The 101,845-nt window shown below is 33.3% G+C and overlaps 1 protein-coding gene across 1 annotated transcript; it reads left to right on the top strand.

The window, feature by feature from the left end:
* Positions 1-12,208: 12,208 nt before the first annotated feature.
* On the top strand, positions 12,209-68,789 carry LOC114324277 (heme peroxidase 2-like). Its single transcript, XM_028272076.2, has 13 exons — positions 12,209-12,325; positions 38,486-38,742; positions 38,802-38,928; positions 41,748-41,965; positions 43,034-43,272; positions 43,330-43,549; positions 46,241-46,470; positions 47,967-48,228; positions 50,756-51,039; positions 52,514-52,683; positions 56,066-56,574; positions 62,719-63,691; positions 68,549-68,789. The coding sequence occupies exons 1-13, from the start codon at positions 12,321-12,323 to the stop codon at positions 68,676-68,678; spliced, it is 3,624 nt and encodes a 1,207-aa protein (XP_028127877.1). The 5' UTR covers positions 12,209-12,320; the 3' UTR covers positions 68,679-68,789.
* The last annotated feature ends 33,056 nt before the right edge of the window (positions 68,790-101,845 follow it).

The raw sequence follows: 101,845 nt of genomic DNA, 5'->3' as shown, positions 1-101,845 counted from the left end.
TTTTGACAACGACGTCGAAACGTTAATAAAATTATTTTTTGGTTAAATTGTGGCTTAGTTCCCATTTAGAATAGTTGATTACAAAAATGCCACAAGGATAATAGCTTCAGAACAAGTTAATTATTATTGTGAAAGCTTTAGGTCTTCTTTTTATTTTAATCTTTTACGGTAATACATACTATTTCATTTATAACTAAAAAAAATATATATTAATTTATAGTCTCTTATCTTTTTCGTACTGTTTTAAAATGTTCTTAAACTCATTAAAAGAACTAAATAATTGTCCACACTCCGTAGTTAATTTAAAAACAAACACTAAACAAATAAAAAATAAGAATTCACTGACACTCTAACTTTTTTATTTGCGTACACGGTAACGTATACCTAGACACAACCTTATATTTAGGTATATTCTTCTTCTCCTTCTTTAGTTTATTGGCCTCCACCTACTTGGGTATTTGGCAAGTTCATCGTCGTGGAATTAGTCAAAAATATTTATATTCTAATGACATTTATCGTATGTCATTGTAATAATAATATACCAGTTGTTAAAATTGTAGTTTTATACTGTTTTTGAAGGAAAGGAACGAAGGTTTACTATTGAAAATAAAACCATTTTGTAAAAGTACGAAATTTTCTATGAATAGTTCAAACGATCAAAAACACTTGTAACGTCACATAAATGTATTTTCTACTGACGTTTATAACGTCTAATTTAAAATTCTGTTTACTTTATTGGAAAAATGTAAATGTAAAGCCAAGTGACGTCACGATGCGTTTTGGACCACCTGTTTAAATTTGAATTTTTAATCGTCTTTAGGGGCCAAACGAAAGACAAACAAAACTTTTTTTTCTTTGATACATGTTTTAAATTATGCTGTGTGGTGATTTATAACATTTTTTTCGAATTTAAAAATTTATGCAAGTTCCCTATTGTACTTGTGGCAAAATCGGAGATCTAACACATGTCATATTAGAATGTCATTTAAACATAAATAACATAAACGACCTAAAGATTTAAAATGTTTTTTCCCAATAAACCTAAATACTTTAATATTTACAAATGATATGGAAATTCTTCATCTCATTTATAAACATGTTAAATTATGTAAATACAAGTTGTAAACGTAATATGTAATAAATAGGCATAATTTGTTAATGTGGTTTGAAAAAATTAAAAAAAAAATAAAAAAAAAAAAATAATAATATTAAAAAAAACACAAAATAAAATAATAACAAAAAAAAATAAACAAAAAAAAAAGAAGAAAAAAGGAACAAAAATAAAAAAGAATAGAAAAAAAAGAAGTAAAAAAAAGTGTTTCGCACAAATTAAAATATATATTAAAAAAAACACAGTAAAAAAAACAAAAAAAAGCTACACAATGTGCCAATGTATCTATAAAAATAAAATTGTAGAATGTACTTATGTTATAAGAAATTTATCACTATGAATCTGCAATCAATCAGAAACAAGTCTGGCTAATTGGCTCTGCCAAAGCCATTTTTCAAAAAAAAACATGGTGAGGCCTTGGACGTAGACGTATATCCTGGCTAGACAATTTTAGGAAATGGATTGGTCTAACGTCAACTGATCTCGAGCTGCTGTGAATCGAATAAGATGGGTATAAAATGGATCAATGTAGTCGCCAACATCACTAGAAAATAGGCTCCTTTAGAAGAAGAAGAATGTAGATATCTAGTTACCGTTTAGCTATTTTGATAGTTGATTAATATGTATTGCTCCAGGAGTCCAATTGTGTCTAGAGGGCTGCTATGGTATATGTGCTATAGCATTGTTAAGGCTTAAGGTATGGCCTAACTTCTGGTCTAAAGTGTACAAAAACTGTTGCTGAAATATAATACCCGAAAATATACCCAAAGATGCTCAATGTATAATTTTTACACTGAATATTCTAGAACGATTTTTTGCCAAAAACCGATAGACGAAAAAAATTAATATACACCTAATATCTGAACATCATCCGTGGAATGAGGCAAGACTGTATTTTATCTCCACCAATCTTCAATCTCTAATGTAAAAAAATAGTTATCGAAGATTTATACGAAACTAAAAAGGCATCCTAATAGACAAGTAGCGGCTAAACAATATCAGAGATGTAGATGACACCAAAGTATTTGTGGACAACCTAGAAGACCTACAAGTCCTCTATGAACAAAATCAAGTATTACACTCAACAATATGGACTCAAGAAGACAAGGCTCATGACAATTAGCAAGAAAAACAAAACATAAGGTCAACTCTACGCCAATAAAACCCCAGTAGAAAGAGTGACCCACAACAACTACCTCGGCAGCATAGTAAATGAAGAATAGACAATCAACCAGGAGATAAAGGAACGCATCAGAAAAGCTAGGTTCACCTCCAGCCACAAACACCTTCAACCACCAAGAGTCACAACCTATCTCTTGGTTTGGTATAAAAGCAGGAATGCTGCATTTTTATGGTGCTGAATCTTGGACCTTACACGAAGATACATGCAGAAGATTGGAAGTATTAGAGACGTGACTATATTGGTGAATACTTAAGATCCTGTGAACTCACCAAATCAACAATGAGGAGGTCCTTAGAAGAATGAAGAAGATCCGGGAGGTACTGACCAGCATCAAATTTCAAAAGCTACAACACTTCGCACATCTTATGCGAAATGAATCCCGATATGATCTCCTACAAGGCATCCTGCAAGGAAAAATATTTAGAAAGAGAGGTAAAGGAAGAGGAAGAACGTCCTGGTTAACCAACCTCAGAAACCTGGTTTAACACAACTTCTATTCAGCTTTCTTGCCCTGCTGCCGATAAGTTAAATATTGCCATGATGATCGCCAACATTCGTCACGGATAGGCATATCAAGAAGAATATTAGGGGAAGTCGTTATTTCAATGTTGCACTAACTTATGCCAAAATGAGACAGCATAGGTTAAGATGGTCGGGAAAGATCAACGTCGAGATGATAATATTCTTCTTCTTCTTCAGGTGCCATCTCCGCTACGGAGGTTGGCAATCATCATAGCTATTTTAATTTTTGAGGCAGTAGCTCTAAATAGTTGTTTTGAAATTAACTATTTAGATGGGAAATAAGCCACAATTAAATTGAAAAAATAATTTTATTAACGTTTCGACGCCCAAATCGGGTGTCGTTGTCAAAATACAAAATACTACTAAAATAAACAAAAATGTTGTTGCTAAGTAAAAAAAAATCTTCTAATAATTTATTTAATGTGACTCATTTAGATTGGCAATTCAGACGTATATTATACATTTTAAAGTAGAAGACTTTAAAATGATATCGCCAATATTTATGAGTTGCGTTCCTGGGACGACTTTACTAAAAGATAGTTCATTCGATTACATGAAATCAATCCCAACTTAAGAATATCCGTCACAAAAAATCATAGCATGTGATCTCTCTTTAAAAAGACAACCAAATACAACGATGACAGTAAAATTCTCGCGTTAGAGATTCCATAGTAAATCACGAGGGAAAACCAGGAAAAACCTCGTGATACTATCCCGACATCGTAAGTATCTGGTCTTACATTTAATTTACTTTCAAAAACTAATACCAAATTCCTAATCGTGGTATTTTCTTTCTATTGACTTCGTCTTTCAGTATGGGTAACCACATCCTACTGCATTCTACCGAGGAATTTGCGACACAATTGGTTTCATTTAGCATAATTAGAGCCGCTTCTTTGATTTTTCTCTTTTTATTACATATCTGATTCATTCAGGACTATATTTGAATCTCTCCACTGAACTCTATGTTCATTATCCCATGCGTGTTGACATATTTGAGATCTTTGAAATTCTCTATTTTTAATATAAAACTGATGTTAATTTATTCTAACGTTTAATGGTCTTGATGTTTCACCTAAATAAAATTGATCGCATTTACAAGGTATTTTATAAATGCAATTCTTTGTTCTTTCTTGTTCATTGTTAGGTTTAATTTTAGATATAATAGATCTCAATGTGTTTGTTGTTTTGAATGTTGTTGAAATGTTGAATTTATTTCCTATTGTTTTAAGTTTCTCGGATAGTCCTTTTATATATGGTATTGATATTTTCCTCGTATTATTTCTTGTGAATGTTGTAGGATCCCGTTCTAAGTTGTTCTGTTCCATTCGATCCAATCTTGACAATTCCTTATTTATAAACGATAAAGGATAATCATTTTTTAATAAAACAGCTGTTAACAATTGTTTTTCTTCTAAAAATGAATTTTCGTTAGAACATGTATTTTTGGCTCTTTCATATAAGGATTTAATGATTCCCTTTCTAACGTTGATGTTGTGATTTGATTTGTAATTGAGATATCTGTTGGTGTGTGTTGGTTTTCTATACACTTTAGTCTCATATCCAGTATCCTTCTTTGAGACTAAAACATCGAGGAAAGGCAAAGTGTTATTGTATTCCTCTTCCATTGTAAATTTTATTGTCTCTTCTTGATCGTTTATAATATTCAGGAATGTATCCAAACTGCATCCAAACCATTCTCTCAGGTTCTTCAGCCATGAAATTCGTCTTATTTCGATGCTTCTTCTGCCATCTATCTTTCCTTGCATTATGAGTCGTAGGATGCCATACTTCTCGCCCCGCATCACATGTCCGAGATACTGTAGCTTTCTTTCTTTAATTGTAAGTTCAACTTCCTTCTCTTTACCTATTGTTCTTAGTATTTCATTGTTCGTAACTCTATCTACCTAGGAAACATATTCACTAACATTAAATCATAATATTGCAATATGAAAAATCACTGCTCTAGTTTCTGGAAGGAATAGGAGAGGAAGACCATAAGAGCTTATTATGGGGAAATGTAATTAGGGAAACTGATCGCGCCTAGGGAAAAAATCAAAGAGGATTATGACGCATTAGGTTTTATAATGGTTTAGATACCAGTCGCAGCAAATTGATCGATTAATAAGTTACTTCTAGAGGAGATTTTTTTGGCTACATAATTATGCAAATGGAAGTTCAACAGAATTATTACTCTAAGAAATTCGATGCCTTTTTTGAAATATTCGCTAATATAGTTCCATACATTTCATCTCCACTTTTTTCGGTTGGTCCATTCTTCCTCATTTATGGCTCCATTTCTCATTATTCCTCTAATTTGTACTCTCCATTCTAATGCTGGTATTCCTCTCCTTCTTCTATTCCATAGAACATAGTTTAAGGCCTTTTTGGCCATCGTTCGTCTTCCATTCGCATTATATAGATGTCTGTACCATAAAAGTTTTTTGGATCCTATTGTATCTACGGTACTGTAAATCCTTCCTCTTCTCCTTATCTTTATTTGGGATGTGATTAAGTCTCGATATCCGACACGCTCTTTATAGATAGTTACCAATGAGCTACTAATGCTTCTCTATCAGCCTTGCGACATCCAATATTGGACATAGGCCTCCCCTTCGCTCCTCCATATTTTTCTATCCTGAGCCATGTGCATCCATTTTGAGCCGGCTTGATGTTTCAGGTCACCTACCCATCTCATCTGTGGTCTCCCTCTCTTTCGTTTGTGTATCCATGGTCTCCACTATGTAATAATTGTATTCCACATTTTAGTTTAGCTGTTTGACGAGTAGCATCCTTAACTTTTGTGACATTTCTTACCCAGGAATTCCTTTTTCTATCTGACAGTCTTATGTTGATCATTTGTCTTTCCATTGCTCTTTATGTTTTTGCAATTCTGTCCATATTCGCTTTTGTAAACGTCCATGTCCTCTCATTGGTCGTAGAGTTTCGTTTTCAGATATTGGGGGTATTTTTTATTCTTGAATATGAAGCTGAGCTTACCAAACGAGGCCCACGCTTAGTTCGTCTCTTTATTTCTGCTGTTTGGTTGTCACTATTCAATTTTATTATTTGTCCTAAGTACATATATGAATTCATTCACTTCTACTATTTGGTTTTGTTTACCTACGATTCTTAACTCATCTTGTTATCACTTTTGTTTTGCTGTAATTCATATGTAATCCAACTTTACTGGCTTCCTGGTCTAGGTGTTGTATCATTATTTTTAGTTGTTCCTTGTCTGTAGCGATAAGGACGATATCGTCAGCGTATCTTAGGTGATTTAAGTATTGGCCGTTAATGATGCTTCCATATTCTTTCCATTGTAATCTCTTGAAAATGTCTTCTAGTGCTTGGTTGAAGAGTTTCGGCGAATCGTATCTCCCTGTCTAACGCCTCTTTCGATAGGTATGGTGTGTGTATTTTGTTCAAGTTGGATCGAAGTTGTGGCCTTACTAATGCTTACACCCCTGTAATTGTTACATTTCAAGTCTCCTTATCGGGTTTAAAACGTTCTTCTGATCTTTTCTGATGTTTCCTATAAACTTCCATGATTCAGATACTCGAGTCACACCCGCTATGGCGTTTTTAAATTCATTTAAATAAGTCACATAAACAGTACATTGCCTTTTTCATTAACAAAACTCAATTATTTGTTTGATAGATTCGTTATTATAAAAAAGCCATCAGTATCTATAAATCATTTAATATAATGATTGAAACATCCTGTATGTAATTAAGTTCATACTTGCTCTTAAAATCCAAACACACAAGTGAAACATAATTATACCAATCTTCTTGTAGACATTAAGAGCAATAAAGTGAACAAGTTATACAGGGGCAACAACATAACTGTCTTGGTATACGAGGGAATTGCTTTATTATGATATTTTGGGCATATCTTCTTTACATAATGTTAACTAAAGATTGGTTAATATTACAGTTTTTATCTGTGAAACTACAGTGGGTATCAGCAAACTTTGTGTTTAATTTTGTACATATTTAATACAAATACAGTGGAACCTCGATTATCCGTCAGGGCACCGGACCAAGGGTATGACGGATAATCGAAAAGACGGTTAACAGAACATTAAAAAAAAATCATAGTATTATGGTGACACACTGAATTATGGTAACATACAGATATTGACTAATAATTATTGTGCTGTTTGTTTTTATTTTTGGCTTGCGATTCAAAAAATAGAACTCTAAAAGCACGGTATCATTTATCATTAGCTATTTAAATTTAATCCAGAGCCCTGGATAAGAACAAAAATATTTACATAAAAAATGCGGTGGTGGCATACCTGCACATGTACATTTCAACGAATTTCGTTTGGCTTATCGCAATGCTCAACAAAATGAATTTATGACTAAATTTTTACTTATGTAGTCAATATAACTTATGTAGGTGGACCCTGACGGTTAACAGAGGTGACGGTTAATAGAGAGACGGATAATCGAGGTTCCACTGTATTTTCAATTTTTTATATTATTGTAAATTCTCTTATGCTAATTTTCAAAGCAATTAAGTATTTTTATTATGAATAATCATTTGTCCAATACAAAGTAACAAAATTTCAGTGTTATTTTTATTTCATAATAAAAAATATAACAAATATAAAATCCAAAAAACAAAAATTTGATGTGAGGTAAACTTTAGAATTAGTGGAATAAAGACGAGTTACAGTTTACCAAAAAAACAAAACAGGAAACAACACTGAAGAAATAGCGGAGCTAAGCAGAAAAATAAAAGTGCCATCAGTGATAAAAACAACCCAGGGAAATAAGGAAAAATACCATGTTCGGGACACTTAAGCAGCCAGGGAAATAAGGCAAAATTATACCATTTTCGGGACACTTAAGTAGCCAGGTTGCAATTGGGTTTTTTGCGTACTATATACCTAATACATTATAAATACAAAAATGCCCGTCGCAGTTCGGACGAGAATTTTAGTTATTAACAAATAAGGGTCAATAATGGCAGTTTTTTCGTTTAAATCGCTACAAGTAAAAATAGGGTAACTAAATTCTTATTTTCAGTATTTTTCATTTAATAGATGAGCCAAGATTTAAAACTGCAGTTTTTAAATTTTGGTCCGATCATTTGTTGCTTTGGAAATTGCAAAATAAAACTACAATTTCGAAAATAAAAAATTTGCTATAACTTTTCCGAAAATCACCTTAAGACTGTCGTGTCGCATGAAAAGTTGAGTCAAACAGTCCTTATAATGTACAAAAAATTTTAAGACGATTTGTCGATTAGTTTAAATTTTATTCAATTTGTTTATCCCAAAGAGCTTTTTTTCGCAATGTTATTGTTCATAAAATAATAACGATATAGAAATTCTGTGAAAACCTCATTAAAGAAGAATAGTCATATTTTAAACGAATTTAAAATTAATTTTTAAACGCTTTTCTTTACTTCAATAGTTTGCATTTTAATCTTTAGACGTTAATTTGACTGACTTTTCTTCAATGCAAATGAATGAAAATTTGCAGACATATTCATTCGCGGGAACAATACACGAATAGTCGATAAAATTTTTTTTATGTTTATTAATTGTTTAAATAAAAAAACGATTTTAATGTAAAATGCTTAAATTCTCTTGTTTTTTACAACGTAGAAACTTGAAACTTTTACGGATTGTAGCTAATGATATGAACTATGCATAATTTCACTTTTTACGTTAATTGTTTACGTTATGCGTCATAAATCAACAAACGGCAATCCACATACAAAAAAGCCATAAAGCACCGGGAATAGATAAAATACCGGCAGAACTACTCAAGCAAGGAGGAAGGAATTTGACACAACAGATGTACCAGCTAATACGAGAGATATGGATAGAAGAAGAAATCCCCCAACAATGGAAGAAAAGTATAATCTGCCCTATTCATAAAAAAGGAGACAAACTGTTGTGTCAGAATTATAGAGGCATCTCTTTACTTTGTTCGGGATACAAAATATTCACAAACATCCTTAATCGAAGACTTCAACCTCTCACGGAAAAAATCATCGGGGAACATCAAGCAGGGTTTAGGCAAAATAGATCTACCATTGACCAACTATTTACAGTTAAACAAATACTAGCCAAAGCATGGGAATATGACATGGACGTTTACAATCTCTTTGTAGATTTTAAACAAAGATCCGCAAATATCAATAGATAGAACAATTCTACCTACTATATTGGAAGAATTTGGCATACCATCAAAATTAATACGACTAGTGCAAATGACAATGACAGAAACAGAAGCACAGGTATGTATTCAAGGACAGATCACTGATGCGTTTACGATAACGCAAGGACTGAAACAAGGCGACGGACTGGCTCCAACGCTTTTTAATCTTGTTCTTGAATATGTAATTAGACGGTTGACGGTGAGCGGAAATAATATACTTACAAACAAATCTACCCAATTAGCAGCATACGCAGATGATATAAACATAATGAGCAGAACAATGAATGCAGCGGAAGAAACCTACGTTGAGTTGAAACAGAGTGCAGAAGCAGTATGGCTAGCAATAAATACAAATAAAACAAAACTACTCATACACACCAGATCAAATAAACCGGCGCAACAACACTTTATTGACGATATAGAACATGTGAATAGATTCACGTACCTAGGAATGGATCTGGTTGCAAGCAATGAAGAAGAACCGGAAATAAATAGAAGGCTTGTGCTGGCAAATAAAGCCTATTTCGCGATGGGCCACATATTCAAATCGCGAGACGTACACCGGAAAACAAAACTCCGGGTATATAAAACAATAATCAGGCCCATAGTAAGTTATGGCTGCGAAACATGGGTGGTGACACAGAAATCTGCCAATGCATTAGATGTGTTTGAAAGAAAAGTGTTACGTAGGATACTGGGCCCAATAAGTGAAAATAACAACTGGCGAATTAGGTATAATAGAGAAATATACGAGCAATATAGCGAACCAACTCTAGCACAATACACTAAACTGCAGAGATTACGGTGGGCAGGGCACGTGGTCCGCATGCATGAGAATAGAATCCCCAGAAAATTGCTGAATGCAAGAATGCAGGGAAGAAGACCTGTTGAAAGACCTAAAAAGAGATGGGAAGACGAAGTCGATGAGGATGCCAGGAACTTCCTGGGAACGCGTTTATGGAAAAGAACAGCAGTAAACCGAAATGATTGGAGAAGCTTGTTGAAGGAGGCCAAGGCTCGATTTGGGCTGTAGTGCCATTGGATGGATGGATGCGTCATAAATAAACAATAAAGTTTCAAATTTTGAACGCTCATATATTTGTTTATATATAAATCGGTGTTTATTCATGTCAAATTTCAAAACGATACGAAACAAAACTTCAACAAAAACTCGAATTCAAAAAATTTGTGTTTTTATCGTAGTCTTAGAAAAACCACCGGTAGAGACGTTTTGTGCTACAATTAACATTAGAATTCGATTTTTCGTATTAATTAATTAAACGCTTTTCGTTAGTTCAATCTTTTGGGTCAAATCTTACTGCCAATTAATTTGACTGCCTTTTCTTCAATGCAAATGACTAAAAATTTCCAGACATATGCATTCGCGGGAACAATACACGAATAGTCAACAAACATTTTTTTTTATTTATTGTTTAAATAAAAAAACGATTTTAACGGAAGATGATTAAATTCTCTCGTATTTTACAATGAAGAAACTTGACACTTTTACGGATTGTAGCTAATTATATGAACTATACATAATTTCACTTTTTACGTTAATTGTTTACGTTATGCTTCATAAATAAACAATAAAGTTTCAAATTTTTTGCCGATTCCGACTACTTTTCATGTTTGTACATCATATGTTTTATACATATTTTAATAAACATGACGATATATTTTAATGTGTGAAAAGTGTAAGACGATAAGAATAAAAAGTAAAAAATAAAAAAATATGAAAATAATATTTTTAAGAAACGCTTTTCTTTAGTTACGAGTAACTAAAATTAAAGATATTATAAAAAAATCAACTAAAAAGTAAAAAATAAAAAAAATTAAAAAAATCTAACACATTCGTTAAAGAAAAGCGTGGTGCGAAAACCGTTTATTCGACGAAGACGCGCCACGCTTTTCTTTGACGAATGTGTTAGTTTTTTTAATTTTTTTAATTTTTTGCTTCTTAGTTGATTTTTTTATAATATGTTTAATTTTAGTTACTCGTAAAAAGTGTTTCTTAAAAATATTTTTTTCATATTTTTTTATTAAAAGTCATTTTTATCACTCCCAAAATATTTTCAACAAGCAGAGTCATTTTTGGCTTATATACAATTTGAATAACTTTGTTTATATTGAATGTAGGCTAAAACTACAATGTGATTTGGAAAGATGATATTTTTACACGAATTTTCAAAAAAAAACTTTTTGTCTAAGTTAATTATGATCAAAGTTAGCCACCTTTTTTATTTAATTGACGGCTACTTTGTTTATAATAACTAAGCAACCTAACTTGCCCAATTTTGAATTTGAAGGTTTATAGTTTATGTGTAAAAGTTTGAGTAAACTTCGAACCTCAACAGAGTGGTTAATAAAGCTTTATAAAGGATGTCCTAATGAAATCGATTCGTGGTCGGAGGAGGGGAATTATTAAAATCCGTGGACTCAAAAAATGAAACTGATTCTTCAAACACATGCTGTGATTAATATCTCCAGAGCTTGTCGATGGATTTTGATCATAATTTTTTTAATTTGTCTATACTCGTAGTCTTATAGAGTAAGTTATGTACACATATCCCCACCTAACATTACAAAATGTTAAGAAGAACCCCCTTATCACTCAGGGATATAAAAAATAGATTACGACCGATTCTAAGACCTTCCGAATATACATATATAATTTCATAAAAGTCGGTCAAGCGGTCTCTGAGGAATATGGCAACTAACACTGTGACAGGAGAATTTTATAGATGTAAATATATAAATGGCTATTAATAAATAGGGGTTAGTGATAGAAGAGTGAAAATTAAGGGATGTATGTATTTTTTAATTCTACATCATATAAAATTAGGGTAGACAATTTTGTCCGAAAAAATATAAAAAATGTCAGGGGGGCAACCCCCCTTATAACTTTTGGGTATGAGAAATAGAGTATAACCTATTCTTAGTCGTATAGGATATATGTGTAAAATTTCATAAAAATCGGTCAAGCCGTTTGCATATATCTTCTTCTGATTCTTAGATCTCACCACATTTGAGTATTCCCCTCGTACTTTTCTATCGTTTTTGACTGAACTGGTGACCGCTTCCACCATCATTTCGCAGTTTTTATAGATTCTGCGTGAGTATGTATCGCCAAAAAAAGTTGATGTTGCCTTTGGGCGTCTTACTAATATTATATGTAACTGTTCTTGTGTGGTAATAATTTTGAGATTCTCCTGAGATGAAACACTCCATCGTGTAGCTTTGGTATGTGATGTTGAATTGAACTTTTTGTGCATTATCAGTGCTAGTATTACTACTGTACTCTAATAGTTAAAGGCATTTATGATGTAAGTAATTAAGATTAATGTGTATAGTACCTACATTATAGTAATGAATGGTGGTAGCTCAGTTTTAAGTAAAATTAAGATCTTATCGTAGATATTTTTACGACGGATAGAATTATATTTACCTTAAGATTTATTTTATAAATTTTTTATTTGTTTCTATATTTGACCATTGCTTTTATAATATTTCCTAGATTTCATTATTTTTTAATATATATGTTTTTTACCTACATCTTCCTGCATCATCCTACCATTATCATTAACAGCTATGCCATCCATCGTAAGAAGTAAGCCTCCCTTAGTTGTGTCTGTGTCCATTAACTTCTGTTCGTTGTTTTTGCATCTATTGCTGACCAGCCATTGGCTTGATGTCGTCAGTTTATCTGGTTTGAGATCTGCCTCTACTTTCGTACATTCAACAATTCGCTTCGTCCAACGGTTGGCTTCCATTCTTTTTATGTGTCCTATCCAGTTCCATTTTCACATGGCAATCTTTGTAATCGCTGAGATTATTATTGAGGATTCTCCGTTCCATAGCTCTCTACGTCACTTGAAGTTTCTGGACTACTTTGTTGTTAAAAGTCCAGTTTCCATGGGTAAACACCTACAATACGTACTGAACGAAAGCATTTGGTAAGTTAGATTTAAATACTATTTGTAGTCTTCCAAATGCTGTCAATGCAAGGAGCATCTTATATTTAAATGGGCCTTTAGATTGAGCTTTAATAGTTTTTTGTCCTAGATTTTTTGTCCCACGTATGAATACGACTCAACATTTCTAAGTTGTATCTCCTTGTCTTACGCCACGTTCTATATTAATGTCGTTTATTTCTCCTTCGGCTGTTTTTATTCTTGCTGATAAATTCTACATTGTCATTCTAGTCAGTATTATTAACTTTGCTGGTATTTTCATCTTTTTTATTTCCTGCAATAATGTCTATATACAGGGTGTTTGATAAAGAATGGGCTTAACCGTACATAGCTTAACCTTAGATTCCTGAGGTTAAAATAGGTCGATTTAAGCTAACTTACCTTAGTACAAAAGTTGATAATAACCGAAATACAGGGTGTCAAATTTAAACTTTTATTATATTTATTTTTGAATATTTCCTGACAGGCAAGGGACAACAACACGAAATTTGGTAAGTGGTGCTGGTACTGTACACCCTACTAAATTATGTTATACAAACGTTTTTGGCTATTACCCGAGGCGTACGACGGGGGAACGTGAATGGTTGATCATTCCCAAATTATACGCCACTGGCGGAATTAATATTTTAGTGCAATTTTTTGATTCACCAATACTTTCTATGCAAATAATATACTCTTTATCGTAACGATAAAGTCATTAGTTTTCGAGATATTTGATAGGTCTGGATCCCGCGTATGAAAAAAAAGTTGATTAATAACAAGCTGAAAATTTGTTAATAGCTTAAAGGTGTCTAGTCGGACAAACTTTGATATATGGGAACACTGGAATAGGGGAAGTTTTAATTGTGGAACAGGTTAAAAATTTGGAACGGTCAGACCACGAAAACGGCACATGTATTTTGTCCGACAGAACAGACTTAAACTCTCCGAACAGAGATTAAACTCTCATGCAAAAATCAGACTGCTATTTATCACCAAATGGTGATTTTGATCACCATGAAATGAATGTCTGATTTTTGCATGAGAGTTTAATCTCTGTTCGGAGAGTTTAAGTCTGTTCTGTCGGACAAAATAAATGTGCCGTTTTTGTGGTCTGAGCGTTCCAAATCTTAACCTGTTCCACAATTAATACTGCCCCTGTTCCAGTGTTCCCATATATCAAAGTTTGTCTAACTAGACACCCTTAAGCTATTAACAACTTTTCAGCTTGCTATTAATCAACTTTTTTTTCATACGCGGGATTCAGACCTATGAAGTTAAAAATGAAAAGGCACACTTATTTTGATTAATGTATTATGCTCCTTCGTTTTTTGCTTCAAATATCTCGAAAACGAATGGCTTTATCGTTACGAATGAAGAGTATATTATTTACATAGAAAGTATTGAAGAAAGAATCTAAAAATTGCACTAAAATAGCAATTCCGCCAGTGGCGTAGAATTTGGGAAGCGTTAACTATTCACGTTCCCCCGTCGTACGCCTCTGGTAGTAGCCAGAAACGTTTGTTTAACATAATTTAGTAGGATGTACAGTACCAGCACCACTTACCAAATTTTGTGTTGTTGTACAATGCCTGTCAGGAAATATTCAAAAATAAATTATATAAAAGTTTAACTTTGACACCTTGTATTTTATTTATTATCAACTTTTGTACTAAGGTAAGTTAGCTTAAATCGGACCTATTTTAACCTCAGGAATCAAAGGTTAAGCTATGACCCATTATTTACCAAACACCCTGTATATACACCTAGTCAAAGGCATTTTGGAAGTCACTGAACAATATATGTAGTTCTATTTCATGTTCGTAGCTTTTTCTGTATTTACGTGTATTTCCTCTATTGTTGGTCTCTCATTTCTAAATCCCTCTTGATATAGGGTATTGATTATGTACTATAGAAAGGAACTACAACGTTAACGGGGTTTTATTATTTCATATGGTCAATGAATCTCTATATATGAAAAAACCGCGGAGTGCTACCATTTAAAGGGGTGCGTTTTTGAGAAATGGGTGAATTAGTCCCTGGGCACAGGTTACATTAGGGAGAGTTCTATGAACTTTTGGTACAAACACGTCTACATAAAAATTGTCCCTGGTTAAATTTCCTATCTAAATATAACTTTTTAAAGTCAATGATACTTTTTTTTACAAAAATATATTGAAAAGAAAAAGCACAAAGAAACCCAAAAGAAAGAAATTTTGTTTTTTGTCCCATAACTTTTGTCCACGGAGATATAGGTATAGACATTGCTTCACAGAAAAAAAACTTACATATTTTCTCTTTAAAATGGTGTTTAGTAGAGGCCATTAGGATTTACAGTTTTCGAAATATGATTTTTCAAAGTTTGTCACTCACAGCAATTTTGGGCAATTTTCCTTGTTATTTCGCAAATATTGTTCTGTAACTTTTTTCTACGAAACTTTAGGCATATGCAATGCTACATGTAAGAGGAATAGAAATCAATTACCTTTAAAATGTTCTACTGTATAATGTTGTACGGCTTCTTTTAAAGAGGTTATCTTTTTCAAGATTTTATACTTTTAGCGAGTTTTTATATTTTTTACGATTATTTTTTAAATTTCCCATTATAACTTTTTTTCTACATTTAGGTATATATTATAATAAAAAAGAAAGCTTATTCTGTTTACTTTAAAATGGTGTATTATAAAAAGTTCTAGGATTATTTTTGAATAAAATATGGTTTTTCAAAATGTAATAAGTACTTGCATCGATTTTTGATTTTAGGATTATTTTTTAAATTTCTCATTACAACTTTTTTATGTGATTGTGTGTTATGTGTAATCTTATTTTTTATAGGTACCTAATACTTTGGATCCACTTGACTCGGCCGGGCAAACTTCAAAGTATGGATTAAAATTAATTCCATTATTTACTGTCAAAGCTCCTGCACCACAAGTTTTGCTTGAAAAAATAGCATGTAAATGTACCAAAGGATGTACAAAAAACTGCGGTTGTAGAAAGATAGGAATTAGTTGTTCAATATTCTGCAAAGGGTGCATGTGCATGGGTACTAATTGTGGGAACTCTAAGATAACTGAGGTGTCAGAGGAAGATATTGAAGCTAATGCTAACGAAGAGATGGAATTTGGTTTTGAAAATTTTTTAAATGTCAACCTTTAAATAATTTTAACTAAAGTGACGTTTTCTAAGACTAATGTTTATGTAATTTTTGTAAAAGAAATAATTTTAAATAATACAGGTAAAAAAATATCAAAGAATCACTCGGTTTCCATTATTTAAATATAGATGATACACCATTTTAAAGAAAAGAAAATAAGCCCTCTTTATTGAGCAATATATAGTATATTCACTTACAAGAAAAAAAATTTTAATGAGAAATTGAAAAAATAATCCTAAAATCAAAAATCGTTGCAAGTACTTATTACATTTTAAAAAATAATATCTTATTCAAAAATAATCCTACAATTTTTTGTAATACACCATTTTAAAGTAAACAAAATAAGCTTTTTTTATTATAAAATATACTATATACCTAAATGTAGAAGAAAAAAAGTTATAATGAGAAATTTCAAAAATAATCGCAAAAAATGTAAAAAATAATATTTTTTTATATTAAGTATTATATAATATATAATATAATATAATAATATTATTATATTTTTATATTATATTACAAAAAATCGTTAAAAGTATAAAACCTTGAAAAACCATAATCTCTTTCGAAAAGAAAAAGTCGTAAAACGTTATACAGTAGACCATTTTAAAGGTAATTTATTTCTGTTCCTATTACGTGTACCATTGCATATACCTAAAATTACGTAGAAAAAAGTTACAGAACAATATTTGCGAAATAACAAGGAAAATTGCCCAAAATTGCTGTGAGTGGCGAACTTTGAAAAATCATATTTCAAAAACTGTAAATTATAATGACCTCTACTAAACAACATTTTAAAGAAGAACTATGTAGGTTTTTTTTCTGTAAAGCAATATGTATACCTATATCCTCGTGGACAAAAGTTATGGGACAAAAAACAAAATTTCTTTCTTTTGGGTTTCTTTGTGCTTTTTCTTTTGAATATATTTTTGTAAAAAAAAGTATCATTGACTTTAAAAAGTGATATGTAGATAGGAAATTTAACCAGGAACAATTTTTATGTAGACGTGTTTGTACCAAAAGTTCATAGAACTCACCCTAATGTAACCTGTGCCCAGGGACTAATTCACCCATTTCTCAAAAACGCACCCCTTTAAATGGTAGCACTCCTCGGTTTTTTCATATATAGATGTCCATTGACCATATGAAATAATAAAACCCCGTTAACGTTGTAGTTCCTTTTAGCTATCTTATTTTGAATATAATCAATAGCCTAATAGTGTCCTATAGTTTTTTCTATGTAACAATTTAGTCTGATTCTTATGATTCTAGTCTAGATTTTATACGTTATATTTATTACATAATAGCCTTAGTTGTTGTACTTAGTTGGATCCCCTTCTTAAAAATTGGTGTGATGTGTCCATTCTTCCATTCTATACAAGCATCTTTTCGTCCTTCCAAATTTTGTCCATTAATTTGTACATCCGTTTCAGCTGCTCCTATGCTGCGTTTATGATAAGTTCATTGTTAATTTCATCTGTCCCTTCAGTCCATGGAGTTGTCTTTAGTTTTAGTTGTTTTAAAAACGTCTATGAATTCTGGATAGGTAGGTGCATATTCCTTTGTATATGTATTATCTCGGTGATGGCGCCCAAAATTCCGACAGCCAAAATCCCGACGGCCAAAACACCGACACGTCAGAATTCCGACACGTCAGAATTCCGACACGCCAGAATCCCGACAGGCCGAAACCCCGATATGCAACAATCCTCGCATAAGCAAAAATCCCGACCACTACATTTTGAATATTTATTGTTTCAAATAAAAATGTATACCATTTTTATTCAGTTACAATGCGAAGGCAAAACAATCTTATTTTTCACTTAGAACAGGGAGCGCAGTCCAGCACTCTGAATCGACGATTTTCGAGTCTTATTGGAGTCATCATCGGAGAGGCGTAGGCCTGCTGCTCTCTGCTCGAAGTGACCAAACCATGAAAGTTTATCCCCCCATTGCAACTGACGTGTATGGAGTAGGTGACTAGCGTCATCTGGCAACTGAAAGGTAAAGTTTTCAATCCTAATATGTAGCAACATTAATAATATTGAAAAATATTAAAAATATTACTAAAAGATTTTTAAATTGAAAACTTATTGGTCTAAGTATTTTCTTGGTAACACCTCCATGGCTTCTAAAGTTTGCAAGCCAGGTGGATGTTGCAGTGAAGACAAGAGGGAATTTTAAAAAGTTGTAATTCACAACCCCCGTCTGCAGCTTGGTAAAGTTCCAACGGAGAATGGACCTAGTTACTCTATAGGAGTAATACTAATATGAACTTTACCAAGTTGCAGACGGGGGTTGTAAATTGCAACCTTTTAGAATTCCCTCTTGTCTTCACTGCAGCATCCATCTGGCTTGCAAATTTTAGAAGCCATGGAGGTGTTACCAGGGAAATGGACCAATAAATTTTCAATCTAAAAATCGTTTAGTTATATTTTTAATATTTTTGAATATTATTAATGTTGCTATTAGGATTGAAAACTTTACCTTTCAGATGCCAGATGACGCTAGTCACATACTCCATACACGTCAGTTGCAATGCGGGGATAAACTTTCATGGTTTGGTCACTTCCAGAGCAGCAGGCCTACGCCTCTCCGATGATGACCTCAATAAGAGTCGAAAATCGTCGATTCAGAGTGCTGGACTGCGCTCCCTGTTCTAAGTGAAAAATAATACAATACCAAATCATATTGTACAGTATTGAAATTGAAAAATTAATTACTTAATAATAAGTACGGGTACTAATTATTATGTATTTTAAAAGAAAAAATCATTAAACATTTCATTCTATAATATAAAAGCTATACTTGCTGAAATGGACGGTTGTAAGTGACATGATAATATCTATTATATGAAAGTAAACTTGAATTCAGGATTTAATTATACATACACTGTGTCCGTAAAGTATGGAACAAATTATTTTTTAGCTAAACAGAGCATTTTAAGAAAAATTCCTGAAACAAGTCGATTTTTGATTTTAATTTACCTTATTTTAAAATAATATTCTAATAAACAGGGTGAATTACTTTCGAGTAATGACGTCACCGTCATTTTTTTTTTTAATGGAACACCCCATTTCGTCTCAATTTTCGGATTACTCTAGCTGAGCTGATTAGAAAAATGTATCATATGTTGATTCAAATTGATACAGGGTGGACAAAAATACAATAGTTTTGTGTGTGTTTATAAAGTAATGCGTTAGTTAAATTAACAATATTATCAAAAATACTTATTGTCTAGCGGACAGAAGCCTACAAATAGCCTACTATGTTTCTTTTAAATTGATAAGAAATAATTTCTTTCATATTCTGTCCGCTAGACAATAAGTATTTTTGATAATATTGTTAATAACTAAGGCATTACTTTATGAACACACACAAAACTATTGTATTTTTGTCCACCCTGTACCAATTTGAATCAACATATAATACATTTTTGGAATCAGCTCAGCTAGAGTAATCCGAAAATTGAGACAAAATGGGGGTGTTCCATTTAAAAAAAAGGCGGTAACGTCATTACTCAAAAGTAATTCACCCTGTATATTAGAATATTATTTTAAAATAAGGTAAATTAAAATCAAAAATCGACGTGTTTCAGGAATCTTTCTTCAAATGCTCTGTTTAGCTAAAAAATAATTTGTTCCATACTTTACGGACACAGTGTATATTATTGGACTATACATGGGCAAAAGAAAATAATTTAATTCATATACCCATGTTAGAAATTTTATTTAGAAAATTAGTTCATATTAAATGGTAAATACTTGTGTTTAGTAACAAAAAATAAAAACAGATGGCCCTAAATTTAGAAACTGTTTGCTTAATTCGTAAACACCTATATGTCTTTCCACCAAGACCTAGTCATGACTACTTCACGAGAAATTCTACGTTTAACGTCTATTTGCCGACCCCGTCCTCGGAGTTAGTAAAGAAATCTATATTATACTCCGCAAAAAAATTTTACAACCATCTCCCTCTACAACTTAAATCTGCAGCATCCTTCCCCAAATTCCGTAAACTGACAAAAGCCTACCTATCTGAAAGACCATATTATTCAGTAGAAGATTTTCTTAATCAATAACTAAGAAATTACAGTACCCTTTGCACCAGTAGTATTTTTATTATTTTTTTATCTATATTTGGGTGTCATATGCAGCAGCTGAAATTTTAAAACTTTTTTTATTAATTTTTAGGTAGACTACATATGCATTTGCAATTTATTTTAAATTTTGCAATTGATTATTTGTGTTTAACTTCATTATTGTTATTATTATTTTAAATATATTGACGATTTATGTAATTTTAGTAAATTGGATTGTTATTGTTTTGTTTTCTTGACTTTTATAAGCTTTGTCGATAAAATTGTACATGATAAAATTTTTCATGACAATAAAGCATAAAGTACCTGACCTGACCCAAATAAGGCCCGTCTTATTTAATTATTTTTAAATAAATATTAAATATTCGATTTAATTTCTCAAAGCAATGGAAAACGAATGGAAGGTTTATGCTCTTTCATTTTACTATGGTACACTTTATCAAATTTTAATACTTCTAAAATTATAACGGTTTTTTCAAAATCAGTGTTGTAGGCCTTATTGGGTACAGTAGTTCCAAAAAAGGCCCACCAGTTGATCCAAATAAGGCCCACCTTTTTTAATTGTTATTTTATTTTGTTCATTAATTTGATACATGATTTTAGATGTTAATAAAATTAGATACTGTTAACTATTTTTGGGGGTGTTTTATTGCAAGATATTCATTAAGGGGGTATTAGTACGCTATGGTCAAAATAGGTGGCCAATTTTTAAACTAACGTTTAACAGTTCTTTGAATAGATGACAGCACGTACATATATTTTATTATTAAATTTAGTTCTCTGAACGACACCGCATTGATGCCATGTATTGCAACTTAGGCTCGGCACATCTCGATCTTAATCGTACTTTGTATTTACAGACGACAGTTGTTAATCCTTTCTTTACCTGCCTAGGGTAAATTCTCATTAATAGATACTAAACGTTCATTCATTTGGATATAGTTTATTATTTAATATTGTATTATACGGCAATTCGTAATTCTTTACCTGCTCAAAAGGATTTATTTCAAACTAAAGAAATTTGCAATTATTTGAAATACAAGTAAGTGCCTATCTAAATGACCAAAAAAGAATTATGCTAATTCTCGGAATGAAGATCGAGTATAAAATTAGTATTTTTAATAAATGTAAAATACGTAAGTCAATTGAAAAACAGAGTCACTACAATAACTTTTTTCATATTGAATGTTTTTTCAACAGGGAAAGTTTTTTCCTCGGAAAATTTCACATTTTCATTTCATTTCTCCTTTCAACATGCGAGGCAGAATAATAATTAGCCTAATGAACCACTTACTTAAAACATTTTTAAAAGTAATATACTGCAGAATACCTATATAAAAAATGCGAAGAACAAGTATCACGGACAAAGATTTGATTCCGCAATGCCTTGCCCTTAGGCACCCGAGAGGCTCTATTGACTGTCTAAGTGCTATATATTTGTTTTATCGACTACAAAAAGGCATTTGATAGAGTACAACATGATAAGCTGCACATACTCATAAATTATCTTGGAGGAAACTGGATTAGATGATAGATCTAAACAACATTAGATATGCCGACGACGCAGTAGTTTTTGCAGATAGCCTAGATGATTTGCAAAGAATAATGTCGCGCATATAAGACATAAGTAGTGAACATGGAATTTCAATACGAAAAAAAAAGAAAGTAATGGTAGTCATTAAGAGCGAAATATATTACATACACGGCTTTTGGTTAACCAACAACCAATTGACAGAGTGGACAGCTACACATACCTTGGTACCTACATAAACAGTCAATGAGACCACTCTAGTGAAATAAAACAACGCATAGAAAAAGCGAGATCAGCGTTAATAATGATGAAGTCTCGTTTCAGAAGTCACATTTACCACTTGTTAACAAAATTTCTATTATCAGATCCTATGTATTTTCTAGATTATTATACTGAGTAGAAGCCTGGACTCTTACTCTTTCCGAAACTTCTTTAAGAAAACTCAAGGCATTCAAGATGTGGTATTACAGTCGCATTTTAAGAATTTCGTGGATGGGTCGTGTGACTAATGTTGAGGTCTTACGTAGAATGGGCAAGGAATGCGAGATTATTAACACACATTATTATCAAAGAGCGCAAAGTAGAATATCTTGGCCATGTTATGAGGAATGAATAGAGATTGCCGCTACTCATTCTTCAGGGAAAGGTATTGGGAAGAGAGGACCAGGGAGAAGAAGAATATATCTGAGAAACTGGTTCAATACCTACATCGACAAACAGACTATTCCGAATAGCAGCATGCAAAGTTAGGATAGCCATGCTGATCGCCAACATTCGGAACGAATAAGCACCGTGAGAAGAAGAATATCTCATTTTAAATTCTTCTTCTTCTTCTTCATGTGCCTCGTCCGTTGCGGACATTGGCACGTTAGTCCAAACCATTGGCGTAAGTTTTGAAGCCATGAGTGTCTTCTTCTTCTGGGTCCACGTTTGCTCTCTATTTTACTCTGTATTGTCAGTGGCAGTATACGATATTTATCATGTCTCATAATATGATCGAGGTATTCAGGTTTCCGTTTCTATTGTGAAACAGATTTCTCATTTTTGTTTTCTCCTCAGCGCAATACCTCCACGTTGGTAGTGTGAGTCGTCCAGGACATTTTGAGGATAAGTCGGTACACCCACATTTCGAATACCTCTAGCCTTTTCGATAATGTTTCCGTTATTGTCCAGGTCTCTGCTCCATACAACAAGACTGGAAATACATAGCATTTTAGCAGCCGTATTTTTAGTGGGACAGATATGTCGCAATGATTGAATATATTTCTCATGTTAAATGTAGCTCTGGCCTTTTCAATTCTACATCGTATTTCGGTTGTTTGATCCCATTTCTAGTTGACGACTGTTCCAAGGTATACATATACTTCTACGTGTTGAATTGGTTTTTTATTTTCAATTGTCTGGCAGGTTTTTGAGTTTTGCTCACCAGTGTCCATTTTTGTTTTATTTATGTTGATGGTTAAAATCTCTTTTTTCACTCGCTCTTTGTAGGTACCCGGGTATGACAGGCCTGTCGATACTGCTAGCAACCACAACTGTATCGTCTGCATATCGGTTTATCTAATTATTACTCCAGTAAATTTCAATATTTTTTTTCACTTACGGAAATATTTGACATAAATTAATCAATGATTATACAATATTGTTTTGTCTACAATTTTTTCATTAGCATAATGCCTCAACAAATACTAATGGCCATTGGCATGTGTAATGTGTGTAAAAATGTCGACGTCATCGTCTTTACAAAGAGACGCTAATTGTATCCGAACAATGCATTATTTGCGGCCCTATAAAAATTAAATTTGCCAGAAAGTGAATAAAACTGAAATTGTTTTTAGATCCGCCCCACATAACATACTAGGGCTTACTTATGTTATTTATGTATTATGTCAAAACTAGTATAATCCCCCAGTAAACACTTTGAGTCATTTTGAACCTCGTTTAACTTTCAACCATTCGTATAACGTCACAGTTTCAAGCATAAAAAATGTATATTTGTATTGTTAAGACACTGTGACGTTATACAATCATGATTGAAAGTGAAAGTCAAACAAGGTCCAAAATGCGTACTGGGAGGGGGTGGGGCCACTTTTCTAAACAAAACCGCGTGATTCATCGTATTTCCGTGGTTACAAAACTCGTTTTCAATTGTTTGTAGATTTTCTTAAAATCCGGCAAACGCGCATCTGTCTCCATTTAATACATCACTGCTGCCATCTACTAAATGACACGTGAACTCATCTTCTCATCTATTAAGTGACAGCGGAACTAATTTATCACTAGAAAAATGCCAACTTATTGCTGTAATTTCAACAAAATCCCCAGATTGCAGCTTTTAACTAAAATTTTTACTTTTAGGTACAGTTAATTTAAAAATTATGGCAGTATGGACAATGAAATTTTGTTTAAAATAAAGCTTTTTGCATAGTTAATCGTTTCTGGTAGTTATTTTCCACCCAAGTTCAAAAATTATTATGCAAAACGAATTTTTATAGCAAGTTACTAAGTAACTTATGACATGGACTCCTTTATGTACAGTTATAAAAAATATACTGCTTTCTTTGAAAATTTTAACTAGATACTATTAAAATAGAAAATAGAAAGTCTACAGTTCACGTACATACCCCTAAGTTGAAGATTGGTTTTGAAATAGTGACGGTAACTGTACCTAAAAACTATATAAATTTTAACATTGTGTCATACCACCTTAAATAAAGGCATTTATTAAATCAGAAACATACGTTTATTCACATTTAAGAAATTTTACAGTTTTGTAATAATCCGCAGTCTAGAAATCACTCTTTGGACAAACAAACGTAGATGTCTTGTCTCTGCTTGTTAATCCTAAACATTCTTCGTGTACGTATTTAAGGCATTTGGTGCACAGCCTCATATCTGCTATTCTGTCCTCTTGACACAAGTAACAAAACCAGCTCTCTTCCTTTTCTCCTGAGTTTGAAACCTTAGACTGCAATCCACTTGAACTTGCTTCAAGAATATCTTTTAAGGAAGTTTGAATTTTTCCTTTATCTTTCTTTTCATTGAGGGATTTTAGTTTTATATTATATTCTCCTTTTTTGGTTTCGTCTGTTTCCCTTTATCATTAATAGGTTTTTTGTCTTGATTTTTATCTTTTTCAGTAAATAAAGCTTTACTTACTGTAACCGCTCTATAATTAAGCGACTTTGCTAGGGGCTGGACAATTTTCTTTTTTATTTCAGGTGTAGGAAGAATTTCCTGAAAGGAAGTCTCCAAAATACCTTCCTCATTACTGGAATCATCGTGAAAAGATAAGATGTCGGAAGGCGATGGAGTATCTTCTTCATTTACGTTATCTCGTCTCGACAGTTCAGATGGAGCAAATGCGTGTTCCGGGATAACATTAGGGTCAAACGGATAGATGCCTGTGGCACGAAACCCAATTGAGGCATTATGAGGTGTAGCAGCTCTTGGCCAGACTTTGGAAAATATTTTTCCGAAAATTCTTTTATTAATCGTACGCCCTTCGTCAGTTTTTGTGGTGGTCCACTACAACAAAACCTCTTTGTCCCAATATTCTTTAAAAGGCTCAAATACAGATTTGTTCATGGATTATAGCTCGTGTGTAGTGTTGCTAGGAATACAAAAAAGTGCAATGCCATGGAAGTCAGCTGCATCAATAATAGCTGCGTCTAAGTGAGACTTAGCTCCATCGAAAATAAGTAAAACGGGACCTTGTGGTTTGAACTTTGTAAAGTGGTGTACCCATTTTATAAAGGTTGATGTTGTCATTGATCCTATCCTCTGTCGAACCAGCTGGAAGATTATCTTGCTATTCTGGATGCATTCTTTTTCCTTTGAAGAGAATCATTGGAGGTATAACTTGACCCAGAGCGTTTTCACATGAAACTATGATAACATTTTCACCATGTTCAGGAGCAACCATATGTACCCTTTTTGATCCTTTTTTAGCATAGACTGATTGTTGTTTATGTAGAGAAAGTCGACATCCTTTCTCATCCATATTAAAGATCAAATGCGGTTTATCAAAAATGTCCAATTTAGACAGCACCTCTTTTATCTTGTTAAAATAGTCGTTTACTATAAACTTATTAAGTTTGGCTGCTCTTCCAGGATTCATGCTTTGTGTTTTTCTTTTTGCGACCTCTGGGTGACTTTTAAAAACAGGCTTTAAATAAATAAACATTGCTGAAAATATACAGGCACCAAATAACGCCCGCGGGCCTTGTTTTGAACCCTACCGGTGGGCCTTAATAGGGACAGCTTCTTTACCTGTGTCTTGTCCTGTATTTTTATGAAAAACTATAAATACTCAAACGTTACAGTACGTTATTTTACATGTTGTCTATTATATAAATTATAAACTTATCAATAAATTCATAAATACCTGAAAATAGTAATTTGATGTGCGCGTAGCGTGTCTGGACAAGCAACTGACATCAACATGGCGTAGTTACACTTAACCTCGATTTAAGTTCAGATTTAGCCAATACATGCCAGTAGCGTCCAGAGACAAACGCCACCTTGAGAAATATTCGATTTTTTCTAGTAAAAACTATCGATGGGCTTTATTTGGAACCGGGCCTTATTTGGGTCAGGTACCTTATTTCTATTCTATTCAATAAACAAAAAACCAGAAATAAAGATGTAATTATATGTTAAAAAGGGACTTATCAAACCTGTCGAGATTCTGGCGTGTCGGAATTTTGGCCCGTCGGGATTCTGGCGTGTCGTCGGGATTTTGGATGTCGGGATTTTGGCTGTCGCGATTTTGGGGTAGACCCCTATTATCTGTTAGATCGTGGCTTCTTGCTTTCTATTCGGTATTGTTTTAATTGTTCCTGATTTCCTTTCTCTAGCCATTTATCCCTCGCGAGGTTTTCAATTTGATTTTTTGTGATATTCTTTATCAAACCATCCGTTTAATTTTTTGTTTTCTTGGGGTCCTATTATTTATTCTGCAGTTTCAGTTATATTTCTTATATGGTTTCATTCCTTTTTTACATCCTCATTTTTGTGTCTTCTTAGCTTCTGTCCCAATTCTTCCGCATAATGTTGTTTTGTTTCTTGTGTGTTTCAATTTATCTATGACCTAGTTTTTCTTTGTCTTTCTTTGTTAATATTTGTTTTGATTATTTTCATCTTTAGTTTTACTATTAATACTATGAGATCAGTGTCCCCATTTGCTCCTCTATATCTCACGTCTTGTACTCTTTGTGTCCACTTTTTCGAAATTAACATATGATTTATTGGGTTATCATCCGTTATCCTCGACGAGCATCATCGACGTTATATTTTATTCTCTTTTGTGTTTATGTTTGGTGCTGACTATAATAATATAGTTCCTGAGATTACAAGTGTCGTATCTTCCAAAACCAAGTTACGAGATAATCGAATTTTAAAGACTGTCACTGTTCCAGTTATTTTAATATCAGGTATAAGGTTACCATACACTTTTCAAATACTTACATAGTATTGGAACTTAGTATACCCTATATTAAAATTACTGGAACCGTGGCAGTCTTTAAAATTCGATTATCTCGTAACTTGGTTTTGGAAGATACGACACTTGTCATCTCATTGTGCGATATACTATATACAGTATGGTGCAAAAGAAAGAAATAAATTCGTTATTTCGCAAACCGGTGACTTTCACGCATTTCACGCATAATTTGCAACATATCTTCATTTTGGTTCTTCTTCTTCTTGCAGTGCCTATCCGTTGGATTGGCACTGCAAGAATGTTGGCGTTCTTCGGAAGTTGGCGATCATCATGGCAACATGTAGTTTGCACACTGCTGCTCCGAAAAAATTTGTGGTTATTTTGTTGAACCATGTACGTAGATTTTTCAGCCACTAAATTCTTCGCCTTCCTGGTCCACGTTTTCCCTCTACTTTTCCCTGTAAGATTAGTTGCAGCAGTCCATATCTCTCACTATTTCTCATTATGTAACGGAGGTATTCGATCTTGGCTGTTTTTATCGTGGTTGACAGCTCTTTTTCTTTTTGAATTCTCAACAAAACATCCTGATTAATAGTAACGTGATCGACATGATATATCTTTAGGATTCGACGATAAAGCCACATTTCGAAAGCATAAATTTTCTTGCAGGTGGCGTCTGTGAGAGACCACGACTCACTGCGTACAACTAGTCCAGAGTAATAAGTATTTTCTCGGGAGACTCAAAGCTCCAGGTAGCTGACTACTTTTTTAGTTATTGTAGACCTACAGGAAGAAAACCTACCTATTTCCTGCCTAGAGTTCGCGCCCGTTTTTTAATTATTAACATTTTAGTGCAAAACTCGCGATTTTTTCCATTTTCTGCACTCCATTCAAAAGCTAAATAATTGACATAAAATTACAAAACTTAGTTTTTTAAAACATTGAAAAACCTTCAAAATGCCGATTTTTGAAAGTTAAAAAGTTAATTTGTTGCTACGCAAACTGCAAAATAAGTGAAAATCGTTATTTGTTAATAACTTTTACTAATACTACCTTCATAGAACTTTAGTGTTTCACCCAAAGATGGGTATTGGCGTACTTACAAACCTTCAAAATTTGAGATCGATTTATTAATTGGTTTAAGAGTTATTCTATTTGTTTATTCCAGACACCTTTATTTTGCAATAAGAAAAGACAGAAAATAATGAAGATATGGCAATTCTGAGAATGCCAAATGAAAGTAGAAGAGTGATAGTATCAAAATGTATTAAAAAAAGATAAAAAATAATTAATATAGTCAAAAATCCTAATGCCAAATTTTTGAAATTTTGTAGTTTATAAACATTTAGAATAACTTTAAAAATGTTGCCCGTAGAAACAATCTTTTTATATATTCGAAAAGATAGTATTTTAACACGAATTTTCAAATAAAAAAATTTAGCCTGGGTTCATTTGGGACAAAGTTAGCCATATGTTTTTTTTAATTCACAGCTAATTTGTTTATAATAATTAAGGAATCTCATTAATACCGTTTTAAAGAATGAGATTTGTATTTTTTCTTAAAAAATTTGCACAAACATTGTACCTTCACAGCACCCTCTACAATTTTTCAAAAATGTAGTTCAAACGATTACTAGGGGGAACCTACAAATCCATCGAGTTAAAATACCGAAAAAGCTATTTCAAACGAATATAATTTTCTGTATCTCCGGATCAACTCAATGGATTTTGATCTTTCTTTTTGTAGTTTGTATGTAATTTCTACGTACATTACAAATATGCAATTTGTTTATATATTTATTAATTTTTTAATTGTTTAAACAATTCTTGAAAAAATATTTTTTTTACAAAAATCTATTTTTTTAATCACAGTAGAAATCATAGAAAGTAGTTATCATAGAAAAAGTTAAAGTACACTTTAATAGATAAATGATTTTTATTAGATAATTATTTATTGAAGATAATTTATTTATTAAAGTATACCCTAACTTTTTCTATGATTAATAACGATAGTTTGATTAAAATCATGGATTTTTGGGAAAAATTATATTTTCAAAAATTGTTTAAACAAATTAGACTGTTTATTAATTAATAAATGTCTAGACAAATTACATATTTGTAATGTACAGAAAAATTACATACGAATTAAAAAAGGACGATCAACATATATTCAGTAGATCACGATATATAGAAAATGATAGTTTTAAGTTGCCTTTTTTAGTTTTTGAACTCGTGCATTTGTCGGCTCCCAGCTCCCCCTTCACTTACCACGACTACATAGTCACCAATTGAACTACATTTTTAAAAATTCGTTTAAAATACCAAATTTTCTAATATGTAAAATGATTTTTTTTACGGACAATATTTTTAAAGTTATTCTAAATGTTTATAAACTACAAAATTTCACAAATTTGGCATTAGGATTTTTGACTATATTAGATAATTTTTTTATCTTTTTTTAGTACATTTTGATAGCATCAATTTTCTACTTTCATTTGGCATACGCAGAATTGCCCTATCTTCATTATTTTCTGTCTTATTGTTATTGCAAAATAAAGGTCTCTGGGATAAACAATTAGAATAACTCTTAAACTAATTAATGGATCGGTCTCAAATTTTGAGGGTTTGTTAAGCACCCCAATACCCAACTTTGGGTAAAACGCTAAAGTTCTAAGGTAGTTTTAGTAAAATTTATTAACAAATAACGATTGTCACTTATTTTGCAGCTTGGGTAGCAACAAATTAACTTTTTAACTTTCAAAAATCTTCTTTTTTAAGGTCTTTTAGTGTTCTAAAAAATTAAATTTTGTAATTGTATGTCAACTGTTTATCTTTTGAATGGGGTGCAAAAAATCGAAAAAATCGCGATTTTTGCACTAAATTGTTAATAATTAAAAAACGGACGCGAACTCTAGGCAGGAAACAGGTAGGTTTTCTTCCTATAGATCTACAATAACTAAAAAAATAGTCAGCTACCTGGACCTTTGAGTGTGCCGAACATCGTCTATTTCTAGCTTATTACCCTGCAGTAAACAGTATAGAAAAGATATTTATAACATCGAAGTAACTTGATTTTTATGGGTATTGAGAAATCATGAAATATTTGAATAGCTTAGCCATTTTTTGAAATGCAGATCTTGCTTTATCTGTCCTACATTTGATTTCTAGAGAATGGTCCCAATTTTCATTTACGTTCGTACATGGTAGGTGCATGTTTTTACTCTTTCTTTTTACTCCGTCTTTCTGAAATGTTGATCGTTCATGCTGATTAGTCCAAATTGCTGGTCCTTCTTAGAGATCATCATACATTATGTTTTCTTAATGTTTAGTGAAAGTCCATATCTCTGACATTCAGAACTGTCAGCGAATACCACCGTGTCGTCTGTGTATCGTAAGTTATTGAAACATTCTCCATTCGAATTCCGGCTTCAACATTATCCACTTCTTCTTGAAAGATTTCCTCAGATATGTTAAACAGCAGTGGTGATAGTATACATCCCTGACGAACCCCACGTTTTATTATTATGATATCGTCGGATTCTCCTGCCTCTGTCCGGATAGGTGATGTTTGATTTAAGTACAGATTGCTGATAATTCTTATATCACAGGTTCATTCCAATATTGGTTAATATCTCCATCAATCAATAATTTTGGTTACCGCTCTTATTTAGTGATCTCTCTTTAGTGAACGTTTAAATAAAATGATCCAGAAAAGAGGAAAGAAAGAAAATGCGACATAAAAAAACCTAGTTGAAATACAAAACTAAACAAAAAATAATAACATAACATGGATTTGTAGAAAACGTAGTAGTCAAACTACGTAGTTATTTAAAAATGTTTACATAATAATTTTCAGCTATGGTGATTGCATACTTCTCTGAAATGTTTAGAAAAACATAGGAATTTTTTGTGCTTTATACATTTTAATATTAATTAATATTAATACTTATTTTACAGGAAACTAATTTGATTTTAAATACAGCACATGAAGAAGCACTATATTGAAACTATTTAATGGCAGTCAATTAATATTAAATGAGTATTTTTAAATTAGATGTGAATACGTGCGCAGTTGTTGTGCTTACGCTACAACGTACTATTTCGGTTTGTTTTACTGACTTAATTGAATGAAAAATTCATTATAATATGAATAATAATATACCTACCAAAAAATATTATTATCGTCATACAAAATGATAAGTGACTCATTTCTTTAAAAAATATATTGCTGTAAATATATTGCTTAAAACTAAAAGCTGTATTAAAGTTGTTCTATGAAAATGTGTTTAGAAGATGTCTGTAATTTTATATTCATATATTAAAGATTTTCACAGTTTTCACTGTATCCCTTCACTCAACCGTTCTCTCCAGTTCTTTCTGTATTGCCAGTTCCCTTCCTGTAGATTTTTTCTTTCCATTGCTTCGTCCACTTCATCTATGAAAGCTCTTCGGGTCTGCCTCTCTTCCTTCTTCATATCGGGCTTCACTCTGTTATTCTGTCTATCCAACATTTTTTGTCTGCTGTTCTCTTCTGACATATCCGTACCAGATAAAACTTTTATGTTCTAAGTAGTCTGTTATATTTGAGCTCATTCCCATTCTTTTATTACTCTCTATGTTATTTATTATCTCTCTTCTTGTTACTCTACAGCGCCTACTTAGCAATTCCATTTCTGTTGCTTTTTGCTTTTATTTATTATTATACATATCGCTCTTATTTATTATCCAATTTTCACATCCATAACTCAGGATACTTCCTGTCATGGTGTTTCGGGTTCAATTTTAGGATGCAGTCTCTTGTTTTTCCTGGTCTATTTTTCACATCTTGTTCAATTATTGTTCCTTTGTTTGATATTAGGAAACCTAAATACTTTCCTTGTCTGTTCCTTTGATTTGTTTACATTCGTCCCATTCCTACTGTTTTATTGCTGTATTCTCCATTCATCATTCTCTTTGCCTTATCCCTATGCGGGGTCGGCTTCCATAATTGCATTTCTCCAAACAATTCTATCTTGGGTCATAGCAATGTTAATGCCCTTTACCAACATGTCCTGCCTTATCGTCTCCACCAGGTCTTCTTTGGTCTTCCTCTCCTACTCCATCCAGGAATCTGCACTTCAGCAATTCTTCGTATTGGGTGATTAGCGTCTCGACGTTGAACATGACCAAGCCATCTCAACCTATGCTCTCTCATTTTGGCATTAAGTGGTGCCACACCTAGACTTCCCCTAATATACTCATTTTTAATTTTATCCTTTTTTGTCACTCCACTCATCCATCTAAGCATTGTCATTTCCGCGACATGCATTCGTTGTTTCTCTTTCTTTTTCACTGCTCAACATTCAGTTCCGTACATCATAGCCGGTCTTATGGCTGTTTTATAGAATTTTCCCTTCAACTACATTGGAATTTTCCTGTCACACAGCACACCACTCGCTTCCTTCCACTTCATCGATCCAGCCCTAATTCTACTGCATGCATCTCTATCTATTTCTCCATTACTCTGTAATACCGATCCCAAGTACTTAAAACTATTGCTTTTAACAATCAGTTCACCATCCAAAAATACCATTTTATTTGTAGTAACTCCATCTTTAAATGAACATTGCAAATACTCTGCCTTTGTCCTACTAAGTTTTAAACCTTTTTCCTCCAGAGCTTGTCTCCACTCTTCCAGTTTTTGTTCCAGGTCTCTTTTACTATTTCCTACTAACACGACATCATCAGCATACATTAAGCACCATGGAATGTTACCCTGTAGTTTCGCTGTTATCTGGTCCAAAACTAATGAGAATAAATACGGACTAAGCACCGAGCCTTGGTGCAATCCTACTTTCACATGAAATTTATCAGTCTCTCCCACACCTGTCCTAACACTAGTTTTCCCTCATACATATCCCTCACAATCTTTACATATTCACCAGGGACCCCTTTCTTATTGAGTGCCCACCACAGAATCTCTCGAGGAACTCTATCATATGCTTTCTCAAGATCAATGAATACCATATGAGCATTGGTTTCTTTACTCCTGTACTTTTCCATCAACTGCCTTATAATGAAAATTGCATCTGTTGTTGATCTGCCCTGCATAAAGCCAAACTGATTCTCGGATATTTCGGTCTCTTCACGTATCCGTCTATCAATTACTCTTTCCCATATTTTCATGGTGTGGCTAAGCAGTTTTATAGCCCTGTAGTTTATACATTGTTGTATATATCCCTTGATTTTGTAGACAGGTACTAGTATACTGCTTCTCCATTCGTCTGGCATTTGTCCAACTTCCATAATTCTATTAAATAAACCTGCTAGCCACCTTGTTCCTATCTCTCCCAATGCTCTCCATACTTCCCCAGGAATATCATCTGCTCCTACCGCTTTTCCTTTCTTTATTTTTGAAGCGCTTGAGCCACTTCCTCGATTGTTATTTTGGTGACCATTGCTGCTACTGTCTCCGTTGACTCTACAGGCTGTCTGTCAAATTCTTCATTTAATAAGCTGTCAAAGTACTTTCTCCATCTCTTTTTGACATGCTTTTCGTGAACTAGTATTTTATTATTTTCATCTCGGATACATCTAATTTTAAGAAGAATTTATTCAAAAATTAGGTAACCCTAATATACAGTTACTATTGAGATATTTTATAATATGTATATACAATTTAAATTATTTGACAATAGAAAAGTGTTATTAAGATACAATATACAAGTCATAATGATAAAAATAAAACAAAAAACAAAAAAAACACTTAAAATATTCCATAACAATACAGGCATTAAAAATACTACATTACTCAAAATATTACATTAAACTACACGCAGTTAACAAATACATTTAGGAGCTACATGAGACATTAAATACGATTTGCAACATAATTCTTTAAATTTTTCCTATAAGTACATGTTAATTGAGGTCTTCAACTTAGTTCCGTTGGCAACTTATTGAAATTATCAAAACCTTTATAGAGAAGTGAGTTCATAGCACCTGTAGTATTGGTTCTGCTGATGTAATTATTATTAGAATTTCTCGTAAAATAAGGGTGAATATCTGAATAATTGTAACTAACAAGATCGAGAAAATATTTAGGTGCCAATCCATGTACAATTTTAAAAATCAATATCATGGTCAAATAAAAAAGACGTTGCGATACAGAAAACCACTGCAAAGTATTCAACATCAATGTCACAGGTGTTAATCTACTTGTACGTAAAATGATCCTCATTCCACGATTCTGTAATTTTTGTAATTTGCCTAGTTGGTTAAGATTTAAAAGATATAAGATGGATGTATAGGATGGATGTATAGGTTTGAATACGCTACTGCTTTGGCTTTTGCTATTGCTACTTTCGCTTCCTTTTTTGCTACCATATAGTTTTGAAGATCTGTGTCGGATCTGGTTTCTTGCCACTTTTTATATAATTTTTCCTTCTCTTTTATTGTTCCTTGTACTTCGTTTTACCACCACCAAGTCTCTTTATCATCAAACTTTTTTCCTGACGTTTTCCCAAGTATTTCAATAGCAGTCTCTCTAATACTACTGGACATTTTTCTCCAAATTGTATTAGGGCTTCCTTTCATGTTCCAACATATTTTGTCTACTATTCTTTCTCTGAATAGACCTTCTTTCTCATCTTTTAGCATCCACCACTTGATTTTTTATGGTCCTCTCCGATATTTTGGGTTAGCTTCACTTTTTATTTCAATGTTGGCAACAAGCAGCTTATGTTGTTGGCTTACTGTCTCAAACTATTACCTTGCAGTCCTTGCATTCACGTATGTCTTCTTTCCTTATCATGAAATAGTCTATTTGGGATTGATGTTGTCCACTTTTTGTTGGGGATTAAGTTTTCTTTAGGTTTATTTCCATTCCATTCTTTCTATATTTCTGTTCCAGTTTTCTTATTATAAAGCTAAGGTCATCTTCGTCTTGCGCGATCATTATTTCGTCGTCAGCAAAACTTAGGGCATATAGATATTCGTTTCTAACTGGTATGCCCATTCCTTCGCGCTTTCTTTTCTATGGTTTCATAGTTTTTGCCAGGAATATTATGAACAGGGTAGGAGATGTGGAGCAGCTCTGTAGTAGTTCCTTTGTCGTCTTAAATGGACTGTATATTCTATTACCCGTTTTGATAGTTACTTCGTTATTCTTGTAGAGTGCTTTTATTTCTTTTACTCTTTTTTCATTGCTTCCCATAGTTTGGTTCTAGGTATCGAGTCATAGACCTCCTTAAGATCTACAAAAGTCAGATGAACGGATATATTTTTGGTAATTATTTTTTCTATTAGTTATGAGATGACTAAGGTATTCTCCATCAATAGATAGGCTTTTGTTCTGCCAGTTAATTTTACTGAATATATTTTCTAGGCTTGTGGATCTTTGGAAAAATTGCGTTTTCTATCAGACCTGGTAGTAGGAAATTCAGGAGTGTTTTCATAAATTATTACTTTAGCTTTTGATTTTCTCTATATATTTGCTAAAGCCTATATATATGAATGATGAATGGGTTGTACATATCTTAAATTTATTTCTACATCCCTGTTTCTATTTAAAGTTTGTTACTGTCTTGGTTGGTTAAAGCTTTTGTAACTGCCTTGGAATATACAGAATCGAGAGAAAGCTTTCTCGAAGTTTATGAAGTTTCAGGCTAGCGGTATTTCATATTCTTTAACTTTACTTATTAGTTCTTGAAGGGTGTGAAGTATAAATATGACCTACGGTACTGAATCCACTTCTGAAACTAGCTTCCCCTCTTGCCTGTGCAGCATCAGCATCTAATGCGTTTGTAATCTGTTGTTAATGATCTTTGTAAAATTCTCGTTTATGATTGGTAGTAGCCTTATGGGTCTGTAGTTTTTGATATTCTCTTTGCTACCTTTCTTATGAATGAGAATTATATTTGCTATATTTCACTAGTCTAGTATGCATGTTGATCTTAGTCAGTTCGTAACTAAAATGTACCTAATATTTTCCAGGTTTTTTTGCCAGTATATTTAAGCAGTCCTACTGTTATGCCATCTATTTCGGCTACTTTAGCGATTTTATTTTTTGTAATTGTCAATTCTACTTCTTCCTGGAGGACTTATCTCGGAGAAAGTATCTCGGGACGCCTAAATGTCCCGTATTTGCGTTGGGTTGAATTTTTTTATCTGACTATATTTTCTCTCTTTAATTTTTCTTCAATTTCTGCATTTGTTTTCATTCTTATTTCTCCCTCTTTTGTTACATTGTGGCCCAGTATTGTTCTCATTATTTTTCTTTCAAATTTCAGAAGGCTATCTTCCTCTTTCTTGTTAATCGTCGTTGTTTCCATCCCATATGTAACACCAAGTCTTATTAAGGTCTTATATAGGTTCATATTATACTTAGAGTCTTGCTTCTCAGCAGATTTCTACCGTGTAGAAGTTTTTCTGTCCTTCAGAATTCTTTCCTCTGTTCTCTCTTTTCCGGTTTTCTCTATTTTTACTCCTAAGTAGCTTAAGGTGGATACAGTTTCAAATTTATGGTTCTGTGTTATTAGATATTTCTTAGTTGGCTCATCTTTCCCTATCGCCATGTATTTTGCTGTGAGCTGGTTTATCTCTAGTCCTATTATTCTCTTCGCTTCCTTATGTAATTTTCCAACTGCAAGTCAGTGTTATCTTCGTCTTCGCTGTGATGACTGAATCATCTGCATATGTTAAAATTTGAAGTTGATCTGTAATAATGTTTTTGTTTGCAAGTTTGTCATCCTTATGATTACAGATTATGTCAATATCTGATATTGTCAATATCAGATTAAATACTGTCGGAGAGATAGAGTCACCTTGTTTCACGCCTTTGTGTACATTAATCTCCTTGGAAGTTGTTCCGTTGAAACTGATCCTTGCCCTGGTGTTCTTTAGGCTCACTGTTAGCATATGTCTTAATTTTTCTGGGATTCCAACATTCTCTAGCTGCTCCATCATTTTTGTCCGATTGGTTGTATCAAAACCGCTTTTGAAATCCATGAATATTAGGTGCATTTCTCTGTTGTATTCTCTCGATTGTTGAATTATTTGCTCCACTGTATATATGGAATTAATGGTAGACCTCCCCCGGTCTGAACCAGTTCTGGTATTTTCCTAATATTCGTTCAGTGCATGAAAGTTTTATGTTTCGTATATTTTCTAGAATCTAGAATGTTATATGTGTTGTTTAATAAAGTTATTGCTTTGTAATTCTCACACTCCTCTAGATCTCCTTTTTTATATATAGGTACCTACTATAATACCTGCGTTCCAATCGGCTGGTAGTCTGTTTTGTTCATATTTGTTGTATTAGCTGGTTTCTTCCTTTACGTAATTCTCTTCCTCCGTATTTTATTCCACAGTTATTTCATCTTCTGTGAAAATTTTTTATTCGTCGTTATCTTTTACGGCCTTACTTCTTCATCGCAGTGTATTTCCTTCACAGTGAATACCATTTTTTCGTAATATTCTTCACATATTTTGCTGATCTGTCTGTCCTCAAACAAGGTTTTTCTTTTTTAGTCCCCTTGTTTTAATGCTGAGCTTATTTTTTGCTGCTTTGACTTTTGATAGTTTTCTCTGTCTTTTTCAATATCCTCCAGCGAAATCAGTCATTTTTCTTTTCTTTCTTCTTTTTATTTTTTGAGTTGGCTTTGTTTCTCGATATATTGTATGCTTCCCTGTTTTATTCTGACGGGTTGTTGATCCATGCCATTCTGGCGGAGTTTTATAGTTTTATATTTCGCAGTCTTGATTGTACGTAAATTACACATTCAAAAGTAAATTGAAAAGGATTTATAGGTCCCAAATTAGCTAAAAGACCATGTTCTAATTTCCCCTACCTGTTTGGGTATCGCTCCAAACCCTCCTTTTCAGTGGCGCACCCAGGGGGTTTTGGGGGTTAAACCCCCCAGTTCATATGAAAAATATACAAAAAATCGTAAGAAAATATAACATGTCTTTCACAAACAATACAAAAAAAATTCGACGCCCAACCAACCCTCTCCCCCAGAGAAAAATTTTAGGTGCGCCACTACTCCTTGGATGCGTCCCGTTTTTTCAAGTTTATGATTTGGTCACCCTATTCTACAAGTATTTCAAGAGTAGTGAGCTGTAGAATTTATTCACGAAATGTATTATTTCATTTCTGTCTGTAATCCTGTTGTTTTCGTTTCTTAGAGACACGATTTGCCTCTTCACAATGATTATTTGACAAAATAGGTAAATTTATTCACATTTTTAATAAACTATTGTTTGCAAAAAGTATTTAAATAAATTACATTACTTGTAAAAGTAAAATATTTGGTTTAAATACACAGGCCTGCAAGCAGGATATTATTTATACATCATATTCTGCTGATCCAATCCATTCTTACAACATCAGCAATAAAGCTGTATGTAACCGATACCAGCAAAATATACAGAGAACAGCAAAGAGTTTTTGAAGACCAAAAAAGCCGAAATTTATTTGAAAAGAACATTCTTGAACATCAAAATGTCGACGAAGCTGTCAAATATGGTTTGGATACTGTAGAAAATTTATTGAGTATAAAGGAGCCACTTTGGTATAAAATGGGTATGTTTTAATTTTGATTGATGAGTAAATCAATTTTATGGAGGTATAATTGTTTGCAGGTTTATTTTTGAACACACATCATCCTGCTAGTAAAGTTGCTGAATTTGGAAAACCTAACAAAAGAGCTCAAAAGTTATCTAACTTTGGAATGGCGTCACTTGAGGCTACAAGAAAGATAATAGAATCGTAAGTTTTGTGCAGTACTATTTTTAGTTTCTTTTCAATTTTCTTCTTCACGTGCCTTGTCCTTTCCGAACCTTGGCAATTAACATGACTATTCTGAGTTTGTTTACGCCAGATCTGAATACTTCAGCAGATGACAATCCGAACCATTGCCGCAAGTTTTGAAGCTACGAGTGTATGCTCCTCCCTGGACCCCTTCTGCTGTCTATTTTCCCTTGGATAATTAGCTGAAGTATTCTATATTCACTGTGCCTCATATCGTAACCCAAGTATTCCAATTTTCTTTTTTTAGAGTTATTTCTACCTCTCTCGCTCTCTCTCCTTACCTATACGTCGTAGTACTCCTCATTGTTTACGTCCAGGATATATGCAATATATGTCGGCAAGCAGGCGCGGATACAGGGGGATCAACGGGTCCATGGACCCCCCTACTGTATTTAGTCTATAATTATTTTTTTATTATTTATTATTTTTTTCTGTTAACTCTTCTGTTAACTCTGCTAACTTTAAGCCATCAGTACAACACTAAATTACACGACAACCGCTTCCAAAGAATTGAAAGAAGCCATAAAATCTAATAAAACGCCTTCTCTGAAAATAATCTGCAGGCGCATTTGTTTGGCAACCGGTGGAACCATAAACAACGGAAATATTTTTCTCAATTCAAAGAATAACAAAAATGATATTTTAAAATGCAAATACATTACACTGGGTATAAATAAACCTTATCTCATGAAAGTCACGTTTCAAATTTGCGATACAATAAAGATATAAAAATTTGTATTTTACTAGATAATCCATGCGTACCTACCCATTGATGGTAGACAGGTTAATCTTTATGGTAAAGAACGACCAGTGAGATTAATAGTCGTGAATTGTCTATCAATCCTTTTGATACCGTAGGTATCTGGAATTATATAGTGTATTTTATCCTCAGAGTAAGTGTGAGTCGTATGGCTAAATCTGGAAAATATAATATTTGACTTTGAGGTAAGTCTAGCCCCTCCTATTATGAATTTCTAGATCCGCGCCTGTCGGCAAGCCCACATTTCGAAGGACTCTACTTTTATCAATAATATTGCAGTCATTGTCCACGCCTTCATTCCATATAACAAAACCGAAAATACATAGCATTTTGAGAAGCCAGATTTTGAGAGGTAGGGTGAGGCTGTTAGAGGTGAAAATTTTCTTCATGCTAGTGAAATTTTGCTTGTTCTATTCTTATACGTATCTCCTTCGTTTGATTCCAACTTAAATTAACTGTTGTTCTTAAGTAAGTATACGAATTCACGTGTTCAATTTTTTGATTGTTTCCTGATTTTATTTTATTCTTTTCAATTCGTCATTCAATTTTCGCTTGTCCACTGCTTGACATAGATCTCCCTCATAATTTTCCATCTACACTGGCGGACAAAGAATTTAGGTCACTAGATGAATTATACACGTTTGATGCCTCGAATTTCCTAAACCTGTTGTCCGATTTGAGTGATTTGTTTAGTATGTTATAGCTTTATTATTCAAAAATCTCATTGTGTTAATATTGTTGCTAGACAGGTAAATGTCATTTTATACCGGGTGTAACAATCATACTGTGTTTTTTCCTTAAAGTTTAGAACACTCTGTAAAATATTATAGCATAGATAAAATATTGAAATTACAACTCAATTATAGCCTTAGGCTTTCTTAACATTTTCTTTTTTGATTCATTTGCTTATGTTGGATAATAAAAAAGTTAGGTACTTTAACAACTAGCCATGTTCTTCATCAATACAGGGTATTTCTAAATAAGTGCGACAAACTTTAAGGAGAAATTCTGCATGAACAAATAATGACTTATTGTTTTATAAATATATGTCCACAAATGCTTCGTTTCCGAGATACGGGATGTTGAATTTTTTCTTACAAACTGTCGGTTTATTTGTTGCTCTAAAGCCGGTTGAGATATGCAACTGAAATTTGGCAGGTTTTAAGAGGTAGTTATTGCGCATTTTTTGACATACAATAAAAAAAATGGTGAATATAAAATTCTTATTTGTATGTCAAAAAATGCGCAATAACTATCTCTTGAACCTACCAAATTTCCTTTGCATATCTCAACCGGTTTTAGAGCAACAAATAAACTGTCAGTTTGTAAGAAAAAATTCAACATCCCGTATCTCGGAAACGAAGCATTTGTGGACATATGTTTATAAAGCAAAGAGCTTTTTTAAAAACTGTTTTTAAAAACTTCAAAATAACTTTTTTATTATCCAACATAAGCAAATGAGTCAAAAAAGAAAATGTTAAGAAAGCCTAAGGCTACAATTAGGTTTTAATTTCAATATTTAATCTATGCTATAATATTCCTCAGAGGGTTCCGAACTTTAAGGAAAAAACACAGTGTGATTGTTACACCCCGTATAAAATGGCATTTACCTGTCTAGCAACAATATTAATACACTGAGATTCTTAAATAATAAAGCTATAAGATACTAAAAAATCACCCAAATCGGACTACAGGTTTAGGAAATTCGAGGCATCAAACGTGTATATTTCATCTAGTGACCTAAATTTTTTGCCTGCCAGTGTATTTCAATCTTGTGCCTCTTGTGTCCAGTTCCTATGACAACGCTTTAGTTTATCAGTCCAACGTGTTGGTGGAGACCTGTGCCACGGTAGGCATCATTTCTTGGCTCCATTCCTGTATCCGCTTTGTCCATCTGTTATCTGTCATCCCAGCCACGTGTCCTGCCCAGTTCCATTTCAATAGGTTTCATTAATGTGGAGGATCTCTTTAAATAAGTTAATATTTTTATATTGCAAAATTTAATGATTATTCTTAGCTTTCCAGAAAATGTAAGTCGCCAAATAAACGATTCACCAATTTCTTTAAAGTCTAAAATTCTTGAAGAAGATTGTCCTCTGAGAGGAAAGCCAAGATGTCCATTGTCATCTAAGAGGTACAGAACTTATGATGGTACGTGTAATAACTTGGAGAATCCATGGAGAGGTGCGTCTCTTCTTCCCATGCAAAGATTTTTGCCTCCGGTTTATGAAGATGGTAAGTTATTATTTAAAAGTTGCAGTAAATGTAGCATTTACAGTTTTCATTCTAACATAGGTCTACATTTGCACATACAAAACAGGACATGCAACTAAAAATAGATAGATTAAAAGAAGAATCACAGAAGGTTGGTCGAGAAATCAGTGTTCAGCATCTGCTACCTTTCATTATATGCTGCAGATATTCAAGTTTCCTTTGTTTATCATCTTCGTCAAGTCACTTTCGCCTTGACCAGCATCTGCTACCTCTCATTATATGCCCCAGATATTCAAGTTTCCTTTATTTATCATCTTCGTCAAGTCACTTTCGCCTTGACCTATTTTGCTTAAGACTTCTGCGTTTGAAATGCGTTGAACCCATGAGATTTTAAGCATCCTACGATATGACCACATCTCGAAGGCATCTAATTTGTTCATCATAATAACCTTCATGTCATAAAATAAAAATGTATACCATTTTTATTTTTCAATTAGAATACGGAGTGCAACCCAGCTCTCTGAATCGCGATTTTCGATTCTTATTGGAATCTCATCGGAGAGAGCGCAGGCTTGTTCTCCATATCCTAACTGACCAGCACAGAGAGCTTTTCCCACACATTGCAACTGAAACAAATAGGGTAGGTGACTAGCGTCATCTGGCAATTGAAAGATGAAGTTTTTCAATTATAAAAGCAACATTAATAATATTGAAAATATTAAAAATATTACTAAAAGATTTTTAAATTGAAAAACTTATTGGTACATTTTCCTGGTGACACCTCCAAGGCTTCTACAATTTGCAAGCCAAATGGATGCTGCAGTGAAGACAAAGGGAAGGAATTCTACACTACGCAATTCACATTTCCGTCTGCAGCTTGGTAAAGTTCCATAATGTACCAATAAGTTTTTCAATTTAAAAATCTTTTAGTAATATTTTTAATATTTTCAATATTATTAATGTTGCTTTTAGGATTGAAAAACTTCATCCTTCATGTTATAGTTTACTTTGTATTATTGTTAAGAAAACCGACATAAACATACTATAAAAGAATTTTAAACTGCGTTTAACCAAATTTTCTTTTTAAAGGTATTCAGAGTATTAGACGGTCCATATTGGGTACAAGGCTTCCTTCAGCTAGAGAAATAAGTACTAACATACACAAAGACAAGGATCAGGAAGTGAATGTGATCACTTTAATGTTTATGCAGTGGGGTCAGTTTATTGACCATGACATTACCTCAGTTGTGAAATCCAGAGGTTTTAATGGTTCAGTACCACGCTGTTGTGACAAATCGGAAAACAAGGTTTTACCAGAACCACTACTAGTAAGTAATTTTTCTATGAACGATAAAAGGTCCAGAAGTTTTTATTTATATTTTTAGCATCCCTCTTGTCTTCCTATTGAAGTACCAGAAGACGATTGGTTCTTTAGTAAATTTAAGATTGGATGCATGGAATTTTTAAGAAGTGCTCCGTCCACAAGAATTAACTGTGATTTGGGTTGGAGAGAACAAATCAATCAAGCAACTTCGTTTATTGACGGTTCCATGATATATGGAAATGATTTGGAGAGAGCTGACTCGATAAGAACTTTTAGACAGGGTAGGAAATTACTTTATATGTGTTTTATTTATCTATTCTCACTTTTATTCAAATCTTACAATCATAATTAACTTTAACCAGTTTTATATTTTTCTACGTCAAGAGCAAATTAAAATTCCCCACCCAGAAGAACCCTATTAGGGGTACCAGTAGGAAATAGGAATAGTGAACGTGGTAGACCTATACTCCGGTCAACTTACGCATCCGAGGCTACAAAAATTACCATCAAGCTGAAAATTGGCAGGATTGTTAAAAATACCATCATAAACGAAATCTAAAAAGACCTCATAAATCCGACCCCTGCTAAAAATTTTACGCGGGGTCAAGGGTCACCAAATATTGCTTTTAGCGATTTTCAGCGAAACGGTAAGTTTTATGGTAAAATTAGTGCTAACAAAAAATATAGATTAGATAATTGCTGTAAAAAATGCATTATTACTTTTTTTCCTGGGAGCCACCGTTTTTGAGATATAACGATTTAAAAAGTGGTAATCTTCATAATATGCGCACACGTTTCCACACCACCTTTGAGGTAGTGTACTTAGCGCGTTTTTTTAACGTGGTTTCCCCAGTAGGCCTATTCTACGGATCTGTTATGATTCTGTTTCATTTAAAGCTATTTAATAATTGATATTGGCAAGGGTTAAAAATTATTAAACTTTATATAAAGAGGTATAAATTTAAAAAAAGGGTAATTCATCAAACTGGTTCATAATTTTCTAATACTTCTGCTTCCCTTGTTCTTCTTCTCATTGTTCTTCTTCCTCTTCTTCATCTTATAGTTCTTCTTCTTCTTCTTGTTCTTCTTCTTCTTCTTGTTCTTCTTCTTCTTCTTGTTCATCCTGGGTGCAAGTAAATTGTCCCAATAATGAGACATCGCATGGCTCCTCGATAGAATCAAATGAATCCTCAATTGTTGGTGATTCAACATTGGAGCACGACCGGTTTTGACAATTAGTACATGCTACCGAACAAAACAACCCAACTTTTTTGCAACCACATTTAGCGCTACATCCCTTTTTACAGTTGCAAAAAATTGTGTTCAGGAGTTTTTCCGGCGCAGGGGGGAGTAAAGTTTGAATTGGTTCTAATGAACTGTCGACTAATTTCCATCCCCAGTCTTTTGGATCTAGCTGATAACCAAGCCACACTTGAACTTGGTAATATACCCGAAAAAGATGTTGATGAGCAGCCGCTGAGGTTGAAGGAAGACAAGATAACTGCACTTGTTTTTTGTTTCGAGTACTTTTAAAAAACATGCATATCGAAACTTATCTAAGCACGTAGTTTTCTTAGGCGCTCCATACATAGAGAGAAGAAAGCTAATTCCGTTGGAAATAACTTCTTGTGGAGTTGAATTAGTTTTTTAAAAACTGTTTCAATTATCATTACGTCAAATAATACGCGCAAATACGCGAAAATAAAACAATATTCTGACATTTTTGTTATAACAATGAAAATAACACGAAATACACGATAAAAAAAAATATAAGTTTAACACGTATTTTCACTCCGGAGTAGTACTCAAGACTAATTAATACCTCGAGGGTGTCATCTACCTGAAGGATTTCGCCACCCAGGAAAATTACGGTGTAATTTGCATAAGTATTTATTAGTACTTAGCAATAAATATTTTGCCTAGAAAGTTGTCTTTCATTATTATGTTCAAACCCTTCGGAGAAGAGAATAGGTAGGGTCATTAGATTAGCTGACGAACGTGTTTATTCCGACAAAACCCATCTTTGTAAATTGAACTAAGGCGCATAAATAAAAAGAATTATTATAAGTTAATACTTTGTCATTTGTTGTGTTTTGTTGTGTATTTTTGTTGGGATTAAGCCGTAAAATTCAAATAATTCTTATTATTTTCGCGTTACATTCACTTTGTAAAGATTTTTTTGTTGCCACTGTAATATAATACAGCTTATGGATTGCATCCCTCGGTAGACCGCAAGCTGTATAGTAGAAACATTATCATATTTATAATCTTATATTATTATGTGTAATATAGGTTAAGTTGACCGTAGAATATTATGTTTACTTGTATTACAGCTTCAGTGATGTATATACCTAATGTACTAATACATATATATTATGACGATATATTATAACTCTTTGAATCGTTGTATCTCAAAAACAGTGCCTCTTAGGAAAAAAACTATTAAGGTATTTTTTATAGATAATTATCTACTCTACATTTTTTGTTAAAACTAATTTTACGATTAAACTTACCGTTCCGCTGAAAATCGCTAAAAACCATATTTGGTGACCTTTGACCCCGCGTAAATTGTTTAGCAGGGGTCGGATTTATGAGGACTTTTTAGATTTCATTTATGATGGTATTTTGAACAATCCTGCCAATTTTCAGCTTGATGGTAATTATTGTAGCCTCACTCCTATTTTTGAGTCTAACTAGACCGGTCTACTAGGCTGTGATGAAGGGATGGTATGGACGGGGTCGTGAGGAAGATCTGCGCAGCAAATTGGCAACGGTTGGAGAGGGAACAGGGACGACTGGCGAAATAGACTGAGGAACTTCAAGGCTCAACTACCGCTGTAGATCCTCTGATGATGATGATGATGATGATGATACTTTTCTACATTTTATATAAATTTTGTTATATTACTTTAATAAACTATTTATATACCACGAAATAATATTGCTAATTTTATATACCTCGTTAATTATAGGTAAAATTTTCTACGGTAGACCTCTTAGTGATAGACCCCTTCAACCTCCAGATCCACCAGGAGGTGAGTTATGTAACGCAGGAGCCTTGACAACAGATTGTTTTCAGCCAGGAGATGGTCGAGTTACAGAACAGCCTGGACTTACTGCTTTACATACGGTTTGGATACGGTACCATAATCAAGTAGCTGCTGTGCTATCGAGGCTTAACTCTCATTGGAGCGATGAAAAAGTAAATAGCTCTTTGTATAGGTTTTTTAAAAAAATTCCTAATCAAATTTATATTTGAATAAAAAAAATATGAAAAACAAAATTTTAAGCTTTTATTTAGTTACGAGTGACTAAAATTAAAAATATTATAAAAAAATCAACAAAAAAGCAAAAAATAAAAAAAATTGAAAAAATCTAACACACTCGTCAGAGAAAAGCGTGGCGCGTCTTCATCGAATAAACGGTTTTCGCTCCACGCTTTTCTTTAACGAATGTGTTAGATTTTTTCATTTTTTTTTATTTTTTGCTTTTTAGTTGATTTTTTTATTATATTTTTAATTTTGGTCACTCGTATCTAAAGAAAAGCGTTTCTTAAAAATTTGTTTTTCATTTTTTTTTTATTTTTTATTTTTAGTCTTACACTTTTCAAGCATTAAAATATATCGTCATGTTTATTAAAATATGTATAAAACATAATATGATGTACTAACATGAAAAGCAGTCAAAATCGGCCAAAAAAATTGAAACTTTATTATTTATTTATGAAGCATAACGTAAAAAATTAACGTAAAAAGTGAAATTATGTATAGTTCATATAATTAGCTACAATCTGCAAAAGCTTCAAGTTTTTTCATTGTAAAAAATAAGAGAATTTTAGCATTTTCCGGTAAATTCCAATTATTAATAAACATACATATTTTTTATTGACTATTCATATATTGTTCCCGCGTATGCATATGTCTGCAAATTTTCTGCATTAAAGAAAAGGCAGTCAAATTAACGTCTAAATTTTTGACCCAAATGATTGAGCTAAAGAAAAGCGTTTAATTAATACGCCAAAACGATTTCTAATATTAATTGTAGCGCAAAACGTCTGTTCCGGTGGATTTTCTACCGACTACGATAAAAACACGAATTTTTTTAATTCGAGTTTTGGTCGAAGTTTTATTTCGTATCGTATTGAAATTTGACACGAATAAGCCCCGATTTTTATATAAACAAATATATGAGCGTTCAAAATTTGAAACTTTATTGTTTATTTATGAAGCATAACGTAAACAATTAACGTAAAAAGTGAAATTATGTATAGTTCATATCATTAGCTACAATCCGTAAAAGTTTCAAGTTTTTACATTGTAAAAAACAAGAGGATTGTAACGATTTTCCATTAAAATCGTGTTTTTTTATTTAAATAATTAATAAACATATTTTTTTTTATTGACTATTCGTGTATTTTTCCCGCGAATGCATATGTCTGCAAATTTTCATTCATTTGCATTGGAGAAAAGGCAGTCAAATTAACGTCTAAAGATTTGACGCAAACTATTGAACTAAAGAAAAGCGTTTTAAAATGAAAGATACACTCTCACAAAAGGCTTCTATTCTTTGGAGTAATTGATTTTGTAATAAGATGACTGTGGTTTTATACTTCTTCTTAATTATCAGACTTTCATAAATATTTTGGGCTTCTAGATATCCTCTTACATAGAGTGGGCAAACTTAAATTTGTTGTTTTAGACCTACCAAGAAACCAGAAAAATTATTTATTCTCTTATTCAACACATCACTTACAACGAATTTCTACCTATACTCTTAGGCCCAGAAGTTTTGCACTTATTTGAACTGGAACTAGGTTTCAAAGGATTTTATAAGGGTTATGACACTAAAATTAATCCAATGATGGCAAATGCATTTAGTACCGCAGCTTATCGGTTTGGACATAGTATGGTACAGAATTCTTTCATAAGAACTGACAGAAGACATCGACCCATCTTCAACAGTAAGCAATCTAGCATACATATATTATAAGGGTAATTTTAAGTAAAAATAAACTAACAATTCAATTCGAAGTTTTATTTTCGGTGAAATAAAACTTCTAATGAGACCAAGTTTCTGATTACGCCTTCGTGGTTTCTAGTATTTGCAAATCAAACGAATGCTGAATTAAAGATGACACGGGGAATCTATAATTTGCACCTCACTTTCTGTCTATTCAGCGTGGCAAAAATTCCAACGAAAACTTGGTCTCGATACTCAGTTAGGAGTAAAACAAATACAGAAGAGTTCGCCGGAAAACGAAATCAAGAGACGTATATATTTCAGTTCGTTCAGAATTTTTACGGCGAATTCTTCTGTATTAGTTTTACTCCTAACTGAGTATAGAGACCAAGTTTTCGTTGGAATTTTGCCACGCTGAATAGACAGGAAGTGAGATGCAAATTATAGACCCCCGTGTCTTCTTTAATTCAGCATTAGTTTGGTTTGCAAGTAATAGAAACCACGAAGGCGTAACCAGAAACTTCGAATTGTTTTAGGCAGATGTTGCTACGGCATCCATATTAGTTATTTTGTCGTGATTCGGTATTAAGAGACTTGGTTTGTTTTAGTTTGTTCAAAGATAACCATATACAGTAGACTCGCGATTATCCGAGCTATCTGGGACCGTGACTACCTCGGATATGGAAAAACTCGGTTAACACTGAGATTGGTTATGTTGATAGAAAAACACGTAAATAACCAAAACTGTGGATGTTTTAATCACAAAACTAATAACTTTTACTGTCTATAAAAGATAAAAACATTTACCTTATCAATATTACTGTTTAAAAAAATATTTGATTGATTTTTGCGTAAGCTTCATTCCTGTTTTTGAGGCGGCGATGTTGCGCCAAAGTTGAAAGTTGTAACTCACCAGTTATAACTTTTGCCTCGGTTAACCGAGGCTCGGATAATCGCGAGTCTACTGTATAACGTAAAAACCCGATTTCAGTTAAAACCCGAATTTACTAGGAAAAACTAGTTTTAACTATGGGCTTTAGACAATTCTAGTTTTAACTAGTGAAAACTAGAACTATCAAATATTTTCAGTTAATTCTAGTTAAGACTAAATATATTTCAGTCAAATCTAGTTTTTACTAAACTTTTCAGTAACTTCCAGATTCAACTAAATCTCGGTAAATAATTTGCTACCCCGGTTGTTTGCAAATGATTTATCTAAAACGTAAATTACTGGACAAGATCGTAAACGTAAAAAATGCAAGTACTTTTGACCACATTGTTGTATTATTGTCTTACATCTATGCTGCTAACATTTTCTCGATGTCTTGGTTAGCTCGCTCGACTGAACCTTTAATCTGGCTGTGCCTTGGTTTTCTATGGACTAACTTTGCCTTAGGCCAGTATGACATTACCTCATTTATAACTGCATTACTTGTTAAATGGTCTTGATAAACCATAATAAACTTGTAGCCGTGATCCTCTTGTGATTGCATATCGATCAAATCTACCTGATAGCGACTATTAATTTCTGAATGCAATATAGGTTTCGAAACAAGACCCCTCTTCGCTTTACTCTTCTTCCGTTGGCAGGTTTCACACATTGATATAAAATTATTGAACATACCAATTATTGTTATATTTGCGTATTTTTTGGCGGTTTCTTCAACCTATAACCTTTAACATAGGCGTAACCAGGGGGGTTTTGGGGGTTGTAACCCCCCCCCCCATTGGGATGTACATCAAAAATGTCCTCAGCAGGTACATAATATTTGATGGGTTCAATTCTAGAACCCAACTTTTTTATTTCGCCAACTTCAACAATTCTAAATCGTTTTACTGTTTTCTTGGCAGACAGTTCCGCATCTTATACTTCGGCCATTAATTTATTATACATACATGCTTTTGGTCACAACATTGTAGTGACTTTCTTTCTTCTCGCTCTGTTCCTTTTGTAAAACCTTTTCCAAAAATCGTTCTTTCCACGTTTCTATATCTCTGCTCTCAACCTGATCTTCGACATTATCACTTATATTTTGAATAATACACAGTAGTGTAATCCAATAAAAACGATGTAGAAAAATTAACAGTTGCCCTATCCCGCTACCCCCGCTGCCCCGTAAAAATTAACCCTATCCCGCTACCCCGAACAAGCCAAATTGTATTAATTTGTCTCCTCTCGCAACGATTTTAACTGATATTCGCCAGTAATTCCAGTAAATACTAGTTTGAACTAGTATAAACTACTCTAAATTCAATTTGTTTTGGATTTCTAGTTTTAACTAAATTTAGCAGTCCAATCTAGTTTTGACTAGTTAAAACTAGAAATGTCTAAAGCACTTAGTTAAAACTAGTTTTTCCTAGTAAATTCGGGTTTTAGCTGGAATCGGGTTTTAACGGTAACATATACACTCTCTGGTCATCTCTAATGAGAGTGAAACTAGTAAGGGTGTTTATGGCTCTCTCTGAACGAACTGAAATATAATACTTGATTTCGTTTTACGGCGAATTCTTAAAAATAAACTTTGTAGATGTCTCGCTTCATGAAGAATTCACAAATTTCGAAAACATTTGGAGCTTTGGTTCTGTAGATAGAACGATTTTGGGATTTTGTAACCAACCAGCACAACGACGGGATGAATTTATTTGTGATGAGTTATCTAATCATTTATTTCAACCCACTGATATGCAGTTTGGTATGGATTTGGCAGCTATTAATATCCAAAGAGGAAGGGACCATGGTATACCGCCTTACACATCTTGGAGAGAGCCTTGCGGACTCACACCCATTAAAAGTTGGAATGATTTAAAAAAGGTTAGTAATCCAATATTATTGTTCTAGGTTGAGTATATAAAAAGATATTGCTGTTATATTTTTAATAATTTGCTACCATCGTCGTCAATGTTATTATTGTCTTTACTGCTGTATGAGATAAGCTCTTCTCATTACATTTATATACATGTTCTCATTTTTGAACATATGTATTGGCTATTACAGAAACGTCACCTTTAGTATTCTTTGATGCTCTTGTTTAACCCTTCCAGAAATTGACACCCAATGATTCGTGTTATAATCAAAATTTCAAAAGTAAAAGTTCCATCTTCATCATCCTTCCGTGGCATATTAGGTCTTAGTAACTTTGGCAATTACATTGGCAAGTTGTTCACAGTCTTCAGCTAATCTTGTTCAGAATGTTTTGTCCAATCGCGAATGCTCTTGATCCATGCCATTTGCTTCCTTCAAATTCTTCTGCGACACTCGATTTTACCATTCATGATAACTTGAAGGATTCTGTACCGGTCTTCTCGAAGATCGATGCCATGTAACAACAATATTAACCAAACCAAATATAATATTTCATCATTCTTTGACGTAATTTTAGGTTTAATAGGTCTGGATCCCGCATACCAAAAAGGTAGATTAATAGCAACCAGAAAATTTGATAATAGCTTCACGGTGTCTAGTCGGACAAAGTTTGATGTACGGGAACACTGGAACAGGGGAAGTTTTAATTGTGGGACAGGATACAGGTTTCGAACGTCAGACGACGAAAACTTCCCTTGTATTTTGTTGGACAGAACATCCAATTGATTTGTTACCCTTTCATTAAACTCTCATGCAAAAATCAGACTGCTATTACTGGCCAACAAGATTTCTGTCATTTGACATATTCTTCGTGTTCCACTCATTAAAATGCCCAGTTGGTGATAAACACCAGTCTGATTTTTGCATGAGAGTTTAATGAGAGGGGCACAAATCAATTGGAAGTTCTGTTCGACAAAATACATCTGATGTTTTCGTAGTCTGACGTTCCAAATTTTTAACCGCTTCCACCATTAAAACTTCCCCTGTTCCAGTGTTCCCATATATCAAAGTTTGTCCGACTAGACACCGTTAAGCTATTAACAAATTTTCAGCTTGCTATTAATCAACTTTTTTTTTCTTATGCGGGATCCAGACCTATAAGTTCTCGTTACAAAAGAATGATTTCATTTTTATAAACGTTGTGTGAGCTGCTTCAATTCTGAATTTAGTCTATTTAGTTGGATTTAGTTAGTCTAAATATAGCATCCCAGATATTTAAAGTGAGTAACTCTCTCAATGCTTATTTTTTCTTTAATACTGTCTTTGAATTTTCAATTACTGTTTGATTTTTCTAATAATAATTTTTAAACATTTTCACATAAATGATCAATTTCAAGTTCAAACTTTAACTAACATTCCTTGAAAGTACCAGCAAAAAAAACGATGCATTGTTGCGCTTTTATTTTTGAAGTTTGTTTTAAAGATTTTCAGTGTGGAAACAACAAAAAAATTCCGAAAGGTATATCGACATGCCGACGACATTGATCTCTTCAGTGGTGGTTTGGCAGAAAAACCTGTAAAAGGAGCAGTGGTAGGTCCAACCTTTGCATGTATCATAGCTCAGCAGTTTGTTAATCTTAGGAAAGGAGACAGGTAAGTGAGAATTTTTGACAAATACTTTTGGAATGAATACTACATACAGACTGTGTAGTTTTCAATTAGATATACGTACTATAAATGGTAACATTGCTTCGCCGCTGTCCACCTAATGGACCACATTCGGGCTGATTCATTTACAGTTCAAATAATACAGATCGGAATGGGACATTTCATTGCCGCCGGTTCATCGCCGCCGGTTCATCGCCGCCAGTTCATCGCCAGTCCATTTCATCGCCGTCTGTTTCATTACCGTCCGTTTCATCGCCAGTTAGTCAGTTGATTTTGTATTATGGGAGATGACACGATACGACGTTAAATTCAGTTCAAAACTTATGACAATTAAAAAGATAAAAATATTATTATATTAATTTACTGTTCTATTTCTACTTCCCCTAAATTTGATACTAAATAGTATTAAATTTGTAGTGTTAAATGGCCTTGTATATATGTTCATATATGTCCTTATATATATATATATATATATATATATATATATATATATATATATATATATATATGTTCAAATATATGTAGTGTCAGGTTAGGTTAGGTTAGGTCATTTCCTAGAATTCTTAATTAATATTAAAAATAAATAATAAATGTAACTGTAGAAAATTGGTCGGAGATTTGGAAATAAATCAGTTAGCGATTAATTAACTGGCGATGAATCGGCCGGCGCGGCGATGAATCGGCCGGCGATGAACTGGTGGCGATGAAACGTCCTAGACCGATTTAGATAGATACCATTGCACGTCATTATCTGCGTCAGAGATCTAAGTTGACATTAGGTTTGTTCTAGCATTAGTTTCAAACGGATTAAAACCATCAGCGAATAGTCGACCAGTGCGAGTAGAGAGGATAGCACTGGTGACTGTATTATGTTTCTCTCACTGACCAACTGTTTGTTGACGGTTTCTGACTAGTTTGACTGTTTGCTAGAACAAACCTAATGTTTCCCAATTACAAAATATTCTTGAATTCATTTTAAATCAAATATATCACATAATAGGGCTTTTCATTCACATTCATTTGTTTCGAGCTTTTGTCATTTGTCGTATAATCCGTGTATCTATATGAATACGTGTACACAGATTATACAACATGACAGAAGCTCGAAACAAATGAAAATCGATGAAAAGCCCTATTATTGCGAAGTTGATTGTACAACAAAACAAATTAATATTCAATGTAAATAAATAAAAACATTAGAAATAGAAAACAAGAATTAAGTTGTAATTTTACGTTAAAGTAAATAATTAAAACGATAAATATAATAAAACAAATACTTATATAGTAATTAATAAAAACAAATCGGAAGTGTCAATACCGCAAAAGTGTCACCTTTGTTCGATCGCAGTTAGAGTGTAATCCGAACAAGTATCCTTTATAAAAACGCTTTATATTCCACTTATATAAGTTAAATGAAACAAGTTAAGTTATGTTTCTTTAAATTTATATTAACAGAAATCTTTAAATATTATTTCTACGCGTATATAATAAAATATGTCTAGTGGTTTTAATTCCAGTGTACTCGGTTAAACGATTCTAAAAAGGAACACAACTATAACTTCAATATTTCGTGTTGCTATCATGTGACGTAAGGAGCTATGACGAGAACGACATGCAACGGTATCTATATTGTACGGACTATAGTCATTCGTCATTCTACAGTGGCGATGCAACTCATTCCCAAAAGCAATGTTTCTTGCTTTAGCACTTCCTTCATTGGGGTATATCTAATTAGACACTAAACAGTCTGTATCTGGTGGACTGATAAGTAACCTGCTTTGCTGATTGGGGCTCTGCGATCGTGCGATCTCATAAAAACATTAGTTCTAGAAAGTTTAACCTTTTATAGGCATACATGTCAAATTTTAGCGCGATGCGATCATTAGTATATTTTTGACAGCTGCTAAAAATTGACGTGTTTGGAAAAATGCCGCATAATGACAAAAACGATTCTAAAAAGGAACACAACTATAACTTAAATATTTCGTGTTGGTATCATGTGACGTAACGAGCTATGACGAGGACGACATGCAACGGTATCTATATTGTACGGACTATAGTCATTCGTCATTCTACAATGGCGATGCAACTCATTCCCAAAAGCAATGTTTCCTACTTTAGCACTTCCTTCATTGGGGTATATCTAATTATACACTAAACAGATAATAATACGAACATTATTATCTGTGAAGTGTAAAGTAAAGGTGCGCAAATTGGAGGAGCCATGAGAATTAGTAGCGCAATTCGTCGGACTTTTGGCATCGATTGGTAACTGTTGATAAAACCTGGATCCCCTACTACACACCAGAGACCAGAATTAACGCACTGGGGTAGATTGAAGCCGGCAAAAGTGCTCCGAAGCGTCCAAGAGTCGACCAATGGGTCGGAAGGGTCATAGTCTCTGTACCTTGGGATTGAAAAGGCATAATTTTATTTGACCATCTTGAAAAAGGTAAAACTATTATTAGCCAATATTATTGTGCATTATTGGACAAACAGAAGCAGGAACTCATTGAGAAACGGCCCCATATTAAGAAGAAAGTCTTTTTTTACCAAGACAGTTCCAAGAGAGAAGACTCTCTCTCTCTCTTCTCTACGGTGCTACAGCCTACGTCGGGCCTTGGCTTCCCCCAGCATCCGCCTCCAAGTAACTCTGTCGTTGGCTGCTCTCCTCCAGTTATCCACCCTTGATATCTCTTTAGCAATCGGTTCACACTTCGTCTATCCAGCTCTTCCTTGGTCTTCCTACTGGCCGACGTCCCACCAAAGTTCCGCTAAGCGTTCTACTAGGTGTTCTATGATTGTCCATTCTTAAGAGGTGACCTGCCAAGGGCACTCTTTGTATTTTTGCATACTTTGCTATAGAGGGTTCTTTGTAATATTGGTAGGTATAACTCGTGGTTGAACCTTGTTCTCCTATACCATTGTCGAAAATGGGTCCCAATATCTTCTTCACATCTCTTTTTCAAAAGTATTAATAAGGTTTATTGTCTTTTCTTGCATGATCCATGTTTCTACGCCATAATATGTTGTTATTAGTCGTATGATGGTTTTATACTTATTATATTCTTAAACTTTACTTTCCTATCGATGTCTTTGGATCCAAACACCTACGATATAGAGAAGTATGTTTGTTAGCAAGCATTATCCCTTTCCGTACCTTCTCCTCCTCGCCGCAGTCCTCAGTTATCTGTACGCCCAAGTATGTGAGCTGTTTTACTAGTCCAGTAGTGCGAAAGGAGGCTATATCGAATAAAATAAAAGATTTTTTTGGAAAAACATGTTTTTAATTCCAAAGGAGGTTACATATTAGACTATCTAATATGGAAAATGGATAAAAATAGTAAATTTAATAAATGATTTTTAGATTTTGGTACGAAAATGGCGAATTTATATCATCATTCACTCCAGCTCAATTACAGCAAATACGAAGAGCGACATTATCAAGTATTCTTTGTCAAACCATGGATGAGATCGAAACGATTCAGCCTTTTTCATTCCTATCACCAGACACCAACAAAAACAGTAGACTATCTTGCAAAGATCCAATCTTGAAAAACTTTGATTTGTCTCCGTGGATTGAAAATGTTTCTAATGATATAGAAAACAGATTGTTTTCGAGAGAAGGTTTAGATGAACTGGAGGAAACAGCATCGGAACGGAAAAGGAAAACGAAACTGAAGTATAAAAAACCGAAGCCGAAACCAGAGACAACTGTGAGTAATACCCATACGGTTATTATTCAGAATACTAAAGGTTCGGAAAGTTTGAAAGTAAGAAAAACCACAGAGAGACCTTTTGAAGTTAATATTAAAATAGAGTATTATCCTACAAAAACACCATCTCCTGTAATAATAAACAAGAGAGGACAAATAAGTAAGTTACAAATATTATATTTTTATATTATTCTTGTGTTACTTATTAATATTAATATACCCACAGACAAAAATATTGCATATTTTATCTTCAATAATAATTATTTCTGGTTTATTTTTTAACTTTGAAGTATTGTGTGGCTTTGTTATTCCTGAATGTGTTATGGTGGAATGTTTTATGTATATTACAATTCATTAAAGATAAAATAATGCTTCAGCTCCTTCTTCACGTGCCATATCAGAATTATCTGACGTAGGCGATCACCATTGCGAAGGCTTCTTTATCTTCTGCAATATGAAATAATTGTCCTGCATTTAATATCTGAGTCCATTCACGAATGTTTTTAATTAAGAAACTTGATTTCTTCCTACACCTCAACGGGCCTCTATTTTGTCTTTAAGGATCAGTTGTATAATTTTCTCTCGGTTTCTTCTCATTATATGTCCCAGATATGACGTTTTCCTATGTTTAACAGTCTTTAGCATTTCTCCATCTTTGTTGACATTCCTTATTACTTCTTCATTATTTTTCTTGCTGTCCAAGGAATCTTCAGCATCCATCTATGAATCCACATTTCTAATGATTCAATTCTGTTTAAGATCGATACATTTAGCGTCCACACTTCTGCACCATACAAAGTTACAGACCAAACATAGCACCATTCTGTCTTAATACTAAACTGAGATGATTATTGCAAAGAAATGACTTCATTTTCATAAAAGTAGTTTTAGTCATTGCTATTCTATGTTTTATTTCTATATCTGGATCTACTTGGTCCGTTATCATAGTTCCCAAACATGTCATTTTGTGAACATTCTCAACTTGGACTCCATTTAATTGAACCTCTACATCTGGATCTGGGTCACGACTAAAAACTAATAGACTAAGTTTTCAATCTAATAGCGCATAAAACAACATCAAAAAATGTTACTCTACATCCTACCGGATTGAAAACAATGGGAATCTTCTCTGGTTACACCTCCGAGGCTTCTACAATTTGCAAGTCATAACGGATGCTGAGAGTAAAGAAGATGAGGGAATTTTACAATTTATAATTCACGTCCCATCTGCTCAGCGCGGTAAAGTTCCAACTTTCCATTCATTTTTTACATGTTTACTCTGACTGGAGTACGAAGTACTTACTCTGACATGGAGTATAAATTGTAAAATTCCCTCATCTTCTTTAGTCTCAGCATCCGAGTACTTACTCTGACATGGAGTATAAATTGTAAAATTCCCTCATCTTCTTTAGTCTCAGCATCCGTTATGGCTTGCAAATTGTAGAAGCCTCGGAGGTGTAACCAGAGTAGGTTCCCATTGTTTTCAATCTGGTAGGATGTAGAGTAACATGTTTTGATGCTGTTTTATGTGCTATTAGATTGAAAACTTAGTCTATTGCTAGCAGTTGCCGCTAGGGGGCATCCCTGCCATTTCGTTCGTTGAAATCCGTAACTGCACGCCGGGGTTTGTCCTGGTTGGGTTAGAGAGGGCAGCATAAGTGCCTCCTGATAAGAGACTAATAAGTTTCGAAACCGGTAGAGGTGCTTGCTGCACTCTCTGCTTCAACTAGATGCGGCTGTAGTTCCGTGTTGCAACAAAATTAAAAATGGTTATTCATTTTTTAAAAACTAATAACTTGGTTTTGTTTAAGTTTATTTTAATGCCCTTTTCCTCTCCTACTTCGTGAATACGATCAAGCCGAATTTGGGGGCCTGCAATATTTTCTGATATAATTACTGTATCGTCCGCGTAACTAGTCACATTAAGTACTTAGTTCCCAATTGATTTTATTCCATATGGCTGTCTCTTAAGCACCTGTTTAAATAACTGATCCGGGTAAACATTGAACAATGTTGGCAACAAAATGAAACCTTGTCTGACTCCTCGTTGTATGAAGATTTCGTCGGTGTAGCTATCTCCAATTTTTACGATAGCAGATTGATTTCAGTACAAATTTTTAATGAAACGAATATCTTTGTCATATATTCCTATATTTTTCAACATCTGCATTCAATTTACATGCTGTACGTTATCGAATGCCTTTTCGAAGTCCACGAAGCATGCAAATACATCTTTTATTTGATCGCGGCATTTTTGTAATAGGATGTTTAGATCAAAAAGTGCCTCCCTGGTGTCCATAGCATGTCTAAAACCAAATTGGGTATCTTCGAGATCTTCTTCGCATTTGTGTCTAATTCTGTTGTGAAGTATTCTTAGGAAAATTTTAAGAGTGTTGACTGATTAGGCTAACTAAATGATATTCTGAGCATTTCTCGCATTGTGTTTTTTAGGTATTAGGACAAAGATAGATTTGAGCCAATCTGTGGGAATCACTCCGGTGTTATAGGTGTAATATATTGCATTAAAAAGTTTTACTACTACTTTTATGTTATCTTCATCTATTAGCTTCAGCAACTCAGTTGGTGTATCATCTGGGCCACAAGCTTTTCTAATTTTAGCATTCTTTATAGCGTGTTCTACCTCTGATTTCATAATTTCAGGGCCGTCAGTGCAATTTTTGTAGAACTCGGTAATATTATTTCTGTCATCTTCAAACAACTCTGATATATACAGCTGCCATTCTTTTCTAATTTCGTTCTCATTTACAATAGTTTTGTTGTTATTGTCAACGAGTACAGAGGGAACTTGTTTTTTAAACATGTTGCTTATTATTTCTTTTACTTTTTTGTGAACATTAAATAAGTCGCGTTTAGATATCACATCCTCTATTTTGTCGCAACTTTCTCTCATCTATTTTTCTTTGGCTAATTTCATTCCTTATTTAATTCTTCTCTGTAGGTGTCTATATTCTGTTTCATTAGATTTTATAAATCGGCGTTGTTCCATCAAGTTCAAGATGTTGTCTGTCATCCATGCCATCCAAAGAATGCTTAGACATAGTATTTATAGCTGAAAAAGCAATGTCACAAACTAACAAACATAGTATGCAAAGTGTGCTTTTTCAACTTACAATGATTCTTTTTATATATTAAAATGTCAGTTAGAATGTGTCAGTTGGCAGGAATTTTTTTGATTGCATGATTTTGTTTTTGCATGTTTGAAAACATGATAAGATACTTAAGATAGTTAACAACTGAGAAGGATAGAGACCAGTGGAAAAAACAAGGAGAACTTGTGTCCAAAAAATATTAGAATAGCTAAATAGATAAAGTAACATTCTGGTACAGGATATACCTTATCCACAGAGAACGGCAGTTCTCACCAGTGGCGCACAACACCCCTACATGCGACACTATATATACACGAAATTTTCGATTTTCTAAACCAGACTGAATTGAAAATTGGGCCAAATCCCTTCTTAAAGTTTAGGAAAAGACTCGTCCATTCATATGTCAACCATCAATTTTGGTCCAAGGGTGTGGATTTTACGGCCCTTCCCATTTAAAGCCTGTTTTTCGTTCTCGTCCCCAAAACTCCCAAAAATTTAAAAAATTTAAGCCTGACCTTTACGGCTTCTGATAGCACAGATAATTACCTTTCCAAAGCATGTTTAATTTTGAAAATCGGTTATACCATTCAAAAGTTATCGAGCTCAGAAATATGACTCAATTTTTATTTAAAATATGGAAAATGTTTGTGGATATGTATGTATGTATGTATGTATGTATGTGTGTGGAAAAGTTAAACCGATCTGAATTTTCTTTTCTGTGTTTCAAGAGGGTGTGAGGGCCGATTCAGAACCGGTCTAATTTTTGACTTCTGACTACCCTTAAGCCAGCTAGAGGACTAGGTAGATACAAAATAGCATATTTTTTGGGCATATATATCTTAGGTTCAAGGAAAGACAGGAAAACCGCAAACACACCAAACCAATAGGGTTAAGTTAAGCTTTCAAATGGCACTCAAGCAATTAAGCTGAGACATATACACTGCTCACCATAGCCAAAAAACTGAAAAATTAAACTTTGAAAATTTTGGTTTTTCGACAATTACTCAAAATTTCAACCTACGAATTGCGCCAATAACTGAGCGTTTGTAGAAGGACTCAGGACGCGTCTAACGGTGTATACGTCATATCTGGGAAAATTCGAATTTTTAAGTTATAGGCTTCAAAAGTATGATCAAATCTATTTTTTATGGAAAAAACGGTTTTTCAAGCTCAATAATTCCTGTAATACGTTCAGTTATCATACTCGATCTTGGATGCATCAGATACTACTTATCAATACGTTTCAAATTCATGTTTAGTGATCATCATCAGGTAAGCCGTTCAGAAGTTATAGAGCTCCAAATGTATAATTAGTCCAAGAACTGAAATTTTTCACTTCGCAATTTTTACAGAATGGATAGATTTGCTTGAAAATTTGACAATAAGTAGTGGATAGTCCAAGGATCAAAATCTATATGATGCAGAAAGACGCTTTTACCATGGGGTGGTTGCCACCTCATCTCGAGGGTGGAAATTTTTTATTATATTTTGACCGCAAATGCTGGTAAAAACATTAATTATAAGCAAAAAATGTTCATTATACATTTTTTTGATAAAATTAATAGTTTTCGATTTAGTGGTTATCGAAGCTGTTAGTTTTATATCGAAAAAATTACCAGAGAACGGCAGTTCTCGCCAGTGGCGCGGAAATACACCCCCTACACGCGACACTATTATATACACGAAATTCAAAGTCCAACCTTTGCGGCTTCTAATAGAACTGATCATTACCTTTCCAACGCATGTCTAATTTTGAAAATCGGTTATACCATTCAAAAGTTATAGAGCTTAGAAATGTGACTCAATTTTTATTTAAAAAAGGGAAAATGTTTGTGGATATGTATGTATGTGTGTTTGAAAGTTAAACCGATTTGATATTTTTTCTCCGTGTTTGAAGAGGGGGTCAGGGCCGATTTAGAACCGGTGTAGTTTGTGACTTTTGACCACCCAAAATCCAGCTATAGGACTTGGTAGGTACAAAACGGCATATTTTTTGGAGGTATATATATTCGGATCAAGAAGAGGCAGGAGAACCGCAAATACATCAAATCAATAGTATTGACTTAAGCTTTCAAATGGTATCTAATCCGTCAGGATCAGACATACACACAGCTCAGTATAGCCGAAAAACTGAAAAACTAAACTTTTGAAAATTTTGGTTTTTCGACAATTACTCAACATTTCAATCTACGAATTGCGCCAGAAGGACTCAAGACGAATCTAACGGTGTATACCTTATATCCGGGAAAATTAGAATTTTTTAGGTTATAGGCTTCATCAGTATGATAAAATCTATTTCCTGTGGGAAAAACGGTTTCTCAAGCTCAATAATTCCTGTAATAGCTTCAGTTATCATACTTGACCTTAGATCCATCAGATACTACTGGTCAATACGTTTCAGACTCATGTTTACTGATCAAAATCCGTTAAGCCGTTTAGAAGTTATTAAGCTTCAAAAGTATAATCCAATTAACGATTATCCCCGAAATGGTTTATGTAGTTGTAGTGGTTACGACGCTAAATTTGATCTGGCAACGGGCAATCCGACTTCATTTACCGGCCATCTCAATATTTTTGTTTCAATCTATTTTCGAATAGAAAAAAATCTAGTGTACATTCGATGGATACTAGATCATTTGGGATATAATGCAACAAAGATGACCATTTATAAAGCTTGACGTGTAATAGGGGAACATTGCATTCAACTTCATACATTTAATTTATAAATAACTTTGAAAAACTCCTGATACAAGAATAAAAAACCGCTAAACGTCGTAAAAATGAGTGGCGCATAAAATATTCCAGCTAAAAAAGATCTGATATGAATATTACGTGGCGCGAAAATGGATTTTCATTTGATGCAAAACAAAATTCTAGTTTTATTTTAAAAGATTTTTCCATAATATTTGCTAAATTTGAAGTAAACGCGCCACAAAAGAGTTTAAAAATTCAAACTGTATCAAAGTTACTCTTTTGTGGCGCGTTTACTTCAAATTTAGCAAATATTATGGAAAAATCTTTTAAAATAAAACTAGAATTTTGTTTTGCATCAAATGAAAATCCATTTTCGCGCCACGTAATATTCATATCAGATCTTTTTTAGCTGGAATATTTTATGCGCCACTCATTTTTACGGCGTTTAGCGGTTTTTTATTCTTGTACAATATTATACATACATATCTTTTCTTATTTAGATAGACCTACTTCGAACTACGAAGAAGAAAAACCAGTATCATATCCAGTCTTCATTCAATCTCCTTCAGTTCAAACTTACAATAAACCTCCTAGTAATAAACCAACATTCACTGTCAGCAGACCTACTTTTACTATAACTGGTGCCAGTGATGATAACGAATACGGTTTAGACAACTACAGACCTCCGCAGATGTTTAGTAGACCTTCAGCTGATTCCTACAGCTCTGCCAATTATAGACCTTCAGCAAATACGTATAACTCTGCCAGTTATAGACCTTCATCAGATTCTTACAACTCTGCCAGTTATAGACCTTCAGCAGATTCGTATAGCTCAGTCAGCTACAGACCTGCATATGATTCAAGCTCAGTCAGTAGCAGACCAAACAACATTTACGATGGTTTTTACGATCGACCAAGTGGATATGATAGGCCAAGTAGCTCGTTTAACAATCCAGTTAGTTCTTACGATAGACCTGGTACGCCCTATAATCAACCGAGTAGTTCATTGGACTACGACGAAGTTATATTTGAAGACAGGCCTTTTGCTACTTCAAATAAACCAAATGTCTATAGACCCAATGCAAACCATCACATGTTTAATCAAATATTTATTACCAAGAGGCCTGTCCAGAGTACTTACGATGATGATATTCAAGGGTACTTCTATAAAAACAAGTACGACAAAGAAACTAGTTTAGGACAAGATCGTCCAATTAAAGTTTATTCTACAGGATATGTCCAAAAGTTACATCCAAGTGATATCAGCGATAAATTAGATTTCAAGTCACACTTGGTGAACAAAAATGATAACAAACTGATTAAAATATCTTCTATTAAGTCTCACGCTAGCGTATCTGGAAATTCTGCTATTATTAATGCAGTTCTACAGCGTGAAGGAGATGAAGATATTATTGACGAAGAGTCCAATATGTTGAGATTGGTCGATCTGGATGTTGCTCCCAGTGAAAATAAGTAAGTGTTTATTTTAATTTATAATACATAGTTAATTTTTTATTAATAGTAAAACCGCTTTGGTTATTAACTAAATTATATCTATAGACCGGAATGTATGGAACAGAAAACAGAGCAAATATGCGCATATATATGCAGAAACTTGGCGAAAATATTCAAAAATGTTTAAAGAATATGCGTAATATTCAGACGCTAATTATTGTTTTGTTCATATATTTTTGATTTAAAAATCAATTCATATAATAATGCCTTCCTCCTTTTATTTAGCAAGTTGTATTTTTTATATAGATTAAAAATGCAGGAAGATTGCGTAAGAAGATAAAGAATATGAACTGTTGATTTATAAAGTCTCTTTGCTCGCTCCTACTCACTCACACACCCATTTGATTTTAGATTTATTTTTATCAGTTTAGGCCGTTATTAATCAAAATTCAGAGTTGGTGCAATGATATGAAATGATTGTAATTTTTTGATAAATCTATTGATGTAAATTTTATTTGATTTGAGTGACATTATATTTTGCATAAGATGTGTGCGTCCATGCAAAACATGCGAGACATGAACAAAAATGCATTTTGCATATATTCCGGTCTCGCTTATTATCGAGCTACCTTTGTCTCTAGGTCCTGCCACTAAGAGATCTTCTTCTTCATGTGCCTCATCCTGTAAGGACATTGACGATCACCATGTCCCATTTTTTCTGTCTGCAGCGGTTTCAGCGGTTCTGAAAAGTTCTATTGTTGTTTTCCCATTCCACTGCCTTAAATTTTTCAACCAGGACGTGCATTCTCTCCCTGATCCTCTTTTCCCTTCCACTTTCTCTTGTATAACTAATCGCATCAACTCATATGTTTCATTTCTTAGTATGTGACCAAAGTAACTCATTTTTCTTTCCTACATGGAATATTTCTTTTTCTTTTCTCTTTCATCTTCCTTATTGTTTCCGTGTTTGTTACGTGTTGGGTCCATGATATTTTCCACATTCTTCGATAACATCTCAAAGTTGGTAGGTCTTTTTTCAGTTGCGTCCGTAATTTTCCAGGCTTCAACTCAATATAAAAGGAGAGCGAATACGTAGCATATCAATATACACTGGGCTAATTAGCAAAATACAAGGAAAAGTTATTTACCAGCAATTTGATTGCTGGAATCGAATCTAATGATTGTAAATATTAATAATATAGGTATGCAAAGTCCGCAGATAGTGTGCTACTTTTTTTATAAACAAAATTGCGCCCGAAAATCGTATTTTTTCAATTTTTGCTCTATAACTACAAAGATTTTAGCTCTACACCAAAAATACTCAAACAAGAATTCACCGTAATTAAATTCTGCATAGAAACTTGTTTTTTCCGATTTACTTCGACGAAAATTTTCCCCTGAAAATGCGGGTTTTTCCAACAAAATCTTTAATTTTCAACTAAAATTTTAGATAAGTAATTGTTTATCAATAATTAAATAACTTGGTAATATAAAAGCTCTTTTCGTATAGATTATAATTCCAGAAGCCGATGGAAATTAAATAAACAGTTTAGCAACAATTGAATTGCTAATTAAAAATTTACGGTCGCTATAATAACCACAATACTTATTATACCTACATAAGAATAACTATGATTTTTGTATAAAAAGACACTGTGCCTATCTAATGTACTTTCCATAATTGAAATTGGACTATTTAAGCGGCCTCAGGAATATTTTAAAATTATAAACAATTTTTTGGCTTATAAACAAATAGAATATCTGGAAAAATATTAAATTAAATTAAATAATGAAAACGGTACTGGGAAAAAAAGCGGCAGGACGCTTCTTTTAAAAGAAAAAACGTTTAATTGTGATGAGTGGTTCTTGAGATAAAATCGGTCAAAGTTGACCGGCATTTACGGCAAAGATACATATAAACAATAGGATCATAATTTTAGAACCATCACCTTTTTAAACACTTTTCTTTACTTCAATAGTTTGCATCAAATCTTTAGACGTTAATTTGACTGACTTTTCTTCAATGCAAATTAATGAAAATTTGCAGACATATGCATTCGCGGGAACAATACACGAATTGTCAATAATTTTTTTTTGTGTTTATTAATTGTTTAAATAAAAAACGATTTTGAATAGAAACTTGAAACTTTTACGGATTGTAGCTAATGATATGAACTATACATAATTTCACTTTTTACGTTCATTGTTTACGTTATGCTTCATAAATAAACAATAAAGTTTCAAATTTTGAACGCTCATATATTTGTTTACCTATATTTTTATTCGTGTCAAATTGCAATACGATACTAAACAAAACTTCAACCAAAATTCGAATTCAAAAAATTCTTTTTTTTATCGTAGTCTTAGAAAAACCACCGGTAGAGATGTTTTGTGCTACAGTTAACATGAGTATTCGTTTTGTCGTATAAAAAAATTTTGTCGTTAAAAGAAAAAACCTTTAATTGTGATGAGTGGTTCCTGAGATACAACCGGTCAAAGTTGACCGGCATTTACGGCAAAGATATAAACATTAGGGTCATAATTTTCGAACAATCACCTTTTTATTTTTTTCCTCTTTCTCCACAAAAATTTTCGTATCTTTAAAATATTCGTAACATATATTATTATAATAAAAACTATCGATATTACGAGTGAAAATTGCCGAAAATAGCAAAATTTAAATCAAAAATTAGGTTGGAGAAAATGTAATCTCCAAGTTCAAAATAGGTATATAATAAACTATAAATTATAAATTATAAACAAAGATACAGTTTTCAAATGAAAATATTTGTGTTTTTAACGTTAAAAGGTACACTTGTAGTAAGTGTATCTAAAAAAAGTTTACAACTGGAAAAAATATGTAGTTTTCTTTTCCTATCAAAAAATTAATCTATTATAACAAAACAAAAGCAAGTTTGACATTTACTAATGCGTTAGTTAGATGGCTCTACTCTAGTTACTGGGGAACAAAAAAAGAATGAAGAAAATTGCTCCATGGGAAGCCGAGAAAATGCATTTTTTTTAACGTATACCGATTTTGAACTTTGAGATTACATTTTCTGCAACCTAATTTTTGATTGGAATTTTGCTATTTTTGGCAATTTTCACTCGTAATATCGATACTTTTTATTATAATAATATATGTTATGAGTATTTTAAAGATATGAAAATTGGTGTGGAGAAAGAGGACAAAAATAATAAAAAAATATGAAAAAAATGTTTTTAAGAAATGCTTTTCCTTATAAACGAGTGGCTAAAATTAAACATATTATAAAAAAATCAAATAAAAAGCAAAAAATAAAAAAAATTGAAGAAATCTAACACATTCGTCAAAGAAAAGCGTAGCGCGTCTACATCGAATAAACGGAACGCTTCTTTTAAAAGAAGCGTCCTGTCGCTTTTTTTTTCAAATACCGTTTTCATTATTTAATTTAATTTAATATTTTTCGAGATATTCTATTTGATTATAAGCCAAAAAATTGTTTATAATTTTAAAATATTCCTGAGGCCTCTTAAATAGTCCAATTTCAATCACAGACGCCACTATTGCCCTGCCCGCCCTTTTCTTGTTTTTATTAAAAATATACCACCAAAATGAATTCAAGCTTCCCACAATTTGCCTGCATTTCCGGATTCTCTGCTTTAACTCTGCTTCCTGATTAATGTTAACGTCATCATTAACAGGGACTTGAAACCGAGCCTCGCTGTCTACTACCAAATACTTTGTTTTTGTTAGACTCACTTGCAGTCCCCACTTTTGATACTCATGATACAACCTTTTCATCATAAATTCTAGATCAAACGCATCCTGCGGTAACAGGACCTGATCATCGGCAAAACTAAGAGAGGAAAGAGTGTTGTCATTAACTGGAATACACCTTCCGCCACATCTCTTCTTCCAGTTTCTAAGGGCTGCCTCAACATACAAATTAAACAAAAGAGGAGACACTACAACCCTGTCTAAGGCCTTTTGTGGCATTTATGGAGTTCGGCAATATCACTCCCTTTCTAACTTGTACTGCATTATTTCTGTACATTTCTATGATAACCTGCAAAAGATGATCGTCAATATTCAGGTCTTTCAAGGCTTCTCACAGATTTGCCCTGGAAACCGTGTCATATGCTTGTAGTCCATTGTGGTTGACGAAGAAGAAGGATGGGACTTTCTGAAGTTAACAAAAACTAAGTGTATATCTTTTCCTACGGATACAATCTTTTTTGTCGGTTGTTGCAAAACAAAAAGGTTACCTGTACAAGATCTGTCTGGTGTGAATCCACTCTGATCTCCTATTTCATGACCTATGTTCTTTCTATTAATTTTATTGTTTAATATTTTGCTAAACAGGCCTCTTATGTTTGTTTACACTTAAGCCTCGATAACAGTTTGGGTCTATTACCCTTTTTAAAAATAGAAACTAAATGAGCCTTTTTCCACTCAGATGGTATCTGTATTTGGTTGCAGCAGCAATTCATAATCTGTGTAATTCCGTTTATCAGACAGGGGCCTCCTGCCTTCAGAAGTTCGACAGGGATGTTTCCTGGCCATCCTGTTAAAGTAACTTAAATTAAATGATTCAATATTTTGGAACTTGTTTTATATTTTAGCTTTTTCAACACAAAAATGTATTTCGCTTTAACAGGTTTTAATTTTAGTTAAAATAAACTTGGTGTCCGGTTAATGATTTTGTAGGGTAGTGAATTCAATTAAATTTTTGTCTTGTTTTGTATGGAAAAAGGAATAACGTATCCATTGTATTATTATTCAGGTATTCATTGTAACGTATCCAGGTTATTCATGGTCCCTACTGCTCCCAAACTAGCTAAAAAAAAAAGTAAAAAAGTAGCTCAAAAATTAAAATCTAAATATTTTTTTAGTGACAAAAGCTGGTTGTTGTTTGAAGAATCCAAGTCGCTGGGTACTAGATTAAGTATGCCACATATGAATATACAAACCATATCTAGTGATGAAATTCCACGGCCACTTAAAAGTTGGAACAAAGAATAGAAATAATTAGACCAGAACTGCTATAGACGTATGTAAATTATTTATTAATATAGATATTAATTTAAATAGCGATCCAATGTTTTACTAAAGAAATAAAATAATACATTACCATTCTTGTTGTTTTTCCTTTTGATATGTATATTAAATAAAAAAATCCATAACACAAGGCAGGTTTGTAAAAGCTTTGTTTTTTTGTTTTTGTCTTTTTTTATTTATTAGAAGCGAGTGGTGAGTTGTGTGACAGAAAAATTTCAGTTAAGGCCCATCCTCGATAATTTTAACTTTAAATTTCTCTATTTCAAAAATTTCTTTTTGTACAAAACAAAATCTATTCATACTCTTTAGGTCATTCTGATGTTTCCTCAACCCCAGTTCAAAAATTCGATTATACAATACACCCTCTAGAGTGAAAGGTTCGGGCCTACACAATGAAAGGATTAACGTGATTAAGATTGTAAAACTTTTATATAAAAGAAATTTAACAAAATAATGTATAGCGATATATTTTGAGATTATTCATCATATTTTAGTATTTGCATATACAGAGTGAGTCTGTAATTTGGAATATATTCAATAGTTCAAATACTAATTGTTTTTTTGAAAAAAGACCTGTCGATTAGTATTTCAAATCTAAATTTTTTACATACGGTGATAATGTATACAGGGAGTCCCAATTTAGAGATACGACGTCATCGTTAATTTTCTTAAATGGCAACACTGTTATTTTGATTGCTATTTAGATAAAGCGCGTAAAGTTATATATATAACTGCAAAATATCACATTTTTATTTCCTAACATTTACAAGATAATAAAAAATAAATTTGTGTCTGTAATGTGGAATAAACTTAATAGTTCAAATATTAATTGTTTTTTTTTTTTTTGAAAAATGCTCAGACCTATCGATTAGTATTTAAAATCGAAATTTTTTACATACAATAATAATGCATACAGGGTGTCCCAATTTAGAGATTTAATGTTATTTTTTATTATCTTGTAAATGGTAGAGAATAAAAATTGATATTTTGCAGCTATGTATAACTTTACACACCCTATCAAAATAGCTATCAAAATGACAGTGTTGCCATTTAAAAAAATCAACGACACGTCATATCTCTAAAATGGGACTCCCTGTATACATCATTATTGTATGAAAAAAATTTCCATTTGAAATATTCATCGACAGGTCTAAGAATTTTTTAAAAAAATAATTAGTATTTGAACTATTTAATTTATTCCAAATTACAGACATTGTTATTTTTTATTATCTTGTAAATGATAAGAAATAAAAATTTGATATTTTGCAGTTATGGATAACTTTACACACCCTATCAAAATAGCTATCAAATTGACAGTGTTCCCATTTAAGAAAATCAACGATGACGTCATATCTCTAAATTGGGACACCCTGTATGCATTATTATTGTATGAAAAAAATTTCCATTTGAAATACTAATCGGCAGATCTAAGTATTTTTCAAAAAAACAATTAGTATTTGAGCTATTGGATTTATTCCAAATTACAGACTTAATCTGTATACATATAAGTGTGGATTTATCGTACTGTAAAAGTCCATACGCTAAATAAATAAACAAAATAAAAAAATAAAAATAAATAAGATTATTTCAATAGTATTAGGGAAATACTCTCTATGCTGTATGGATAAGTGATATACTTGTATAGTTTGTGCAATCCATTTTATCACCCTTTTTGTGTATGGGAATGATAACACTCTCTTTCCAGGAGGTTTTTTTTTCAGATTTCGCAAATTAATCGGCTCTTGAAAGGATATCTCCTCCATTTTTCAAACATTCTGAATATAGTGTCGGTTCTTGGCTTTGTGACTTTTAAGTTTAGCTCTAGAGATTTCTTCGACTGTAGGTTCTTCCGTAGAATACACACATTCCTTTCAGCTGACATGCACCCAAAATTATGTCTATGATTATAATTAATAAAATGAACTTGAAATATCTGCCTAGCTGACTACAGGGTTAATTGAGTAGTTTAGCAGTTATGTTGCCAGTCCCAAACCCGGATAAAGAAAGGAGAGGGAAGTAATTACCTTGAAGAAAAAACAAAGTTCAGCTGACCGGTTCATTGTAAGAGCCCCTGTCTACTGAAAGAAAATTCTATAAAACACCAATAAGACAGGTTACGATGTACGGGACTGAGTGCTGGGCAGTTAAAAATAAAGAGGAACAGCGAATTCATGTGGCGGAAACGAGAAAGTTTAGATGGATGAGTGGAGTAACAAAAAAGAATAAAAATTAGGAATGAGCATATTAGGGGTCTAGAAGTGGCACCAATTGATGCCAAAATGAGAGAGCATATATTAAAATGGTTTGGTCATGTTCAACGTCGAGCCGTTAATCACTCCAAATGAGGAATTGCTGAACTGCGAGTTCTTGCAAGAAGCAGGAGAGGAGGGCCAAAGAAGACCTGGGGAGACGCTTATGCAGGACATATCGGTAAAGTGGATTGATGTTGATACGGCCCAAGATAGAAACTTATGGAAAAATGCAATAAGGGAAGCCAACCCGCATAGGGATAAAGGCAAAGAGAAATGAATGCATTACGCAACGGTGACGTCACACAAGAAAGACATTATAATATTACGCCACCTCGAGATGTTATTTATTTCACTTTTACAGCCAACTAATTTTTTGTCAAAATTATACGTAACCATTTTAAATTCGTTAATATAAAAATGACTTATTAATGACACAATAATTACTAAATTGATTTGTTTAGTGCATATTTATAATATGTAAACGAAGCAGCTAATATCTTCATAATCTACATCAGTATTTCGGTAGTAAGAAAGTAATTAACATTTTTTGTCTTTGTACTTGTACTGTCAGTAAATATTCCGATTCCAAAAGAATTTTTTGGAAATAGCTTCGGGCATCTTCGGGTACACACAAGGTCGCTTTGAAAGAATGTTTACCAAATTCTACGAAAGATAACTTTAATGTAAAAAATTATTGGTAGTAGGTAATTAGAATAATGAGCTCTTGGTGATATTCAAAATATATTATAGAATAAATAATAATTTAACGATGCAATACGATGATACATTTGTGACATTATTTTAGTTTTCAAGATTTCATGTTTTATTATATTCTGAGTTTGTGTTTTTTATTATTGTCATTTTATATTTTTTTAATAAGATAATGTGAAGATGCTATAAGGGCAAAATTTTATAAATTGAGCTTTTGTAAAAGTCTTTGTAAAATTTTGCATTTGTTGCATATTTTAGAACCAATTCAAATTTATTTTCAGTTTTTTTCTGGACTACCTTTGTGTTATACCACTTTATATTTAAATAATTCTTGATGATAAACAAATAAGCCTATTGCTCTAATATTCCGCTTTATCCTGTTTCCATAAGTATTGACCCTTTCTCTTGTCGTTTCTCCATTAGCGAGGATCGTTATTTCCTCCAACAGTCATAATAAATTTTCTCCATATTTTCTACCTTCAATTATTGGTCTAAGGCAAAGGTACCCAAACGGTGGTACTCGTACCACTGGTGGTACGCGGGAAGGTTTCAGGTGGTACACGTCGCGTGGGTGAAACAAGCGAAACTAAGATTATTCTCCTTGATGTGTGAAGATATGGGTGGCGGGTTCAAAACTCTTCTGTTGCATACAGAAGTGAGATGGTTATCTCGAGGGAAAATTTTCACCTGTCTCTTTGAACTGAGGTCAGCAGTTAATGCTTTTAACTGAAAAAAATAATGACATGAAAGACTTGTTCTATGATGAAGAATCGTTGTCAAGATTGGAGTATCTAGCTGACATTTTTGACAGACTCAACAAGCTGAAAATGGTTTTTCAGGGAGAAAACACAACACCCATCACAGTCAATAGGAAAATAAACTACATACTTCAATAAAAAGTTGTTTTTTTTTTGTTCTCAAATATAGGGGAAGTTTTCTCTGAATTTCCTATGCTCTCATCATTTTTTGAAGAAAATGAAATATCTCCAATACAAGATGTGGTTGCTGATATAATTCTTCACTTGGAATCTCTTCAAGAAAGTTTTAATAAATAATACGTCTCTGAAGATTATTCCAAACTTGACCAAAAATCTTTTGCAGGAACTTCACCACCAAATGAGTTAAAATTATAGGAAATATTCATCGATCTAACAGAAGACAGTGAAAGACAGTTTTAAAGAGAAATTCTTAATTGACTTCTGGTTCGGGTGTAACTCCGAGTATCCAATGCTCTTCCGGCAAGCTATGCTGTTTTTGATGCCATTTGTCACTAGTTACTTGTTTGAGAGGGGTGAACTATTGTATATAAAAAATAAATATAGAAACAGACTAACAAGTGTTGAAGAGGACTTAAGAATAAAATTGAGTTCAATTACTCATGCAATTGACACTGTAATCACAGGCAAACTGCAACAAGCTTCGCATTAATCTCGATACACAATGACTAATTTTGATTTCTGTTGATTTGTATCTTTTTTTTTGTTGATAGTTTGTACCAATTGTATAACATTGCATTATGTTTTTGTATAGCTATAAGTAATAACGTATATCTGTATATATTTTTCATCCGACGCCCTGAAGGCACTAAGGATTATGAGAAAGAAGAAGAAGAAGTATATATTTTTAAATAAAATTTGGAAAGCATAATTGACAAATAATTATATTTATTGTTGTCTTGATAAAAAGCTTGAAAAACTCAATGAATAATTTAATTTAAAGTTATATTAGGTATTTAATTAAAATAAAACTAGCCAATGGACATGTTTTTGATAGTAAACATGTTTCTAAAAAAAATTAGGATCGGAGTGGGATTCCTTCCATTCCATGCGCCCCGATGTTTGGTGGTACGCCAAAATCTTCAAGATATTTCAAGTGGTACGCAGTTGCTAGAAGGTTGGGAACTCCTGATCTAAGGTTTTCGCATAATGAGTGGCCCGCTGAATTCTGGATTTGGTCGCTTGGTGACCATCCCCTTAATCTTCTCCCCGAAACTTTTCCAGAAAGAATTAATCTCTCTAAATTATCGTCACCTCTGCGAATCACGTGACCAAAGAACTGTAGAATTCGCTGCAGGCATGTTGTGGAGAGCCTTTTTTAATGCCAAGTTGGTTAAAAATGACAAAGTTTGTCCGATGATCCATCCAAGATGTGCGCAGATTTTTTTCCAACAGCACATCTCAAAGGCATTAATTATTTGACGTTCTTGTACGCGAAGAGTCCAAGTTTGTGCCTTATATAGAAATATTGAGAATACAAGTGCATTAACCAATCGCATCTTGATTTTTTTGAGAGATAGATTTGTGCTTCCAAACTTTTTTCCAAGCGACCCCTTGCAATTTTTACCTTTGCCATCGTTAATTATAATAGATTCGAGACAATTTAAGTTGTCTACTATTACTGGTATCACTTCAAGTAGTTACTTAGCTGAATAGGGTTGAATCGGACTATTAACATTATATGGTTGAATCGGTCTATAACTCAAATCTTCGCACGAGATGTAACAGGTCTTTTTCATTTGCTATAAGTGGATCGTATTTAGCAAATCGTAAATTTCCAGATTTTTCTACCTTTTTCACCGGTACTCCATCGACCCATCCTTTTGAAGCCATCCTCATTACATATTCACCATAAATATTGACCTTGCATTTATCTAACTCCTCTCCCTGTTCTGAATTGTCTCTAGAAATTCTGATCTAGCTGTACTTATTGTTGTCATATTGGACTGGTAAAGGTTTTTAATTAGTAGTACCAGGTCTATTGGTGCACCCACCTATATTAAAATGGATCAATGATGTATTAAAATGTACGAATACCTAAAAAAGATAAGAAGTGGGTATAAACCTCAAACAAGTCTATGTAAAGATGAAAGTGGGCAAATAATCAGTGACCAACAGAAAGTCACAGAAACCTGGAAGCATTATTTTCAGACCCTACTTGAAACACAAGTAGACATGGAAGATGAAATGGGTATGAACTACGTAGAAGAGAATGAAGTAGGTAATGGAGTAGAAGCTCCAACTATAGAGGAAGTTCTCGAAGCTATTAAGGGTCAGAAAAACAATAAAGCTCCGGGAGTTGACGAAATACCAGCAGAACTGTATAAGGTAGGTGGCGACCACCTAGCAAGTCACATCCACGCTCTCATCAAAGACATATGGCAACAAGAGAAAATACCCGACGACTGGAAGAAAAGTATAGTATGCCCGATCTACAAAATAGGAGACAAACTCCAGTGCAAAAACTATCGTGGAATCTCTCTACTATGTACAGCATATAAAGTCCTCACGTATATTATAAAACAGCAGCTCCAACCACTAGCAGAAAATATTATTGGAGAGTATCAGACGGGCTTCCGACGGGGAAGATCGACACTGGATCAAATATTTACAGTCAAAAAGATCTTGAGCAAATCATGGGAACACGATATTGATGTTCACAACGTGTTTGTAGATTTCAAACAGGCATACGACCGTTGATTGAAATATTGATATACTATATACATATTGGCTGAATCGGCAATACCACACAAGCTAATAAGACTCATTATTAAGAAGGCTAAATAAAAACTCGATGAGAGCAGCGAAAGATAGACGGGGTTGGAAACAGGAGGAAGATGCCTATGTTCAGTAGTGGACTTTTGAGGCTGGATGATGACGATGAGTAGAGTAGTCGGAGGGCCATAGATTTTCTGCTGCGGTCTCGTTCACAGACTACGTTTAAGGCAAAGATTTTTACCCTTTGAAATAAATATGTTGGTTCATTCCGACAACCCTCCTTCTATTTTTCCGCATATTTGGAAAATGTAGATTATTCCGTTGCTGTAGTATCTGCTTTCCATGCTTCTTTTATTATATCTAATGGCAATTTTTCGTTCACTTTCCTCACCATTTGATCGATCTCGTTTGTACTCCCTGATTTTCTAATATTTTCTTGTTTTTTCTTTTTCGATGTCTATATAGTCCAGAGTAATAAGGATTTTCTCGGGACACTCAAAGATCCAGGTAGCTGACTACTTTTTTTAGTTATTGTAGACCTACAGGAAGAAAACCTACCTGTTTCCTGCCTAGAATTCGCGTCCGTTTTTTTAATTATTAACGATTTAGTGCAAAAATCGTGATTTTTTCGATTTTTTGCACCCCATTCAAAACCTAAATAGTTGACATAAACTTACAAAATTTATTTTTTTAGAACATTAAAAAACCTTCAAAATGACGATTTTTTAAGGTGATACAGTAGCGATCAACAGGTGGCAACAAACGCGGTCCAATATTGCGAAAGTTCTGCGAACTTTCAAAAGTGAGGCAACAGTGCGTCGGTAATTCTTCACACTGACAGTGACGTTTATACTATCAAAAACAATAATTTTTATACACATAGGCGCGAAATGTTGCTAAGTCAGTGACGTTCGATTTCTTGTTATAAAAAAATCGATTTTTAGTAGTTCCAAGATTACACAAAATCTAGGCATGGGATAAAAAAGCTTATTTGAAGAAAGTGTATTTTTTTGTCTTTCTTAATGGCGGTACAGGCTCCTTTTTTCAATATTTTATTTAGTTGTAGAGTAATTTCCACATATGGTATGTTTAACAGTAAATGGTTGAGTTCAATTAGTTACCACTATAAACATCCTGGATTAACCGATAATAGTATAAAAGGCCCGGTTTCAGGTAAAATTTATTTCAGGCTTTATTATGGGAGTACCGTCTAGTCAGGGTTAATTGCAAAAGACCAACTCTGTCTAGTGTTGCATTTTTTTTATTCTCCTTTATTACTTTTAGGAAAGAAATCGATTATATTGCATTACATATTTGTTGTTTTATTTTATCTATTTATTTTTTGATAAACTTAATTACCTAGCGGTTTTTAATTTCAATCTTTTTCCGTAATTTACTAAATTACTGTAAACACGTCACATGATGTGTTCTATTTTTAGCAGTTTTGTGATAAAATTATACCATTAATAACCTGCTATTCTATTTTCGGAGTCAATTCGGTAAATTCCTAAACAAATGTCATGAAGATGGTACTTAACTCGACCGTAGAATCATGGAAGAATACAATTTAGGTTGCGGTTAAACAATTGAAGTTCGCGTTAGGCATTGATGCCAAGTATGACTTTGTCAATTTTTTTCTGGTTTGATGTTTTACATTCTTTTTCATTAACGGTCTAGTAAAAATTGATGACACTTTTTTGATGTAACACTTTGTTTCTTTGCGGTAATCGATGTGACATTATAGTAAGACTGTTTTAGACTATACTTTTTTTTGTTACAACAGAAAATGATATAACAAAAATTTACATGAAATTATTGTGTACAATATTAAGACAAGAAGTTTTGTGTATTACATTGTCACTTTTTCCTATTAGAATATGTTGTGATTCTGCTCATTACATGCTAAAAAAGTACTTTTTTATATTGTTGTGATGGTACATGTACTGTTAACCTCAATTTTCTTCTTCTTATATTTTCTTTTAAGAATATTTTAACATCATTTTCCCCAACATTTAACCTAGTTAGTTTTATCTTTGATATTTTATATTACAAACATATATGTTATATGATGGATAAGAAAACTCTATTATTACCATCTGCTTCCATTGCAACATTTCTTAAAAGAAAAGTTAATCTTAAAAGATCCAATGTGACAGTATAACGAAAGTAACCTAACTGCGCATGCCTGTGTACCAAAAATTGTTATCAAATAGGACATGTTCTAATTTGTGTAACATTTTCTGTTAACAGCTTTTGTTTCCTGTTTTACATTGCGACAGAACTTAGTATACCATTTTCTTATATCAGTTTATGCTATAGTCTAAAACAGACTTAACACAATTCCTACAACAGATTGATTAAGTAACAATGATTCTTCTTACAATTTTTGTTGTAAAGATTAAAAAAAGTGGGGAAAGTGGGGGAATACCACGCATTTAAGCGGAAAAGTTGATTATAAGCAACTAAAACTGATTCTGAAAATAAAATTTACATTGGCCTTTTGTGTGTGGTATTGGCCAAAAACTGGCTATGCTCAATTCCGTTCTGTTCAAATAGTTTAATAAAATAATAATATTTTTTCTATACTAGTGCATTTGCGCGATATTCCCCATCCCGTGGGGCGTAGGGTAATGTCGCGCACAGTGTATGGTAATATCGCGCTTTAAATATTTATGATAGATTCTATTTTATGTAAAAAACTCATACAGAAGTAAAAACTTCTTTATTCTTTTTCGCTTAAACCTACATAGACAAGGCATTTAGCACAAAATATTTCGGCTTTTAAATACAGTACCTACCTAGAGACTTGCAACTATTTGCATTGTGTTCAATATGACGTCAGGAAAAAAGTTTACAATAGAAAACTGGGTGAAAATGCAGAATTGCATTTATAGTGCATAAAATACATCAAAAAGTGCATAAACATGTCAAAGTAAGTGTATCAAGGGCCTGATTTTGTTACTCGGTGGATTTTGAGGTCTCTGAAGACGAATACGCCATCAGAACCGATCACCAGTGCACCTGGTGCCCAGGTTCACTGCTTAGGGTACATTTCACAAACAGATTACTCTCAGGGGTTTTTGGGGTTGTTAAACACGAATAGATCATCAGGTCCGACCCCCGGTGCACCTGGTACCCAAAAACCCTCCAAATTCCAGAAGATGACGTACCTTAGCAGTTATTGTGGGCACCAGCTGCTCTGGGACTCAGTCCTGATAGCGTATTTGTATTCATCAACCCCAAAACCCTCCGTGTAGTCTATTTGCATCAATTTAGTGCTGAAATCACTCGAAACTCCAGAAAATGACGTTACTCTAGAAACCAGCTGCTCCGGGTGTCGTTCTGATAACATATTCGTTTTCAGCAACCACAAAAACTCTCCAAGAATTCTGTTTGCATCAATTTACCCTTTAAACTCCAGAATATGACGTGCAGTAGCAGTAACACTGAGCACCAGATGCTCCGGGGCATAGGCGTAACCAGGAGGAGGGTTTGGGGGTTATAACCCCTCCGTTAGTATGTACTTTGAGCTCTATACGCTTAACACCATACCCACCAGAGACCTTCCAGTAGTTGTAACCGCCCCCCCCTTAGGGTCATCCTGGTTACGCCATTCCTCAGGGGGTCGGTCCTGATGGCGTATTCGTATTCAAAAACTCCAAGAACCTCCATGTAATCTGTTTGCATCACTGTAATGCCAATACCCTCGAACCTTCAGATAATGTGCCTTAGCAGTAACCCTGGGAACCAGGTGCTCCGGTGGTCGGTTCTGATGGCGTAGTCATGTTCAGCGACCCAAAAACCCAAAATTAACAAAATCTGACCTTTAATATGCTTGACATGTTTATGCACTTTTGAATGCATTTTATGCGCTTTAAAATGTAATTATGCATTTCCACCTATTTTTCTATAGTATACTCTTTTCCTGACATTTTTTTGAATACAATTCAAAAAGTTGCAAGCCTCTAGGTCTCTAGGTGATGTATTTAAAAACCGATTTATTAGGGCGTTTTTAGTGCTAAATGCCCTACTCTAACAAATAAATTTTATAACGTTCTTAATACACATTCTTGTACAAGAATATTTAAAAATTCCGCTTAAAGATTTTGATTAATGGCAACATTGCCGCTCCAAATTGCTAAACATGTTTATGATAATTGGTTTTCGTTGGGTACGATCAGATAAATGCATAATGCAAGTATAAACGTACACGGTACCAGTACTACCTGTTTAATTGATCTTATTGATTACACAATCTCTTCGGTTTTATATTTCGTTTAAGGCCTGGGGCGCCTCTTCTTCTGCCTCGTACTGGGTCAACAGGAGCTGCTACAAGGCAGTGCACAAGATGTGTACACTTAAAATTTTGGTCATAAATTAAGCATTTTATTGAACAACTTTGCATCAATAGCTCATAAAAGTTTTTGAAGTTATACTTCTTTATGCGCGATTGGGAAAAATGTTGAGAGTGAATTTTTATAAAAACGGCAGTATTATTTAACTACGCGCACACAGACAGTGAGCAGACTTATAGGCACACCCCTAATTTGAGGCTTAGAAATCGAAAAAACGACCATGATAGGTAAATTGCAAATTTTGATCATTCTTTATGTTTTTGAGGTCGCTGAATCCGAATATGAAGTTTATTTTTATCGAGAACTAGTGCAAGAAATTTTATGCGAAAGTGCGAAAAATCAATTTTGATGATTTTTCATATTTACCTCGCTGTATCTTTGGTCGCTGTAAATATTTCCTTTTGAAAATTTTACTGTGTCATCTTTAAAAAATTTAGATAATATGTAATGAGATTTGTCCGAGATGTTTAAACAAATTAAAAGAGAAGTTCTTAATTTTTATACAATTTGCCGTCAGATTTAGTTATTCTCATGTTTACATAAAAAAGTTGGGTGACAAACTTTTTAGTTTATAATTTTAATTAACTCAGTATTAAAACATGTCATGAAGAAGTTTTCTGGAAAATTTCAAGTGAAAAGATGCAATTGGAAAAAGTTATGTGACTTTATATAGACGAGTGAAACTCCTCCCCCCTCCCAAAAAACACTTATTTCTCGAGATACTGACCACGGTGTGGCTAATTTGATCATAGTTTATGTTTTTGTTAGTGCTGAAAACAAAAATGAGGTTTATTTTGTATTTTAGATGAGGGAACATTGTCAAAATCGCAATTTTACCCTAAAAATACAAAAAAATGAAATCACGTTTTTCTTAAAATTAAAAGTTACACCATTTTTTTCTATAAAATATTTTGTTCTTTGTACTCTATATTTTAACATAAACTTGATTAAAAAGCTAAATTTCAAATTTTGTCACACAACTTTTGCGATTAAACTTTGCAATTCAGGAATCTTTACCTTTTACTTTAAACAATTTATAATCTTTAAACATTTATTATAGTAAGACAGAAAGATTGAAACAGGTCCCATTGTCTTAAGAAAGGTAAGAAATATATACTATAAAAATTTCAGAAAAAAATATTAAAATGGAATAGAGTTATAGCAACTTAAACGCAAAAAAACGTTATTTCATTTTTTTTTATATTCAGGGTAAAATTGCGATTTTGTCAATATTCCCCCACGTAAAATTCCAAATAAACCAAATTTTCGTTTTCAGCACCATCAAAAACATAAAGTATGATCAAAATTAGCCTTTCACTACACCGTGGTCAGTATCTCGAGAAATAAGCGTTTTTTGGGGTGTGCCGCTCGTCTATAAAGTCACATAACTTTGTTCCTATTGCATATTTTCACATAAAATTTTCCAGAAAATCATGAATTATATTTTATTCTTGTGTTAGTTAAAATTATAAACTAAAAAGTTTGTCACTCAACTTTTTTAATTAAACATGAAACTAACGAAATCTGACGACAAAATGTTTAAAAATTAACAACTCCCCTTTTAATTTGTTTCGACATTTTGGACAAATTTCATTGTTATCTAAATACTTCAAAGATAACATAGAGAAATTTTCAAAAGTAAATATTTACAGCAACGATACAGTCGGAAAAATGAAAGAATACCCATGAACGAACATATAAAACACGCTGTATTTTCCTGTCACCGTGTTACACAAAAAATTGGCCAGCGCAAGCACATGTAATAATTGTTCATGGGTATTCTTTCATTTTTCCCACTGTATATACAGCGCGGTAAAGTTGAAAAATCATCAAAATTTATTTTTCGCATTTTTGCATAAAATTTGATTTTTGAACATGTTCCACCAATTCTAGATAAAAATAAATTTCATATTCTCAGGGTGATTCACGTGGCAAACGTAATTTTAGGGGTTGCTGCCGCTCGCTTATTAGTTGCTAAATTGTTAATCCCATATATCTACAGTCTTCACATTGTTTTAATTGTTTTATTATTTTCCACTTGTAGGCCACTAGTTTCCTCTCCTACGCAGAGGTACAACGTATTTTCCATGTTCATTATCAGACCCCATTTTTCAAATTCCTCATTCAACTTTCATGTCATGTACTCAAGATCTTCTTTGTCATTTGCACATATACTACTAACTTGATCATCGGCAAATTGGAGAGTATACAAGCAAGTGTCATCGTCCACCTGTATGCCCATTACTTTGCATTTCAATGTCCACTGGTGGAGAGCTTTACCAACATAGATTTTAAAAAGTGTCGGTGATATGCAGCACCCCTAACGTAGGCCTTTATTGATTCTGAATGGTTCCGATATACTGTTGCCTAATTTTATATGGGCTTCCATGTTGTATATATTCTGTTCAGCCTTTATGAATCTATGATTAATTGAAGTTTCCTGGAGTACCTACCATAGTTTCGAAATAGGGATGTTATCATACGCTTTTTGTAAATCTTGAGAATTTGTGATCTTGAGAAAGCATTATGATAGAGTTCCTCGATAGATTCTGTGGTGGGCACTCAATAAGAAAGGAGTCCCTGGTGAATATGTAAAGATTGTGAGGGATATGTATAAGGGAGTAACGACTAGTGTTAGGACAGGTGTGGGAGAGACTGATAAATTTCATGTGAAAGTAGGATTGCACCAAGGCTCTGTACTTAGTCCGTATTTATTCTCATTAGTTTTGGACAAGATAACAGCGAAACTACAGGGTAACATTCCATGGTGCTTAATGTATGCTGATGATGTCGTGTTAGTCGGAAATAGTGAAAAAAACTTAGAACAAAAACTGGAACAGTGGAGGCAAGCTCTGGAGGAAAAAGGTTTAAAATTTAGTAGGACAAAGACAGACTATTTGCAATGTTTATTTAAAGATGGAGTTACTACAAATAAAATGGTATCTTTGGATGGTGAACTGATTGTAAAAAGCAATAGTTTTAAGTACCTGGGATCAGTACATAAGTATTACAGAGTAATGGAGTAATATATGGAGATGCATGCAGTAGAATTAGGGCTGGATGGATAAGGTGGAAAGAAGCGAGTGGTGTGTTGTGTGACAGAAAAATTCCAATGAAGCTGAAGGGAAAATTCTATAAAACAGCCATAAGATCGGCTATGATGTACGGAACTGAATGTTGGGCAGTGAAAAATAAAGAGGAACAACGAATGCATGTGGAGGAAAAGAGAATGCTTAGATGGATGAGTGGACTGACAAAGAAGGATAAAATTAGGAATGAGTATATTAGGGAAAGTCTAGGTGTGGCATCAATTGATGCCAAAATGAGAGAGCATATGTTAAGATGGTTTGGTCATGTTCAACGTCGAGACGTTAATCACCCAATACGAAGAATAGCTGAAGTGCAGATTCCTGGAAGGAGTAGGAGAGGAAGACCAAAGAAGACCTGGGGGGAGGCGATAAGGCAGGACATGTTGGTAAAGGGGATTAACATTGATATGACCCAAGATAGAACTGTGTGGAGAAATGCAATTAGGGAAGCCGACCCCGCATAGGGATAAGGCAAAGAGAATGATGATGATCATACGCTTTTTGTAAATCTGTGAATGTAAGGTGTGTTGATCTATTCCGTGCTAGTTTCTTCTCTATAATTTGTTTTAACACGTTGACGGACAGTGACTCAAATGTATAAGCAAGTGTTGTGACACTATATGTATTTTACAAAGTATAATAGGGAAAATGCAATATGGGTGCCGGATCATGAAGGGGTGCATGGGAACGAACGAGCAGATATGTTAGCGAAACAAGGCTCGAGAAAAACTTTTGAAGGCCCAGAACCTTTCTGTGGCATCACTAAAGATGCTATGAAAAACGAGGTTCAGAAATGGCTGATAAAGAATCATCAAAATAAATGGAGAACCACTCAAGGGCAAATCCAGACTAAAAAAATAATCAAGAATATTGATAAAAAACTCTCGAACAGTTTGATGAACCTCAATAAACGAGAGATCAAAACGGTCACTGAAATGGTGACTGGACATTGTCGTTTAAGAAATCACCTATACAAACTAGGTAAGGTGAATGAACCATGGTGCAGAAAGTGCGAAATGGAAGAAGAAACTGCCATACACATACTATGCTACTGCAGTGTGCTAGATGATGTAAGGCAGAACTTCACTGGTCAAATGAGGTTTGAACCAGAAGAGATCTTAAAACTACCAATAAGAAAACTGTTGGCCTTCGTTGAGGCCACAGGACTTATTAAAGTTTAAGGAGAAGAACAGGGTTTGGTACAAAGGTCTTATGACCAAGTGCCAGAGACTAACGAGTCTCGCCTGAGTTAAGAAGAAGAAGAAGAAGGGAAAATGCAACGTCTATAGACGTTGTGTCACATTACATAAATCAAAATTAGATGTCTATTAACGTTCTGTCCATCAACGTGTTAGATACATAATAGTTATGTATGATATAAGTATTAAAAGTACACGTTTAAGGCACGCATGTGAAAGTAAGGCACATGAGTGCCTTAAAAATGTACTTTTTAACACGCATATCATACAATATTTTTTCTACAAACGTAATTACAGGACAATGTCTACAAAAACTTTTACTTGAACGTGACCGACATTCCATTTTTACTTTATCGTACTACATACGTAGTATGAGTATAATAAAGTTATAGGATCGTGCAAAAAAAATTTTTTCAGATTTCACTTTTTTTCGACGTTTTGAGTCCCCCTGAGTCTAAAAAGCAAATAAAAAAAACATGTCGGAAGTATGTACGTACGTACGTACGTATGTCGCCACCGCCCAGCAAAAACTACTGGACCGATTTTGATGAAATTCGGTATGAGTAAGTTTAAGAGAATTTTGTCGAGAAACTAAGCTTTTAAAAAAAACCTCTCAAAGGGGGGCCGAAATAGGGGGGTTATTTAGGGCCCATTTTTGCAAATTTTGACCGAAATGAATGAAATTCAACTCAAAGTAAGCTCATCGATAGGTAAATAAAAATACGGAATTTGACATTTCCAAATTCAAAATGGCGGCCAACATGGCCGACCGCCCACCCGACACATTTCCCTATCTATCTAAAATCTTGTTTAAGATAAGTTTAATTTGAAAAAGTCGTTATATAGCCTAAAGATAGGGCTATAAGAAGGATGTTATCGTTTTTCAGAAAAAGTTACGGGTTGCCTATATTTAAGGGGTCAAATTTTGACATAAATTTGAACTAGATTTTCTCAAAAATGGCTCCAAGGAATTTTTTTATTTTTTGATATATTTTTGATATCCTATCAGTAAATTGAATGACATTAGTCATATATCTTAACTCCTCATAGGAGGGGAGTTATGAATTTTTTATAAAAAAATATTCGAGTGGCCGTAACTTACTTTTTAATAGAAACTAAAATTTGAAATTTTGCAGACATATATGGTACTTTATTATCTATTATTACAATTAATTTTACCAAAAATATGGCTTCCGGTTGAACCGGAAATGAATAAAAAATCTTATTTTTTTTAGATATGCCCTGTATATTTTAACATATTTTGAAAGAATGCAAAATTACCTTTCCAATGACATAAAATTCATTGCTGTAGCTCAAAAACTCGAAAAGTTACGGTATATAGAAATTTTGCTATAATCTTATGTGTGTCCTCTCTCACGCGTTCATAGCAGAGCATTATTGTAGGGCAGTCAATGAGGGTATTTGGCTCCGAATTCCATCCTACTACATTGATGTACTTGATATTTTCACAGTAAGTAGGGAATAGCTGAAGAAACAAAATCTACCCTATATACTATGGCGCTTTTATCTTGGGGCGGTTCCCGCTTCTTCAGGGGGGTGGAAAATTTGTTGGTCAAAATAAGCACGGAAGTGGCTAAAGAACTTATTTCTAAGCAAAAACTGGTCTATACTTTTTTTTGAGAACTCAATACTTTTTGAGTTATGCGTAGTTGAAAATTGGCCATTTTCATTGAAAAATGACACCTTTTCGGACGGATTTTTTGTGAATACCTTAAAAACTATGCATCGAACTAAAAACACTATATAAAACATTTTTTAGATTATAAATAATAAAGAGATTCGTTCCTTCGTAAATGTTCTATTTATAATACAAAAAGAGATATGGTAGGTGAAAATAGTTTGTTTTTTGGTGCATGCTCAAATTGGTGTATTCAACTTGAAATAACAGAGGAACGGTAGGTTTTAGGTGTATAATGCTACCAACACCTTTTGTAGTTTTTGAAAAGGCCTTTAAAACGAGCACCGTTAAATGTCGGTTACTTACAAACTAAGCGAGATATGGTGCAAAAAAATATATGACTAATGTACTTTAAGGAAAAATAAAAAGTATATACATTTAACTCCCCATCCACCATAATTTAAATGCATTGTTTTCCTTCTACAATACCTTTTAATATATAGTGTTATTTCTACTTTCAAAAAGTTGAACGGGTTTAAAATGAATGGTTTTTGTAAAAAATGTGATCAAATTATAGAATGAATTTTTAAATTTTCTTAAAAATCTTCCTTTTTCTCCATGTAATTCGAAAATAAAAATATTTCACCCCTGAGAAGTGGTGGGAACTTCTCCCATGGTAAAAGCGGCATAGTATATAGGATAGACTTTGAATTAGGAGATTGGGCTACTCCCAAAATTTTTTTAAAATTCATGCAGTAGGATAGAATTTGGAGATAATATCTTATTCTTAATCTCGCTTATTGACTGGCGTAATCGAAATAGAATGAAATGCAAATATTTCAAACTATTAATTTCTCAGAAAAATGAACTAATTTGAAATGAAAGTATGACTATAATATTCTATTGATTTATGCAATAATCTACACATCTATAGTGTGTCCACGAAATATGGCATCGAACATTTTCTCAAATGCAGGAATTAATGATGCGTAGAACCATAAAATACTTTTAAGTACAGTAGGTGTTTCTAAAATATCAAAATAACGAGTAACTTTGTTATTTTTATAGAATGCCAGTATCTAGTACCATAACGATAATAGATCGGTACGATAAAGTTCTCGGGCGGCCCTTCCGTCCAGCGTTTTATATTTATTTTTTGACATTACATCAAAATTGTCAATTACGGTCAATACGAACTGCAGTGCCTTAAAAATATTTTAAAGCACTAGTGCCTTAAAGCAGCATTTTTAACGCTCGTATGGAGGGCTAAAAATTGCATTTTTAACACGGTTGTAGAAAAAATAATATAAATTTTTCATATTATTTTAATATATTGTAATAGCGTTAAGGTTAAATATTATTTCATATTATTAATTTATTACCTTACATCTTAAGATGCGGCAAAATTACACATTTGAAATTCAATCATGATGTACCGTTCGAGATGTTAATCAAAATAGTTTTTTAATATGAATATTCATGTTTTGGACGTAGCTGTACCTTACCGAAATGGTGATCGTTAAGTTGGTATTCTTGGTTACCTAGCAATTAAAAGGATTTTATGAAATCATATTTTTATACCCTATTCCACGAACATACGCCTGTTTTGGATTACTTCGACAACGAATATTTTACTGTGCAAAATAAGAAGAACGAAAGTAAATTGCAAATTACATTGTTATTTATTGGAATAATTATTAGCGCCATTTACTTTCGTACTTCTTATGTTACACATTAAAATATTCGTTGTCGAAGTAATCCAAAACAGGCGTATGTTCGTGGAATGGCCCATATAATGTTTTTGATCTCTCTTTTATTGTTAATGTTTAAATATAAAATATAAAAAATGTTTGTTCATGTTTATGATATTACCTTAATGAAATGCCCACCTAACAGTGATAACTTCATTGAGCATTATATGTATTGAACAATAATAATAACAATCATGTTGTGTTTTTCCCTCGTTCGAGCTTATACATCTATATTTTTTTAGAATAATATCTACTGAAAATTTAATCGTCCCTTTCTATTTTGATGTGACACAATTACTTAACTTTTTTTCTGTTGTAGACGGATCATTAGGTATCTATATTTGTTGTTGAAATTAATAAAAGTCATTTTTGATTTATTTTGGGAAGGTTTTATAATACAAGCAAATGGATGCAAATGAGTGTCAATATTCGTATATAAAAACCATAAAAAAAACTGAATACTTGATATGTGCTCAACAGAATACGAATGACCTTAACAGTGGCGGATCTACTAGTAAGGATTGGGGAGATTCCTTCCGCCCCACTCCCTACAAATTCCAAAATTAAAATTAAAGAAAGAAATTGTTGACATGAAACCATGGACAGACAAATTCAAGGCAATGTCAATATGCGCCAGTATCATGGTATAATTATTACTGCTTTTATAAAGAACACTGGTTATTTTTTATAATATGATTGTATTACCAATAATTGTCCATTAATTTTAATGACGAGTCATTATCTTTTACTAAAAATTATTATTTTCCAATTATTACAGGGTATTTTATTCAGTTTATCTATTTATTTTGATATTGTAGGTATATTATAAAGGGCTTACTAGTTTATTCTATCGCGTTTAGGACAAACTAGTTTGGCCTAGGCCAAACTAGATAGCTCATAGCTCAAGAACTGTCAAGAAATAACGCAAGTAGTTAAGTTAAATATGATACATCACAGTCATCACACCAATTCGAGGATTATAACTTAACTACAGGATAACTTTACGTTATATTTTACGTGAGTGATTCATCACACGGCTAAATATAACCTCCTCAACAACTTGGCGGTTATACTCCCTTTAACCCTTATCCGAGCAAGGTTTGTCCAACGGGCCCGAGACGCCAATTCTTTTATCATAAACTGATAAAAAATAATTTATTGAATTTTATGCATCACTGAATTTATTTAGAAGTACGTTTCCTTCAACATGGTCATGAGCTATTCGAAATATTCATTATCATTTTTGAAATTATTGCGTCGAAAAAATTTTGTCACGTAAAGGGGCAACACGGGCCCGTCGGACCCTATTTGTATTTATACCTAAAGTCTAAATCTCTGTTATTGAAGTTAATCTGGCAATCAGGTAATGCTTTTGTGGATCATGTAAACGACTTTTATGATTCCGGAAATCCAATAATAAAGTATAAACGTGTACAAACAATAGAACATCATCAATAGAACACAATGTGAACATCAAAGAGATGCTTATAATAGGTGTTATATCTATTCTAACTGAATTTTACAAACTAATAATCATTGTTGAAATGCAATAATATTATTAGGTAGGTACCTATACATATCTTGAAATAAATAATGCATCTGCTATCAGTCGTTTGATATCGATGTTGGTGTCGACAACTAAGCTCCTAAAATTATATTGAATTACAGTGAAAGTAGATAGTGTGAATAAAATGTTCCGAAAACCATTTTCAGCTGCAGAACTTCAAGATATTGCTAATAATTTATGGGATTCCGATGATGAAGAATCTTCTGAAGTAGGTGGCATTGAAAGTAACTCTGAAATTTAAGATCATCTTTCGGAAGCAAGTGAAGAGGATGATCAGCAAGAAGAATTGAGTGATAATGAAGAATAATGTGTAGCTACAAGTTCCCAGATTTCAGAGTGTGTAATTTTTGAAACTAAGGATGGAAGTCAACCACAACCGACAGGACGTATACGATATGCGATCATACGACATAATAAAAAGCAAAGTGAACAAAGTAATGTTAGCCCCTGGTCAAAGTGTAGATGATCCTGTTGATTCCTTTTGTTTGTTTGTGGACGAAAAAATTGTGAACGAAATAGTGAAGTGTACAAATAAAGAAGCCGAAAAAGTCCTGGGGATAGAAAACTGGAAATATTGCGACTCTACAGAGCTATATGCCTTTATTGAACTACTACTAATTGCAGGACACATGAGTGCCAAAATCCATAATGTAAATATAATGTACTTTGGAGTAAGTTTTATGGACCTACTATATTTAAAGTTACCATGGGGTTAAAACGATTGAAAAATTTGCTAAGATTTGTTCGATTTGACGATAAGGACACGAGGTGTGAAGGAAGAATGAACGATAAATTAGCAGCAATACGTGATGTGATGTGTGGAATCAAGTCAACCAAAACTTTCAGAAATACTGTTTACTATTATGTGAATCAATATTTTTTCTACAAAAGTTTTCTTGCATTTCATGCATTTCTTGCATAGATCGCACCCTCGAGGTAGACCGCATACTATAGTAGCACCTTTTTTTTTAATCTAGATAATTTAAATTTAACTAATAAACAATCAAAAAAGAATATTAGAAATATATGGTTAAATAGGAATAGTACATTCAAGAACAGTGGTGGGCCCAACAGACCCGAGTTGCCCGATTACGTAAGTAAAATGTGTTGCCCGGCGCCGTGGAAATCGAAACGTCAAATCTATTTAGGTAAAAATGTAATAATTTTGTCATTACAATCAACTCTGGCTAATCCCATATAAACACATTATTCAACATATTTAATATAACCTCGCAATTATGTCTATATGAAACATATGAAACAATTTTATAACTGAAGGATCTTCTCTATTGTGTAACTAATATCTAAGTAGCCGTTAAGTAACACCACCGGTTAACGTATTACCAAAGTAGTAAACAGTCCTCACGCAGGTACCCCTGTTTGACCCACTTAAATCCAGACACAACCGTGTCCTATTATACCTAACCCTTCATTATACACGCCCTTTTATTGACTGGTAAGTATACCGTTCAATTTCTTATAAAAACAATTTTCTTAAATCGTTTTATTGTATTAAGAGAAAAAAAAGGGTTCGATCACTTTTGGCATATGTCAAACGGGCCGAAATGTTTATAGGGGTTTGGGTAATAACACTATTCCACGATTTCGCGGGCAATCTGTTGTCTAAGAAAAATGAATTTTTTATTAAGTTTGTGGTGAATTTTAAGGTACATTTAATTCCGTGAATATTTAAATATACTTGAAAAACGAGAAAAGTAGTATGTGTACTGGAGTCAGTGGCGTAGCTAGCCCTACAGGGGCCCCATATCAAAGTTTGTCGCGGGGCCCTTTTCCACCAATGATATGGCATAGTGCCAAAAAAATGTCCAACAAAAGAAGCAAAAACGCTTGTATAGAATAGAATAGAAATATGCTTTATTGTCACTGAAAGTTTTACAATTTTATGGACAAAGCTTACAAAGATTAGAAAAAAAACAATAACAAATACAGTTTACTGAAATTAAGTAAATCATCAATATTATTACGAAATAAAAGATAATGAAATAAAACAAAACAATACAGGGTATTTCATTAATAATTGGAAATATGTTAACTGTAAATTCCTGGGCTCAAAATATTAAGGGTTAACCCAAGTCACATACTCCGAAAATGCTTCCTAAGGGAGCTGAAGTTCTTTGAAGATGGTGTCTTTTAATTAGTTTTTTTAAATACCTCTAGAACACTTCTATTTAAAAAACGAAAACTGGTACGTCTATTATCTTCCAGAGATAAATCGATTTCATAAATTGCGAATTTCTAATACCGGCCATATGCGTCCTCTTTGGGTAGGGCAACGGTTATTTTATCGCATAATTTTTTCGTCTTTGACTTTTAAGCATTTTTGACACTGGATTATTAAATCGTGAGGTATTCTAATACTAAAAATTACTCTTGCTTAAGTCGGTAGGATACACCGTTTTATAGAAAAATCGATTTGAAAATGTTTCGTTTTCTGAATTTGAACAAAATTTGAAAACATTAAAAAAAACGGTGTATTTTACCGACCTAAAACAAGAGTAACTTTTAGTACTAGAATACCTCATGATATTTAAAAAATATGTCAAAAATGCTTCAAAAATAAGATACAAAACATAATGCTATAAAATAACCGTTGTCCTACCTAAAACGGACACCTATGACCGGTACTAGAAATTCCCAATTTATGGACACGATTTATCTCTGGAATATAAATAGGCGTACCAGTTTTCGTTTCTCTAAATATAAGGTTCTGAAGGTATTGAAAAAAACTAATTACAAGACGTCTTCTTCAAAGAGCTCTAGCCCCTTTAGGAAGCATTTTCGGACTAGGTGATTTGGGTTAAATCTTAATATTTTGAGCCCAGGAGTCTACCGTTAAATTATTTCCAATTAATCAATGAAACACCCTGTATATTGCAAAATTTGAATAAATTGCAAATTGCATATTACAACCTTAAGAACTAATAAGTTCTGCGTATAACATCCAAATATAGATAATAATAATAAACCTAATAAACTCTAATAAACCAAAGTCGAAAAATAAATTTGAATTGTTTAGATTCATTGTTTTAAAACAGATTCAGTTTTTTCAAGCCAAGGGTAAATGGACATTGAAAATGAACGTAAGCAAGGAAGCTCTGTACTTTAACGGCGAGCGACCGGCAAATACATAATATAGTCTGTTCGCTAAACTCAGACACAACTGGCTAGTGATTTTAGTTTGGCCAATTTTGCTTAAATTGGCAAATTTTACTATTCAGTAATTATTAACTATTTAGTAATTATTTCTTTGCCAATTTTACCAAATTGGCAAAATTACTTACTAAAATCACTAGCCAGTTGTGTCTGAGTTTAGCGAACCAACTATATACCTAAATACAATTTATAGATAAAGAACAGATTACACGAAAATATAAGCAAACATTACACAGTGTTTTAATGTTTCAAATATTCAAACGTAAAGCGATTACAAATATTGCAATTTGGCATTACACATTATACAATGTCTCACACATAGCCAGCGGTGAACAGACAGTAGAAAGTAGCTTTAAAATAAAAAAGCTCTGTAGTTATAGAAAGGCCAGAGGCAGAAAATAGATAGGTACCTGTACATAAATATAGTTTATATATAGATAAAGAATCCATTTCACGAAAATGTCGATATCCAAACAACACACACTGTTAAAAGCGTTTTAATAGTGAAGTAATGTTGTAAAATATTTTGTTCAATTTTTTGAATGGAATTTTGTTTCGACATGCCGCGCTGGGGCCCCTGAATGTCGGGGGCCCCGTATAATTTATACGGCTGATACGCGGTAGCTACGCCTCTGACTGGAGTTAGAGGAGGTTAAACTAAATAAAAGGATGTAAATGGTTTGTTAACCGAACCCTTTCATTGCTAACGAAATATGCCTAATGTTAGGGGAGCAAAGTATGCTAAATGAGCGCTTTGGGGACTTATTGGGTTGTGAATAGTAGGTCCTAAAACCAAAAAAAGTTAAGTAAGTTTTCCATTTTAGTGGCGACTTGTCCATTTTTAATTTAATTTTCCATTTCCAACAATCGTTTTTTTAGATTATAGCGCCATCTATCCATAATTCGAAAAAATGTCTCAAATAAAAGTTAGTTATTTTTACGTAAGCAATCCAAATCTGCAATAAAAAAAGGGGACTCCCATTTAGGATTTTTAAGTAACCCCCCACCCCACGTCCATGGGGGTCGTGTTTGGTGCCATTCGATAGATTTTTCAAAAATATTGAATAAGTGTATTTTTCAGTTTTTCGATATGATGTTCATTTCGCGAAATATCGCGGGATTCCTATTTAAAATATTAAATTTACCCTCCACCCCTCTCCGTGGGAAGTCTTGTTTGGTATCATTCGATAGATTTTTGAAAAACATTGAGTACGTATTTTTTAGTTTTTCGATCTGTCATTCATTTCGCGAAATATTCGCTATTTTCTTGTGAAACTTTGGGACTCACCCATTTCCTTACGCCCCGCTCAAATCGTCAGATTTTTGAAATATACACTATTTTGCATGTACTTAACTTACCTTATCTTAATCTAACGATTTCTAGTTTTTCTAAGGATAGATTTTTTTCAGCCCCTTTTAACGAACTTTCCTTACTTCCCTGCATTAAGAGCCAATATATGGTAGAGGTACATTTTCAGGGTACAATGTTTCTCCCCATGTAATAATCTGACGCGCTCGAGCAACTGCAAAAATCCCCTCTTGGGCTCCCCTCCCATAACGCGACCTGGGTGCTAACCATAGATATAATAACCTGTATATTAGGCTAGCTAGGGGCCGCTCTGTGCATCGAGGTGTAACGCCGATATCGAGGACGCCATTGGTCAATATTCATTTTGAGTGGTCTAGCCATCTTTGACCGTCATATTATGAGCGGTATCGCTTAGTAAAAAGAGATAGATAGACCACCGATCGACTGTCGCGCGTTACGCTTTTTTGCTCAGTATGCCTTGTCTACGGTTAACATGTCTCTGGTGCTAATTCGATTTTTCGCTGCAGTTACATACATGCGTTTCGGACGAGATGGCCCTGGAATTACTTCATACATAATATGATTCTAAACTGACGTTATAAAAATACTTTCATCGCCAACCGTCGCTAAAGTCATTCATTATTTTGTACTCATTTGCCCTCATTTGCGGCAGTAAAGTAACACTTTATTGTACTGAAAGACGAATTTTACTTTACCTGCCTGTAATTATTAATCAAATTAACCCAGACTGAATGTAAGTGGTCGATGGCAATAATCGATTGTTTATTTAAGCGAAATTAAATTTATTTACTTTAATTATTAAAAATATGGTAAAAAATGTTCGTTATTATTAATTAAATTTATGTTAAAAACTGAAATTCTGTAGTATTTTGCAATTATATTCATACAAAATAAATCAAAACTTTACAGATTTAGTAATTAATTATTCAATACTGACAACTATTGATTAAACATCGAAACCGGCCGTCATGCAAAAGTCATCTGTCGTTACTGTCATAGGAAATTTTTATTTCATCTAAAATTAAAAAAATTCTTAAATCGTAAGTAAGTATTAATGTTTTGTATGATTGGCGATAAAATAATGTATGCACCACGTTAGTAAAGACTCTTTAATCAAACTCGTCTGTTACTCTCCTCGCTCGCTTCGCTCCCTCTGCTCTTAATATCAGACTCGTTCGATAAAGAATCACTTTACTGACTTGGTAAATAAATAACTATTATCTCCGTACTCAATAGGGCTTTTCATCGATTGTCATTTGTTTCGAGCTTCTGTAATAAGTTGTATAATCTGTGTATAATATTAATATACACGGATTATACGACCTATGACAGAAGCTCGAAACAAATGACTGAATGAAAAGCCCTATAGAATGACAACTGGTTTCAGTTACCAAAACTCAAACAAATACCAGAGACATGTTAACCGTAGACAACAGGCACGTAGCCAGGAAATGTGCTTGAGGAGGGTCCAAATACAATTCAATTTTTTTGTTAGATTAGACGGTAAGGTATTGAAAAAAATGTTCAGAATAAATTTTAGATCCATATGCCAAATTTGAAAAAACTAATTTAACCCTAGAATACTAATACAGTAGAACCCCGATTATCCGTGCGCGGATTATCCGGGCTGCGGATTATCCGTGCTATGATTTTACATTACTCAAATTGTATTTTTGAGGTTTTATTAAAATATCGTCACCATAAATAACTCGACGGAAACTCCGCCGCCGTGAGGGAGATGCATAATGCAATATCGATGGCAACAGTTCTCGGGAAATCCGTGGAAATCATTGTGTGAGAAATAGTTCTGAACTAGAGAAGACTCGCTACTCTGCTATATTCTGTAATTATGTACAGGTGTCTTTGCTTTAATTTAGCAATTCAACAAACATTGGAGATTTTAAACATAAGTTGGAATCTATGAAGTTGGTAACAAAATTTCATATCTAAGTCTGACTCTTTTGAAAATATATCTCCACGTGGTTTCTGTAGAAAAGGTAGGAGGGCGTAATCATGTTGGCATATGTGTTCTACGCAAGTGGAGATTTCTCTAACATTTGAAACTAACAGAACCTTTCGAACTGGTTCATCCTAAAATGAGAGTCAAGACGAAGAAAATGATGAAACGGTATCAATCAAAATAGTAACTAATCAGGTGGCTGAGAAAGCTGCTAATATTCTACTTGAATTGAGTAACGAGTAACGAGAACCTTCGAACCTTGTCGATATTTTCAACTTACTCCGAATACGTCAGAAACTATGAGTTAGTTTAAACTTATAAGAGTTATTTTTTCTGTTATTTGTGTGTTTGTATCATATATAAGAAATAAATATTCGGATTATCCCTGCTTCTCAATTATCCGTGCTGCGTCCCGTCCCGTGGAATACGGATAATCGGGGTCCTACTGTATTCGTAAAATATACGACGCCGAATTATTTTCTGCGAACCTTCTCAACAACGGAAAATCTCAAGAACTTGGATTCCACAGTTCTTTTTCTTTGGTATTTGGTACTAGAGTAAATGTTGGTGTATAAACGTCAGTTAAATTTTGTGCGCAAGTGTGTGAATTAAGTATCCTGTCATAAATATTACGACGTTTTAGTGTTAACGATAGTAACATAACTAACATAAGCCGTCTAAGAACAGTATAAAGATTACTATGCTTTGTGATTCATTCTCCAATAATATGATTGATGCCAGTCCCTATCTTATCTTGACAAAAACACCGATACTGGAGGCCTGAAGGATTACTTCTTACAAATTTTTATGCGAAGGAATTGACAAAATGGTAGTAACCTTAACATTACCATGGATACTGTGATATATTGCAAAAATTCGCACAAAACAAATAGGAAACCAGTTTTCCACTCTCAGTTTATGTCTGATTTGGGCAAAAACCTTGCCATAAGCTCATATATGCGCAAAGTATTAAACACATCAAATTTACGGTGCAATATTCGACAGGACATAAACGAAATCCTAAATATCCAAGCAGTGTCTCTACCTAATAATCCTACCGAAAGAAAACTGACAGTATAATACCTGTACTATTTATTACAGCGCCAGGGCTGCTATATTTCACCAACTTTATTCAAGATATATGTTGCAAAAGCACTAAACCAGTGGAAACGTAAATGCCACGGTATGGGTATAGACCTCGGAGAGGTTTGTTTATATACCTTACAATTTGCTGATGACCAAGTGATCATAGCTAATAATAAAGACGACCTACAGTACATGGCAAGAAAACTAAAGGAGGAATATGAACAGTGGGGCTTGGAAATTAATGTGGAAAAAACTAAATACCTACCCATAGGAGCTGAGTTATCCAATATCGAACTAGAGGATAATGAACAAATCACATCCTGTAGTGAATACACGTACCTGGGAGTAATCTTCGATAGAACGGGAAAAGACGATGAGGAAATAAAGAAAAGGGTAACACAAGCTAGAAGAACAATGGCTGCCTAAATGGAATACTTTGGATCTCCGAAATAGGAATACAGCGAAAATACAATATCTATGAAACACTTATTAAAAGCACCCTACTTTACGGAGCAGAAACTTGGAGAATAACCGAGAACAACAGGAAAAAATTAGAAGCTGTAGAAATGGATGTGTTTAGAAGATCGTTAGGTATATCCCGTAGGGAAAGAGTTCGAAAAGACGACGAACTGGAATAGATGGCTACTTAACAACAGACATTGAGAGAAAACAGTTGATTTGGTATGGTCATGTTCAAAGAATGGAAGACACAAGATTGCCCAAAAAGATCATGCAGTGGGTACCACCAAACCGCAAAAACGAGGAAGACCCAAAAAGACATGGAAAGAAGGGGTAACCAAAGCAATGAGTGCAAGGGATCTTAGAGATGGCCAATGGGATGATAGAAGGACGTGGAAGTTAGGCATCGGACAACGTCGAAAGACGTTCTAAAACCGATACATATATATACTATTTATGACCTAGGCCCTCCCTAGCCGTCTAATGAAGAATGACAACAAACTTTTGTGTACAGTGCAAACGAACAATCTGTGGACAACACAACAAGAATTGCTGTCCAGAATGCGATTTTCTTAGGAGATCTAAAAGGTAAAAGACTTTGAAATGCTGATAGAATACTTTCGTTTTTGGTAAATATGTATGTATACACCGTTCTTAGGCGTCAACGCCCTTCGGTAGGGATCTATGGGGGAGTTTCACCGAGCCGCAAGCCCTTATTCCTTGCCGTACTGCTCTCTCATAGGTCGATCAGATGCCCGCATTTTCCAGTCTAATCAGTTTTTGGTAAATCTGATGTTTAAATTGGACAGATATAAGTTGATCCGTACACTGAATAAAAAGAAAAATAATCCTAAAAAAATTAATAATAATTTCGTTCACTCTTTCAAAAAAATTATAATAACTTGGAGATAAACTTGCTGCCTTTGTACCAAAGCCGAGACAGTTTTGAGAGGGGTCCGTACCCCATGGACCCTTCCTTTGGCTACGTGCCTGTTCACACCATATCTGTGCTAGGTCACGTAGTTATGGAACAGCTCTCATAATTCTCACTAGATTTATTCACGTGTAGTACTAAAAAAAACTTACGTTTACTATTATAATATTAATTCCTTCAACAAAATATATAGACACATACAATATTTCGCAATCACTCATAATTCATAAATCAAGTTACAGTACGTTTTGCATACCTGTGTCATCGGATAGTTATCAAAGATTACGCAACGAGACATCCTTAATAAGACGTACTGTAACCTAGAAAAAAAGAGATGAGAAGGAGGACCCTCAAATTTAGCTAACGGTTATTTTATTACAGAACGCTCCGTTCAGGATGTTATGAATTGTAGGCAGTACCGCGGTACCGCTGTGCATGTGGGTATTTTTGGTACGGACGTGCAGACAGGACATTTATGAACTTGACCTAAAAAGGCGCAGGTAGGTTGTTTGCTAAACCAGTCGATTCGGACAGTGGTACTTGGTACTGTCGGCATTATAGTATTTATCAGTATAATAGATACGTTTAAAACATACATATACTAATAGTACAGAAAGCCACTGCGCATATAAAAATATTCTGATACAGATTCTGATATCGAAAACCTCTTTGTTTACAGCAATTCGGAGCAAAAACCGCGAGAAAATGGACTATTATAGTTACGGTGACCATATCTTTTTAAAGAAAAAAAAGTACAAAAAACAAAAATTTATTAAAAACGCAAAATGTATCTTGTTATTGGACAAATATAACTTTTTGGCATTAAAAATAAATCAACTATGTAGCTAAACATAAAAAATTATATCAATTAAACTAAACATAACACATTATATTAACTTTGAAAAAGTTGCAAGCCTGTAATTATGAGTTTTTAGATGAGGGACCTGGAATAGCCTCATCTTCTTCCGGTTTTTTGCATCATTCATATTTTTCTGAACTTAAAATTAATTTAAAAAGGTCCGGCTTCGACTAAAGTAAATGAAACATTTCATACAAGTCTCATCAAAATTTGCGTACACCAGCATCGCTGCCTTGAGAGTGGATATGGACATTTGAGACTTTTCTGACGTCCAATAATTATTACAGAAAATAAACGCTCGATAGCCGGACCAGTACCCGGAAGACAAAACATAAATTCGCATAATATTTGTAAGTTTTTAAGTTTCAATTGATCTACACATTTAAAAACTTCAAGTTATCGATCCTGACTATTTTTTTCTTCTCTGTTCCACTCAGCAATTTTTTCACTTGTAGCCACGTCGTTCAAAATTCCCAGTTCGTCAAAGAGTTGATCTTCATTTAACATGGTTGCCTTGATATACAATTTAAAAGTTTCGAGAGAATAACAAACATCGTTCCATGTTATTTCACTTCTCAGATCTATCCTTTTGAATAGTTTAAATTCATGAAAATTTGTACTCCAGTTGTCTAGGTAGGTTACACATTTTGTGTAAAAATATTTCACTTGTGCAGTGAAGTTTTGTGCACGACCACCGCACCATAAGCCTGATGTCTCATACACTTAAAATGTTTTTAAAGATCATTCATAAACGCGTTTACCAAACACTTGATATGGATATTGAAGAAACCCACTTTGGATTCCGCAGAGGCGTAGGTACTCGTGAAGCTCTGTTTGCATTCAACATACTAATCCAGAGATGCTTGGATGTGAACCAGGATATGTACGTCTGTTTCATAGATTACAACAAGGCTTTCGATAAAGTCCGCCACAAAGAGCTAATGGACGTCCTCAAAGCAAAACAATTACAATACAATGACCTTTGAATTATAACAAATCTATATTATAAGCAGCAGGCACACATACGCATTAACGAACACACATCAGAAGAGTTCGAAATTAAAAGAGGAGTGCGATAGGGGCGTGTATTGTCACTACTACTATTCAGTGCATACTCTGAAGAAATTATGAAAAAAAGCTCTTCAGGGAGGAACAGCAGGAATAAAGGTAAATGGAACGCCAATTAACAACATTAGATAGGTATGCAGACGATACTATCATAATAGCGGACAACCTCCAAGACCTCCGAAACACAAGATAGTTGAGTATGGAGAAGAATATGAATTATTAGTAAACATCAAGAAAACTAAACACTATGAGGATATCAAAAACCCAAAATAATGATAAAAGCCTGACAATTAAAGGTAAAACTTTAGAACAAGTTGAAAACTACAACTATCTTGGCACAATAATTAATCACACAAACGATTACTCCAAAGAAATCAAAGTTCGAATAGAGAGGACAAGCACAAACTTCAATAAAATGAGAAAGGTAGTTTGTGTAAGAGAACTGAAATAATTAAGACTTGAGAGTTAGGCTGGCAAGGTGTTATGTTTTCTCGACTCTGCTTTACATGATAGAAGCATGGTCAATTAACACGTCGACTACTAAAAAGTTGGAAGCATTTGAACTGTGGGTGAAGGTACCTGAAGATAGCATGAACCGAGCCTGTCACAAAAAACGAAGTCATGAGAAGAGTCAACAAAAGAATGGAAATATTGGAAACCATCAAGACACAAAAGCTGCAATACCTGAAACAGTATACAAAAAAATTTGTTTAAAAGTACATAGTAAAATATAAAAATATTCATTTTTTAGAAAAAATAAGTACATTTGCGTGTCCTTGGAAAGGTTTTAAAGTACATTAGGACAATATTTAGAAGTAAGTACTGTCCTACTTAAATAAGTACATATGGTCACCGTAATTATAGTGGACTTGCCTTTTTAAAAACTAACACAATAATATAAATTCTTCTTCTTTTTCTCCTTCTTTTTGTGTAAAGATGACTCTGTCGCCGTCTTTACTACTCTATTTGTTATCATTCGGCTTATGTGATCGTTCTATTCTGCTATTCTGTTTCTTTCCAAGTCCTTGATGTTGTCTACCTTACATTGGTTACATCCTTATCTCCATAGTATATATGTATGTACTACTAGCTCTGTGTCGTAGTGTCTTACCATCGATTTTTCTAAGGGTTTTCATTTCTGTTGTTTCTAACATTCTTTTTGGTCTCTATTTGTCAGATTGTGTTTCTGCCGCGTGTGTCATTATTGGTTTGATGTTTTATAACATTTCTTTTCCGATATTTTTATTTCTCCATATTGTCTCATTTACCCAACTTGCGGCTCTGTTTGCTATCCTCATCTTCCACTTTTGTTTCGAGCTTTCTGTAGCTAGATAGTGTGATGCCTAGATATTTAAACTCTCTTACTTATCTTATTATCTCACCCTCCAGCTCGAATTTACATCTATAATAATACAGGGTGCGCCAAACCTCTGGTCTTCTTTGATTACGGCTAAACTATGAGATATACAAAAAAATGTTTATAACAAAACTAATGTGTATCAAAGAGGTCTATAATTTAAAATTATTTTCAATTATACAGGGTGAGTCAGAACGACGGTATGAACCAAAGTTGTATTTTTTTAAATGGAACACCCTGTATATTAAATCATTTTTAAATATATTATTTAAAAATATGAAAAATTTGTATAAGGTCTTATAGGCCTAAAGTTAATAATTTTCGAAATATTTACATTTTTATTGAGAAAAATGGTAATATTTATAGGGTTGTGGATTATGTTTCTAAGGAAATAAAAATTTAGGTGATAGGTCAAAGTTTTTAAAATATAGTGTTATTTTTAAATAATTTAATATTTTTTACTTTTACCCATAAAATATACAGTGTGATCACTATTTGCAAATACAAAATTTTCTCATTTTTTTTAAATGGGACACCCTGTATATTAGTTTTGCGTTTGGTAGTAAATATTACAACCTTTCTTTTGGTATAAGGTTTATGTACCTAGCTTGCTTCGTTTTGTAGATATTTTAAAAAAAACTATAGATTTTACGTGTTTGCGGATTTTTTATTTAAAAATTTTTTTGCAAAAAAAATAATTGTAATCTGGTTTTAGAAACATACACTAAAATATAAAATATGAAAATAAAAACGTAATTAAAGATTAAAATAAATCGTATACTAGTACAATTCAATTGAATTTAATAACTTTAAATTATTTTACAAAAAATATTTTACCATATTAATG

This window comes from Diabrotica virgifera, chromosome 1 (genome assembly GCF_917563875.1).
Source record: "Diabrotica virgifera virgifera chromosome 1, PGI_DIABVI_V3a".
Lineage (NCBI taxonomy): Eukaryota > Metazoa > Arthropoda > Insecta > Coleoptera > Chrysomelidae > Diabrotica > Diabrotica virgifera.
The sequence above is the reverse complement of the archived record's forward strand: the minus strand, read 5'-3'. Positions and strand labels throughout refer to the sequence as shown.

Coding starts and splice junctions, on each gene's coding strand:
- LOC114324277 (XM_028272076.2), top strand. Junction 38,929..41,747: donor ACAAGAAAGATAATAGAATC/GTAAGTTTTGTG, acceptor GATTATTCTTAG/CTTTCCAGAAAATGTAAGTC. Junction 51,040..52,513: donor GTTGGAATGATTTAAAAAAG/GTTAGTAATCCA, acceptor TTTGTTTTAAAG/ATTTTCAGTGTGGAAACAAC.